The sequence below is a fragment of the Chiroxiphia lanceolata genome, chromosome 27, assembly GCF_009829145.1.
Source record: "Chiroxiphia lanceolata isolate bChiLan1 chromosome 27, bChiLan1.pri, whole genome shotgun sequence".
NCBI classification, from domain to species: Eukaryota; Metazoa; Chordata; class Aves; order Passeriformes; family Pipridae; genus Chiroxiphia; species Chiroxiphia lanceolata.
In genome coordinates this window covers 2,568,339-2,704,610 of record NC_045663.1, presented here as the reverse complement: position 1 = coordinate 2,704,610, position 136,272 = coordinate 2,568,339, and the positions used below count along the sequence as shown (strand labels likewise).

Genomic DNA, 136,272 nt, shown 5'->3' with positions numbered 1-136,272 from the left:
GCTGTGAGGCAACTCTGCGTTTTTGCAGATGTGTTTTGCATTTTGCCCAGCCCCACAACAGCTGGGCACGTCCAACATCTGTCTGGCTCCTGCAGAGCCCGTGGCCAAGGGCCCTGGGATAGTCAGGGCTGAGCTCCTCTGCGTCCCTGCACTGAGCCAGCTGTTATTCCTGGGTTAGTGTCCAGGCTCCCCTCATCCCTCGGGCATTATCCCAAGTGTTGAGCCCCAAACAGTGGTTGAGGGTCTCACCTGCAGCCCTGTCCCTGCTCCTCGTGTCCCTCCGGCGCCGCTCGCGCTCCCGTCTGCCCCGGGGTTTTCTTGGCACCTGCAGCACGAAGACAGGAGGGATCAAGGAAGGATGGATGGACAACACTGATGGAATGGTTCATGGTTGGACTCAATGAGCTTAGAGATCTTTTCCAACCCTAATGAATATACAGGATGCTGGGGAAGGAGCAGGGTGATCCTAAGGGCACGTCAGCCCTAAGACGTCCTTCATCTCTGGGCGTGTTCTGTCCTTCCTTCCTTGGGCTCTGGGTGCAGCTGTGACCCCAAAAATGAGGAGGTGGATGGCACAGGGGTTGGGATGGGAAAAGGAAGAGGCACAGTGATGTGCCCACAAAGGACTTCTCCCTGTGTTTGGAACTCTTTGGACTTTCTCCTCTCTCGGAATCCTTCCCCTCTTCTTCCTGCACTTACCCCAGTCCCTTCCTCTCCTACTCCTGCCCTCCCCAGCCCTCCTGACGTTCCCACTCTCATTTCTCAGGTCCTCTCCATCTCCTCCTCGTGTAACTCATTCTTTCAGCTTCCAACATTTAAAATCCTGTCTCCATCACCTCTTCCTCCCCCCTTCCTTCCCTTGTGCATTTTGCTCTCCAGGCCCATCTACCACATGTTCTCCTGCCCTTTCTGTGGGCCTGGGGTGAACATTGATCACAGCCATCTCAAGCCCATCTCTCCCTTTTCCCAAAGAGCCGATGGAAATGTCACCCATGAGATAATAATCATGTTGCTCACATCCCTTAATTGCTCTCAAAGTACACGTCGAGGCTTCAGAGCCTCTTTGAAAGGCAGGTTCTGGCCTTTGGCACATTATTGACAGGCTGTTGATAGGCCCCTTTGTTGAGGAGCAATTTTGTCCCTTTTCCTGTACAATTTTTTGTTTTTTTTAAAGACAGCCCTTTCAGAGAGAGTAGATTTTTAAAATAGAGCCAGGCTTTGAATGAACAGGCATCAGAGTTATTCCTGAGGAGTGGTGGCACATGTGGGAGATGAGAGCTACCAGAACACTTCATGCAGGACAAGAAATCAAACTGTGATGCCTGATAGCTTCATCCTTGTTGCTATTTAGTCCTTCCCCTCTTGGACCCGCTAATAAGATGGTTTTTTGCAGTGTATGACTAATTAGACATCTTGTGTGTTCCAGTGCCTGGTAAACAATAAGAGAAAGTTGACACTTGAGCTGTGCAGCAACTCATTTGTATCAATTAATGATAATTCTTTGGGGTTTTTAGTACCTGCTGATTAAAGTGGACTGAGATCTTCTTGTCACAGCAGCCCTTTGTGATCTCAAAGCTTTGCAGGACTGGAGGAGTGTGAGCAGAACCAGCCCGGCTGCTCTGGCACCGCTGGAGTGGGCAGGGACCCTCCCTCAGCAGTGGCAGGAACCTGAGCAATTCCCCCCCTCAGCTGCTGTTCCCAGAGGCTTTAAATCCACCCCTTTTACCCCAGATTTATTTTACCATTTTACCTCATGGGTGCTGTGGGTGCATCTCGAGGTGACCCCACCACAGCTCCTTCTATGTGCGACAGCTCCCGGCACAACCCTGAGCCAAACCTCCAGGCTCTGCTCGACTCACCCCCAACCCAGAGAGAAATTTTAAATTCTTTCCTCTCTGAAACAATGTCCCTTGGAATGATTTTGCCCTTAATGAGCCCCTGGCTGTGCCACAGAGCCGCTGGTGTGCGTGTTAACAAGGAGCTCTCTCCGGGTGGAGGAGCCGAGATGGTCGGCCCTGTAATGGGAGGCTGTTCAGCATCCTGAGCCCTGCATTAGGCTGTGCCTGTAGGAACCCTGGGATGTTCCAGGGAGGCTGCCTGAAGGTAATCATCTCTCCCAACCTCCTGGCTGCCCCTCACTGAGCTCTCTGCTTGTAGCTATTCCAGGAAACGGCTCCGGAGATGGTAAAGTTTAGCCCCCGATTTATTCACCAGCAAAAGGGGGGAGGAAATGCCATTTGGTTATGGGTGAGAAGGGAAAATGCAGGGGGCTGGTTGGGATTTGGTTGTTGAACCCTGTGAGGGATTGGAAGCCCTGGAACTTCATTGTTTGGTTCGGCCAAATCATGAGCAGGACCTGAGAAACATCATCACCTTCAATTTGTCTTCGAGTCCTGCTTGACTCGAGTGGTGCATCCCAGCACTTCCCATCCCACTTCCATCTATTTCAGACATCACATCCACTTAAATCCACATTTTGTATGTGTCAAACACACACATCACAGAGAGTACAACATAGATAGATAGACAGATAAATAGATACACATTTAGATCAGTGTGTGTTACACAGAACAACTCCATTCTGTGGAAATTCAGGAAAAAAAGGAGTTCTTCCAGATCCATTCCCTCATTGACAGACCAGCAGAAAAACAAAATGCCTCTCTTCTAGAAAAAATAAAAAAACCAGCTAATTTATTTTTCAAAGTTGTGAACTCATTAGCTGGCAACTATTGTTCCACCCACCTTTGCAGCCCCTCAACGGGGTCACAGAAAACCTGCCCAGAGCTCCAAACACACCTTTGTCAGCGTGTGCTGAGAAGTGCTAAAATAAAATGTTGTCTGAATTAGATGAGGAGGATTAGAAAGGTGATAAAAGCTAAGCCAGGAGAAAATAAGATGATAAATAGGTCTGGCAAGATAGATGGATAATCTTCCTCCCAGGCCAAACCTGACAGGATAATCACCTTTTTCTGTTCTCTGGTTCCATTTGCTCTCGGATCTTCAGAGCTTTACAGATATCACTGGATTTGGTTTTCTGGTACCCTGGGACACAATGTCCCTCTTTCCAGACAAGGGATCTGAGGTGCCTGACTTAGGAGTGGGTTTAGGTTTAAGATTAGGGTTGCAAAAATGAGCCAAACTGTTGCCTTTTGCTGGTTCGTTTCTCGGCTCTCGCTGTGCCTCGGGCAGAGCTGTTCCCTGAGGAGGAGCTGCTCAAACCAGGGCTTTTCCCAGCTCACCTTTTCCCAGAGCCAGAGCAGAAGTCCTGTCCTCTCCCAGGTGTATCTTTGTTCCTGTCACCAGGCTGAGCTGGGAACATCCAGAGCCAGGTGATTCCCAGAGCTGCGAGGGCACAGCTCTGCTCCTGCTCCCTGCTCCTGGTGGGATCTGCATCCAGCAGTGCCCCTGGCCATGGCAGCAGGGGAAACTGTCCTCCTGTCCCCTCTGTCCCCTCAGCTTTCAGGTTATAAATCACCTCTGAGCAAACCCAAACAACACATTTGAGCTATAACCAATAAGCTCATTAAACATTCCGGGCTGTGAGGCTCTTTCCCAGTTCAGAGAAGACTTGTCTGAACTGGCCTTTGCTCTCCTTGCTCCAGGGAAATTCCCATTGCTCCTGCTAAATCCATGAGCCTGCAAAGCACTGAGCCCTTCTTTGCAGACAGGGACACCTTGTCTGAGGGGAGGAACTCAGGGAAGTTTTCCATCACTCCGTGGCATTGATTCCTCCACGAACATTCGACTGGAATATTTGATCAGCCAGAATTACAGACCACAACATTAATAATTTTGTGAGTTGAACTGAAAAGATTTGCACTTGTTCTTGCTGGGAATGGTGCACTTGTCTCCTCCTTTTTAAGAGAAACTCTGCTCTAATGGCTGGGTGCATTGTCATCCTACAGGAGCAGGGACTGACTATTCCTCCTCATTTTGGGGGGCTTGAATCCATGAGATTTTCACCTGGGCTGGAATCTTGTAGGGGGACTGTTCATCGTGGTACTGGATTTTCAGAAGAAGTCAGCAATTTTGGATGCCTTATATTTGTGTTTGAGACACTTTGAAAGGGACTGATCACGTGAGGTGGGTGCTTAGAGGGCCCTGAAAATCAGGATTAATTGGACTATGTCATGCTGGGCACCTGAAAACACTAAATGCTTTGGAAAAATCACAGGGGAGGGGGCTCTGCTTCTGAACATGATTTGGGAAGACTGCACAACCTTAAGTAACACAGGATGAAGAGAAGATCTTTGCATAACCTGATGGAAACATCCTTTAATCCTCGGTGCCTGACTTTAGGTGGCATTTGATTCCTGAGCAGGTTCAGTGCTGGAGTTTGTGCAAGTGCATTTGTGTTCTCCTGCTGTTGTGTGAGTTACTGTAGGTTTGGTTTGTGAGAGTTTCTGAGTAGGTCTCTAAAATAAAATAAATCAGAAGGCAAAGTTCTCCCCTTGAGTAGGACACAGAGGCCTTGCAGGCTTTCTGTGCCGTCACCTGCAGAGCCACAGGTTTGCCAGAAAATATCCATTCTTTGCACTTCCTAAGCCCCTCAGCCTGAGTCCCAGAGCCAGAATCACACCCAACTCCTCCCCTCATCCATCAGCAACCATGGAAAAATCCTTGGTAGAGCCTCCCTTCCAGCTCAGAGCCAACACCTGGGTGTTGACCCTCGGCCGCTGCTACACCCGGAGCTGTGTCTGTTTATAAACTCTGTTTGTAAACGAGGTGAAACTAAAAAATCCCTCCTGGTTATCCCAGTTATGCCCCAGGAAGGGCACAAGGGCCACTGGCAGGAGCCATCTGGCCTCTGTAAACAAGGGCTCCTGGAGTCAGGGGGTGATTGCAGGACGGGAAAGGCCCAATTCCTGCACGGGCAGTGAGGAGCCCTGGGCTCAGGGACGGCTCAAGGCTCTGCTGAGTCCAACAAAAATGTGGCAATAAGGGTTTTTTCCTGTTGCAGGGTCAAACTACAGGGCTGAGCTGGTTTTGGGGCACAGGCTGGATATTTCTGGGTGCAGGAGTCAGGGCAGTGCATGTCCAGCTTGAGCTTTCAGAGCTGCTGGGAGGGCAGTTCCTCTTAATCTCAGCCAGTGCTGAAGGCTCCAGATATCCTGGGAAGCCTTGGGATACTCAAACACAAAGATCAATATTGAATATTGTATTAGCTGTTCCTGAGTTTGTTTTTTTTTTTTCTTTTCTGTTCTGGTTTTGTCTCCAGGCTGAAATTTAGGAGATTTTATTTCATTAATATCCCAGCACCTGTTTTAGTAAGGACACAGTTTAGAAAGGCACCTCAGCATTTAAAGACAGCTCATTTTAATAGGATTTACCAATTAATTTAGAACCCCACTCCTACTCATTTTCAGGTGAGGTGTGTGCTGACTTGTTTTACAAACCCCACCACAACACTGGTTTGTTCTAAACTCACTCAATTTTAGCAAGGTGTTAAATAATGACAGACTTTGAGGCCACACACGGATCCCAACAGCCCTCGGGGGAACACCTACATCAATTTTACCACCTGCTTTCCATCACTTCTCTGCTTTGAGTCCTTTTCTGGGCCTCAGGGTGGCTCCATGGGAGGTTTATTTCTTTTGCTTTCCTGGAGGGGGTTGAATTCAGTAACTCAACAGAGACAACTCCCGTTGATCCACAGTGAGAGACTATTTACAAGGGCCTGGAGGGACAGGACAAGGGGAATGGCTTCAAACTGAAAGAGGGGAAATTTAGATGGGATATTAGGAAGGAATTCTTGGCTGTGAGGGTGGGAAGGGACCAGGATGGATTTCCCAGGGAGGCTGTGGCTGCCCCATCCCAGGGAGTGTCCAAGGCCAGGTTGGAGCAACCTGGGATAGTGGGAGGTGTCCCTGCCCATGGCAGGGGGTGGAACGAGATGAGCTTTAAGGTCCTTCCAACCCAAACCATTCTGGGATTTGGGCAAGCAGAGAAGCCAAATTCTTGGCTCAGAGTCCCTTCAGCTCCTGTTTGGGCCCTGAACAAGCCCCTGCAGCAGGAGTGTGGGGCAGAAGGAGTCTCTGCCCGAGGGAGGATGAACACGACCTCGCCGTGTCCGTCCGAGCTCAAAAGCTGCCGCAGACCCGGCGCCTCAAACCCACTCTCCTTTTCCTGCTGAGATTCCCAAGCACCTCCCAGTCTCCCAGCTACTACCAGATGCCACGATTGCACACAGACAAATATTTGTGCAAGGCACACAGAGCCTGGAGGCTGGAACACTGTCTGTCTGCGGGGAGCAGGAGAAGGGGAGGAGGATCCTGGGGTTATTTCTATTTGATTTGAGCCAACCAAAATCTACAGGGTGTTTATTTCCTACAAAACTTCCAGTGTTTCCTTCCAACAGGTGATGTGGGACCAGCCTGACAGGCTGATTTCCAGTTTAGTTGTTTTGCTGAGTACTTAAAGGGTCAGGAATTAAATTGGATTTAGATCAGACCTTACCCTGAATTCCCTGTTCTTCAGAGACCTCTGTCAGGGATAGGGTTGGATCCACTTATGACATCTACAGAAAATGGCCAGTGAAAAATAAAGAAGTGACAAAATATGCCCTGAACGAATGGAAATGTAACTTTGATCAAGCAATGCTCTGAACAACACCAAATTTAGTTAGCTTCGAGGATATGATATCATCTGCCCTCCTATTTTTTATATTAAATATGAAATTTGATTAGGAGATTTCCCAGAATGAGGAATAAACCCACAAAAGCAGGAATAGGTATTTGGTGCAATGTAATTTTCTGGCTTCTTCTGTTTGGGAGCAAAGAACGTGATTTTCCCCCCCTCCCTTATTTTACAGCTGAACTTCAAAGGGAAAAATGCCTAATATTGGTGCTGGAAGAGACAAGGCACTGCCCAAACTGCCCCTCAGATTTAGGCAGATCAGAGTCACTGTGCACAGAGAACTGATGGGAGATGTTGAAGAGATTTACAGAGAGATAACAAAGATATCTCTCCACTCAAATTCCATAGGGAAGCGTTTCCACTCCATAGTTTTTTTCAGTGTCTATAATATGTCTTTGAAGGCCATGTGGATATTCGAGCCCTTAAAGGAAATAACTCTCTCTTCAGGTGTTTTTCTTCTTTTTTTTCCCCCCCAAATATTTAATTCTGAAACAGCAAACAGGAGTTTCCTTAAAATGGAGAACAGCTTGTTTCCATTTCCTCTCAGAGGCCAACATTACTCAGGAAAAATCCAGGTGTAAAGACAGGAGATGGGGCCAGGCTGAGCCTGGATTAAATCACCTTGTTGAGCCTCTGCTCAGCAAAGTGTTCAAACCCACGTTTAACAGGGCTGGGGGAGAATTTCCAGTGTCCAGGGATTCGTTTAGTGAACCTCAGCTTCCAAAAATGGAGCTAAAACAAATGCAGCAAATCCCTTCAGCTGACAATAGCTCTGTGAAATGCTCCATTTCCAAAGTGCTCCAACACTTCAGCATTTTAGCTTTTCTATTTTCTATATTAGATCCTTGGTTTAATAATCCAAAAGAGGAAAAAATGTTTTATTTCAGCTCTAGACAGAGTAGAATACTTTGTTATTTTAATTTTGGCAAAATAAAATAAAATTAAAAAAAAAATCAAAAAAACCCATCCAAACCAAGCAAACAAAACACTTTGTTTAATTTGATCCTGCTTGTTTTTTAATTTTTTTTTTTTTTTTGAGAAGCACATTTTGGGGAAAAAATCCAATTTAGCCACTGAGCACTTTAATATAACACAATCTGTCAACAGACCCAAAGTGTAGCACCACATCAAGGCAAATTTTGAGTGCTCAGAGAGAACCAACCACGGAGGAAAAATATTTTCAAACAGCTGTTCACTGAAGCATTGGCTCCCCAAAGCACCTTGGGGAAATATCCCGTTTCTCCTACAAACCAGGGAATATTAAGAACAACTTTACACACCAACCACCAGTCAGCCACACTTTCAAAACAAGGATTTGGGGGTTTTCCAACATGAAGCTTTGGTGTCGAGCGGGTGGGGGTTACATTTGGACTCGTACAATCATTCCTGGCTTTCCAAATGGTTTTATTCCCTGTCCCACCTGGGCAGGGACGTTTGGAAAAGGCGTCTGCATCAGTCCCAGTCCATCCCACCCATCCCAGTGTCCCACCTCAGGCAGCCCTTGGCTCTTGGCCGGCCCCCAAACTGCCTCCCGAGTGCTCGGGGTGATCTCCCGACCCTCCTGTGTCCCTGCCCGGGAAAAGGACCGGGACGCGACCCGGGCATCCCTGCCCTTGCACCGGGCACCCGCGGGCAGCGGGCCGAGCTGTGCCGCTCCTTTTTCCCGCTCTCCTGCCTTCCCTCTCCCGCAGAGACCCCTCCGGGGCTGGACTCACCTCCCTGGCCCGGGAACAGTCCAGCGTCGCCTCGGGGACCCGCCGTTGATCTCCGGGGAGGGTCCGGGCGGGTGCCGGTGCCCGGTGCCCGGTGCCCGGTCAGGGATGCCCGGGTCGCGTCCCGGTCCAGCCCTGCCCCGGAGGCGCCGCCGGGCGCTGTCCGTGGTGCTGATGGCGGCATCCTGCCAGGATCCCTCCGGGATACGGCCAGGAACCCTCTCGGCTCCACAGCCAGGGCCGGGGGAGGCCGGACCCGTCCCCCGAGCATCCCCCGAGCATCCCCCGAGCATCCCCCGAGCATCCCCCGAGCATCCCCCGCGGTCCCGGCGCCCGAGGAGCCGCCGGCAGAGGCGGGACGGGCTCCACAGGTGCCCCCGCGGGGCTCACCTGGCGCTGGGTCACCTGCGCGGCGGAGGGGCCGGGGAAGCTGCCCTGCCTCTGCCTCGGGGCTTTTATGGGGCCGCCGGGGGGGCGGCGGGAGGAGCGGCCGGGCGGGGACTGTCGGGCTCGGCCAACGGGAGCGGCTGTCGGGGCAGCTGCGGCAGCATTACATCATGGACCCGCCCGCGCTCCGCTCCGAGAGCCTCTGCCCGCCGGCTCGGCGGCGAGGGGGGACAGCAACAGGTCTGTCCGGGGGGCCCGGAGCCCCTGGAAACGGGGCAGCGGACGGGAAGGGCGCTCGGAGCTCTGGCCGGGAGGGGGGAAAGCCCACCCGGAGAGCCCGCCCGGCTCGGCCCGTGCTCCGCGCTGATGCTTCGTGGGGGTCGGTGGCTCCGCGTTTCCCAGGATCAAACCCTCCCGGTCCGTTCTTTCCGCCGCTGGGGGTCCTTTCCCTCTGATTTCCCAGCCCAGTGGACAAGCCGAGCTTCACCCTGAATTCCCAGCCTTTTCCATCCTGCTTTTGGAGCGTGCACAAAGCCCAAAAACCCTCCGTTTCTTCCCGGGGGCACCGAGCCGACGGGCAGCCCTGATCTGAGGACCCGGAATCCGTGTGGATCTCTCCCGTTCCCAGAGCAGGGAGGTCAGACAGCTCGAGAGCACAGCACTCGCCAGGGAAAACAAATGTATTCCCAAACGCCCTCTTCAGCTGGGATGGGTTTGTGTTGTGCCTCTTGGATGGCAAACACACAGGCTGCAGACATCAATCCTTCAAGACTGCCCTAAATTGTCCTAAATGATCAGTTGGGGTAAAGCTTTGTCTTCTGACATATCCTGTGCACGGGATGTGTTATCATCTGATACCAAAGGAAAAGTAATAATTGTTTGCAACATTAATTAGACAGAAATCAAAATGGTCCAGAGTTAAAGGCTCAGTGTGGGTAATACTTGAGACCCACATTCAGGTCTGATTTTGGGATCTTCTGCAGGAAAATATGAGGCTCCAAAGCCCTGTGAATAAGAGCAGATGACCTGAAGGAGCCTATTTTCAAGTGGCACTGGCTGCTATTCAAATTACAGCACAATTAGAATCAAACCAGGTGCTCTGTTTCCAACTCTTTTTGTTCGTTCGTTTTCCATGCCAATCGTGGATGATGGGCCAAATCCTTGGCCTGGCTCCCACCAACCCAGAACCTGTGGCTGTTGCCTGAGGTAAAAGCTGGGTTTGAGCAGAATGTCCCCGGCTGTGACACAAATCAGCGACAGCCCCTGAAGGAGGGGATGGCACTGGCAGCACCCACTGACCTTGTGCTGCATTAGTCACAGCACAAAGAACGTGGGCTGGTGCTCAGGTAAAAGGAGATGTCCCAGCCTTGTTAGTGCCTGGCCTTGGAGGGATTTTCATTCAAGAGCCAAACCTGGAAGCTCTTGGCTCTGTCCTGGCAAAGCAGGAGTTTGGGGGAAACGTGAAGCTGAAGCTGTAAAACAGCATCTTGTAGGAAATGCTGAGGGTGCCCAAGTCCCTCCACAATGCACCTCAGAGGACAGTGAGCCTTGGGGACATAATTCCCTTAGAAGATCCCACCAGAAAGGAAAGCCAGAGTGAGGGAAAGGCAGCACTCAGTGCTCCTGGCTGTTGTTACCCCAGCTGGATCCCTGCATCCTTAGTTTTCCTTTTCCCTCATGTGCTCACCAGGATTCTCCCAGTTTGCTCTCAGTTCAGTGTTAGTGTGGTCCCGGCTGCTGTCCCTTGGTCCAGGGCCTTTCAGCCTCTGAAACCCAAGTCAAATGCAGAAAGGCCCTGCTGAGGTTAAAGAAATGGGCCACGAGGGATGATGGAGAATAAACCCTCCAGCTGTGTATCATGGAATATAAAATCAGAGGATGGTTTCATTTGGAAGGGACATTAAAGCCCATCCAGTGCCAACCTGTGCCATGGGCAGGGACACCTTCCACTATCCCAGGTTGCTCCAACCTGGCCTTGGACACTTCCAGCCATAGGGCAGGTGCCCACAACTTCTCTGGGCAACCTGTGCCAGGGCCTCCCCACCCTCACAGGAAGAATTTCTTCCCAATATCCCATCTAGCCCTGCTCTCTGGCAGTGGGAAGCCATTCCTCCTCTCCTGTCCCCCCAAAGTTTCTCTCCAGCTCTCTTGGAGCTCCTTTAGGCCCTGAAAGGGGCTCTAAGGTCTCCCTGGAGCCTTCCCTTCTCCAAGTGAACACCCCCAGCTCTCCCAGTTCCAATTCTTGTCTCTACAAAGAACAGACATTTTACAGCGGTTCACAAGGGGTGAGACTTGTGCAGGCCCTGCTGTTCTCCTGGGAGCTGCAGCCTCTTCTCTGAGGGCTCTTGGGCAGCACCTTGGATTCAAGTCCTCTCCGTGCCATCTGGGAAAAGTCACTTTGGCCAGCAAATTCAGTTGAGATTTCAGAAACATGATTTTCAGGGGGATCCAAGTCGTGAACATGAGCTTTGCCTGTCCAGCCCAAAGTGTCTCAAGCCTGAGCTACTTGTTCCAAAGATGCATTTGAAATATTGGGCTTATTGCCAGTAGAGACCTGAAAACTCTCTGTGTCCACTACACATTCATTCCCTCCGGCTTTCCCACCTCGGGAGACTCCTCTGCCTCACTCCTTTGCATCCAAGATTTGTGGGAGAGGGGATGAGAGAGATTTCCTTTCACGGGGGAAGTCTGACACGAACTTAGAAGCCACGACGGGAAAGGTCACCGTTTGATCGAATCACTCCGAGTTGTTTTCCACCCCCTACTCGGAGCAGCCCTCTGGGCTCGGTAATTAGCGACGGAGCGAAGGGGGGAGCGCGCTGGACTTTGGCCCCATCTGACCTGATTCGTACAACACGGCTGATTAATGCACCTGGTCACATGGCAGCTGCCAGCGACTTGTTGCTGGGCATCCAGAGGTTTCCAAGGGAACCGCTCCTTCTCCTGCCGCTGCTCCCCAACAAGTGCGGGAGAGCCGCGCTTCGGCTCCGAGGGCCGGGCGGGAGCGAAGGCGCGCGGAGGAACGCCCCAAAAATGGGAGCACCCGCGTGGAATTTCGGGATGGAGCGGCTCGGACGGATCCTGTGGGATCGCTCAGCCCTCCCTGTGCAGCCCCCCCTGTAGCTCCACAGCTATCCCAGCCCACGCTCGTGCACGATCCCACCCCCCGCATCCAACCCCAAACCGCATCCCAAACAAAACAACAGCTCCGGGCAAGCGCAGACACGCTCCCGACCCCCGGGGATTCTCCTCCTCGCGGAGGAGCCCCAGCACACGTTTGAGACTCTTTCGCCGAGGTGTGTTTAAAACTCTCTTTTAATCACCAAGACCTCGGTCCGGTCCCCCCGGGGCGCTTTTCCACCGCTGCGCTCCCGGCTCCAGCCTCCCTTCGTGGACTGGCACAGGGCTCCCGCGTACAGCAATCTCCTGTCCCTCCCCCAAAATCCCTCTCCCTGCCCACACGCGGGCGTGGCGGCTTCCACACACCCCCGGCAGCTCCTCACACCTCCCTCCACACGTCCTTCCCCCCTGCGGGCATCTCCCTCTGGGCACTGCACACTCACACCCCTCCTGCCCGCGAGTCCTGCTGGTTTGCACACAGACCACGGAGTCAGAGACGTGTTGGAGTTGGAAAAGGATCTCTAAGACCATCAATCGCTGCCAAAATCTACCTATAAACCTTCTTTTGGTGCAAAGGGAAACTGAGGCACGGGCAGCCCCTGCAAAGCTCCCTGCAGTGCAAACACTCCCAACGTGGCAGGAGGTGGCTCCAGGACAGAGAATCACAGGATGCTTTGGGTTGGAAGGGACCTTAAAGATCATCCTGTTCCAACCCCCCTGCCATGGGCAGGAACATCTTTACTTAGATCAGGTTCCTCAAAGTCCCGTCCAACCTGCCCTCAAGTGTTTCCAGGGTTGGGGCATCTACCACCTCTCTGGAAAACCTTTGCCAGGGATTCCCCATCCTCACCCTAAAATATTTCTTCCTTGTGTGCACCCTGAGGTGAGGCTGCCAGCACCACCCAGGGCAGGTGGCAGTCGGGTGGGTACCACTCTTCCTGGCTTTGGAGGAAGCAGCCTGAGCAGAGGCACTGCTTGTCTACAGACAAGACCCAGCAGAGACAGCAGAGTGTCCTGCCAAAGGCAGGGCCAAGTGCCACCCTTGTTTCTGGGCACACACACTCCCATTCCCACTCGCCCTGAGCACACAGCCAGGATGCACCTCTCCCCTCCCTCGCTGTGCCTGCACCCTGGGATGTGCATCCCCTGCCCACCAGCACCCCGACACCCCCAGCAGGGACTCTGGGACTCTCCCTCATCCCTTCTCCCCTTCCTTCCACGCTGTCTCACATGTGCTGTACCCAGTGCCCAGGCCAGCAGCTCTTGGCAGGAAAAACCAAATCCCTGAACCAGCGAACACAGTTGGCTTGGCAGCAGCTCTGCTCTGCAACACCCGCCTTCCAAACACTCCAGCAGCCTTACACCAGCAAGTACTTCCTCTTTTCCCTTTCCCTGTGCTGGAGGAAGGTGGGGAGGGGGGGTGTGTGCACTGTCTGCTCCCACAGCACCTTCCCAAGCTCGTTAATGCTGCTCTGGTTTGGTTGGTCATGGGATAAGTGTCAGCCACAACGAGAGATTGTCAGTGCTGGGAGGAGACCTTCCATTCCCATCCCTCACACACCTGAGCCTGCAGTCAGCTCCATTCCACCGACCTTTGTAGAGCAACACTGATTTATCCCCTGTGACACAACTGTTGGCATTGCTGAAGGACACAAATATCCAGGGAAACATGGCTCAAACATTTCCTCACACCCCTCACCTCCCAAAGTCTGGCTCTTTCTTTCCCAGCCTTGCTAACTCTTTGGATCAAACTGCTTTCAGGAGATGCTTTTCCACTATCTTTTATCTAATCTTCCAGACTACAGCCTGTGCCTGCAGGAATAAAAGGTGTGAGTGGCTTTATGTGCCAAACTGGATTTAGAATCATATAATCACAGGAGGGTTTGGGCTGGAAGGGACCTTAAAGATCATCCAGTTCCAATCCCTGCCACGGGCAGGGAACCTTCCACTAGATCATTTATGTGATGGGGAGAGAAAGATCCAAAGAGCCTGGTTCCTCTGCCTCTTAACTCAGTTTTCCATCAGAACACGGTGTTTGATGCAGGAGGTGTATCCGGCTGAGGATAAATGTTATTTGGACTAAGCTCCAAGGATTAAGCAAGAGGAGTGTTCTGGTTTTGGCTGGGGCAATGTCAGCTTTCATTCTGGCAGCTGGAGGCACCACCAGAACTGCACGAAAGGCAGAGCAAGTTAACGAGGCACCGGGAAAGTGCAACTCTGGAAAGGGCAGGAAAGGCTAGGAATGAACAGCAGCTCGTTAGAGTCAAGGTCTGAGGGAAATCAGCCCCGCTGGTGGCAGGGTGAGCTCTCTGTCACCACACTCAGGTGACACATGTGAGCAGCAGCAGCGCCTGCCAAAGGACGCGGGGATGTTTGTGTGTAATAACCCCCTTTTAATGAGGTGTCTGCCAAAGGCACAGCCGAGGAGCAGCTCCAGCCTCGGGGGAGCGGGAATATCTCTCCCTGCCTTTATCCCGGGCTCGTATTAAACCCCCCTGTGCGTGTGCTTGAACTGGTGACACTGAGACCATCACAAACATAATGAGGACAAAGAGGTCGCTGCGAGGAACGTGCCTGTCCTTGGCGGGGTTTGTGCTCCCGCCGCAGACTCTCGGCTGCCGCAGCACTTAGAAGGAGAATATCGTGAAAATAAAGCCCGTGCAAACAGAGTAAACAAGGGGCTCGAGAGCCGGCTCTGTCAGGGACTAGAGCAGCTCGTGAGGGGAGGTTAAGGCAAAAAAAAAAAAAAAATAAAACAAACAAAAACAAGCTGAAGAGCAAACAAGAGCACTGGAGGCGGTGTTTTCACAAGCATTAAAAGCAGAACCTGTGCTCCGTTTTCACGAGCGGTTTTAACACCTAGAAGTCAAAAATCACATGCCCTTCCAATAAAACCTGGGGTTCTGTGTCCCTCAGGTATTTTAGATGCTGTTTCTCCCAGCACGAGGAGTCGGTGCCCCGGTGAAATTACGGGGCCGGTTTAAAAAGGAAGGGAAGGATCACTTTTTCACACAGCACTTAATTCGATTGTGGGGCTCGTTTGCCACAGGATATCTCGTAGCCTGAAAATATAAATAGGTTCAAAAGGTTTTAGACGAGGTTATGGAGGTTTGGTCTATCAGTGGCGATTAAACTTAATAGTTTGGATGCAACATCCCTGCAGATCGCTGGAAGCTACAAAACTCCAGGTGGGAGAAGCCTTATTCTTTTATCCACCCTCATAACCTGTCCTGAGGATCCTCCTCTGCCTGTGTCCTGGGCCAGAACACTGGGATGAGGATGTGTCTGCCATGGATCAGTCAGTTTTTATAGCCCTAAACATATTGAGAATCACCAATTTTGGCTTTCAGAGGGATCTTCAAAATCGATCCTTTAGTAACCCCGATCCTCAGGGATCCTCATCCAGTGGAAGTTGTCCTTGCCCACGGAAGGTTTTATACTCCTAAATATATCAAGAATCACCAATTTTGGCTTTCAGAGGGATCTTCAAAACCAATCATTTAATAACCCTGATCCTCAGGGATCCTCATCCAGTGGAAGTTGTCCCTGCCTGTGGAAGGCTGGAACGAGATGAGCTTTAAGGTCCCTTCCCAAACCATTCTGTGATTCTACAACTCCGTGATTCTGATTAATTCTGCTGCAAATGAGATCCTGTTGCCCCTAAATCCTAACAGAATTACACCTCCAACAGTCAGTTTGGGGTTATTTGACACTGGATCTGACCCCAGTGTCCCCCCTGCAGGGAGATTCCAGAGGAGGGTGGTGAAAGCAAGGCTTTTTTTGCCCCAACAGTACATATTGCTGTGTGACAGGACAGTCCAATTCAGATCCCACCAGGCAAAGTCAGAAAACTCGTGGTCATGGTGCTCTGAAGGGATTTTTCAGGCACTGCTGCCCCACGTGCCCACCTGAGGAGAAAAGCAAACTGTGTATGAGGGAAGGTGTGGAGGCAAATCCTGCTCTCCCAGGCAGGGGTGTCGGTGTGGAGCATCTCCAGCACCCTGAGAGGTTCAGCTGGAGCAGGATGAGTGAGCACAGGGAGAGGTGAGTCCTGAGAAACTCCTCTGATGGGGGTAGAATTACCAAAAACTGATCCTAGTTCTGAACTGACTGGGATTAGCAGGGGAAATGTTTGGTCCTGGACACCTAAAGCAGGGAACGAGGAGCACAGGCCCCTCCCTGTCTGTGTGTTTTGTGCAGTTTTTTCACTTCTGGCAGTGGACAAAGATGCTCCCAAAGAAAGATGTGTCCCTTCTTTCTACCTGACAGGAGGGGGGGAGCCAGGTGGGGGTTGGGATCTTCTCCCAGGAACCAGCAGTACGACAAGAGGGTCTTAAACTGTGCCAGGAGAGGTTTAGGTTGGATATTAGGAAGAAATTCTTTGCAGAGAGGGTGTTCAGCCATTGGAATGGGCTGCCCAGGGAGGGGGTGGATTCTCCATCCCTGGAGGTTTTAAGCTGAGACTGGATGTGGCATCAGTGCCATGGGCTGGGAACCACAGCGGGGTTGGATCAAGGGTTGGATTGATGATCTCAGAGGTCCCTTCCAACCCAGCTGGTTCTGTGATTCCAACAGACAAGATCAAATTCCAGCAATTGTTCCTGGTGTGTCTGAGTTCCTCTTGTTGGGGTTCCTGGAGACCAGATCCAAACCACAACGTGCCTGTTCTGCATTTATCCACGTTTCTTCTCCATTTCTCCTCCCCTCCTCCTCCTCCTCTCCATCTTTCTCCTCCTCTGCTCTTCTCTTCCCCTCTGTCTCTGTCCTCCCCTCCGTGCACCCCACGCTCCAGCTCAAACACCCGAGCCTTGTTTGGGATGAAAATGGTGAAAAATAAACCCCTTGTGAGGAGCTGCAGCGTGTGCTCTGCCAGAGAGCGTGGTCTTATTCATTAGGGGAATGGTCTTGTATGCATTTGGGCCTGTTATCAGTAACACTCCAAAGGGAAATGGACTACTTAAACCTATTATATCACTGCTTTATTCACCATGTGCTGCCATTTACCTCCTACATGATGCTGGGCTCTAATAGCACCAGTTCTGAGAAACCCTGCACATTAGCCACAAGCAGCTCATTAATCCACTGTTTTCATTCTTGAAAAAAAAAAAAAAACACTCAAAAAAAAAAAAACCACAACAAAAATGGGCTCCAACCACACGAGAGCTCCGATGCCGAGTGCTCAGCCAGCACCAGAACAGCTCTGTTGTGCCAGCAGCCCTGAGGGAGCCCCAAACAGAACAGCCCCTTCTGCTCCTGGGGCACACAGGGGGGTCCCTGGGCTTGGGGGGGACAGGGATGTGCACCAGGGAACGGGACAGGGCTGTCAGGCAGCAGTAGCTGCTGGGAGACTTGGAGAATCCCACTCCTGGAGGCTCCGAACCGGGCCCATGTGTCCTTCCCCAGGATCAGGCCCTGGCTGTCCGTGCAGCTCCATCCCAGGGTATCCATCGTCCCGGAGAGAGGGGAAGGAAATGGGAGGCACGTCTCGACCTCCAGCACGGGGAGTCCACGAGCAGGCTGGGGACTGGCAGGATTCATTCCGAGCGGGCACAATGAGCTCTGCCTCGAGAGCCCTTGAAGAAAATGAAAGGCCCCGCGTCCCCAGACCGGGGAGTCCTTTTGCTTCTGCACAAACACACGGAAAGCAGCGGCCACAGCTGCTCCATCAGGCAGAAGAGCCCTGCTGAGGGCCGGGGGTTCTCTCCCTGCCCCGCTGCTCCGAGCTGAGGAGCCGAGCTGCTCCACCTCCTGGCTGCCGCGCTCCCTGTCCCTGCTCCTCTCCAGCCCAGCGAGAGCCTCTGGAGAACAAGGCAGGGGGCTCCAAATGTGGTTATTCCCGCTGGAGAACAGGGCAGGGGGCTCCAAACGTGGTTATTCCTGCTGGAGAACAGAGTAGAGGGCTCCAAACACAGTTATTCCCACTGGAGAACAGGGAAGGGGGCTCCAAACACAGTTATTCCCACTGGAGAACAGGGAAGGGGGCTCCAAACACGGTTATTCCTGCTGGAGAACAGGGCAGGGGGCTCCAAACACGGTTATTCCCGCTGGAGAACAGGGTAGAGGGCTCCAAACATGGTTATTCTTGCTGGAGAACAGGGCAGGGGGCTCCAAACACGGTTATTCCTGCTGGAGAATGGGGCAGGGGGCTCCAAACACAGTTATTCCCACTGGAGAACAGGGCAGGGGGCTCCAAACGTGGTAATTCCTGCTGGAGAATGGGGCAGGGGGCTCCAAAGAGAGTTTTTCCTGCTGGAGAATAGAACAGGGGGCTCCAAAGAGAGTTTTTCCTGCTGGAGAACAGGGCAGGGGGCTCCAAACACAGTTATTCCTGCTGGAGAACAGGGCAGGGGGCTCCAAACGGTTTTTCCTGCTGGAGAACAGGACAGGGGGCTCCAAACGTGGTAATTCCTGCTGGAGAACAGGGCAGGGGGCTCCAAACACGGTTATTCCTGCTGAAATCTCCAAGGCTAACAAACAAAGAGGGACAGGAGCTCCCCTGAAAACAGCTGCTCATCCATGTGGGAATAATAGAACATCCATGTCCCCAGAACAGGAACAAGAGGCAACACTTTTTTCATGAGTGGTGCTTGAGGGATCTGGGATCTGTTTCCTCTGGCTGCTTTTTCCTGCCTCATTTATGGAAATAGCTGCTGCTCCCTGGCTGCAGATCCCTGTTTTCCTACAGGATAAAGAGAAATACAAAGGCAAGAGGAGCTGCCCAGGGTCACTGGTGGGTCCAGGAGCTGCTGCAGGATTTACAACCCCTCTCTGAGCTCTGCCTCCTGTTAAAGTGATCCTGGTCCTACAGCTTGGTCCCAGCTCTGCTGTGTCACAGCCCTCACCAACCCCACAGCTCTCCTTTGCCACCTCAGGGAAAGCTGCTGCAGGCACAGGGAGAACCAGAGAGGCAAATGTTGGTCTTCAGGACCTGTGACATCCCCTCTGAGTCACAGAGATCCCTTTCCCAGGCTGGAAAGAAGGGTGGAGATGCTGCTGCCTACAGAGGAAGGCGAGCTGGATGCAGGATTGAGCTCTGCAGATAATGTGGGGCAGAATTAACCAGAGACAGGAACCAAATGATGGATCTTCTCTGATTCCAGATCCCAGCTGCTGCCCCTGGGCAGTGAGCAAACCCCCAGCACTACCTGCCTGCCAGCTGTGCACAGCTCTGTCCCCTCCCAAAACCCTCCCAAAGCCACCAGGGTGCACAGAACATGGAATATCTAAGTTGGAAGGGACCCACAGAGATCACTGAGTCCAACTCCTGGGTGTGTTGCTTTATTTGAGGTGCCTTAGTGAAAGATCTGAGCAGGGAGATCAGGTTTAGAGGTGAGCAGTCGAGTTTATTCCTGCTCTTGGGTGAGGACACGAGTGAAGTGGGAGGTGAGGGGTAGGTGGTGGCAGAATTCCTGCCTGGCTGGGCTGTCAGCCCCACTCAGGAGAACCTAAAGCCACACAGTTCATCCTGCCCAGGGAGACAGGGGCTGGTAAAACCCCTCCTGCCAAAAGGAAATGTGATTCCAGGCCTGATCCAGAGTGTCTGTGCAGAGCAGCTCTCAGTGAGCAGGGAGCTGAGAGGCACTTACAGAGGCATTTAGTCTCACACCAAACACTCTCCTGGGGCACCAGGGGGATGGAGCAAGGCCGGGCAGACTCCTCTCATTGAGCTCAGCTCACGCTGAAATCAATACGTTATTAGGCAGCAATTCCAGCTCTTAATATTTCACCTCTGAACAGCATCAGGTTTGTGTTGAACGAGGAAGACTTTGGGCTGGACACGAGGGGAAATTCTTCACAGTGATGGGGATAATAAATCCTGGAATGGAGCGCTGGGAAAAGGGGATAAATTTTCTAGGGCACGAGGGAACTGAAAAGAAATTCAGACAAAATTTTTGCAGAAGGGGAAGTGAGGCAAGGAGGGAACGTGGGGCAGGGTTGGGGCTTCTGCTCAGACTATTTCTGGTGTCATGAAATGGAGCAGGTTTTACTGAGCCTGATCTCCAGCCAGCTCTGAGCAGGGGGTGACAGGCCCCAGCCCTGGGCTGCCTCTGCCCCCTCTCCTCTCCCCTCCAGCCCCAGCTGAAGCTGCCCTGCTAAAAGCCACGTAAAAACCAGGCTGCAAAGCCCCTCTCCCCCATCCCTTGCATCTCCCTGCCCCACCTGAGGCCCTGTTTTCTCTTTTGATGCTTCTAATGAAACTAAGTGGCTGCAAGCAGAAAGTTTCCACCTTCTGCCTCGGGGTTGATTAGTGCCGAGCTGCCGCCGGCAGCATCCCGGCCGGAGCCTCCATGGATGGGAACCCTCAGGGGAGGGGATAAAGTGGGGATAAAGTGGTGCTCCGTGCCCTCTGCTCACCCAGCACCATTAGAGGGCTGCCTGCCTAACCTGGCAACCTGAGAGAGCAGGACCTGGCTGCTGGGGCCGGGGGCTCTGGAAAACATGAGCCGGTGCACGGATGGCTGATATCCTGCCCAGCCCCCGGTGCAGCAGCAGGACCCAGAAAGGAAGGAGTGAAGTTCTTTTCTCAGCAATCTCGGCTGGTGCTGCTCGAGGGGAGCTGCTCTCACCTGCTACTTTGCTATTTTTGTGTGTGCTTAATGCTGGCAGGAGACACTGCTCTGTGGCCCTGCTGGGTGGAGGCTGCCTGTGTCCTGAGCAGGGAAAAAAAGGGGTGTCTGCCAAGTGCAGCTCTGTCTCTCCAACCCCTCCTGCCTCGTCTTTGGAAGCTGAGGGGGAAGAGTCCAGCACACAGGACAGATCAGGCCCAGGCTTTCTGCTGACAAGGATTTCTGCTAGAGGTTTCCAAGCACTAAGGTTGAACTTTTCCAGAGCAGTCATCATAGAATTATAGAATCAGAGAATCAGCTGGGTTGGAAAAGACCTCTGAGATCATCAATCCAACCCTTGATCCAACCCCGCTGTGGTTCCCAGCCCATGGCACTGATGCCACATCCAGTCTCATCTTAAACACCCCCAGGGATGGAGAATCCACCACTTCCCTGGGCAGCCCATTCCAATGGCTGAGCACCCTCTCTGCAAAGAAATTCTTCCTGATATCCAACCTAAACCTCCCCTGGCACAGCTTCAGACCGAGCCCTCTTGTCTTGCTGATGGTTGCCTGGGAAAAGAGACCAACCCCCCCCTGGGTCCCCCCTCCTGTCAGGGAGTTGCAGAGAGTGAGGAGGTCTCCCCTGAGCCTCCTCTTCTCCAGGCTGAGCCCCCCCAGCTCCTTCAGCCTCTCCTCTCAGGCCCATCAGGCTTTCTGCTGACAAGGATTTCTGCCAGACATTTCCAAGCATTAAGGCTGAACTCTTCCAGAGCAGCCACCACCTTTCTACCTGGTCAGAAACACTGAGGCTGAGCAAGCTGAGCTCACCAGGGTTTCCAGACGGCCAGGACACCCCAAAAATCACACTCAGAAGGCAGGCTGCTGCCTCCTTATTCCCTCTCCCTCAATTCAGGAGCACAGTGCACACTCAGAGCTTGGTTCCAGGGAAGGTCAGTGCCAGACACCTCCACCAAACACACCCTGTGTTCCTCAGCAGTCCAGGTACCAATGGATTCATCATGGACAAGGCTCCTGGCACCTCTCCTGCAGCCTGTGCCTGGAGAAACTTCCCTCTGGATTGCTCCTTTCACCCACGTGCTTTCTTCCAAACAAAGGGCTTCCCAAACATCCCGACCTCTTGCCAGCACAGCCCTGTCCCCAGGCTGGATGCTGATGGAGATCAGGGCTGGTTGATCCTGTGGTGCCTGGCCCTCTCTGGCTCTGGGGTCACACTCCTGCACCTCAGAGTTCCTGGCTGTTCCTGGAAATGGGGGCTGTGCCAGCAGGGCCGAGTTACCCCGAGATCACCTTGCTGACAGGAGGAGAAAGTAAATAAGATTCTGCTCAGCAGTGCAGAGACCAACTGCTCCAGTGCTGCCTGGCAGATGGGGCCCAAGAGGGAGACCATCTGTTTCCGAGTGAGGCCCTAAATTTCTCCCTGTGAGATCCCAGGCTGGAGATATCCAGCAGAGTTCAAGGGGTGCAGAGGAGCAGCCGTGACCTGGATCCCTCCTTCAGTCCTTGGTGGGCACCTCCCAGAGCTGAGCCAGGGCTCAGACCTCCATTCCATGGGCTGGTGGGTTCCTGCAGCATTCCTATTCCCAGCATTAATTTTTTTCTCTCTCTCCACATTTCCACCCTCTCTCCCTCCTGGCAGTCCTTCCCACACGTGTGCAGTGTTTCCCATGGCAGAGCTGGGCAGGGGCTGTGTGTTTCCCCTGCCACCAGCTCTGCCCACCCCGCTCTCCTCATCCCAAAAAGCCCACCTGGCTGTGCCAAGGCCACCTGCCCCATCCCTGGCTGTTGGCACCTCACCTGCTCCTCCAGCACATCCCAGTGATCCCAGAGAGGGTTAAAACCAGCCACAATGGGGAGGATGCAGAAATGCTGTTAGACCTCAGGGCAGGGGCTGGCACCTCAGAGGGAAGGGGGTGACATCCAGGGAAAGCTGGAGAAGGAAAGAGCAATCTGCTGATAGTCGGGTGTCTGGGAAGCCAGGAACATGTTGCATTAAACCCATAATAACACCTTGAGCAGCGGGGTGGTGGTTTCCATCTGGCCTCGTGCTGAGCTTGGACTCTCTCCTTCCTTCCCCCCTGCAGCCAGGGGGGATCTGAGGCTTTGGGATGGCACAGGGGGAATCTGAGGCTTTGGGATGGCACAGGGGGGATCTGAGGCTTTGGGATGGCACAGGGGGAATCTGAGGCTTTGGGATGGCACAGGGGGGATCTGAGGCTTTGGGATGGCACAGGGGGAACCTGAGGCTTTGGGATGGCACAGGGGGAACCTGAGGCTTTGGGATGGCACAGGGGGAATCTGAGGCTTTGGGATGGCACAGGGGGAATCTGAGGCTTTGGGATGGCACAGGGGGAACCTGAGGCTTTGGGATGGCACAGGGGGGATCTGAGGCTTTGGGATGGCACAGGGGGAACCTGAGGCTTTGGGATGGCACAGGGGGAATCTGAGGCTTTGGGATGGCACAGGGGGAACCTGAGGCTTTGGGATGGCACAGGGCACCCAGCCTGGGAAGAGGAGCCTTCCAGGGAGAGCAGGGAGCTGCCACACCACAGCTCAGCCTCTTGGCTCTCCTTTTGCCCCAGCTCCATCCTCCTCGGCCTGGGAAGTGGGAAGGCACTGGAGCTCTTTGCTTAATTAGTAGTAACAGCTGAAGCACTTGAGAAACAAAAGCTCTTCTCTGTGTCTCTCTCTCTCTCTGCCCCACTTTTCCTTGGGAGCCAGGGGTGGGGAGCAAATTGCTTGGAAGCCAGAAAGCGCCCTGGATCTTGTCACCATGGCTGCACAGACACAGCCTCCTGTTATCTCCAGAGGAACAAAACCCTCCTCCCACCCTCTCCTGTCTCGGCTGGAGCTGATAGAAGGAAAAAAATAAACAAAACAAATAATAGTAATAAAAATAATAATAATAATAATAATAATAATAATTAAAAAATACCCCGACCCAAACCAGCAAATAAATATCCAAGGAATGAACCAGCCTCTGTAAAACATCTTAGTTTCTGCAGTGGGGTTTGGGTTGTTGGGGAGCTGAAGGAGTCCAGTGAGAATGTCAGGTTAGAGAGTCCATCTCAGGAATATTGGGATTTACACAATCATGACTTGCCATTTGCTGGAGAGTGACAATTCCTAACTGTATACATCTACCTGTGTAGCTGTGATTTATGTATGGATATGGATGGGTGCACTGTCAACATGATTAAACAGATTTTTTTGGTCTTTTTGTTTGGAACCCACGACCATCACACCTGTAAGTTGTGGACAAGGGTTGGAGTTTTGCCTCTTCTGCCTCTGCAGGGAGAGGCACCAGAGGAAGCAGCAAATGGATCACAGAACAACTCAGGTCGTAGAACCATGGAATACCCTGCAAGGATCATCAGTCCAACTCCTGGGCCTGCCCAGAACACCCCAACAATCCCTCAGAGCGTTGTCCAAACCCTCCTGGAGCTCTGGCAGCCTTGGGGCTGTGCCCAAACCCTGGAGAGCCTGGGCAGTGCCCACCACCCTCTGGGGGAAAAACCTTTCCCTGAGATCCATCCCAAACCTCCCCTGACAGAACACAGATTTTTGTGCTGCCACATTTCCACTGCTTTTGTTTTCTGCCCACCTCCAGCGTGCACAGGGGCTTTGGGAACTAAAACAGAACAAAAACCAAAGCGGGCCCTTGCCTTTGTGTTGGGCTTCCTTGTGTTCTCACAGAAAATTTGCCAAACAGTACAGCAGCAAAGCAGGGGAAAACTAGCAACCATATATTTGTATTTTGAGCGAAATTAGGGCTATTATGGTCGCTCCAGACGGGCTTCCTGCAGGAACTGGGTGGATAATTTCACAGGCATCAAAGCTCTGACCATCTGCTGAACGGGAACATACCTTTTAGCAACATGTCTCGTTTTGGCTCGGTGCCTCCAGGGCCACCTCCCTACAACAGGCACTATTTCAGTGCTTAATTACACTTACTGTTAAAAAAAGGAGGGCTTATTTTTAGTGGCTGTCTTTCCAGTATCACTGAATATTCCACTGCCTGTGCCCGTGGGAAGGGGGGTGTTCAAACCAACCTGGGAGTTATGCAGGACACCGAGGGTCAGGTGATGGCCCAGAGGGGCTCAAAATGGTCTTGGGTTTTAAAAAACAATTATTCAGGTGTGAACAAACAAATGAAGGAGAGTGGGAATAACTGATGTAGTGGGAATGGTACTGCTTGTAACTGTAGCATGAAAATTACGACTTTGTAACACAAAAACCGTTTTGCTTAAATATTGTTTTCGTTTACAGCTTTTTTTTCCCCTTGCAACTGCCAAAGAATATCGAGTCGAGCTTTCAAAAAGGCTGAATCAAGTGGCTGATTATGTCTTTCCACATTTCCACACCCATATTTTCTCCCATCAGCAGTTTTTTTAAGCTGGAGCAAAGTGTTACCTGTAAAAAGTCCAGTCCAGGGCACAAAACACCATTTTTTGTGTGAGAGGTTTCTGCCTGAGAGGCCTGAAGGGGTGAAGCCTTGTTTTTAAACTTACCTGCCCTTCCTTTGCATATGGATTTGCCTGGATAAACTCATTTGAAGCTGGACAACAGCTTGCTGGGAAGGTCAGGCTCTTGTTGGTAGCTCTGGGCAGGCTGTTGTTGCTCATGAAAACGCTGCTCCTGTGTCCTCCTGCAGCCAGATAAACATGAACATCTGCATTTCCATTTTAATCACAGCACTATGGGTATTAATGGAACTGGGGTGAGAGCTGGGACGAGGCTCCAGCGCTCAAATCCTCCTGGAAAACTCTCCCCAGGGCTTCTCTCTGAGGGCAGACACTCAGATGGCTTTGAGAACCCGGGTTCAGAGATCATTTTGAAGGAGTTGTTGGTTTTTTTCCCCAAACTCACTGATCCATAAAGAACCCGGTGCAGGGTTTCACAGCACACCAGGTGCTCAGGCCAGGAGTGGGGTTTTGGTGAACATGTGAAGGGAAAGTAATTGGAAACCTTGGGAAAAGCTGGGGATTGCAAGCCAGGTCATGGAATCACGGAATATCCCGAGTGGGAAGGGGCCCAAAAGGATCACCAGTTCAACTCCTGGCCCTGAACAGGACAACCCCAACAATCCCACCGTCTGCTGGAAAGTGTTGTCCAAGCTGCCGTCCCTCTACAATTCCCTCTTTTTTCCAAGAGGAAAAGCAGCATCTCTGGGCCTTCCCCCCACATGACCAACAGAACTTGTACTGGAGCTCAGGGAGGATGTTATGGGTCAAGATCATAAGAATCATGGAATGATGGAATCATTAGCATTGGAAAAGAACCCAGAGATCATCAAGCCCATCACTATGTTCATCACCAAATCATGTCCCCAGGTGCCACATCCACATGTTTTTTGAACACTTCCAGGGCTGGTGACTCCACCACTGCCCTAAACAGCCTTTTCCAGAGCTTAACAACCCTTTCAGTGAAGAAATTTTTCCTAATATTCAACCTGACCCTCCCCTGGCACAATTTGAGGCCGTTTCCTCTCGTCCTGCCCCTTGTTCCCTGGGAGCAGAGCCTGACTCCCTTCTGACTCCCCCCTCCTGTCAGGGAGTTGTGGAGAACAAGAAGGTCCCCCCTGAGCCTCCTTTTCTCCAGGCTGAGCCCCCCCAGCTCCCTCAGCCTCTGGACACGCTCCAGCCCCTCAGTGTTTCTTGTCCTGAGGGGCCCAAAACTTGCCACCCCTTTGCCTCACAACCACTTATGGTTAAGAGCCAGTTCCAAGGGCACATGGCTGTGGTGTGGCAGAAGCAGCTGACGATTTTCTCTCTGCACAGGCAGCGTTTGACCTTCTCTGTCCCCTGCTGACCACGTTGCCCCTTTTATGCCTCAGCATCACGTGCTGGCTGAGTGTCTGCCCCCTCTGCTACCGCCACGCACACCCCTCATCCCCCAGCACCCACCGACTCCCAGCATCTGTGCCACTTGCTTGGCCTCTTTTTCCTTTATGCTGCTCCCCTCCACCGTCGTGTGACTGCTATTGTGTGGTCCCCGCCACACAAAAGGCAGCCTGACCTAATTTAAATCAGCGCTATTGAAGCCCGGACTTGTTTTATCTCCCGGCGCACAAGGGCTGCGCTCCCCATTTCAGAGGGAGAAGAAATGAATGGCTAATTGGGGGATGGGGGGGGGGGGGATATTGTGCAAGGCAGCCTTGTCTCCCGGCCCTGATTGTCAGCTCTCCTGCTCCACATAGTGCTTCCAGCTCCCCTCTTGGATCAGGGAAAAGGGGAGAATGGGACTGTGCAGCGTGGCAGGGAAACAAAGCCCAGCACGGCGGAGGCTGGGGGAGGGCTCCTGGCTCGGAAAGGGCAGATGCTGGTGATAATAGAAGGGAATATCCATCCCTCACCTCCAAACGAGTCCCCCGGTGCTTTTTCTTTTTTTCCTGGGTGTTTATGTGACGGTCCTTTCGGGTGCTCTGGGGACTGTCCGTGGGCAGGGGGTGAGGCAGAGGGGGCTCCCACACTCGCAGGGGTTGGAAGTGCTGGGAGCAGAGGCAGTGGGATGAGTCGGGGGCTTGGAGGGGAGACTGAAACACTGCCAGGCTCTTTGTCCTGCGGGCAAAGTTGGAGCAGTCCCCGACAATGGGGCTTTGTCAGAAAAGCAGGAACGTCCTCGGGAGCCATTCCAGCTGGTGGGAAGAGGGAGCTTTGTGTGGGCCCTGAAAGGAGGACCCAGAGCCCACGAGCCACCTACACGGTGTGTCCCAAGGTTACCAGAGCCCAGCGCTGTCCAAAGGAAGGATCACCTCGGGATCCGTGTGGGTTTGGGAGGGAACACTGACAGCACGATGTCTTTCATCGAATTCCTGCCTCTGCCTCCCACAGGCTCCTTCCAAGAGCCTCCTCCCTGGTGCTGTCTGCTCTGCAGCTCCTTTCCCGGGCTGAAAGAGGTCTGTGGAAGAAAACAAACCCCAAATTTTGATCTTTCCACGAATGGTCTTGGGGCACTTACAGCTCCACTTCCTTCTGCTCGAGGGAGGGGACTTTGCCCCCAGCTATAGATTAGGTTTGTCCCCAGCACTGATGCTCAGTGCAAAGGTTGGAGCCAGTCCTCTCCTGCAGCTCTGGCAGCTGCAGGCAAAAAAGAATTTCACTCCAGGGTGTTTAGCAACAACACGAAGCAAACAAGCCCCAAGACATCACGTTTGTTGTGGGCTTGGAGGTAACACTATAATCCTTATTGTAAGTCAGATCAGAATAAAGCACCGGCAAGTCCTGAAGGTAAATGACACGTGACAACCTCCTGTTTGGCCCCAAATAGAGATCGGCTACAAAACTGTAAAATTAAATTGCAAAATTAAGTGTAGATTTTATTAAGAGCAAGTGCTATTAAAAGTGAGGTTCTTCTTGCTTTTGTCTGATTTTATGATTCATTTCTCCCTTCTAAGCTTTTCTCTGCAGCCAGCAGAGCATGAAACACACTTCAACCAAGAAAACAACGCAGGAAAAAACAATTCTCGTGTTACCACCTGATTCCAAGGGCTGAGGTCTGACCAAAAAGAGAAGGATTGACGTGGATGCGTAAATTGTTAACACTGCAGTAAGGTAAAAGAAGAGGAACAAACATATTCCTGGAATATATTGTCAGCTCTTGACTGAGGGTGGGGAGGGACTGGGATGGATTTTCCAGAGAAGCTGTGGCTGCCTCTGGATCCCTGGAATTGTCCAAGGCCAGGTTGGAGCAACCTGGGCTAGTAGAAGGTGCCCCTGCCCATGGCAGGGGGTGGAACTGGATAAGCTTTAAGGTCCTTCCAACCCAAACCATCCTGGGATTTTCTGATTCCGTGATGAGAACAGTCTGACCCGTCAGAGAAGCTTCATTTACAGGGAGGGTAAACTTCCCCCCACAGCAAGGAGCCCACCAAGGCCTGTCCTTGAGGGCCGTTCCTCGTCCTGCCGCTGTCCCCTGGGCCGGGGGGATCCTCTCCCTCCTGAGCATCTCTCCAGGGAGCTGCACTCCCTGTCTCCACTATTCTACCGACATCTGGTGGCAGCTGCTTCAGGGAAAAAAAGACAGCTCTTGAGCGGAGCCCTGCGCGCCCCCTCAGCGGGAACCTCCCCGCGCGGCCGTGCCCGCTGTGAGGGGAGCCCTGAAGCGCTGCCCGGGGACGCGCAGCTCTGCCACCTCCTGAGGCGAGCGGGGCTGTGGGAGCGCTAATTAGCCATTAACGCGAATCGCTGGAGTTCCCGCGCGGCGCCTCTTGGTGTTTGGGGAAGGTTTTATTTGAGGTTGCCGTCAGAGACACACGCGTCCCCTCAGCCACTGTGGCGGGAAAGAGCAAACATGGGAACCGCCCGGCAAAGCCCTACACAGCGGGTTTCCGTAGTGTAGCGGTTATCACGTTCGCCTCACACGCGAAAGGTCCCCGGTTCGATCCCGGGCGGAAACACCTGTTTTTTCTTTCCACGGGGCGCGTTTTTTCAGTTGGTTTATTCTGCGGGTTTTTTTTTTATGTTTCGGGTTATTTCCCGGTTTTCTGCTGGGTTTTTACCTTTTTATTTTTTCTTCTCCTTCTGATTTATTTACTTCCCCGCCGACGGTTCGGGGCCCCCGCCACGAGCTGTAACAGCACCGTGCGCCCCATCACTGGCCAGCGGGGCTCTTCAGGTGGGCGAAAAGCCCGCCCCGCGTGCCGGGGGCGTCTCGTATCGCTTCGGAATGGGTGAGAAAAAAAAAAACAAACGGGATTAAAACATCGAGCTGCGTTGGCCGGGAATCGAACCCGGGTCAACTGCTTGGAAGGCAGCTATGCTAACCACTATACCACCAACGCTTCTTATTTTCACCCTCCCCGGCTTCCCTTAGCAAGCTCACCCAGCGGGACCCAATCATTCCCCAGCAAGTGGGGGGAGAGAAGCGCAGCGAGATGAGAACAGTTCCACAACTGCAACAAATGCTGACATAGGGGCCCATCTCCGAGGCTGGGCGGGGACGAATCTTCCCTCCGTGCTTTTTCGCCCCCCCCCTCTGTCAGCCTTAATTCTCACCGTGGAGGATTTTAGTCACTGTAATGGGCTGCCCGGAGAGGCGGTGGACTCACCGTCCCCGGCGTTGCTTAAGGACAAGACTTAGCGCCCTGCTCTAGTGGTGTCGGATCATAGGCTAGACTCGACGACCTCGGAGGTCTTTCCCAACCTCGCGTGTCATTCCGTAAATAGCTCCGCCGTCCCCTCCCTTCCCTTCCCTCACAGCATGCCATTGGTTCCTCCCATCTCATCCCATCCCGCCCATCCCGGGCGCGCTCCCGCCTCCCCTCCCTCCCTCCCGCGCGCGCTCCCGCCATTTCCGCCGCCGGGTGAAGGGTCGCGCCGTGGCCGCCGCCGCCCCCGCGCCCCCGTTTTTCCGGGGCTGCCCCGCGCCCGGGACATGGAGCGGCACTGACGGACCCGCCGCCGCCGCCGCCACCCCCTCCTTCCTTCCTCCCTCCCCCGCCCGCCCTCCCTCCCGCAACTGCAGCCGCCCCCCCTCCCGCGCCCCCCTCAGCCCGCCCGCCACGGGGAGGTCGCCGCGCCCCGCGGTGAGTGAGCGAGGAGGGGTCTGAGGGGGCCGCGGGGGTGAGGGCGGGGTGGGCGGTCCCCGCGCGGTGCGGGCAGGGCTGGGTGGGGGTTATCGCTGTGAGGGCGGGGGGCGCTCGGGCGGGCAGGGAGGGTTTGCCCCCTCCGTGGGCCGCGTCCCCCCCCCCTGCCCTGGGCTGGGGGTGCCTGAGGGGGCGAGGGGGGTGTTTGGTGGTATCTTCCCCTCGAGGGGTGGGGGCGGCCTCCCCTTGCCCCCGGGCGGGGAGGTTTTGCTCACTCAGGTACCCCCCGAGTCCCCCAGGCCTGGCACTGGGGGGGTCACTGGCAGGTCGGGCCCCCCCTCAATATCCCACGCAGGGATGGAGTGATGGAATGGGACCTCCTGCCCTTGGAGGGTGGGTGTGTGTGGGGGGGGGGGGTGAGTCCCTGCCCGGGCAGGTGAGGAGCTACCACCTCCTCGTTTTCCACGGGAAAAGAGCCGTCTCAGGGAGCTGGGGGGGGCCGGGATGCTCCATCCCCTGGGCTCCCCCCTCTCCTGCTCTCCCTTGTCCCGGCCTTCCCTCTGCACCAAGGGCAGAGCTCCCTCCAAGCTCCCCTCCGAGGGAAGAAGGGCTGCAGAGGGACGCAGCCTCTGCCAGAGCTCCGTCCCTCCCTGGAGAAACCCCCGGCGGTTTATCCCCACCCTCGGCTGCTTTAATTTCTGGAGGAGGAGATCTCAAAGCTCCCGGTCGCGTCTCTAAGGGCTCCTGTAGGTGACTGTGATCCTTTGGCTCTCCCTGGATGCACCACGGGCCCCTCGGAGTCTCGCTGGCAAAGGAGGGTCGTGATTCAGGGCAGGTTTCTGATCCCTCCGTGTCCGTTTGGTTCGGTTTCTTCCTCCCTCCGGGTCCGGGGTGTTATTGTTCCCTTCCTCCCTGAAAGGTGGGAGCCGGGCCGGGCAGGATGAGGGTTAAGATGTTGCCCTGAATCATTAAAATCACGGAATAGCTGAGACTGGAAGGACCTCGGGAAGTCTCTGGTCCAACCCCCTGCTCAAGGCAGGGTCAGCTGTGAGATCAGACCAGGTTACTCAGCATTCCTGAGCATCTCTCCCTCTGCCCTTCATGCCTGCATCAAAAATTGCCCTTAAATTACTGGATGCTGCTGCTGCTGCTTCCTCCTTCTCTGTTCTCCTCTGCAGTTTAGGAGTTTCTTTGTGATGCTTTGTCTCTCCTGATCCCCTGTGAGTGCGGTTTTGGTGGAGAAATGGCTCTTTGGGGAGAGCAGGAGCCTCAACAAAGGGCAGTGGCGGGTCTCAAGTGTGTCTGCAATTCAGAACTAAAGATCTTTGTACTTCACCACAGCAAAGCACCTTTTTGAGCTCCTGGAAAACAGATTTGTATGGTGGGCTGGGGCTCCCTGTGGCAGCAGGCTGAGGCAGAGGGAAGCTGCAGTCAGGCTTGGAAGATAAATGTGTTTTTTATGTCCCAGGTGGGACTGTGACCCTCTGGCTGGCTCCTTCTGGTGTGTCCTTTGTTTGACTTTTGCCTCTCAGTGGATGGACCAGACATCTGTTTTCTCCGTTTACTTACAAGAATGTCAGGATTTTGGGAGGGGAGTGACAGAAAGGCTCAGCACTGAGGATCCTTGGATTTTCAGAAGGATTTTCTAGGAAAGAGGCACAGGCCCAGAGTTCAGGTGAAGAAGTCTCTCAGGTTTATCAGTGCTGTTCATATCCAGTGTGTGCTGGCAGAACAGGTTTGGGCCAAGGATTGAAAACCAAGGATTTACTTGTGCTCAGCTGGAAATGTGACCTATGGAGGATGCTTTTCTACAGCAGTTGTATGAAATTTCCCTTTTCCCTCTTCCTTCCCAGTTTCCTGTCCTGCCCAGCTCTCTGAGTAGTTAATGCAGAAGATAAAGAGGGTTCGTCTGGAAAACGAGACTGCAGGAAGTTGGAGAAGGTACGTGTCCAAGTCCCTCCCAGGGCCTTTATGGTGCTGTGGGACAGAGCAATGATCACCCCTGGAGGGAATGAGGCTTCTAAAAAGCCCCAGCCCTGCCCAGGGAGCTCTGTGTCAGGATCTGTGACTCAGGAAGTGACTCAGGACAATAAATTGTTTCACTGACTCCCAGTCCCAAGCTTGACAGTTTTTCCTTGTGCTGATTTCCCACCTGTGCTTGCCTGTTCCCTCCAGTCTAACACCTTCCTCTGAAGGAGGGCTTGGATGTCTCATCCCTCTCACTGGCAGGGCACAAAAGGCATTATTTTAAAAGACTTCCAAGGGGTAGCTCCGTGTTTTTGGGAGTGGGGAGAACAGTGTTCCTGCAGCAACCCCGAATCATCTAAACCCTTGCCTCAGCACAAGGGACAGGGGGTTTCCAGCAAGATGCAAATCTCAGATGTGCTGTTGCTGCCTGGTGTCTTGATCCAGCTCTCACCTTTGAATAATGTAATCCCCAAATTCACCCTGAGATAAATCACTCCTTTTACTTGTTTACTTACGTGTACAGTGTTGCCAAATACTGGCTACGTTTTTTCCCCGAGTTTCTTTTTACTCTGTATCATGTCAGGACCTAAATTTTAGGGATTTTTTTTTTTTCCCTTCCAGTGGAAGGTGCCCCTGCCCATGTCAGGGACTTGGAACTAAATGATCTTTAAGGTCCTTTCCAGTCCCAAACTGGGGTGATTCTGTGATTTTATGGGACTCCACCAGGCTCCAGCTGTGCCAGTGGCAATTCCCAACACTTCCACCTCCCTTTGTCTGGTGGCTGCTTTGCTTATCCCACTACTCCACCCTGTCCTGTTGTCCAAATCTCCAGGATGAGGACAGTCCCAAGCTTAGAGTTGTGCTGTTCACACCATAAAATCATGGCACTACAGGCTGGAAGGGGCTCCAGGCTCCAGATCAGTTTGGGACAGTGACCAGTCTCACATTTGTGGACCGGTTTTAGCCCTTAAAGGCTAAACTTTCCCTTGTGAGGAGTCAGCCTGGCTGAGTAAGAGGGATTCATCAGCCTGGTGAGAGCAACCCAAGGGTCCAGCACCTTGAGCCAAAGCCAGATTATTTTAATTGACTGAATTGACCTGCAGTGGGATTGAGTTGGGAGAATTGCACCCAGTTTGTGGATTTTAGATGGATTCTAGTGGTCTCCCTGTCATGTGTGTCTGACAGGCCACACTTCTGCCTTCAGATGTGATTCCAGCTGCTGCAGTGGAGGCCCTGGATGCAGGCAGAGGCCACAGACACACTCACAGTCTTAGAACATCCCGTCACGTTCCCTTTTGTGGTTTCACTCGGGCTTCCTGCCTGGCTTTGATTGGAAAATATACTCCTCTGGATCTGTTTTCAAGCTGTGGGTTTGCTGCTGGGCAGTGGGTACCAGGAGTACCTACAGATTTATTTTGGGAGCCCGTTCTCGTGTTACTATTCGCACATTTTGTACCATTTAGGGACTTGCAGTTTGTGGGGATGTTATATTTGCAGCCCTTGTGCTGCAAATGTGCCTGGAGTTTAAGGAAGTCCAGATGCACTTGGGTGTAGCTTTGCTCATCTCCTGCTGTAATTGCATAAAACCTCAAACTAGGTGAGAGCTTCCTTTTGGAGAGTGTTAGAAGGTGAAAGCTGTGGGGGATCATGGAGTGGTTTGGGTTGGAAGGGGCCTTAAAGCCCATCCAGTTCCACCCCCTGCCATGGGCAGGGACACCTTCCACTATCCCTGGTTGCTCCAACCTGCCCTTGGACACTTCCAAGGATGGGGCAGCCACAGCTTCTCTGGGCAACCTGTGCCAGGGCCTCTCCACCCTCCCAGGGAGGAATTCCTTCCTAATCTCTAATCTATACCTGCTCTCTGTCAGTTGGAAACCATTCCCCCTTGTCCTGTCACTGCAAATAGTCTCTCACCAATCCCCAAGGAACATTCAGGGTTCTCCTGAAAAATACTCATGGTAGAAAACGGGCAGAGTGTGTTCTTGTGGTGACAGAAATCACCATCCTGCTCCTTTCCCTTGGTTCTCTCCTGGAAAAGAATTCATTGTGCATCATCCCAAGGCTGGAGTGTTTGAGATTTGGGTTCTGTGTAATTCTTGCTTAATCCTTACCTGTGACAGCTGCACCTCAGAAGTTGTTCTCCTGTCAGTGCAGCCTCAAAGACAGGCAGCATTCAAAATCATCTCATTTGGAAATTTAAATCTTGGGTCTGCTGAAGAAAAGGCCTTTTTTTTTTTTTTTTGCTGTAATCTTTAGTCCCTGGTTTCCTGTCTTGATTCTGTCTCCCTGGAGCAAATTTCTCCACCCTAATTTTGTTCAGTAAACTGAAGTTCTTCTGGAATTCTTTGTGACATTCTTCCAGGTGCCCCCAAAGCAGCTGAAATGTCCTCATGGAGGGACATCCTGCTTCTCAAATGGGGCGTCAAAAACTGGTTTCCCTAGTCCTGGGCTCATTCCTGCTTAGCAGCAGATGACATCACTGACCTTGGGCAAGTCTGTGGGTCCACCTCACCTCAAATTAACATTTGTGTTAATGTGGAGGTGGTTTCTGTCCTCTCCCTCAATACCTGCCAGCTTGGAAGTGTCTGAGGAATGCGTGCCACGTTTTTCAGGATACAGCCAGGGTCTGGTCCTGCTGCCTTCTTCTCTCTGTTAGGAAACCAACTGTGCTGTTTTCTTCCTTTTTTTCCCATCTCTCCTCCTCCATTCCTGGCCTCAGTATCTCCTCAGGTAAGTGAGTAGCTGTGCTTGGGTTTCAGTCCCTCTCTCCAAGTGATGAGCAGGTTTTCCTTCGGGACAGGAAGGGGACTTCACTCCTGTGGTCTCACAGGGCAAGAGTTTATGTGCCTTTATGACAGGTCATGGCTTTGATGACTTATCCATCCGAATTCCTGGAGTGGTTTTCCTTTGAGTCAAGCTGATTGTTTTCTGCACCAGGATCTGCTGCTTGTGCTCGTTTCTAGACCCAGTCCTGGGAGAGGGAGTTCTCCGAGGTGGATATCTCCATTTACAGGGCTACACCTGGGATGGGAGATGCACTTCTCCTTTCAGTGTGTTTAAAATGCAATCTTGGAGTGCCTGCTTGATTTTTTAAGGCTCAATTCTCCCCCTCAACTCCTCCTCCCTCAGTTTTTTGCCCAGCTCTGAAGGGGAAACGAGGATGACTGCAGTGGATGCGCTGTCGGACAGCTCCGAGGTGGTCGAGATGGAGGATGTGCCTTCCCAATTCCAGGTGCAAAAGCATTCTTGGGATGGGCTGCGTGACATAATCCACAGCAGCAGGAAGTACTCGGGCATGATAGTGAACAAAGCTCCCCACGATTTCCAGTTTGTCCGGAAAACGGAGGAGTCCAGCCCGCACTCGCATCGCCTCTATTACCTGGGTAAGCTGTGCCAGGAGCGGGGTGGGAATGTGGGCTGGGAGCACTTCCAAGCTAAACAGGCGAGGGAAAGGGTGGGAGGGATCCCCCTTTATGAAATGGGGGAGCTGAGATTAAGTAACTCGAGGTTTGCAGGATCTGTCCCAGAGCAGAGTCCTCCCCGATCCCACACCTGCTTTTGGGGGAGTGTTGCCTTGGCCAACCTGCCTTCCTGTGTCCTCGGGCACCCAGGGGATGGGGCAGGAGAAAGGATGTTCCTCAGACTCAGGACTTATCTCCTGCCTGTCTAGCTTGGGAGAAATGGGATTTTCTTGCTTCATTAACCAGGCTGACTTTCCAAGAAATTCGCTGTCAGTAATTTACTAATTATATGTTGTAACGTATTAATGGCAGGGTGGTGGTGTCTCCTGCTTTATTAAGTGCCATCAAGGTAGAATGCTTTCAAGACTAGGGGGAAAAAAATTAGTTGGGAATGAGCTATTACTGGCATTTGCAGGGAAATCTCCCTTTCCTTACAGTAGGGTGGAAAGCAGAATGTGTTGTACAGGTCCCTCGTTACAGCTGGAGCCACAATGTAATTAGTGACAGGTTTTAGTAACTGGATAATTTTGTGGTAGGTAACATGGGAAGCTTTATAGACTATAAAGAGTTTGTTGTGCTTTGGGGCATGAGCTGATCATTACTGGGCCAGTAAAGAAATTGCCTGATGTGCAACTGCTTCCCTGGAGTGACCCTGCTGGGTTTTTTCCTATTTTTCCAGGTTTTGAGTGTAGGTCACTGTAGGACATTGGATGCTGGTTTTGAGGGACGGATTTGTTTTGCCATTAAGCAGCTCCTGTGTGCCAGTGACTTGATTTGTGTTCCTCATAAATTCCTGGGACACAAGTGCTACTCTGAAGGGCAGTATCCAGAGCTGGCATATTTTTCTTGTTGAGTGTGGACAGTGAGGCTTGATTTAAAGCTGAATGTATTTCAGGTTCACTTTGATACTGCTTTTCATCTAGATGACTAAAGAACTAAGTGGCTAATTTTAAACTTTGTTTTTTTTTAATGTTCTGTTGTATGAAATGGCAACCAAACCAGCTACTGGTGTTCTGCCAGGGTGTGACTGTTCCAGGAGCCAGAACCAGGAATGAGGATACATGAGTGTCTTTTCAGTGTTCCCTTCCTTAAGGAATTGTGGAGGGCATAGAACAGATTGAGCCATCACTTAAGATCAGTATCAGCCAGGTAATCCCTTCTCAGCTGCTCCCAACAAAGGGGAAATGCTGATTCTTTTGCCCTAATGAACATCTTTTGATGTGTGCTGGGAAATACTCAGAAGCCATTTCGGCACATCAGAGAATCCCAGAATAGTTTGGGTTGGAAGGGGCCTTAAAGCTCATCCAGTTCCACTCCCTGCCACGGGCAGGGGACACCTCCCACTATCCCAGGTTGCTCCAACCATGTCTTGGATACCTGCAGGGATGGGGCAGCCACAGCTTCTCTGGGCAGCCTATAAGTTCCTAAGTGTTTCACTCAGTGTGCTGTCACTGCCCCAGCATTAAAAAACCATTTTAAGGTTCTTACATGAACACTGTCAGTGACTGTGTGCTGGGGAGCGGGATGGAGACTCCTGAAGAACTTTTCTGTGGAATTAAACACTTTTCTTCACTTGGAAGCAAAGCCTTTTGGAGGAAGAAGACAGTGTTTTTCTTGTAAATGCCAATTGATTGTAGTCAGCCTGAGGTCATTGGAGAAAGTTTTCTAATATAAGGAGAAGGGAAGTCCAGGTCACAGTTGCTTGAGTGTCAAACACGTGTGTGTAAAGTCATTTGTTCCTCTGTGCAGTTCTCCTGTTTGACCATCTGAAATCATTCCTGGGCCCTCCCCGTGGAGTTTCGTGGTGTCTCATGGCAGATGCTGCTTATGTTAAAACACCACATGCTCAGCACTTTGGTGTTCCTGCATCTCTGAGGATTAGATCCTCACATATTGCTTTGCTTCCCCGAGCACTTATTAATATTTCAGTTTTAATTTGAAGTAACTGCACTGCTGGGTCAGCCAGCTCAGAAATCTCTCTGTTCTGCCCAGAACATGTGCCGTGTAGGCAGTATCAGGGCACATATCCCTGGGTGAGTTTCTGAGCCAGGGAAGCCTCTGCACCAGACGTAGAGGGGCAAGTTCACGGGCTTTGTTTTTGTTGAAACTGCCAAAACCGTGTGTCAGGGTATTTTACAGACGTTTGGGAAGTTGGATGAAGGCCAGGAGCTTATTTGATAACCACAGTCAAAGGCTTATGCAAAATGACAAGGTCTTTTGACTCTGTAGGGTACTGTTTCACATTTGAATGGGCTCTCCAGAGCTTCCAAGCTTTTTCTCCCTCTCTTCCAAGCTGCTGCCTTGGCCCCAGCAAGGTCCCTGTAGCGAATCCCTGGATGAGAAACGTGGAGAGGGATGTTGAGTCACCCGTTTAGGGAGTGGTGCTTTTTTTGAGTGGATCTGGACAGACACAGAGGGGAAAGTCGGACCTAATAATTCCTGTAGAGGTTGGTTAGTGTTAAATCTCGCTCAGGGAAAATTCCAAGTGCATGAATATCTAAATTTAAATAGTTCAGATGTTATTCTGGGATTGAACTGGGAGCTGCTTGGCAATGAACGTGGGTAAAAGCCTCTGGGCAGCCCCAACCCCTCTGTTACCAGGCTTTTGTTTCAATTTGCTCTCGGTCCTCTTTGTCCTGGCTAACTAATCTAAAGCAGGATGATGCTTTTGCCCTCCTCATAGGAATGCCATATGGTAGCAGAGAGAATTCCCTTCTTTACTCAGAGATTCCCAAAAAGGTACGGAAGGAGGCCTTGCTGCTCCTGTCCTGGAAGCAGATGCTGGACCACTTTCAGGTGAGTGGAATTGTGAAGAGCCTGGGTTGTCAGTGCTTGGGGAAACTGGGTGTTGCTGTGGGGCTGCTGTGGTGGGTGCATCTGTCTGGTGTCTGTCATCCCTCCTGCTTTTAAAAAGTTGGGAAAGTTGAGTTTAAATTGCTGCTTTTGCCCTGCACTCCGTTGTGAGTCAGAAATTTTCTCCTCCCTGATTTCAGTATCTTAATGTCCTGTGTCACTAAAAACACTGCTGCAGAGAGTGCTGGTGCTGCTCTTTCTTCCCTGCTAAAAAGGTTCCTGGTGGAAAAGGATTTAGCTGTCTTGACCTTGTTTGGGCTGCTGGTCTTCCTCAGGGAAATTCAAGATCCCCGGAAGAGCTTTTGTTTGCAGTGTGTCTGACATGGAAACTGTTTGTGAAGGCTGTAGATAACGTCATTAAGTTAATTGCTTACATCTGATTTGCATAAGCAGAGCAAGTGCAGCTCCTCTCAGTTCATGCTGAAGTGCCAGCTGCAGAAATGAGGGATTCAGAGTTCATCCCTCCTGTGGAGGGAAATTTGGGGGGGTGGGGGTGGTTTAGGCCTCCTGGACCCCTCACCTGGAGTACAGGAATTGTGAACCTGGACAGTGAAACTGCTGCCTGGTTTGGGCTGGTGTGACGTGTTTTGGCCAGTCTTGGAGTGTTCCTGTCCTGTGGAAGTTTCTCTCCTTGCAGATTCTTTCAGATTTTCCCTTACCTTCAATTCTAGGCAACCCCCCACCATGGGATGTATTCCAGAGAGGAGGAACTCTTGAGGGAACGCAAGCGGCTCGGGGTCTTTGGGATAACATCTTATGATTTCCACAGTGAGAGTGGCCTGTTCCTCTTCCAGGCCAGCAACAGCCTCTTCCACTGTCGAGATGGGGGCAAGAATGGATTCATGGTGAGTCTGCTGGGGATTCTGGGAATGTCACCTGGAAGGGACTTAGTGGTTTGGGTTGGAGATGGCTCCACATGGAATCACAGACTGGATTAGGTTGGATAGGACCTTGAAACTCATCCCATTCCAGCCCCCTGCCATGGGCAGGGACACCTTCCACTATGCCAGGTTGCTCCAACCTGCCCTTGGACACTTCCAGGGATGGGGCAGCCACAGCTTCTCTGCCCAACCTGTGCCAGGGCCTCACCACCCTCCCAGGTGATATCCCATCTCACCCTGCCCTCTGGCAGTGGGAAACCATTCCCCCTTGTCCTGTCCCTCCATCCCTTGTCCTAAGTCCCTCTCCAGCTCTCGTGGAGCCCCTTCAGGCCCTGGAAAGGGCTCTCAGGTCTCCCTGGATCCTTCTCTTCTCCAGGCTGAACAATCCCAGCTCTCCCAGCCTGGCTGCAGAGCAGAGGGGCTCCAGCCCTCGGAGCATCTCTGTGGCCTCTTCTGGACCTGCTCTAACAGGTCCACATCTTTCACATCAGCATCTCTTTGGTTCTGGTGGTTTCTCCTGTGTCCTGTCAGGGCCACATTTGCCATCACTCCATGGGTTGTGCTGTATCTCTGCTTTAGGCCTTTTGGCTGCAGAGCTGGAGCTTGGTCCAAGCTCTGGCTGTGTCTGTTGCTGCAGGTGTCTCCAATGAAGCCTCTGGAGATCAAGACTCAGTGCACGGGGCCACGGATGGATCCCAAAATCTGCCCTGCTGACCCAGCCTTCTTTTCATTCATCAACAACAACGATCTGTGGGTGGCAAACATCGAGACTGGTGAGGAGAAGAGGATGACATACTGCCATAAAGGTAACTGCTGCTTCCTGCCAGGTCCAAAAGCAAATTCCTTCTGAGAAATGCGGCCTGGAAAGAATTTATGGCTTATTAAGTCTGTTCTTCTTTTGGATCAGCTTTTTCCAAGGAGATGTAAATGCAAATGCTTCTGTCTCCTGTTTTTTCCCCTCCAGGCTTATCCAATGTTCTTGATGACCCCAAGTCTGCTGGTGTAGCCACTTTTGTCATTCAGGAGGAGTTCGATCGGTTCACGGGCTATTGGTGGTGTCCCACAGCTTCCACAGAAGGTCAGTCCATGTTCTGCTCATCCAATCCCCACCCTGGGACTGCTGCCTCCTGCTAGGAGTGATATTTTGAGCACAGTTTTCCTTTGGCCTGGGTTTGGGCTCTTTCTGGACTGAGGGAATGAGACACTGAGGGGATTATGATGGTGCTCAGAGGAGTCACTGAGAGCTGTGGCTCTGCAGGTGCTCCCTCTGCACCAGGGCTCCAGGCAAGCCAGAAACAGCTGGAAAACACTGTGGGGAACATTCTTGCTCTTTGTCCCAGGTCCAGAGGACTTGAAAACACTGCGGATCTTGTATGAGGAAGTGGATGAGTCAGAGGTGGAGATAATTCACGTTCCTTCACCTGCCTTGGAGGAGAGAAAAACAGACTCCTATCGATACCCCAGGACAGGTGAGTGAAACACCTGATGCAGCAGCCCTGGAATTGGTGCTGTAAACTTTGCATGATTAATCTGGGGCCTTATATAAAAACTGGTTGTAAATGTTGAGGCCTAATTGTGTCTCTGAGCCCAAAATCTACAGCAAGAAAGGACCGAGATTTTAAAGTTGGGCCTAAATGAAAGGATTGCTGAGGAAATGGAATGTATCTGGTGGCATACCCTGGAATACATTTGGAATCCCATCTTTCCTCACTGTTCTGAGAACATGCACAGCAAGGCAAAGCAAACTGTTCCCATTCCCATAATGACTCTGTGGTGCCAGTTTGCTCACTTACATATTTGATATTTGTACATTCACACACCCCCATTTCAGCAGGACCAGGGGCAGTTCCTCTCTAGAAGCTGTGTTTTGTATAATCATGGAGTGTTCAGGTTGATCATCTTGGTGTTTTGGGTTTTTTTCACTTCTCTGCAGGCAGCAAAAACCCCAAGATTACATTAAAACTGGCAGAATTTAAAACAGACAGCAAGGGAAAGGTAAGTGATGACAACTCGTGATGGGACATTGCACAGGAAGGTTGACTGTTTCTGAAGCTCCTTAGAATTAAAGCAAGGTCACCAAGAGATCCTAGATAGTGTTAGTCTGGTTTTTTTAATCCTCTAGTAACACCTGGTTCTCTAATGTGTTTATCCAAGGAACAGAAAGACTTGAAAATACTCTGGTGGAGATTCAGCTGGGAGCAGGGAGGGCAGTGGGAAGCGGGGTTATCCTGGTGCACCACGTTGTCCACGTTAAGCAGGAGGGCTGGAGCCTGATCTAATCATGGGCTTCAGTCCCTACCTGTGTCCTTTCCTGTGGCTGAATGCCAAAATCATTTTGCTTTGAAGCCTGGGTTTTTTTCCCTTCTCTTCCTGCTGTTTTTAGCAAGCCTCGCTTCTCCCGGCCTGACCCTTACTGGTTAAACCAGGCCAGTGGTTAAACTTCTGTGCTCTCCCATCTCCCTGGGCTGCCACAGGAGGAGGTGAGGAGCTCTGGTAGCAGCATAAATTTGATGTTGGCCCTTCCTCTTGCTGCAGATCGTGTGTGCTCAGGACAAGGAGCTGGTGCAACCCTTTGCTGCATTGTTTCCCACCGTGGAGTACATCGCTCGTGCTGGATGGACCCGGGATGGCAAATAGTATGTCCCTTTTCCTTCCAAAATAACATTCCCAGGGGCTTCTCTGGCTGCAGACCCTCGACATGCTTTGCAGTGTAATCATGGCCTGGTTTTAAAGCCAGAAATGGCACGTGAATATTTGGCTTCTTCGGTGCTGTAACATCCTAAGAGTAGGAGTGAAGCAAAGGAAGAGCAGAGTGACAGCCTGTGGGGTTTGTCACAGCCACAGAGGTAAATGTGGTTCATTAAGTGGGCAGTCCTAGGGGATTCTTTTGAGGTGAAGATGTTTCACACAACTACAACATGTTTTTCCTGCAAATGGAAATGTACTGGCAGCAGTTTTATCTTTGCTCATTGGTCCAGTTTGTGATCAAAGCCAAATGTATCACAGGACAGCAGGCAGGTTCTGTGGTGCCATGTCCTTTCCACAGTGTGTGCAAGGGGCAGGATTGCTCTGGGACTGGCTGTTGCTCCAAATGGGATGCACAGCCTTGCCTGAAGAGTTACAGAATTCACCCCAATCTGACTGGTTTGAGATTTTAAAGCTCTGAATTTTTTCCCCCTCAAAAGCCTGCTCGGCTGTTAACCGGTGTCTGTGCAGATCAAGTTAAGGTGACTTGGCTGTCTTTGAAGGTGGCATTTTGTTACTCATCATTAATTTTCTGCTCTGGGAAGGAAATTCAGAGAGCTTTCCAGCAGGTAATCCCGGAGGTGCTTGTGATGTTCTGCACCAGAGCTTATCTAAATGTGCTGAATGTCTCAGTTCCCGAAATCCGCGGTGCTGGGGAAGAACTGGCTCTTTTCAAAGCTTGTCTTTAATGATGAGAACTTCCCTTGATGCACTTCCAGGCTCCGGGGTGGCCTCACTGTGCAGTGGTGGTTTGCCATCTGTCATGTTGAGAGCCTGCAGTGCAGCACCACTTCCAGGGACTCTCCTTGGAGAGGAACAAGGCTGAGACTGAAGTGACTCCTTCACCTGGCACTTGGCTTTAGGTCTGTGCCTTTCCCTGTCAGTGCAGCAAATGGATCACTTTGAGAGGGATCACCTCAAAGCTGGCACACAAACAGAGCTTCACAGAATCATAGAATCAGCTGGGTTGGAAGGGACCTCTGAGATCATCCAGTCCAACCCTTGATCCAACCCCGCTGTGGTTCCCAGCCCATGGCACTGATGCCACATCCAGTCTCAGCTTAAAAACCTCCAGGGATGGAGAGTCCACCACTTCCCTGGGCAGCCCATTCCAATGGCTGAGCACCCTCTCTGGAAAGAATTTCTTCCTAATATCCAACCTAAACCTCCCCTGGCACAGCTTCAGACCCAGCCCTCTTGTCTTGCTGATGGTTGCCTGGGGGAAGAGACCAACCCTCACCTACTGGAGGGACTATCCAAGGAATCACTTCAAGGCTGGGACACAAACAAACCTTCCTGCTGGAGGGGCTGTCCAAGAAATCACTTTAGAGCTGGGACACAAACAGACCTTCCTGCTGGAGGGGCTGTCCAGGCAGGAGTTGTGTTCTGGAGGCAGGGCTCTCTTCGAGGTGCTCCCTTGGAACAGGCACTGGCAAATCTGTCAGACACTTGTCTGAGTGACACCCCTGTGAAATACCAGAGCTGTCTGGCACTGTGTGTGTGTGTGTTGGCAAAGCTTCCAGGGGATTAGAAAGCAGCAGTGATGAGAAAAGCTTTGCATTCAGATGCCCGAATCCTTTTTTGCCAGCGAGGGGAGGGGGGAAAAAAGGGGATGCATGTTGGGAGTGTTAGAAAGGGCCATCTATTCTGTGGTGCTGACATTCACCTCCAACTTCTCTCCCCAGTGCCTGGGCTATGTTCCTAGACAGACCTCAGCAGCGGATGCAGCTAATCCTTTTGCCTCCAGCACTCTTTATTCCAGTCCCAGAAAACGAGGAGCAGCGTGCTGAATTTGCCAAAACTGTGCCAGAAAATGTCCAGCCATTTGTGATCTATGAAGAAACCACTGATGTGTGGATAAATGTAAGAGGCTCGGGGCTGGGAGGAGAACACAGGCTGCCCCTTCCTGCCCTTCAGTTAACCATTCTCATGTTGCCTGGGTGTCCAGTTTAGTCCTGGCTCCAGCAGCTTTGCTACTCAGTAGTCCCAGATTTGGTGTTAATTCAAGGGTTTAATAAAGCCATGAGAAGGAATTCCCTGCACTCAGCACTGGAAGAGACGAGGATCCTGCCACCTCCTTGCAGTTGATACTGTTCATTTAATTCCTTCCAACATTCCTGGTGAACACAGGCACTTTTGCACATTTTTGCACATTTACATTTTTTGAGATGTAACAGTGCTGTGCTTTTTGGGGTGTTTTATGACAAGATTAAACGGCTTCTTGAAGCATCAACCACCTTAATCCCTGGAATTTGTTGTAGTTATTTAGGTAGGTGATAGACACAGGGGGCAGGGATTAAACTTCAGCCTCTAAGCATTTTGGTCCTGAGTGATGAAGGGGCCTGAATTTCACACCAGGGCATTCTCAAGGTGTTGGAATAGGCACTAGTGGGTGAAATATCAGAGGCAAGGCTGCTGCTGGTTTTGGTGGCAGCCATGGGAAGCCCAGAGCACGCGACCTCTACAGGGGCCCAGAGTTTCTTTGTGGGAGTAGGAAAGCTTGGAATGGCTTTTCCCTGCTTTTATCCCCCCCTCCTTTCCCTGGAAATCCCAGCAGTTCAGCATGACCTCCCCTGGCTTTGTCCCTGCTGTCTCCCTCCAAATCACTCACAGGTTTTTCACCCTGTGTGGCAGGTCCACGATATCTTCTACCCCTTCATCCAGCCCGAGGGGGAGGAGGAAGAGCTCTGCTTCATCCGAGCCAACGAGTGCAAGACAGGTTTCTGTCACCTGTACAGGGTGACAGCCATCCTGAAGCCAGGCAGCCACGACTGGGTGCAGCCATATGTCCACAGTGAGGGTAAGGAGCAGCAGGAGCTCCCTCTCTGACTGCCCTGTGTTGTATTTTGGGGAGGGAGGGCGGTGATTTATCCTCCTGTTCTTCCTTCCAGACGATTTCAAGTGTCCCATCAAGGAGGAGGTTGCCCTGACTGGTGGGGAGTGGGAGGTGCTGGCAAGGCATGGATCCAAGGTAGGGGGTGTTTTTATTCCCTTGCAGTGTTTCAGCTCTGTGTTGTCTGCCCCCAGGCCTGGCCTGAGTCCTCTGGTACGCCTGGGACCTGCTAGAACTGCTTAGGCTTCATTTTGTTCCTCTCTTTATTGCTGCCTCTGCTTTCCCCAGAAGTGCTGTAGGCCAGTGCACATGGATCTGATTGCCTTTTTAATCAGACTTCGGATTGCTCCTTGGGAAAATCCCAGGAGTGGGTCAGGCCATAAAAAAGGACACGAGTCTGAGGTTTAAGAGCAACAAAGAACCATTTTGTGGAGGAGCCTGGGATTGCTGCCTTTTGCTGAGGCATTTTAACTCCAGTGAGTGCCTACAATGTGGAAATGTGTCCTGGCACTCGGAGTGAACTCTTGGTCTCCAGCTGATCCCTCAGCAGAGCCTTTAGGAAGAAGGCAGCTGGGGAATATAAAGCAATTTAGAATATGGAGAAACTGTATCTGTTGTCGGTTGCAGAACAGCCAGAAATGAATTTGTATTAATCTGGTAGAAACCTAGTTTCATTTTTTGCTTCAGGAATTAACTCCGGGTCTGATCTTTAATGCTCCCAGGTGATTTGTGTCAAAATAAAGACCTTGTCTGTTCATTTCCAATTAATCTGGATTTTCACTTCTCGCTTTTTAAAAGACCAACAGCTCCAAGCGTTTGGTTTCTGCTGCTTTGCCTCAATCTGCAATTAACCTGCTGTCCCTCCCCATGTGGGTTCTCACTGTACATGCTGTTGATTTTGGCCACAGCTCTTCCCTGCATGTGTTGTGGCTAAAATTGTGTTAGCAGCAATTATTTTGATGCATTTGTTGCTCCACAGGGCTCTGCCTGGTTTTCCTGGCCAATTGAGCTGGATATTTTTTTCCCTTTGCTGTTCACAGGTGTCTTCAAACTGTGGGTTAGCCAGAAATAGCACTTGGAAACTGTAAGGTGGAAAATAGTTCAGTCACTGTTGCTGGATCAATGCAGTATTTAAAAGCTGTTGTCTCTGTTCCTGGGTGGTTTTTAGAATTAGCTTTCTCTGGACAGTAAAAACCTGTTTTAAATGTGTCCTAAAGTTTGGTGCTGATGGCTCTTGGACTGGTCCTTTCACAAATGAGAATTCGTGGGCTGAGAAAAATATACCTGTACCCTTATAATCCTGTGGGAGGAGGTTGGAGCCAGGTGGGAGGTCTCTTCTCCCAGGTGACAAGTGACAGGACAAGAGGAAACAGCCTCACATTGTACTAAGGGAAGGTTTAGATTGGAAATCAGGGAAAATGGCTTCACTGGAAGGGTTGTCAGGCACTGGAACTGGAGTCACCATCCCAGGAAGTGTTGAAAAAACACGTGGATGTGACACTTGGGAATGTGGTTTAGTGGTGCTGAGTTAATGGTTGGACCCATTGATCCTGGAGGGATTTTCCAACATAAATGGTTCCATGATTCTGTAAGATGCCATATTTAAGCATCTTCCTCGTGTCACCAGCGGGGGACAAAGCCCAGCTTTTTATGCTCATTAATAAGCAAATGCTTTGAGTCTTAAAAAAAAAAAAAATAAAAGCTGCAGGGCTGTGTTTTGTCCCTGCATTAGATAGTGGGAGTTCTCCAAGTGCTGTGTGTGTGTGTTCTCTGACCCCTCACACCCCCTGAGCAACCCAAAACCCCGTCAGGGTGTGTGCTCTGAGCTGACTCTGCCCCTGGGCAGACCCTCTGGGCAGGCAGAGGAGCAGAGCTTGTCACCCACGTGTCACTGAGCCCTCTCTGTCCCTCACAGATCTGGGTCAACGAGGCCACAAAGCTGGTGTACTTCCAAGGCACGAAGGACACCCCGTTGGAGCACCACCTCTACGTGGTCAGCTACGAGTCCCCCGGGGAAATCATGAGACTCACCACTCCAGGCTTCTCCCACAGCTGTTCCATGAGCCAGGTTGGTTGTTCCTTGGATTCTCACCTCCTGACTGGCAGGGACCCAACTGGAGATGAACCAGTAACGAGTCCTGGGGGCTGCTGGAGACGTGGGAGCTCTTGTCTGAGGAGATGAGCTGCGGGAGGGGCAAGACCTCGTTGCCCTAACTCTTGTCTCTCCCGTGCCAGAACTTTGACATGTTCATCAGCCACTACAGCAGTGTGAGCACTCCACCCTGTGTGCACATCTACAAGCTCAGCGGCCCCGACGATGACCCGCTCCACAAGCAGCCCAAATTCTGGGCCAGCATGATGGAGGCAGCCAGTAAGTCCTGGAGAACGTGCCAGATACTCTTTTTTTTCCAGCAGGGATGGGGAGGGAATTGGCCTGAGTGGCTTCACTCTGAAGAGGAGTTGTGTTATCATGTGGGGGAGATGTCTCATGGACAGCTCGCCCAGGAAATGCTCTGTGGGCTTTTGAGGTGTTGCTGTTCCACACTTGGAGCAAAAACAGTGCTCAGGGATGCAGGGTTTGCACACCCTCAGAGCTGTGGGTTTGCCATGGAATCACAGACTGGTTTGGGTTGGGAGGGATCTCAGAGTTCATCCATGGGCAGGGACACCTCCCATTAGACCAGGTTGCTCCAAGCCCTGTCCAACCAACTGCCAGGTTGGTTTTTTATCCATGATTTACCTGAAGAGGGAAGGGCCGAGGGTCTGGGATGCAGTGGCTGCTCCATTCTGCACTGTGGGCTTTGAAGGTTTAGATACAGCTCAGAGCAGCACCTGAACCCCTCCTGCAAATGTTTTTTTTTCCATCCATGTTCTTAACTCCCACACCTTGCTGTTGTGGCACAGAGTTCCTTGTTGGAGAATTCCCAGCAGCTTTTCCTGTGGGATCCCTGGGCAGGCAGGTGGGGGCTCTGTGTTTCCCAGAGACGGACTTTGGTGTGGTTTGGTATTGAAAGAGCCCTGACCAGGGTCAGGTTTGAACAGAAGGAGCTTGTTCAGGTGGGATGGGAGGCAGAACCTGCTGCCAGTCACCTCACTGCCAGTGTGTGACCTTCCTGCTGCAGGTTGTCCCCCGGATTACGTCCCTCCGGAGATCTTTCACTTCCGCACTCAGTCGGATGTTGAGCTCTATGGAATGGTCTACAAACCTCACGATGTCCAGCCTGGGAAGAAGCATCCCACGGTGCTCTTTGTGTATGGAGGCCCCCAGGTAATGATCCAGGGGGACTGCTGTGCCAGGGATGGGCTTGCTGCCCAGGGCAGGGCTCTGTGGCTCGGTCGTGCATCAAGACTTGCACTGTGGTTTATGAGCGCTGTCACAGAATCATGGAAGGGTTTGGGTTGGAAGGGATCTTAAAGATCATCCATTCCAACCCCCTGCCATGGGCAGAGGTGCCCATGGGCACGTGTGCCTTCCACTAGACCAGGTTGCTCCAGACCCCATCCAACCTGGCCTTGAACACTTCCAGGAATGGGACATCCACAACTCTGGGCAACCTGTGCCAGGGCCTCTCCACTCACAGGCAAAGAACTGCCTCCTAATACTTAATCTAAACCCACTCTCTTTTAGTCTGTCCCTGTGTTCTGACCTCTGCTTCAAACCTCAGATGATTTTTCCAACATTTGTTTTGATTTCCATGGCTCTGATACCTCAGTTACCAGCTCAGGATCCTACAGAGCAGGACAGACACAGGAAGGTACTGGAAGGCAACTGCTCAGCTCTGAAACTCTTTCTTGCCTCCTTGTGCAGGTGCAGCTGGTGAATAACTCCTTCAAAGGCATCAAGTACCTGAGGCTGAACACGTTGGCATCCCTGGGCTATGCTGTGGTGGTGATTGATGGCAGGGGATCGTGCCAGCGAGGACTCAAATTTGAAGGGGCCCTAAAAAACCAAATGGTAACGTCCTGCTTGTGCCGATGAATCTCTGACCATTTGTCCTTCCTAAGGGTGCTGGCTGCTTGTGTGAGGTTTCTGGATTTAGGAATTCCACTAACGTGGGCCTTCTTCTGTTGCCTTTTAGGGTCAGGTGGAGATAGAGGACCAGGTGGAAGGTTTACATTATGTAGCAGAAAAATACGGGTTCATCGACTTGAGCCGGGTCGCCATCCACGGCTGGTCCTATGGGGGGTTTCTGTCCCTCATGGGGCTCATCTGTAAACCCAATGTCTTCAAGGTGAGTCTGGACACGGGGTTGTCACCGTGGGACTCTTGGCTCTCACAGCTTTTTGTCACTCCTGGCAGCTAGAGTTGGATTTTGAGCTTGTTTCTAATGGACAGGTGGAAATGTCCCTCAGTCCTGCTGGCTACAGCCTTGGATCCTGATAAAGCTCACACCTGGCTGGGGCTGGAGGAGGATGGCACTGGGATGGGCTCTTTTCCCAGGGACTGCCTGTAGCTCCTGGCTGCAGTCCTGTATCCTGCTCCAGCTCACACCTGGCTGGGGCTGGAGGAGGATGGCTCTGGGATGGGCTCCTTCCCCGGTGCCTGCCAGTGGAGGGCTTGGCCTGGCATCCAGTGAGATAACTGATGTGCTATTCCCAATCCCCTTCCCCAGTCCATCATCCCACAAGTCCTCCTTGAAAAGGAGCAGCCTTTAGTGCTGGTGTGCAGGAATTTGCCCCGTTGTGACCATGAGAGGGAACAGCAGGAGGAGGAACCTGGGCTTTACATGGCTGAAGGAGAATCCTGCTCTGAGCAGTGCAGAGCCTGCTTTTTCCTGCCTCCTCAGGGAAACAGGGAACACTTGAACTCTTCAGCAGGTGATAACTGAGGCTGTCTCCTGTCTCCCTGTGTGCCAGATTGCCATAGCAGGTGCTCCTGTCACAGTGTGGATGGCCTACGACACCGGCTACACCGAGCGGTACATGGACATCCCCGAGAACAACCAGCAGGGCTACGAGGCTGGCTCTGTGGCATTACACGTGGAAAAGCTTCCCAACGAGTGAGTGCCCGCTCAAAACCTGCTCCTGGGTCCTGCTGGGTGCCACCACTGGCACCTCTGCTCAATCCCAAAGGAATGGGTGGGTTCTGATCCCGTTTAACTCCCGGTGCCGGTTGCTGCCGTTGGCGGCAGCCGGACCATGGCACTGCCAGCCCCCTCTGCCAGGGAGGGGTTGAAGCCCATGGCCATGGCCTGGCACTGCTCTTGCTCAGTTTTGGCTTGTCCAGCTGGCAGCTCTTTGCTCAGACCCTCTGCAGAGCTTTTAGGTGGTTTCCCAAACTTGTCCTCATCCTGTTTCTCCTCCTGTTCCTCACCCCATCTCCAGGCCAAACCGTTTGCTGATCCTCCATGGCTTTTTGGATGAAAATGTGCACTTTTTTCACACCAACTTCCTGGTATCGCAGCTAATCCGGGCTGGAAAACCTTACCAGCTGCAGGTAGGAGGGACAGGAGTGGAGTGGGAAGGTCCCATAAACCTGGAAGAGTTCTCTGCTGTGTGTGTTCCTGGGGCAGGAGGAGGTGGGGGCAGGTGCTCCCACATCCTGTTGTGATGTTGGTGGCAATCAGCACCTCGTTGGAGGCCGGGAGGTGGCACTGTGGCTGTTCCATCACTGCCAGATGTGGCACGTGCAGGCAGGGCTGCTGCCCTGGGCCTGGAACTTTCCTTCTCCACGAGCTGTTGCTGTCCCACTTGGCTGGTGGCAGCAGAGGTGGATGCAGTGAGGGGAGGGATTGGTGCTCCAGACTTCTCCCTGGCACCTCTTTGTCCTGTTGGAGACTGAGTTGAGGGAACAGGGTTGAGGTGAGGGAGACCTGGTGCTCCTGACTTTCCCTGACACCTCTTTTTCCTGATGGAGACTGAGTTGAGGGAACAGGGCTGAGGTGAGGGAGGGGTTGGTGCTCCAGACTTTTCCCTGGCACCTCTTTGTCCTGATGGAGACTGAGTTGAGGGAACAGGGTTGAGGTGAGGGAGGGGTTGGTGCTCCAGACTTTTCCCTGGCACCTCTTTTTCCTGATGGAGACTGAGTTGAAGGAACAGGGCTGAGGTGAGGGAGGGGTTGGTGCTCCAGACTTTCCCTGTCACATCTTTGTCCTGATGAAGACTGGGTCGAGGGAGCAGGGCTGATGTGAGGGAGTTTTGTCCCTGCTGAGTGACCGAGTGCCCTGTGTCTGCCCCTGCACAGATCTACCCCAACGAGAGACACAGTATTCGGTGCCCTGAGTCAGGAGAGCACTACGAAATCACGCTGCTGCACTTTCTACAAGAATACCTCTGAGAGCATGAGCCTCTGCAAACTGGACACTGACAGCTCACCCCCACTCCTGTGCCCTCCTGCCCCTGACAGCCGTCGAACCCAGAGCACAAGTGGCCGAGTGCCCACGGCGGGCTGGGTGTCCCCCCCACACGAGGGGAAGGCTGGAGGGCACCTTCCCTTTCTGGACAGTGCCACCTTCTCTCACTTTCCAAGCTGGAGGTCTGCCCCTGCTCGGCTGCTCGTCCTCTTCCTCTCCTCCAGCCTGGCTGTTCAATGCTTTTTTTGCTGCTACTCCCTCTCTCCTGGGAATCAATGGACAGTGGTCTGTCTCCCGAGGCTGAGGTTTGTGCCCATCTCTCTCTCTCTCTCTCTCTCTCCCCCCCAGTCCTTTTCCCCCTTTTCCACTGCCCCTGTGCAGTTCCCACACTCTTACCTGCAAGAACTCAGTGCCTGTGTTGGAAACGGAAGAAGAGCCGAATCAGAAGCTGCCTTAAGCCAGGAGTGGGAGGGAAGAGAGAACTACCTACTGCTAACCCTGGGGATCGAGCTGTGACCTGGCCCTGCTGCCACCCTGGAGCCCTGGGATGTGAAGAGAGCTCTACAGAAGCATGCAACACTAGTCTTCTTTTTTTTTATTATTATTATTTTTTGGTTGTTTTTTTTTTTTTTTTTAGATATCTATCTATTTTCCAGTTTCATTTTGCAGAGCAGATGGAGGAAGTGGCTGGGGCCGGTGACAGCGTCCTCTGATCCTTCCTCTCATGGCCGCTCGCGCGCAGAGTTGTGCCAACAACAGGTAGCACTGGCAGCTGGCTACAACCAGAGCCTCTCTCCAGAGCTCACAGCAGCATCTGGGTTTTTTGCAACACAAGATGGATGATATTTATGCAAATCCTCCCTCCCTCCGTTCTCTGTGCCGCCTCCTGATCCCACCTCCTCCTTCCCCACCCCTCCTCCTCCTCCCCGAGCTTTCAGATGTGCACTGAAATTGGCTGTGCTTCAGTTCTCTGCGGGTCAGTGACTGGTCCCCCTTGCCCATCTACTCAGAAAAAAAAAAAAAACGCTCTCTCCTGGTTTTTAATTTACCTGGGCAACAGGAACTGCAGTTCTGGGGAGGGGGGATTGAGCAATCACACCTCAGGGGAGCACATCCCCCCCTTCAAGCCAAGGGGTTCTGCCAGGGGGCAAAACGCAAACAAGAAACAAAACCCACCCAAATGAACCACGTTGACTTTGCCCTGGAGTATTTTAAGTGCGTATTATGAAAAGAAAATATTTTTATGGATTCTTATTCTTTTATAATTATGAGTGTTAAGATGTAGCGACTCATTAAAATATTGGAAAGAGACGGTGGTGGTGCTTTGGGGAGGGAGGGAATGGCAGCTGCTCCCACAGCCAGAGTGGCTCTGGTGAGAGCCAAGTGCTCTGTTCCTTTCTGTGCCGAGCAGTGGAGAGAATATTAAATCCCTGATGTTCCTCGGGGGAAGCACAATCCCAGCAACTGAGGGCTGGGAATCCTGGGCTGTGTTCCTGGCTGGGGATGGGCACCTCACCCCACACCCCATATCTCTCCCGTGGGATTTAGGGGCTCTGATCCCACGCTGGATCCCACAGGAGCTGCTTTTTGCAGAGCTGGGCCTGCCTCTGCTCGCCCTCAAAGCTTCCCAAACCTGGCCTTGCCTCCTCCACGGGAGCCAGGCATTAATTAGCCCTCTGTTAATGCCCTGAGGATGCTGCCTGAGGCTTGTTTTAAATGCAAAGCTCCTTACAGCTGGAGCATTTTGTCTCCTGAAGACAACTGGGAGCACATCTCCCCCTCCCCGACCCCTTCTCGTCCCCGTGCCCAAATAATTGTCCCAATTATTGCAGTTTGTTGTTTTGGTTTCTACAACCCAACCCCGGATGCGGGTTTTGAGGCCGGAGGGGCGGAAGGAGGGACGTGATGGAGGGAAAAGTTGCAGCTCTCTGAGGGGTCTGTAAGAGCAACCTGCAGCCAGCAAAGCTGCTCCCCCCCTCCCTGCCACCCTCACAGCCGGGTGGGTGCCTGAGGATGGTAAGAAGCTTTTATTTTTGCAGGGGTTGTTGCTTTCCAGTCTTAATTTAAACTGCTTTTTTTCCTGTCCCCGAAAAGCCAAGTGTTTCTTAAAATGTCTTTAAAACGCTCTTGTCTAGAAGAGGTTGCAGATCTCTCGGCTCCTCTGATCCCCCCCCAGCTCGCTGCAGGATTGTTTGGAGCCCTGAAGAGGGGTTGCTTGTCTTCTTTTGGAGGGGGGGGGGTTGAGAATCCCGAGAGGAATTAAGTGGGAAATCTGCCTCCCGCAATCCTGAGCTATTCCATATGGAACAGGCTCTGTCGGGGGATTGAAACACAAATGATGTGGGAGGTCCCCGCCCCGTCATCCCGAGGGAAAGGTAGCGGGAATAGGGAGCAGCTGGGTGTGCTGGGTGGAGGATTTGCAGCTGGAGGATGAAGTTGAGATAATTTCCTGAGCAGTAACAACGGGGAGGAAGCGGTGGGTGCTGGGGAAACTGGGCAAAAACGACTCTTCCTCAAGAATTTGGGACTTGAGAGTGGCTCGGGAGGCATTTCTCCCGCAAAAACCCACCCTGCGGGGCTTTATTTTTAGGTGGAGGACGTGGAGGGGAGAACAGATGTTCTCGAGGGCTTATTTTTAAAACAAAACTCGCTCCTCGAGCTACAGAATTAGCTCGGAAAAGTCACTCCTTGCCCTGAAAGATGCTCTCACGGAAAACTCCCCGGCATCTCCATTCCCGGAGTGGGCGGGATAAAGGTGCGACGGCGGCTCTCGCTCTCGGAGAGCCACGTCAGTGGAAACTCGGGGGGGCTGGGGGTGTCTCAGGCATTTGATCTCTGGCCTGGGCCGTGCAGGCAGCACCCCCAAAATACCTGGAGTGGCTCAGAAATCCCAGGGTCCCCCGGAGGAGGTGTGGGGTATCCAGGGAAAGCACGAGGGGCTGTGGTGGAAGGGGCTGGGCCGGGTCGGGCCTTGTGTGTCTGTGCTGGCCGAAAGAAAGGGTGTAAATTGATCTTGGAAAATCCTCACGGAGGGATTTTGGTGGAGCACGTCCACACAGGCACCCCAGGACAGATGGGAGGCTTCAGGCCTGGGTGTGGAGCAGCAGCTTCTCAGCCTCTGGAGAGAAAACTCCTCTCTCTGGTTCCATCTCCAGCCGCTCTCTCGGAGGCTGGTGCGGATTTCTGGGGCATTTCCAGTGAAAACGGCTCCATCCAGTGGGGTCATCGCAGCTCCTGCTCTGCTGGGCTCTGCCTCGGGTCCCAAAGCCTCTCTGGGTTGGAGCTGGGATCATGGAATCACAGAATGGTTTGGGTTGGAAGGGACCTTGGAGATCCTCTTGTTCACCCCTCGTGTTGGGTTGTCCCCCATGAACACAGCTCCTGCTCCAGAGGGGTCCGGACACGACCCCTCATCCTTTTGCTTGGGGCCCCATCCTGCTGGAGCTGAGTTCCTGGGAAGGGTCCATCACCTGCTCCTTCATGGTGCTGGGAGAGACGGTGTGGGAAGGAGGAGGAAACCAGCAGGATTTTGCACAAAAGGAACAGGGAGAGGCCGTGGGGTGCTCGGGGGGACAACCAGCCCCGTCCCTGCCGCCCTCACTGCCCTTCTGCCGGGATTTGCCTCCTCCCACCCTCCAAGCTCTGCTCTCTCCCAAAGCTGCTCCTTCCTCTCCCAAAAAGGGCAGTTAAATGCCACCCAAAGGGCGGCTGAGACCTCCTAAAGCTCCTGTCAAACAGCAGCGAGGCCGCGCAGGAGCTGATCCAGCTGATGGAACCAACGTGTCACTCTCCCCTCTGGCTCGGCCGCTCTGTTTGCCTTTCCCTGCCTCCCCCCTCCTCTAATCCAGGCTGGAACTGCTCCCAGGGCTCAGCTTGAGGCCCCCCTGACCTCACTCTCACCGTCCCCCCAGCTGGGAGCCCTGGCTGTGACTCTGGGGGTGCTGCTGGCCCTGCTGGGCTGCGCTGCCGCCCCAGATCCCGCCCTGGAGGAGGCCTGGGAAGAGTGGAAGAGTCTCCATGCCAAGGAGTATCCAGGGGTAGGTCCTGCTGCCCTCAAACTTCCCAGTACATGCTGGGGTGGGTTCTGGAGGATCTCACCCAGAGCCACCCGTGTGCACCCACATCCCGTGTCCCCACGCTCCCAGGGGACATTCCCGATCCTTCTGATCCTTGTGGCAGGAGGATGAGACCTTCCGCAGGGAGATCTGGGAGAAGAACCTGCTCCACATCCAGCAGCACAACTGGGAGGAGGCGCAGGGGAAGCACAGCTACCGCCTGGCCATGAACCACTTTGGGGACCTGGTACCTGCTGACACCTTCCCTGGGGACCCCTCGGAGCACCCAGGGCTGGATCGGGGGATCAGAGACCTCTTGGGCCACCCAGGGCTTGATCTGGGGATTGGGGACCCCTCAGTGCACTCCAGGCTGCATCAGGGGATTGGCAATCCCCTGGGGCACCCAGGGTTTGATCTGGGGGATCAGAGACCTCTTGGGCCACCCAGGGCTTGATCTGGGGATTAGGGATCCCTCAGCGCACCCAGGGCTTGGTCTGGAGATTGGGGACCCATTGGAGCACCCAGGGCTGGATATTGGGATCAGAGACCCCCTGGTGTACCCAGGGCTTGATCCAGGGACTGGGTACCCCCAGCCCCTTCCATGAGGAGCTGCAGGTGCCCCTGGGGCCGGGCTGCTTCCCGGGGGTCGGTGGCTGGTGGGGCCCTATGGTGCTGCCAGGGGGGTACCCTTGGCATCCCATGGGTTTTCCTTTGGTGACCTGCAGACAAACGAGGAGTTTAAGCGGCTCCTGAACGGCTTCGTCCCGGCGCAGCAGGAGGAGCCAGGGCCGGTCTTCCGAGCCTCGGCGACCCTGAAGACCCCGGTGAGCGTGGACTGGCGGGTCAAGGGCTACGTGACACCCGTGAAGAACCAGGTGGGCACAGGGTGGGGGCTCTGGGCAGGGCTGTGGGAGTCTGGGCAGCAGAACTGAGCAGCAGCATCCTCCCAATCCCCCAAATCCTCTGGGCGACCCTGAGGAGCAGCTCCCGTGGTTTTGGCCACTGTGACTTTGTAGCTGAGACCAGCACTGGGGGGGGGCGGCCACAGAGTCCCTGCCTGGGGGGTTTTGGGGCAGTGCCGTGACCCCCCCCTTGCGGTTCCCACCTCACCCAGGGGTTCTGCGGGTCCTGCTGGGCGTTCAGTGCCACGGGGGCCTTGGAGGGGCTGATGTTCAAGCGGACGGGGAAGCTGGTGGTGCTGAGCGAGCAGAACCTCATCGACTGCACCCAAAAGCTGGGCAACCGCGGCTGCTGCGGTGGCCACATGGAACAGGCCTTCCAGTACGTGCGCGACAACGGCGGCCTCAACTCGGAGCGTGTCTACCCCTACGTGGGCACGGTGAGGGACAGCAGGGCACCCGGGGCCGGGGCAGAGCAGTGCCGGCGTGTCCTGGCCGTGGTGACACCCTCCCGCTCTCAGGACAACTCCCGCTGCCGATACAACCCCCGGGACAAGGCGGCCAACTGCTCCGGCTTCGTGAGGGTGGTGCAGGGCAGCGAGGAGGCCCTGGTGCAGGCGGTGGCCACCGTGGGCCCGGTGTCGGTGTCGGTGGACGCCAGCTCCTTTCGCTTCTACAAGTCGGGTACCGTGTGCTCCCCGTGGCGTGGGGGGGTGAATTGAGGCAGGGCTGGGCTGTTGAGCTTCCCCAGGGGAATGGGACCCACCACCCCGAGGAGAAGGGAGCGGGGCCAGCCCCCGGCTCAGCCCAGCTCTGCTCTTCCCAGGCATCTTCGGCTGCGGCTCCGGCAGCTGGAGAACGAACCACGCCATGCTGGCCGTGGGCTACGGCACAGCCCGGGTGGGTGGGCACAACCTCAGCTACTGGATCCTAAAGAACAGGTGAGGGCTGAGCACATTCCCCCAAACCCACTGCCCCTCCTGCTCCCACGCCACAGAATCGTGGGGTTATCCGGGTTGGAAAAGCCCTCTAACATCAACCACTAACCCTGCTCTGCCAAGGCCTGCACTAACCCATGGCCCTATCCCATGGGACCTCTGGGGGCTCTGGTTCCCCTCCTTGTCTCTCCTCGAGCCAGGGCTGTTCCCCGTGCCCGGGATCAAGGAGGAGCTCACTCCCGTCTTTTCCTGCAGCTGGACAGAGATGTGGGGAGAGCAGGGCTACATGTTCCTGCTGAAGGACGCTGGCAACCAGTGTGGGGTGGCCAACCAGGCCAGTTACCCCCTGCCCTGAGCCAGGACAGCCCCCCTCCCTGCCCCAGCTGAGCTTCCACGGCTGTTTCCTTCTGGGAATGGGGCTTTTCTTCGTGTGCAGCAAGAAGCAATTAAAAGTGGCATGGTTAATTGGCCTTGTCATGGAATCCATGTGGAATGGTTTGGGTTGGAAAGGACCATAATGCTCATCTTGTTTCCCCACGGCCCCATGGCCCCCTTGCCCCCTGTTCCCACAGCCCCCTGTCCCTGTGGTCCCTTGCCCCCTGTTCCCACAGCCCACTGTCCCTGTGGTCCCTTGTCCCTGTAGGCCCCTGACGCCACAGCCCCTTGTCGCGGTGCTCTCCTGTCCGTCCCCACAGCCCTCTGTCCCCTTGTCCCCTGTCCCCCTGTCCCCCCAGGTTTCCCCTGCCCACAACCCATGCCCTCACCCAACATGGCGGCCGTGGCGCCGCCGCCTCCGCGCGCTGACCCCTCCCGCCCGCCGTAGCCCGCGCTTCCTTTCCAAGATGGCGGCGCCCACAGGGAGGAGCGGCCGGCGGGCGTGGGCCGCGCTCTTCCCCGCCGCCCTGCTATGCCTGGCGGCCCGGGCGGCCGCGGAACCGGCCGCGGAACCGGGCACGGTCGGGTTCGACGTGCGGCCCGGCGGAGAGGTTCACTCCTTCTCCCGGAGCCTGGTGAGCGGCCGGCAGGGAGGGGAGGGAGGGAGCGGGTGCGGAGAGGGGTACGCGCCTCGCGCTGATTGGCTGAGAGCCACGTCGCTCACACTTCCCTTCACGGGGATTGGCTGGACGCGAAGGGGGGGGCGGGACCAGTTTGGGGGGGGTCCGGGTGGGTGTTTGAGGGAGAGGATCCCGGGGGGAGAGGGGGCACCAAGGGGGGCTGCAATGGCCGGGGGGGGCACAGGGAGAAGGGGGGGGTCCCCAGGGGGAGAGGGGGCACCAAGCGGGGCTGCAATGGCCGGGGGGAGCACAGGGAGAACGGGGGGGTCCCCAGGGGGAGAGGGGGCACCAAGGGGGGCTGCAATGGCCGGGGGGGCACAGGGAGAACGGGGGGGTCCCCAGGGGGAGAGGAGACACCAAGGGGGGCTGCAATGGCCGGGGGGAGCACGGGGAGAACGGGGGGGTCCCCAGGGGAAGAGGGGGCACCAAGGGGGGCTGCAATGGCCGGGGGGGGCACAGGGAGAACGGGGGGGTCCCCGGGGGGAGAGGGTCCTTAAGGGGGTGCGCCAAAGGCAGGGGGATCCCAGGGAGAAAGGGGCACGAACAGGGGCTGCAATGGCCGGGGGGAGCTCAGGAGAAGGGGGGACCCCAAGATGGGGGTTCTTCAAGGAGAGAAGAGTCCCCGGGGGGGCTCCAAAGGCAGGAGGAGCCCAGGGTAAAGGGGAGTCCCCAATGGATGGGGAGGTTTCCAAAGGGGCAAGAGAGAGGGTCCCCATGAAAAAGGGGGTCTCCCAGGGGTCCTCAAGGAGGGGCTCCAAGGGCAAGGGGGTGCCATGGAAGAGGGGGGATCCACAGGGAAGGCTCCTGAGGCAGGGGGATCCCACAGAGAAAGGGGGTCTCCAAGGGAGGCTGTGTCTCCAGAGGGGCTGGGGAGGGGGTCCCCAGGGAGGAGAGGGGACCACAAGGAAGGGAACCTCCAAAGGCAGGAGGCTCCCAGGGAGAAAGGGGGGGTCCCCACAGAAACGGGGGTCCCCGAGGACTTGGGGTCCCCCCAAGTGGGGGTCTCCAGCAGAAGGAGGTCCCCAAGTAAGATGGGTCTTCAAGGTGGGACAGTCTCTGCAGCGAGGAGGTCCCCAGGGAAGGCAACCTGCCATGGATAATGGTCCCCAAGGGTGGGTTTCCAAAGGGATGAAGTATCCCAAGGGCAGGGAGGGGTTGCCAGGGGAAGGGGGTCCCAAAGAAAGAAGGTCTCCATGGGGAGGAGGCTCAGCAAGGAGAAAGGGCTGCAGGTCCCTGGGCCCCCCAGGACACGAGTCCTCACCCCAAACCCCGGACAAGAGGGAGCGGCCTCAGGTTGCCCCAGGGGAGGTTTAGTTGGATATTAGGGAAATTTCTCCATGGGAAGGGCTGTCCAGCCCTGGCACAGCTGCCCAGGGCAGTGGTGGAGTCCCCACTCCGGGAGGGATTTAAGAGCTGGGTGGATGTGGCACTTGGGGACAGGGGTTAGTGTTGGCCTTGGCAGTGCTGGGGGAATGGTTGGACTCGATGGTCTCGGAGGTGTTTTCCAACCTAAAGAATTCCTTGATTCTGTGGAAGAGAAGGTCCTGCTTAAGCTCACATCCCTCTCTCCTGGCAGGGGGATTACAGCTGCACCTTCACCTACTCATCCCAGGGAGGGACCAACGAGGTGAGCTGGGCAAACCCTGCCCTTCTCCAGTCCCAGTCCCTGCACGGAGGGAGGGAACCGGTTTCCTTTGGGAAGAGCTGATTCCAGGGACAGGGAGCTGTGAGGGAGGGTGGTTGCACCTTTTCCAGCACTGTGTGGAACGTGTTGGATTTGCTCCCTGCACCAAAGTGTCCTTTGTGTGTTGTAAGGAGGCTGTGACAAGGGCCTGGAGGGACAGGACACAGGGAATGGCTTCCCGCTGCCAGAGGGCAGGGATAGATGGGATATTGGGCAGGAATTCCTCCCTGGGAGGGTAGGGAGGCCCTGGCACAGGTTGCCCAGAGAAGCTGTGGCTGCTCCATCCCTGGAAGTGTCCAAGGCCAGGTTGGAGCAACTTGGGATAGTGGAAGGTGTCCCTGCCCGTGTCAGGGGGTGGAATGGGATGAGATTTAAGATCCCTTCCAAGCCAAACCAGTCTGGGATTCTGTGACTTAACAAATCTCCGTGCTGGATGTCTCTGGAGAACTGGGAGTGACATTTTCACACCCCAGTTGGTGGGAAGGACCTCGCAGGAGTAACTCATGTCTCCTTTGGGAGGCTGGAAGGTTTTCTGTTTGCACTTTCTTATCAGCAACTCCTGTCTCAACCAGGTCTTCATTTTTTAGCCTAAAAGGAAATGAGACTTTTAAACTCTTTTCTGTGACAGCACTGACGGAATTGTGGAGAGGACAGAGAGCCACCAGGCCCTGAGCTTGGTGCCAGAGGGACTGTTGTGTTATTTTAGGGCTGCTGGAGCTCATCCTGCAGCTGGAGGGGGGGTCAGTGGCCCCGGGGCCATGCAGGGAGCACAAGGCTCTTCCCCCCCGTGACTGTTTGGACCTTTCCCTCTGCAGCAGTGGCAGATGAACGTTGGGATCAGCGAAGACAACGGAATCTTCTCCTGCTCCATCTGGAGGTGTGTTCTGTGTAACCTCAGCCAAACCAGCAGCCAGGCAGGGGGGATGTGGGACAGGGATTCTGCTTCCCAGTTGGATTTGCCTCCCAGCAGGGAGGCTTTTCCTCTGCCAAGGGGTGCTGTGGCTCTGCTGGGCTCTTCACCCAGCGTTGGTTTATAAACATTCTGTGTCCCCCTCTCCCACCCTCAGCGCTGGATGGAGCTGCAGGAGATCCAGAGGTGGCTGTGGATGGAGGGAGGGAGCTGGGAATCCTTCACTCCTCTGCACCTCCACCCTCTCTGCCGCTGACAAAGGCTCTGCTTTCTCGTTTCAGGCCCCAGGGGAAGTCTTATCTCTTCTTTACCCAGTTTAAAGCTGAAGTGAAAGGAGCCAAGATAGAGTATGCCATGGCTTATGTAAGTCCCAGCTGATCCCTGGGAAGCAGGAGTGTGGGAGGCTGCTATAAAACATGAATTAGGCACGGAAAACATTTATTAGACATCTGTGCAATGAAATGTGCTCCAGCACATCCCGAATTAGAGACTGGTGGCAGGCAGGAGAGGGGCTGCAGGTGGGCTCCCCTGCACCACTGTGTTTCTGCCCCCTCAAATCCGTGGGTGTGCTGGGAAGGGGGGGCTCCAAAAGGCACAGCAAAGCAGGAGTCTTGGATTGCCTCAACAAATCGCGTGTGACAAAGTAAATAAAACCTCTCTGGGTGGTTTTGTCTGGCTCCTTCTTCCATTTCCCAGCCTTTAGGGGTGAGGTTTTCCATCACCCCAAGGACACCAGTCTGGGCTTTAATAGGAAATGGAAAAACAGGCAGAAATTTTCCTGCAGATTTCCTTCGTGGACGTAATTCTTTCGCTCCACACAGTTCCACATTTTTTTCCCCCCAAAGTGTGGCTGCTGTTTGTTCGGTTTGAACGCTGTAACTCCTCGGATTGCCTCAACCCTCTCACACCTTCTTCCTTCCTGTTTCAGTCTCAAGCTGCTGTGGGTGCCCAGAACGACATCCCCTTGAAACAGGAAGAGTTTGAAGTCACTGAAACAACAGGTCTGTGACGGAGAGAACCGGGAGAGGAAGGGGGTGCTGTGGGAGGCAGTTTAAGCTTAAATCCTATACACTGACAGGTGACAGTGTATGGGAGGACAGTGCCAGGGGTGCAGTGCTCTGGAGAACTGGCAGCAGGGGTTTGGGGCTCCCATTCCAGCTCAGTGAGGTGGAGGAAGGAGGGTTTATCCCACCAGCCCGTCGCGTGGAGGAGGAGGAAGTTCAGTGCCCAGACTCGCTGCCTTCCCCACCCTGGAAGGGACCCAGCAGGGCTGTTTTGTTCGTGCCTCTGTGCTTTTTTTGGGCTGTTTTGTTCATGCTTTCCCATCTGTTGATCCTGTGCTTGTTCTCTGTCTCTCTCTCTCTCTCTCTCCAGTGTCTCACAGGGAAGGCAAGTTCCGTTTCGAACTGTCCAAGCTCATGATTGTAGCAAAAACACCCCGTGACGAGCTGTGACCCCCAGGGCCAGCCCTGGGCAGGGTGTTTTGGCCAGAAGAACGTGGCAGGAACAGAGGATTCCTGGTTTAACTGAGGGGTGTTTTATTTTTCTTTTTGGGGTTGGCCAAACTTTTCTGGTTTTCAATACTGAAACGTGCTGGGGTCCGACACGAGTGGGGCTTGGAGGTGTGAGAGGGCACATTTAATTCTGTCTTGTGTCGGAGTAACAACGTGCTTTTGCAGCTGGAAACCTCCCTGGAGATTCCTGATCCACAGGCAGCCATTCCAGGCCCTCTTCCTGCTTGGCTGATCTGCTGAATGTGGCACGGGGGGCTCCTTATCTCCCTTGCTGGGAAGAGCAGTGCAGGAAGATAAGTGAGTGGCTGGATTTAAGCAGGGTTTGCTGAAGGGAAGTTGTTAACTCTGTAGCCTCTGGAGGGGAGATGGGATTTCTCCCTCCACCAGCGTGGCAGGAGGAAATAATTCATTTAGGGAGGAGGAAAGAATGGAGTTGGCCAAAGCTCTCTTGAGACTCTTTATGGAGAGATCATCCCTGGGGTGGATGCCCTGGACCTGCCAGAGCTGGGTTGGGATGGCTTGGATGGGGGGGAAGGCAGAGCAGCTTATTCTGACACAACCAGGAATCAATCCAAGCAGCACTTCCACGTCTCAGCACAACCACAGGACTGTTTTATACCTACGAGAAAAGCGATTTTTTTTTTTTTCTTACCTAGAGTAATAACAGGGAATGTGCAATTCCTTTCCTGTGTAAATCCAGCACAAAATAAAGCAATGAAGCAGCGTGCTCTGGCCTGAGGTTGCTCTGCTCTCTCACTCCTGCCCTTCCCAGCTGGATGGACCTTCAGGGTTTGCTCGGCCAGGAGGAGCCCACGGGAATTTTGGGGGGGCTGCAGAGGGTTTGGGGGGGTTCTGCCCAGCCAAAGAGAGCCCCAGGCTCTCTTGTGACCCTTGTGACAACAAGGCTGCAGTTGTCAGTTTGCACTGTCACCTTTGATCCCTTTTGAGGGTTGTGATCACTGGTAGGTGCTTTGCCCGTTTTTGGGGCAGTTCCCTGGTTTTTTGGCAGTCTGGGTGTGCTTTGCACTGGGGGTTTTACGAGCTCTGCTCTCCAAGCTGTTCTGAAATGCATTTTTCTCCTCTGTGTGTCACTTTATGGACCTGTGGGTGACCTGCAGGGCCCGGGAGTGTCTCCAGTGTGCTCCCCCCTGTGCTCTGAGCTGCATTTTGCAGGTCTCTGACCCTTCTGCTGTTTAAACCAGTCACTTGGAGGGAACTAGAGCAAAGGGACTCATTTCCCAAGGTTGGGATGGGAAACCCAGGCTGTGAGGTGGCTTTTCTGGCAGAGAATCTGCTCTCCAGGGCTTCCCTGGGACAAAAAGGGAACAACTTGGGGATGAGGTGGGTGTTTGCTGTGGGGAAGAAGGCTCAGCTCAGACACCTGGATGTGAAGAGAAGCTGGTGCCAGGAGTTTGGGGGGGTTAAGTGTGGGCCTGGGGTGTAGGAAATCATGGGGACAAAGGGAACAGCCACGAGAGGGGCTCATGTGACCGAGGAGCATCTTGCAGCTGGCACCGAAATGCACCTTGAGAAGGGACCAGCGAAGCATTTCTGGCTGCCAGCGTGTCCCTCAGCCCCATCTCACCACGTCTGCCCGTGGTTTCCTGCTCTGGCTCCTCTCCAGCACCCACCTGACAGCTGCCACCAGCCCAGGGAGCACAGGAATTGTTCTCAGAGGCCACTTCCCCCTGGTACCAACACCCAGGTGGGTCCTGTGAATGTGCTTTTTACCCCCCACCCCGAGCTGTGCCACGCAATTGTCTGTGACTGCTGGAGCCAGGGCTGTGAAGTGACAGAGATGGGGGCTTGATTTCTCTTTATTTATAATCTCTTAAGGCTGAAAGTTATCAGTGCCTGGAGCCGGCGGTGGGGAGGGAGCGGCGAGTGGGAGCCACGGAGCCGCTCTGAGCTCCGGCAGCCGCCCGCACCGGGACACATCCCGTGGAACAGGAGGCACAAGAAGGTCGTGGAGATAAGGCCAGCTGAGACTGTGTGGTGCCTTGTGTGCTAAAAGGGCAGTTTTCAGTGTTCAGAGCAGAGATCGTCGTGCCGGGAGCGGCGGCAGCTCCGGGAGTTCCAACGCGCCCGGATCCGACTCTGCGGAGTCACCCACGGCCTCCTGCTGTCAGGGTTGTGCTTTTTGGCTCCTGGCTGAGCAGCCCAGGGGATGTGGGGATGCAGAGGAGCACGTGTGGGTGTCTGCTGGGAGCAGGATTGCACAGAATCTCGGAAGGGTTTGGGTTGGAGGGGCCTTAAAAGTCACCCAGTGCCACCCCCTGCCTTGGGCAGGGACACCTTCCACTGGTTGCTTCAACCTGGCCTTGGACACTTCCAGGGATCCAGGGGCAGCCACAGCTTCTCTGGGCAACCTGTGCCAGGGCCTCCCCACCCTCACAGCCAGGAATTCCTTCCCAATATCCCATCTAAATTTCCCCTCTTTCACTGTGTCCTGTCCCTCCATCCCTTGTCCCAGGTCCCTCTCCAGCTCTCCTGGAACCCCTTTAGGCCCTGGAAGGGGCTCTAAGGTCTCCCTGGATCTTTCCCCAGGCTGAACAACCTCAGTTCTCTGCTCCCCCCAGGATCCCAGACCTTTGCTGCTGCTTTATGCTGGGTTTAACACCCCGTTTGTTCCACTGGTTCAGCTCTGGCCATGAAAATCCAGGAGCTGCTGTGCCACAGAGCAGGGACAGCCCAGCCAGGGAGCCAGGGAGTACAAACCCCAGGTCACAGAGAGCCGTCACCATCCAAAGGACAAACCCAACTCTCCCCAGGGCTCATTTCATCGCTGTCACCCACCACTGGAACAACCCCACGGAGCTCCCAGGCCAAACAGGTGAGTTTATTTAAATAACTCATCAGGGCTACAGAGTTTGCTAAAAAAGGAACAACCATCACTCAGACAATGTGGAAAAGGGATGAAATCCCACAGAGAACTTTGGAGAACCACCGAGGGCGGCGTCGGAGCCGTGACAGTCATGGGGAGCTGGTGGGGAGCTGGGGCTTGGATGGTACCTGGGATGCAGGGAAGGAGCAGCTCCCTTGTCCAGGTGAGGTGGGATCCTCCTCCTCTCAGGGACTTGTCTTTGAGGAGAGCAAAGCCCACACCTTCCCATCCTGGGCAGCAACACTCTGGACCATGACTTGCTCCCACAGTGTTATGGAGCTGCTGAAGGAAAACCATGGAGCCCCACAACCCTCCAGGAAGGGGGTCTCACAACCAGCAACATCCCACCTGCTCAGACACCCCTTTCAGAGGTGTTCCACACCACCAGGCTTTGCTTTGGTTTTCCCCCCAGAGGGTTACAACAGAGTTCAAGGCTCAGAGTCCTCCTCGGACTCTGAGCTAAGGACACTTGGTGGGCAAAGGAAATCAAACTGTACAGCAGGAGCCCAAAATCCCAGGATCCCCTGGAGAGGACTCGGCCCAGCGCAGGGAGGGCTTCGAAGCCCCTGGGCAAGGGGTGGGCAAAAGTCAAGGTGTTCAGTCTCCTGTAGAAACGAGGGGAAAACGAGCGAGCACTGCAGAGGAGGAGGGGGGGGGCCGTCGAGCCTGGCCATGCTCAGAGCAGGCAAACAGCCCCACTCCACCCTCCCAGGAGGCAGAGCCCGGCTGCCAAGAGCCTTCAGATGTTGTCCTCCTCCAGCATCTTGTTGACCCCCTCGCAGATCCTCTGCAGGTGGGTGCGGTAGGGCTCGGAGGGCCCGTAGAGCGCCGACAGGAACTCGTAGTCCGCAAAGTGGTTGAAGACGTGGTTGATGCGGGAGTGGGACTTGGCCGTCAGGTGCCCGTTCACGGCCTGGTGCAGCAGGTCCCGGCACTCCAGGAGCACCCCCGACATGACCCTGCGGTCGAAGGTGAAGTCTATCTGGTGGAAGCTGACGGCCGTCATGGCCAGGGTGTGCACCTTCTTGCGGAACCGCTCCATCACCAGCAGCTCCTCGGGGCTGAACTGCCCGTTGCGGTACAGCACGCCCAGCTTCATCACGATCTTGATGAGGTTCTTGATGATCTTCTGGGCCTCCTTGCGGTTGTGGGTGTACTCCTTGGTGGCCCGGTACAGCTCGTCCAGGATCTCGCTGCTGGTGTCGTCGATGAAGACGTTGGCGATGGTTTTGGTGGCCATCTTGCTCAGGAGCTTCTTCTGGGCCTGCAGGGCCAGGTTCTTGGTGCTGAAGGTGTCCATCTCTGTGAGGGCAAGAGGCACACAGGGGTCAGACCGTGCCTTGCATCCATCCCCGCATCACCTGCAAGCTGGGCTAGTGGGAGGTGTCCCTGCTCATGGCAGGGGGTGGAATAGGCCTGGGCTTTGAGGTCCCTTCCAACCCAAACCACTCCACGGCTCTATCATTCCTCACCTTCCCACGCAGCCTTTTGGCAGGAGAAAAAGCACCTCCAGCCAACAGCCAGACCGAGGCAGCTGCTGGGTGCCAGGGCAGGCGAGAGCTGAGCTCACACCCCGGCTTTGGATGGTGGGATGAGCTGAGGGGTGTTCCCACCTTCCCTCTCCCAAACCCCTGTGGAGAACCTACAGCGAGTGAGGTGTCCCTACCTGAGCACCGCCCGTGACCCTCCATCCCCAGCTCCCTCCTGCGCCTGGTGCCGCCCCGCTCCCGGGGCAGGAAGGGCTCTTGCCCCATCCCTTCAACATTTTTCCTTCCTTAAACCCTGACTCACTTCCTGCGGGGTGAGCCGGGGACAGCCCAGGTGACAGCTGAGTCACCCCCGCGGCCTCGTGCCACATCCACCCCGGCACTCGATGGGGCCGGAGCGGCGCGGCCGGTTTGCGGCACCCGCTGATTTGTGTGGGAGCCCTTCTCCCTGGCACTGCCCCGATCCACCCACACGAGCTCGGACTTGTTCTGCCGCTGCCTCAACTCCCTCTGGCGTCGCACGGAGGTGAATAATTCAGCGAGACACAGCCCTCACCTACAGCCCTCACCTACAGCCCCGCTCCCGCATCCCGGCGGGACCAAATCCATCACCTCGGGCAGATCGCGGCTCTCAAAGCCGCCGTGACGGAACAAAACGCTGCCGACCCTGGAGAGGCGCCTTGGCCCGGGGAAACCGCAGAGCTACAAATCACGGGGAGGCGAGAACAGCGGGAAAACAACCTGCTCCGGAGCCAGGATGGATGGGCAGAGCTGGGGCTGCTTATGCAAGAGGCTGCACATGACATGGACAGCCTGGCAGAGCGGGAAGGGATGGGCTCAGGCTATAAATACATCCCCCGGGAGGGGAGAGGAGATATTTCAGCTAAAGGAGGCTGCCGGTGTGAGGATGGATGGGGATAAATTGGCCACGGATAGAGAGCAGGTTTAGACTGGATATTAAGAAGAAATCCTTCCCTGGGAGGGTGGGGAGGCCCTGGCACAGGTTGCCCAGAGAAGCTGTGGCTGCTCCATCCCTGGGAGTGCCCAAAGTCAGGTTGGAGCAACCTGGGCTAGTGGAAGGTGTCCCTGCCCATGGCAGGGGTGGAACTGGATGGAGTTTAAGGTCCCTCCAACCCAAACCATTCTGGGATTCTGGTGCAGAACTGGGTCTGTCCCCATCACAGGAACCTCTGTGTCTCCCCTAGGCCAAGCTGCCACCCAGTCCCAGACCCCTTTGGAGGTCCCCAGTCCTGCTCCTACCACTCTGGAGCACACACCAGGCTCTCAGGAGCAAATCCCAGCTCCCTGTGGAGCCAAGGCTCACCCAGCCAGTCGTGCAAGGACAACTGTGATGGGCCCTGACTCCCTGAGCATCTTCCAGCCCCCAGCTCCCTGAACCCAAGGGCAGCCAAGGCTCTGTGGGGACGTGAATTACGGGAGCAGTGACGGAGCCGCCGCGTGAGGAGCCGCCGCCTGCAGCGTTATTTACGGCCCTCAGGAAAAACACGGAGCTTCGGAAGCGCTTCCTTCAGGGGGAAAGCGTTGACTTGTGCCACGGGAGCCTCGAGCTGAGGCCCCTGCACTTGACAAGACAAAAGTGACAACACAGAGGTCGTGTGACAGCAGCTTCCAGGCGGGTCGGGCCCATTTAATGCCAAGGCTGAGTCCAGGAGGTGCCGCCGGAGCCGAGCCCGGAGGGACAGGCAGGGTGGGAAGAGGCAGCGTGGCTCCATCTTCTCTCCCTTGGCTCTAAGGGGACTTCCTTTGGCATCCTCTCCAGAAGGAGCAGGGCTTTGTCACCCTGAAGTCTCCTCCCTTATGGCTGTGGGGTGCCCTGGATAAATAGGAATTCCCACACCGGGCAACCGCAGCCATAAAGCAAGAGCAAACTCCACCTACAGAGCCCACAGAAAATAGGAAGTGCCATCTCCTGAGAGCTGCCCACAGCTCCCAGATGCCAAGTGGAATAATGGATCAACCCTCTGCTCCCTGCAGCAAACAACCCCCGGCCGCCCACAGCCCTTTCCTGCTGGGAACCGGGGTGAGAAGCATCGCTCCTGAGGGAAACTGAGGCACAGAGGGGTCTAGAGACCCCAAAAGCGGTACAGGGACCCCAAAAACGCAACCAGCTCCCGTGAGCTGTTCCACAGGTCACTCCCCTCCAAACCCCAAGCAGACCCAAGCTCACCTCCCGTTGGCTCCCGCTCAGCACCGGGACGGTTCACGGGGCACCCTCTGCACCACACTGGGACCTGCTGACTCAGCACCAACAGGGAGATTTTCACCGGAACGAGCCGTTTTCCTGCCGGGAAGGGCCCCGCGACCCCATTGTTCGCGGAGGGGCTGCTCTGGGCGCGCGGAAGAGGCAAGTCTTGCCCCGAGGAGCAAACACGAGCCTGAAATAACCCACTTCGCTTCCTTCCTGTCGCTGAAGTTTCCAGCCCGGCTCAGGGCTTGGGTTGCCCCCCCCCCCTCCACCCCCTTTTTCTTTTTTAATGAAAACGCCCTCAAAAAACCAGCTTCTTCTTCCGAAAAGGAGCAGCCGAGTGTTGCTGTCACCGAGTCCCCTCCCAGCTCCGGAAGAGCGCGGCGGGGCCGCGGTGCCCACGGCGGCTTCGGGGACAGTCACGGCCCTTTTTGGGGGGGTTTCCACCCATTTTGGAGGTTTGGGGGGGGGTTTTCTGCAGCCCTCAGCGGTGGTGTGGAGGTTGGGATGTCCCGTGAGGGGACACAGAGGGTGTCCCCGCCGTGGGACGGGTGTGCTCCCCTGGGGATGGACTCGTGCCGTGGCCACCTCCGCCGGTGGTTTGGTGTTCACCGCGCCGGGACGGCACCCACAGCACCTCACCCAACACCTGGCTGCGACCTCAGCCCCCAGGGACCCCCAAAAAACATCTCCCACACCATTTTGGGCACAAGCATCAATTAAAGCTCGAGGGGAACATGAGAGCCCGTCATCCTGCTGGTACCTGGTGCCAGTGGCACCAGCACTCGCCATGGCAGAGCTGCCAAGTGAGCACCAGCTGGAGACCCTTTATGGAAAGAGGCCAAATCCAGCAGTGGCATGGTCCCAATTATCATTTCTACCAGTCCCAAAGGTCCTTCACCCCGACTGTCCCCATCACCTGGTTCCCACCAGCAGGCTCCCCCCCTCCCAAATTCCCCCAGTTCCCTTGGCAGCGGGTGAATATTTCATGCAGGAAAGGGAAAGCACTTAAATAATTTATGGAGCAGCGCAGAGGGGGAGGCTCTGCAAAGCTCCAGCTCAGAGCAGAGGCACCTCTGCCTTCTCCTCCTCCTCCTTTTCCTCTTCCCCTCCTCCTCACCAGGGCCATAGGAACTCGTAGTGTCTTGCTACAAGTTCCCTCCAACATGGAAACATCAGTTCCCAACCAGGATAAACATTTAATAGTGGAGATCTCCCTGGTTTTCCCTCCATCCCACAGGCTGTTTCCTCCCACCAATTCGGAAAACACCCCTGGCTCTGCAACCCCAGCATTCCCATTCCTCCCGAATCCTTGGCTAAACGCCAAGGGGGTGGATAGGATCCTGCTCCGTCCCCCGGCATCGCTTTCCACCCACTCCAACCCCTATTAATTAATTAAACGCCGCCGCGCTGGATTACAGGGTGGGAGCGCCGGGAAGTAACCGGAGAGCTCCGCCAGCCTGTCCCCACCACCCGTGACCCCTCCAGCTCCTGGGAGAGCAGTGAGAGAATGGAGGGAGAGCGGAGGAGGAGGAGGAGGAGGGAGAGAGGAGGCGGGAGGGCTCCTGCCGCGCCTCGCACGTTGCCATGGGTGCAAAGAGCAGCCGGAGCCGCCGGGCTGACACACGGATCCCACGGATCCGGCGCGTGTGTGCCCAGCGGGGTGAGGCCGGGGAGGAAGCCGCTGAGTAAACACCTCTCCCGAGGCAAAACTCAGCTCTTGGCAAGGCCGGGATGAACCCTCGGCCGGAGCGAGGGCCGGGAATGCCGCGGGGCATCGCCACGGCCCGGCACCGCACCGGCACCAAGAGCTTGGCACGACCCCATCACTGATCACTGCCCCCGACGCCTTCGGCACCGGGAGCTGAGCTCCTCCATCCCAAAGTCTCCTTCCCGCATAGATGCACCTACGGGAAGGAGGGGAAGCTTTTTTGGTTTTGCCTGGGAATGCTGATCCGCCCCGGCGGCTCCGACGTGTCTGTGCAAGGAGCCGATCCGAGGGGGCTCCGGCGATGCCAACCCCGGGCGTGGGTGGTGGTGAATCCAGCCGGCGCTTCCCGTGGGAATGGGATCCTGGCACACGGGCGAGGGGGGGTGGGGGGTGATCCTGGGGGGCTGATTTGAGGATCTAGTGGCGTATCAAGGAATTTCCCCTGGGATCGCTGTGCCCCAGGGGGAGGCAGCTGCTGTATGGAGAGGAGGAAGAGGAGGAGGAAGAGGAGGAGGAGGTGGAGGAGGAATGGGGGTTATTTTATGGAGAGAAGAAGGAGGAAAAGGAGGAGGAATGGGGTTTATTTTATGGAGAGAAGAAGGAGGAATGGGGGTTATTTTATGGAGAGGAGAAGGAGGAATGGGGGTTATTTTATGGAGAGAAGGAGGAATGGGGGTTGTTTTATGGAGAGAAAGAAGAGGAGGAGGAATGGGGCTTATTTTATAGAAAGAATGGGGAGGAAGAGAAGGAGGAAGGGGGTTTATTTCATGGAGAGGAGGAAGAGGAGGAGGAGGAGGAAGGGGGGGTATTTTGAAGCAACTGTCTCGCCTTCCATTTCCTCCTTTTCTTTCTCCAGCTGCCATCAAGCTGCTCTCTCTGGCAGCAACTTCCTTTCCCCTTCGCTCGGAGCAGACGGGGACTTATGGGGAAGTAGAAAACAGAGGGTGGGAGAGGGGAAGCTGAGGCCAAACCACCATCCTTCCGTCTGTCCAGCCCACGGTGGGGGCCGGGGGGCATCACATGCTTCCTACCCCGGGATCAGGAGGACAAAGTCGCTCCAGGAGGGAAGAAAACTCCACGGGACAATCAGGATCCCGTGCTGGGCTTGGGCTCAGCAAAGAATGTTTATGGCCCAGATCCTTCCCTGCTCCAGAGGGAGGTGGGTCAGAGGTGGGAAGTTTTTCACCCAACTCGTGCTCCGGGTGGGATCTGACCTCTCCGAAGGGATTAGTCTCCGCGGGAATGGAGGAATTTCATCCTCTGGAGCGCAGGGAGGGGAGGAGGGACTGGCAATGCCCGAAGCCAAGTGCTGCCATGGGGCACCCGGCCCTGCCCTCGCACGTGGGTCTGTGATGGCCCCGTGACAGGGGCTCCGGTGCCTTCTCCCGTTAACCAGCACCCACCGGACCCGGTGGTGTTTCCAGCCCCCTCGGATTTCCGTGGGATCTGGGGGGAAATCGCCCTTTCCCCGTGTTTTATCCACCTGGGGAAACCGAGGCACGGCCCGGGGCTGCCGGGAACGGCCCCGAGCTCTGCCCACCCGGCAGCTCCCGCCCCTCGGGGCTTCCCAAACCCTCCTTTAGCCTCGGGGCTCCCAGGGGGGTGGGTGGGGACGTCGGTGCCCGGTGACACCGGGGAGGGGGGGGACACAGCACGAAACGGGCCGGTACCGGGAACTCCCGCCCCCACGGACCGGGGGAAACAGGGATACCGGGGGGCCTGGAGGGAACCGGGAGTATCGGGAGGTGCCGGGAGGTGCCGGGGGAGGGGGTCTGGTCTCGGTGGGCGGCAGAGCCCGGCCGGCCCTTACCTGCCTGCTCGGGGAGCGCGGCGCCGGGACCGGGGCAGCTCCGGTGCCCCCGGCGGGCCGGGGCGGGGCCGGGCGGGGGGTCCCGCTTCCCCCGGCGCCTCTCCCTGCCCGGCGGGGCCCCGCAGCCAGTACCGGTGACCGCTCCCCGATCCGATCCCAGTGCCCGGTGCCCGGAGCTGGTGCCCGGTCCTCGGTGGAGGTGTCGGTGCCCTGTGTCGATGTCCGGTGCCCGGCCTTCGATTCCCGATGCCGGTTCCCGCTGCCAGTTCCCGGGGCCGATTCCCGGTGCCTGTCCCCGATTCTCGGATCCCGGTACCCGATGCCGGTGCCGGTTCCCGGTGCCCGGTTCCCGGTGCCTGGGTCCTGGTTCCCTGTTCCCTGTTCCCGGTCCCTATTCCCGGTTCCCGGTCCCTGTTCCCGGTTCCCGGTCCCTGTTCCCGGTTCCCGGGCCCTCCCGCCCGCGGTCTCTCCAAGTCCCGCGCGGTCCCGGGAGCGGCGGGGGCGGGAGGGGGGCGGGGGGCGTGTCCCGCGGGCGGTACCAGCCAATGGCGACGCGGGGCTTGCTACGAAGCAGCCAATGGGCGCGCGCGGACGGGGGTGTGGGCGGGGCCGGGGCGGGCGCGCCCCCGCGGGTCCCGCGCGTGGGACGGTCCCGTTAGAACGGGGGGGGGGAAACGGGACCCCCGGGGACACGGGTGATGGGGACACGGGGGGTGTGGGCATGGGTGGGTGATGGGCACGCGGGGGGATGAGGGAACACGGGTGGGTAACGGGGCACGGGTGGGTGATGGAGACACGGGTGGGTGATGAACACGGGTGGGTGATGAACACGGGTGGGTGATGGGCTATGGGTGGGTGATGGGGACCTGAATGGGTGATGGAGACACGGGTTGGGGATGTGGATATGGGTGGGTGACGGGACATGGGTGGGTGACAGACCACACGTGGATGATTGGGACCTGAATGGGTGATGGGGAACACGGGTGGGTGACGGGACACGGGTGGGTGGCGGGACGTAGGTGGGTGATGGGAACACGGGTGGGTCATGGGTGGGTGATGGAGACCTGAATGGATGATGGGGACACGGGTGGGGGATGTGGATATGGGTGGGTGATGGGACATGGGTGGTGACAGACCACGCGTGGAATATTGGGACCTGAATGGGTGATGGGAACACGGGTGGGTGATGGGGACACGAGTGGGGGATGTGGATATGGGTGGGGACGGGACACGGGTGAGTGGTGAGAACATGGGTGGGTGACGGGACACGGGTGGGTGGTGGGGACACGCGTGGGTGACAGGGACACCGTGCCACGGCGTTTATGAGCAACAACTTAGGAGGGCGCTGGTAGACCGGGCTGAGCGAGGGCAGTACCCGGGGGTCTTGGCAGGTCCCCCCTCGTCTGGGGGGGCCCGACGTGGGGATGTAACACGTCGGGGAAGGGGGGGGACGGGGCGGGGCTACCCCGCTGCTGACCGAGCTCTGTGTGTGGAGGAGGGTTTCGGCGGGGGGGTCGTGGCTCTCAGCTCATCCCAGTGCTGGGGACCCCCCCGATGCCACGGTGCCACGGAGCCGTGCCCAGGTCTGCACCCCCATTCCGAGCTCTCTTTGTCCTCCTCCTCCTCCTCCTGGCTCGGTGGGCAAGAGCCACGGCACACGATCCTAATCCCCAAAGGTGGCATTAAACAGATTAAAGGTGGGATTTAGAGCGGATTAAAGTCTGGATTAATGGGAGCCTTGACTTGAATCTTGGTCTCACGCAGCGGCTGGGAAGCGAACCCCAGATCCTCACCAGCCCCCCAACCCTGCTGCCCCCCACCCCACCCTACGGCAGTGCCCAACACCCCGGAGGCATCACCCCCACTCCCACTATCCCCAGGGATTTGCTCCCGACCCCATGTTGTGCCAGAACAGCCGGAGCAGCTGTTCTCGCTCTCCTGAACAGTTGTGCCATCAACCTGCCCGCCATAAATCACCCTCCGGGCTCATCCGGTCCCGCTGGCCCTTGGCAGAGGTGTGAAACCAGCCATTAGCCAGGAATGGCATGGAATGAATGGGCTGGTGGGCTCAGGGAAATGCTGATGGATCCAGGGGAGGAGAAGCGCTGGCAAAACATGGTGGGTTCCTCTTGGCAGGGCTGGTCCCCATCACTGCCTGGTCCTGTGTCCCCATCACTGCCTGGTCCTGTGTCCCCACCACTGCCTGGTCCTGTGTCCCCATCACTGCCTGGTCCTGTGTCTCCACCGTTGTTTGGTCCTGTGTCCCCCCTGCTGTCCCGTCCTGTGTCAGCGTCACTTCCCCATCCCACATCCCCCATTTCTATCCCATCCCATGTCCCCATTCCTGCCCCATCCCATGCCCACATTCCTACCCTATCCCATGTCCCCATTCCTGTCCTGTCCTGCACCCCCATCCCAAACCTCCATCACTGGGACAACCCCGCAGCTCTTTCACCTCTTCACCGTTGCTGAAGGTGCAGTGGAGGGTGACAGGGTGGGCACGTGGGGGGCACCCTGCTGTCCCCAGGGCACTCCCGTGTACCCACCACCCCAATTCCCATCTCTGGGACAATCTCAGGGATGTTCCCACGCCTTGCACAGCTCTGCACCTCACTCCAGCCCTGGAGTGGGACCCCAAACCCTCCCTGCAGGGCTGGGGTCACACCGAGGGGAGCCCCCCCAAATCCGTGGATGCTGCCCACGTGGACGGAGCAGCCACTGCGGATCAGTGGGGATGGGAGCTGGCGCCGCATGAAAACAGGGAATAAAAAAGAGAAGCAGCAGGATCTGGGCCAGCTCCGAGCGGCCTCTCCCCCCGTCCCTCCTCTCCTTTCAGGGAAATGAAACGAGGCTTTGCAGCAGCTCCTCTCCCGCCCGCCGAGCATCGCCCGTCCCCGGGGAGGCTCACGGCTCATCTCGTTCCCTCTCCCACGGCAGATCCCGCCTGGATATCCCTGACACCACCAGTAACACCAGTCGCGGCTGCTCCCCCCAGGCCGGGTGCGGGGGGCTCCGCTGGGGCCAGCGGGGATGGTCCCCACGGAGGCAGCGCCTGAATAATTCAGGAGAGCTCGGCGAGAGAAACAGGATCTGCTGCCCGCCGGGTCGCAGAGGGGTGCTGGGAAGGGCACGGAGCAGCTCCCTGTCCTTCTCCTCATCCCCAGTGTCGCTTTGTCGCACCACTTCAAGGACCCTACTCCACCAGGATCGAGAGGCGGTTGCCGCCGGCACATCCCGGCTCCAAGGGGACCAGGGAGTGCCCCAGCGCCCTGCTTGGCTGTGCAGAGGGACAGGATGGGGACACGATGTCCCCAGCACCCACCTGTCCCCATGGGGATGGCACATGCCAGAGCCCAGCAGCTCCTGGGGCAGGGGATGGCGTCGCTGCCCATAAAGCCACTATTGTCACCGGGGCATGTGTGGGGTGGGGAAACCCCCGTCGCGGGGCGGTGAATCCCTCAAGCCCTTCCCTCTCCAGCATTTTGCATTCCCACCACTCCCTTCCCTCTCCGCACAGCTGTGCCCGGCCACAATGGCCCCTTCTTGCCGCGTCACCGGCGCCGGCTGCGCTCCCTCGGCCCCTTCCCCAGCCCCGAGCCACCCCGCTGGCAGCCGAGGCGGAAAAATTCATCCCAGGAAAGAAAAAAAATCCGTCCTGGCAGGCACCAGCTCCGGGAGAGAACCGCGAGCAGGGTCAGCTCTCCTGACCGATTATCCCAGCGATGCTCCGGAATTTTTAGCTGGCTACGGATAGAAGGAAAGGCAGAGGGTGGAGGTGTCACTTAGGGGTGCTGGTAGCACCCAAAGGGTGGCTGGTGAGACCATGGGACTGTCCTAAAGCCGCGGGGACAGGCAGTGGCTGTGGCACGGCCACCCAGCTCCTGAATCCTGGGATTGTATCCCCGACCAGCTTCATCGAGGAGGAGAAAAAAAAAAACAGGCAGAGCTCGGCACTGGCACCAGAATCCTGGTGGCATCCCGGTGGCATCGGTGTCACCAGTGCAGGCAGGACCCAGGGTGATAACGGGGAACTGATAATTCAAGGTGGCCCAGGGATTTGCTGCTCCTCAGGCTCCCAGACCCAGGGAAGGGTGCAGCCCCACAGGGATGGGGTGGAAATGGGGGCTCAGGACCCACTGAGCTGGAGGGGTGACACCGAGGGTGCTTGGTCGCAGGGCGGGGGCATCTTTGGGGTGGTGGGTGCAGCCCGATGGAGGTTGATGGGGCTGGGTGCTGATGGGTGTCCCCAGAATGGAGCAGGACACCCCAACATCACCTTGTCACCACGCTCTGGGGGACACTGGGGCTGGTCCCCAGCTCAGAGATTTAACCTCTTTGCTCCCGGTCCTCCCCCAGGGCAAAGGGGTTTCGTGGGTCCCCAGGACCACATGCCTGAGCAGCACAGTCCCCTGCCCCCCTCCTGGGCACCCCCACCGCACATCTGGCCCCGTGCCACAGCTGGAGCGGGCGCCTTCTGCCTCTGTTTGTTCACAGCGAGCGCCGAGGCTCGTGAGTTAATTAAAGCTCGATCGAAACTGTCGTCAGGCAGTGCCGCTCCTCGAGAGGCTGCGAGCGCTCCCATCCCCCGGGAAGGGATGGAGGAGGATGCTCAGGATGCTCCGGGGGAGAGAGAGACACCCCGGGGAAGGAGTTGTTGTGATTACCCTCCCCGGGAGGAGGTAAAACTCCAACCCCGTCCTGGGGACACCGCGTCCGGTGTCCTGTCACTGCCTGAGCGTGACCCACTTACCAAGCGCTGAGCTGAGCCCCGGCTGCTTAATTTGGGGCTGGGGGCTGCTGGGGGGGGGGTTCCTGCCAGGCCGAGCCGTGCCGTTCCAGGCCGAGCCGAACGCAGGGCCCCGGGCGCGCTCCGGCCGCGCCGGCCGGGACAAAAGGGAATGTAGGTTAAAGCACAAAGTGCTGCGGAGCCCGCTCGGCAGCACCGAGGGGGGGCCGGGGCAGGCGCCCACCGCTGCAATTAACTAATTGCTCTGTGTTCGCTCGCAGGGGACGAGGGGGTTGCTGTCACCGCTCCCTGCTGCACTCTCCATCTGAGAAAGCCGCCCCCGGGGGCACCGTGCCCCCCGTGTGCCCCCCTGCGCTCTGCACGGAGCTGGAGGAGGAGGGGGAGCCCCCAAACCTGCTGCCCCCAGCCCAGCTGGATGTGATGTCCCTGATGTCCCCACCGCTGGGGACAGTGGGGGTGATGCTCTCTTAGCACCAGGGATGGATCTGGCTTTCCCTCTACGTTTTGGGGGTGCCCTGCTGTGCCCCAAAGATCCCTCATGGCCTAAATTCTGCCCAAGTCATTGAGTGGGAACCAGAAATGTCCCACTCAGATGGTGCCCGAGGAGAGTGTGGGAGCCTGTGACATCACCAGGAGCCCGAGTGACAAATGGCATCATCAGAGGGGGTCATTGTGTCACCTTGTGGGGCAGAGGGACCCCCGGGCTGTTGGGTGGTGGCAGCAAGGATGGGGTGGGCAGACAGGATGCTGCTGACATCATCAAGCTGGTCCATGACATCAGCTGGTGGCACTTAGGAGGGGACAGAGAGAGAGGGGTCTGGGCAGGCTGTACAGGAGCCCTGGGGTGAGGAGGAGGAGGAGCACGGTCCCATGGAACGATGTCCTCAGCTCATGGCTGCAGAGCCTGTCCTTGTGCTGGTGACATATTGACTGACAATTCTTAATCAAGTATATTATTAATTAGCAGCAGAGCTGGCTGGTTAATCCTGGGCCTGGCTGGGAGCCGGTGGTTTGTGCTGACAGAGCCTGGGATCGTGACACGGTCGGTCACGTGCCACCATTCTGGGACCTGCTGTGCCAGGCCCCCCACGCTGGCCCAGGGCATCCCACTGCCACTGGAAAGGCATGGATGGCATCCACCCCGGGGCTCAGGGTGGCCTCACCCGTTGTGCACACTGGTGACCCAAACCCCACGGGATTTCACCCCAAACCGCAGGGGATTTCACCCCAAAACCCCAGGGGATTTCACCCCAAAACCCCAGGGGATTTCACCCCAAAAGTGGTGGGTGTCACCACAGGATTCGCCCTGGCACAGCGGGACAGGCGGCTGGTGGGTGGGCACCCGTCTGCTGTGCTGCCTCCGTGCCATCTGGGCCACGCCGGTGGGGGTGACATGTGTGTCACTGGTGCCACACGTGTCCCCAGCCGTCGCCGTGGTGGTCGTGCCGTGGAGGGTGCTGGGGACCAGCCCTGCCTGGGGCATCCCCCTGCCCTCGCCTGTGGGGATGGTGCCCCCCAGGAGAGCACCTCAGACCTCACGTGTGACCTTGACCCCACTGTCCCCAGCCCAGCCTGGGGGTTCCCAGGGGGACCTGCGGGCTCAGGGACGAGTGGAAGGGGCTGAGGACCAGCTGCTCCATCCCCATCTGAGCCCACTCCAGGGCCATTCCCCCCGCAGATCCATCCCGCATTTCCCTGCCTGTCTCAGCCATCTGCCGAGACCCCCCGCGGGCAGGGGGGGCGCGCAGGTTTGCTCCCCAAATCCCTACCCCGGTGCCGGTCCCAAAGCTGGGCTCGGAGCATTTTGCTCACCGTTTTGGTGCAGAAGATTTAATTTTGGTCCTAATCCCTCCCAGCGCCGGGCTCGCCTCCCCGCGCGGCTGTCGGCGGCGATTTCCCAGCCCTAATTAAAGCTCGGAGCGTGTGGCGGCGGCTCCCTGGGGATGCTTCCCTTGCTTCCCAGTTTCCCGTCAAGATCAAGGGGATAAACCAATGTTACCGGCAAAGTTAATGCCGGCGGCAGCTGAGGGAAGCGGTGACGAGCCCTGAGCTGGTGGCAGCCGCGGATCCGGAGGCGAATCCCGCCTCGGAACGCTGCCTCGGGGGCCCGGGGATGGCAGGAGGGCCCGGAGGTGGTGAGATGAGTTGTGCAGGTCTCAGCTCAGCCCCGAGACCCGTCTGTGGCAGCTTTTTGTGGCCTCACTGGGTGTGTGGCATCGCCAGGCAGCCGTGTCCCTGCCCGAGTGTCCCCAGGCAGCACGGGAGGTTTTGGGGTGTCACTGCCCTGTTCGAGTGTCCCCAGGTCTGGAAGCAGGGGAGGTTTTGGGATGTCACTGCCCTGCCCAAGTGTCCCCAGGTCTGGAAGCAGGGGAGGTTTTGGGATGTCACTGCCCTGCCCAAGTGTCCCCAGATCTGGCAGCAGGGGAGATTTCTTGGGGTGCCACAGCCATCCATCAGCTGCTGTTCCCCTCCCGCTCCCCATTTTCACCCCAAAAATGACACCTCCTGGCCCAGAGCACCCCACTGACCCGCGGGGAGGGACACCCAGGCTGGCACCCAGCCTGGTGAGCCGGGAGAGCCGGGAGAGCGGAGCTGCCTCCCTCCTTCCAGGCACCTGCCAGGCAGCCAAATCCCGGCCATCTGTGCCCGCTCCCAGCTGCCAGCCAGCTGCTCTGGGCACCCAAAAACCCACCCAGGGCCCCGCAGGGTGGTTTCCCAGGCCTGGCAGGGGGATGGCTGCTGGATGCTCCGGCTGCTTGGCATGGCTGCTGCCTGCTTAATTGCGCTGAAAGCACAACAGATGGCAGAAGGGCTTCAAGATGTTCTTTTCCAACATTTTGGGCTCGTTTGCTCGCCTTCCTCCAAAGCAGCTCCAAGGAGGGAGGTTGGGAAGAGCCCTGTGTGCACGGGGAGGGATGGTGACCACGAGGACGAGTCCAGTGGTGCAGCTGGGGAATTAAAGGGAATTAAAACACTTGCTGGGCTCACACTGCTCCGCTTTCTTCCCGCTGTAATCCCTGGGCCTGCTGCCCTTCCTGCCCGCACCTCCAGCACCTGCCTGCTGCTCCCAGGGGACAAAAGCCCCTTTGCCATGTGCCCAGGGCAGCTGGTGGCAGCAGCTGGGGGCTGGGGGGTCACCTCCATGCCATGGGGGGCTGGTGAGGGACCTCGTGTCTTCTTCCCAGAGATCTGGGTCCTGACATGCTCCGGTCCTGCCGTGTCCCCAGCTGTACCAGGCTCTCCCACTGTGGCACTGGGAGCAGCACCAGGGCCCAGCAGGTACCAAGCACCCTGGGGTGGTTTGTCATCTCCAGCCTGAGCTGGGTGCTGTGTGTCTGTGCAAGGCTGGCACCCATCCAAGACCAATATCCCTGTCCACAGCACCCATCCTCCATCACCCACCCCTGTCCCCATCACCCATCCCTGTCTCCAGCAGCCATCCCTGTCCCCATAATTCATTCCTGTCCCCATAACTCATTCCAGTCCCCATCACCCACCCCTGTCCCCATCACCCATTCCTGTCCCCATAACTCATTCCTGTCCCCATAACCCACCCCTGTCCCCATAATTCATTCCTGTCCCCTTAATTCATTCCTGTCCCCAGCACCCATCCTTGTCCCCAGCACCCATCCCTGTCCCCATCACCCATTCCTGTCCCCATAACTCATTCCTGTCCCCATAACCCACCCCTCTCCCCATAATTCATTCCTGTCCCCTTAATTCATTCCTGTCCCCAGCACCCATCCCTGTCCCCAGCACCCACCCCTTCCCCAGCACCCACTCCTGTCCCCATCACCCACTCCTGTCCCCAGCACCCATCCCTGTCCCCAACAGCCATTCTCCATCACCCATCCCTGTCCCCATCACCCATCCCCGTCCCCATCACTCATCCCTGTCCCCACAACTCATCCCTGTCCCCATAACCCATCCCTGTCCCCATCACCCATCCCTGATCCCATAACTCATCCCTATCCCCAGCACCCATCCTCCATCACCCACCCCTGTCCCCAGCACCCACCCCTGTCCCCAGCACCCACCCCTGTCCTCAGCACCCACTCCTGTCCTCAGCACCCACCCCTGTCCCCATCACCCACCCCTGTCCCCATCACCCACCCCTGTCCCCAGCACCCACCCCTGTCCCCAGCACCCATCCCAGCCCCTCCACCTGCCCCCCTCCCGCGGCTCTCGGGGCCGAGGTGTGTCACCGGGCGCCTTTGATGAATTATTTATGAGGCAGGTGACCTCATTCATTCAGATTGATTTTCCTCCGTGTCACTCCAATTCCATCGTGCTCCTGGAACCGGCGGCACGTCAGGTGCTGAGCCTTGGGGACAGGCGGGGGCACGAGCCCAAGGCCCGTGCTTTGCCAGCTCAAAAACCATTAATTTTAAGAATAATATTAATATTATCACTGCCAGCGCCAGTGTCAGCGTTGTCATTATTAAAAGAAAGGTTTAAAAATAAAATAAATATGTTAATATTATTGTTATTATTATTATTATTATTATTATTCCTCTCTTCTATTCCCCCAGCACCCCGGGCTGTGCCCACTCTGCCTTGCCCAGTGCAGACAGACCCACATCTGCCAGCGGGTGGGTGGCCCAGGGCCACCAAGGGCCATGTTGTCACCTCTGCAGGGTGTCCCCAAGCAGAAGGGTGGCAGTGGCAGCCTGGGTGCTTTCCCACTGCCTTAAGGACGTGGGTTACAAAACCACCGTTGGGTTAAAACTGGAGATATTTGAGGATTTGGGGTTGCAGTTATGTTTAAATGCTCTTCTCTGTGTTCAGCCAGTTGCTTGAGTTTATTAGAAATATATATTAAAAAAGTGACGTGTGTTTGTTTGTACACAGAGAGGCCTCTCACTGCCTGTCTGAGCGTTCCATGCCTCAGATTCCCTCCTGGCTGGGCAGGAGGAGCAGCCCCTGGGCCCCTCTACGTGGAGGTGACCCTTGGGGACACGGATAAGTTGCTGCTGGGTGACAGTGGGACTGGATGCTCCTGATGGTCTCTTCTAGCCTTGGTGTTCCAGTGACTCTGGGATTGCCCAGACCAGGCCTTGAGGAGCCACATGTGGTCCCTGTGGTGCCACTTTTCCAGCTGTTGGTGAGGTGCTGGGTGTGGCCCTCTGTGACACAGGGACCCTTTGTGATGTGGGACATGGTGGTGCCCAGAGACCCCTGTGACATCAGAGAGCCCCCCCTGCCCCGGGGGGATCCAAGGGACACAGAGCTCAGCCCAGCCCAGAGAGCTGCTCTGCCCGGAGGGAGCAGCTCACTGGATCCCTGTGTCTGTGCAGCACAGGGCAACCGAGATGGACAACGAGGGGATGGCACAGATGGATGAGGAGAAGGGGAACCCCAATCCCAGCCCACCCTGGGCCTACAGCCAGGCCTGCAGAGGAGGCCAAGTGGACGTGCCATGGGTCAGAGCTGGGCAGCAGCATCAACACAGAAACCAGGATTAACACCCTATCAGCTGGATCACACTGGAACCAGGACTGCTGGATCACTGTTGGATTGTGGACTGACATCCCATCTGATGGATTGACACTGAACCCTGGACCAACATCCCATCTGCTGGATCAACACAGGAACCAGGACTGATGATCTCCCAGGAGGGAGCAGCTCACTGGATCTCTCTCTCTCTCTCTTTTACAGGACAGGACAAGAGGGACAGACAAGGAGTGGATAATGGAGACAGACAATGAGAGGATGAGAGAGATGGACAAGGAAAGGATGATGGATTTGGACATGGAGAGGACAATGGAGGTGGACAATGTGGACATGATGGATATGGACAAAAAGAGGATGATGGAGATGGACACGGAGAAGGGGAATCCCAGCTCCCAACCCACCCAACACCAATGGCTGGGCCTGCAGAGGAGGCCAAGTGGATGTCCCATCGGCCAGAGTGGTGCAGTTGGATCAACACAGAAACAAGGATTAACACCCTATCAGTTGGATTGACTCTGGAACCAGGACTGCTGGATCGCTGTTGGATTGTGGACTGACAACCCATCTGATGGATTGACACTGAACCCTGGACCAACATCCCATCTGCTGGATCAACACAGGAACCAGGACTGATGATCTCCCAGGAGGGAGCAGCTCACTGGATCTGTCTCTCTCTCTCTTTTACAGGACAGGACAAGAGGGACAGACAAGGAGTGGGTAATGGAGACAGACAATGAGAGGATGAGAGAGATGGACAAGGAAAGGATGATGGATTTGGACATGGAGAGGACAATGGAGGTGGACAGTGTGGACACAACTGATATGGAACAAAAGAGGATGACAGAGAGGGACAAGGAGATGATGATGGAGATGGACACAGAGCAGGGGAACCCCAACTACCAACCCGCCCAATGTCAATGGCCAGGCCTGCAGAGGAGACCAAGTGGACGTGCCATTGGCCAGAGCTGGGCAGCTGGATCAACACAGAAACCAGGATTAACATCCCATCAGTTGGATTGACATTGGATTGTGGACTGGCATCCCATCAACTGGATCAACACAGGACTCCAGACTGACATCCCATCACTGGATGGACACTGGACTCAGGACTGGTGAGCTCTTTTTCTCTCCCTTTCCCTCTTTTCCCTCCCTGCCCTGGGTTTTGACAGTAGGTCAGGGACTCTCAGGAATTCCTCCTGCCCTGCCCAGCCCAGCCTGCAAAGCCCAGGCTGTGCCCTCTGTAGAGGGGGGATCAGGTGGGACCGGAACCAAAGCCCCCCAGGGCTCTGGGCACAGCAGGGCCTACAAGCCCACAGGGCCTGGGGCTGTCCCGGGCCGGGTCCAGGTGGTCCCAGGGTTGGTGGGGTGCTGGGTGTGGCCCTCTGTGACACAGGGACCCTTTGTGATGTGGGACATGGTGGTGCCCAGAGACCCCTGTGACATCAGAGAGCCCCCCCTGCCCCGGGGGGATCCAAGGGACACAGAGCTCAGCCCAGCCCAGAGAGCTGCTCTGCCAGGAGGGAGCAGCTCACTGGATCCCTGTGTCTGTGCAGCACAGGGCAACCGAGATGGACAACAAGGGGATGGCACAGATGGATGAGGAGAAGGGGAACCCCAACTCCCAGCCCACCCGGGCCTACGGGCGGGCCTGCAGAGGAGGCCAAGTGGAGGTGCCATGGGCCAGAGCTGGGCAACTGCATCAACACAGAAACAAGGATTAACACCCTATCAGCTGGATTGACTCTGGAACAAGGACTGCTGGATCAGTGTTGGATTGTGGACTGACATCCCATCTGATGGATTGACACTGAACCCTGGACCAACATCCCATCTGCTGGATCAACACGGGAATCAGGACTGATGTTCTCCCAGGAGGGAGCAGCTCACTGGATCTGTCTCTCTCTCTTTTACAGGACAGGACAAGAGGGACAGACAAGGAGTGGATAATGGAGACAGACAATGAGAGGATGAGAGAGATGGACAAGGAAAGGATGATGGATTTGGACATGGAGAGGACAATGGAGGTGGACAATGTGGACATGATGGATATGGACAAAAAGAGGATGATGGAGATGGACAAAAAGAGGATGATGGAGATGGACACGGAACAGGGGAATCCCAGCTCCCAACCCACCCAACACCAATGGCTGGGCCTGCAGAGGAGGCCAAGTGGATGTCCCAACGGCCTGAGTGGTGCAGTTGGATCAACCCAGAAACCAGGATTAACACCCTGTCATCTGGATCAAGCCTGGAATAAGGACTGCTGGATCTGTGTTGGATTGTGGACTGACATCCCATCACTGGATGGACATCGAACCCAGGACTGGTGAGCTCTTTTTCTCTCCCTTTCCCTCTCTTTCCCTCCCTGCCCTGGGTTTTGACAGTAGGTCAGGGACTCTCAGGAATTCCTCCTGCCCTGCCCAGCCCAGCCTGCAAAGCCCAGGCTGTGCCCTGTGCAGAGGGGGGATCAGGTGGCACAAGGGCCAAAGCCCCCAGGGCTCTGGGCACAGCAGGGCCTACAAGCCCACAGGGCCTGGGGCTGTCCCGGGCTGGGTCCAGGTGGTCCCAGTGTTGGTGGGGTGCTGAGTGTGGTCCTCTGTGACACAGGGACCCTTTGTGATGTGGGACATGGTGGTGCCCAGAGACCCCTGTGACATCAGAGAGCCCCCCCTGCCCCGGGGGGATCCAAGGGACACAGAGCTCAGCCCAGCCCAGAGAGCTGCTCTGCCAGGAGGGAGCAGCTCACTAGATCCCTGTGTCTCTGCAGCACAGGGCAACCGAGATGGACAACAAGGGGATGGCACAGATGGATGAGGAGAAGGGGAACCCCAATCCCAGCCCACCCTGGGCCTACAGCCAGGCCTGCAGAGGAGGCCAAGTGGAGGTGCCATTGGCCAGAGCTGGGCAGCTGGATCAACACAGAAACAAGGATTAACACCCTATCAGCTGGATCAACTCTGGAACAAGGACTGCTGGATCACTGTTGGATTGTGGACTGTCACCCCATCTGATGGATTGACACTGAACCCTGGACCAACATCCCATCTGCTGGATCAACACAGGAACCAGGACTGATGATCTCCCAGGAGGGAGCAGCTCACTGGATCTCTCTCTCTCTCTCTTTTACAGGACAGGACAAGAGGGACAGACAAGGAGTGGATAATGGAGACAGACAATGAGAGGTTGAGAGAGATGGACAAGGAAAGGATGATGGATTTGGACATGGAGAGGACAATGGAGGTGGACAATGTGGACACGACTGATATGGAACAAAAGAGGATGACAGAGAGGGACAAGGAGATGATGATGGAGATGGACACAGAGCAGGGGAACCCCAACTACCAACCTGCCCGATGTCAAAGGCCAGGCCTGCAGAGGAGGCCAAGTGCACACACCATTGGCCAGAGCTGGGCAGCTGGATCAACACAGAAACCAGGATTAACACCCTATCAGCTGGATCACACTGGAACCAGGACTGATGATCTCCCAGGAGGGAGCAGCTCACTGCATCTCTCTCTCTTTTGCAGGGCAGGACAACAGAGATAGACAAGGAGTGGATAACAGAGACAGATAATGAGAGGACAACAGAGATGGACAAGGAGAGGACAGAGGAGATGGACAATTAGGACATGATGGAGATGGACAAAGAGAGAATGACGGAGATGGACATTTTGAGTACAGTGGAGATGGACGGAGCAGGGGAACCCCAACTCCCAGCCTGTCCTGGGCCAACGGTGGGGCCTGTAGAGGAGGTCAAGTGTACGTGCCATTGGCCAGAGTTGGGCAGCTGCATCAACACAGAAACCAGGATTAACACCCTATCAGCTGGATCACACTGGAACAAGGACTGCTGGATTGATGTTGGATACTGGACAGACATCCCATCTACTGGATCAACTCTGGAACCCAGACTGACGCCCCATCTGCTGGATCAACACGGGAATCAGGACTGATGATCTCCCAGGAGGGAGCAGCTCACTGGATCTCTCTCTCTCTCTCTTTGCAGGAGAAGACAACAGAGACAGACAAGGAGTGGATAATGGAAACAGGATGAGAGGAGGATGGTGATGGACACGGAGAGGACAAGGGAGATGGACAATGAGGACACGATGGAGATGGACAGAGAGAGGACACCGGAGATAGACAAGAAGATGACAATGGAGATGGACAAGGATGCAAAGAAAATTAAAAATTGGAAGAACTACCAGCAATTAACAGATGACAGTGGAGCCATGCAGCCAGAGCTGGGCAGCTGCATCAACACAGAAACCAGGATTAACATCCCATCTGATGGATCAACATTGGAACCAGGACTGATGATCTCCCAGGAGGGAGCAGCTCACTGGATCTCTCTCTCTCTCTCTTTTACAGGACAGGACAAGAGGGACAGACAAGGAGTGGATAACGGAGACAGACAATGAGAGGATGAGAGAGATGGACAAGGAAAGGATGATGGATTTGGACATGGAGAGGACAATGGAGGTGGACAATGTGGACATGATGGATATGGACAAAAAGAGGATGATGGAGATGGACACGGAGCAGGGGAATCCCAACTCCCAACCCACCCAACACCAATGGCTGGGCCTGCAGAGGAGGCCAAGTGGATGTCCCAACGGCCAGAGTGGTGCAGTTGGATCAACACAGAAACCAGGATTAACACCCTGTCATTTGCGTTGACATTGGATTGTGGACTGACATCCCATCTGCTGGATCAACACTGGACTCCAGACTGACGTCCCATCACTGGATGGACACTGGACCCAGGACTGGTGAGCTCTTTTTCTCTCCTTTTCCCTCTCTTTCTCTTCCTGCCCTGGGTTTTTACAACAGGTCAGGGACTCTCAGGAATTCCTCCTGCCCTGCCCAGCCCAGCCTGCAAAGCCCCCCAGGGCTCTGGGCACAGCAGGGCCTACAAGCCCACAGGGCCTGGGGCTGCCCCGGGCCGGGTCCAGGTGGTCCCAGTGTTGGTGGGGTGCTGGGTGTGGCCCTTTGTGACACAGGGACCCTTTGTGATGTGGGACATGGTGGTGCCCAGAGACCCCTGTGACATCAGAGAGCCCCCCCTGCCCCGGGGGGATCCAAGGGACACAGAGCTCAGCCCAGCCCAGAGAGCTGCTCTGCCAGGAGGGAGCAGCTCACTGGATCCCTGTGTCTGTGCAGCACAGGGCAACCGAGATGGACAACAAGGGGATGGCACAGATGGATGAGGAGAAGGGGAACCCCAATCCCAGCCCACCCGGGCCTACGGTCGGACCTGCAGAGGAGGCCAAGTGGACGTGCCATGGGCCAGAGCTGGGCAGCTGGATCAACACAGAAACCAGGATTAACACCCTATCAGCTGGATCACACTGGAACCAGGACTGATGATCTCCCAGGAGGGAGCAGCTCACTGCATCTCTCTCTCTCTCTCTCTCTCTCTCTCTCTCTCTTTTGCAGGGCAGGGCAGAAATGGACAAGGAGAGGACATAGGAGATGGACAATTAGGACATGATGGAGATGGACAAAGAGAGAATGACGGAGATGGACATTTTGAGTACAGTGGAGATGGACACAGAGCAGGGGAACCCCAACTCCCAGCCTGTCCTGGGCCAACGGTGGGGCCTGTAGAGGAGGACAAGTGGACGTGCCATGGGCCAGAGCTGGGCAGCTGCATCAACACAGAAACCAGGATTAACACCCTATCAGCTGGATCACACTGGAACAAGGACTGCTGGATTGATGTTGGATACTGGACAGACATCCCATCTACTGGATCAACTCTGGAACCCAGACTGACGCCCCATCTGCTGGATCAACACTAGAAACAAGACTGATGATCTCCCAGGAGGGAGCAGCTCACTGGATCTCTCTCTCTCTCTTTTGCAGGACAGGACACAGAGACAGACAAGGAGGGGATAATGGAAACAGGATGAGAGGAGGATGGAGATGGACATGGAGAGGACAAGGGAGATGGACAATGAGGACACGATGGAGATGGACAGAGAGAGGACACCGGAGATAGACAAGAAGATGACAATGGAGATGGACAAGGATGCAAAGAAAATTAAAAATTGGAAGAACTACCAGCAATTAACAGATGACAGTGGAGCCATGCAGCCAGAGCTGGGCAGCTGCATCAACACAGAAACCAGGATTAACATCCCCTCTGATGGATCAACATTGGAACCAGGACTGATGATCTCCCAGGAGGGAGCAGCTCACTGGATCTCTCTCTCTCTCTTTTTCAGGACAGGACACAGAGACAGACAAGGAGTGGATAAGATAAGAGAGACTGACAAGGAGAGGATGGAGGAGATGGACAAGGAGTGGACAGCAGAGACAGACAATCAGAGGATGACGGAGGACAATGAGAGGACAGAGGAGATGGACAACAAGAGCACAAGGGAGATGGACAAGAAAAGGACGATGGGGATAGACATGGAGAGGACAACAGAGATGGACAATGAGTACATGATGGAGATGAACAAAGAGAGGACGACAGAGTTGAACAGTGGGAAGACAAGGGAGATGGACAAAGAGAGGATGACAGAGATGGACAAGGAGCAAGGGAACCCCAATTCCCAGTACATCCAGGCCAACAACCGGGCCTGCGGAGGAGGCCAAGTGGACGTGCCATTGGCCAGAGCTGGGCAGCTGCATCAACACAGAAACCAGGATTAACATTCCATCAGCTGGATCAACACTAGAACCAGGACTGCTGGATCGATGTTGGATTGTGGACTGACACCCCTTCTACTGGATCAACACTGAAACCAGGACGGCTGGATTGATGCTGGATACTGGACAGACATCCCATCTACTGGATGAACTCTGGAACCCAGACTGACGCCCCATCTGCTGGATCAACACTGAAACCAGGACTGATGATCTCCCAGGAAGGAGCAACTCACTGGATCTCTCTCTCTCTCTCTTTTGCAGGACAGGACACAGAGACAGACAAGGAGTGGATAATGGAGACAGAGAATGAGAGGACAGAGGGGATGAACAAGGAAAGGATGATGGAGTTGGACATGGAGAGGATAAGGGAGATGGAGAATGAGGACATGATGGAGATGGACAAAGAGAGGGCAATGGAGATAGACGAGAAGATGGTGATGGAGATGGACATGGAACAGGACATGGAGCCATCCAGCCAGAGCTGGGCAGTTGGATCAACACAGAAACCAGGATTAACATCCCACCTGATGGGTCAACACTGGAACCAGGACTGATGATCTCCCAGGAGGGAGCAGCTCACTGGATCTCTCTCTCTCTCTCTTTGCAGGAGAAGACAACAGGGACAGACAAGGAGTGGATAACGGAGACAGACAAGAGGATGATGGAGATGGACAAGGACAGGACAGCAGAGATGGACAAGGAATGGATAATGGAGACAGACAATGAGAGGACAACGGAGATGGACAATGAGGACAAAATGGAGATGGACAAAAAGAGGACAACAGAGGTGAACAAGGAGAGGACAACGGAGAAGGACAAAGAGAGAACTACAGGGATGGACACTGAGCAGGGGAACCACAACTCCCAGCCCACCCTGGGCCAACAGCCAGGCCTGTGGAGGAGGCCAAGTGGATGTCTCATCAGCCAGAGCTGGGCAGCTGGATCAGCACAGAAACCAGGATCAACATCTCATCTCCTGCATCAACACTGGAACCAGGACTGATGATCTCCCAGGAGGGAGCAGCTCACTGGATCTCTCTTTCTCTCTTTTGCAGGACAGGACAACGGGGACAGACAAGGAGAGGAGGATGGAGGTGGACATGGAGAGGACAACAGAGATGAACAATTAGGACATGATGGAGATGGATAAAAAGAGGACGATGGAGACAGACAAGAAAAGGACAACGGAGATGGACACTGAGGACTAAGGACAAAAGAAGAGGATGACAAAGACGGATACTGAGAGCACGATGGAGATGGACAACAAGAGGGCAACAGAGATGGACACAGAGCAGGGGAACCTCAATTCCCAGCCTGCCCAGGGCCAACAGCTGGACGTGCAGAGGAAGCCAAGTGAATGTCTTGTTGGCCAGAGCTGGGCAGCTGGATCGACACAGAAACCAGGATCAACATCCCATCTACTGGATCAACACTGGAACCAGGACTGATGATCTCCCAGGAGGGAGCAGCTCACTGGATCTCTCTCTCTCTCTTTTGCAGGACAGGACAACGGAGATGGACAAGGAGTGGATAACGGAGACAGACAACAAGAGGACGGAGGGGATGGACAAGGAAATGATGATGGAGATGGACAAGGAGAGGACAATGGAGATGGACATGGAGAGGACAGTGGAGATGGACACAGAGCAAGGGAACTCCAATTCCCAATCCACCCAGGGCCAGTGGCCCAGTCTGTGAAGGAGTCCAAGTGGACATCCCATCAGCCAGAGCGGCACAGCTGGATCAACACAGAAACCAGGATTAGCATCCTATCAGCTGGATCAACACTAGAACCAGGACTGCTGGATTGATGTTGGATTGTGAACTATCATCCCATTTGATGGATCAACACTGGAACCAGGACTGATGATCTCCCAGGAGGGAGCAGCTCACTGGATCTCTCTCTCTCTTTTACAGGACAGGACAAGGGAGACAGACAAGGAGTGGACGATGGAGATGGACAAGGATTGGATGGAGGAGATGGACAACAAGAGGATGATGGAGATGGACATGGAGAGGACAAGGAGATGGACACGGAGCAGGGGAACCCCAACTCCCAGCCCATCCAGGGCCAGTGGCTGGGCCTGTGGAACAGGCCAAGTGGACGTCCCACTGGCCAGAGTTGGGCAGCTGGATCAACACAGAAACCAGGATTAATATCCCATCAGCTGGATTGACCCTGGAACCAGGACTGCTGGATTGATGCTGGATGCTGGACTGACATCCCATCTGCTGGATGAACACTGGAACCAGGACTGATGTTCTCCCAGGAGGGAGCAGCTCACTGGATCTCTCTCTCTCTCTCTCTCTTTGCAGGACAGGACAACAGAGATGGACAAGGAGTGGATAATAGAGGCAGACAAGAGGATGACAGAGATGGACAAGGAGTGGATAACGGCGACAAACGATGAGAGGATGATGGAGATTGCAAGGAAATGGCAATGGAGATGGACAAGGAGAGAACAAGGGAGATGGACAGAGGAGGACATGATGGAGATGGACAAAAAGAGGACAACAGAGGTGAACAACCAGAGGACAATGGAGACGGACAAAGAGAGAACTACAGGGATGGACACGGAGCAAGGGAACCCCAATCCCAGCCTACCCAGGGCCAACGGCTGGGCCTGCCAAGGTGGCCAAGTGGACCTGCCATGGGCCAGAGCTGGGCAGCTGGATCAACACAGAAACTAGGATTAACATTTCATGAGATGGATCGACACTGGAACCAGGACTACTGGATCGATGTTGGATTGTGGACTGACATCCCATCTGCTGGATCAACACCGGAACCAGGACTGATGATCTCCCAGGAGGGAGCAGCTCACTGGATCTCTCTCTCTCTCTCTTTTGCAGGACAGGACAACAGAGATGGACATGGAGAGGACACCAGAGATGGACAGTTAGGACATGATGGAGATTGACAAGGAGAGGACAACAGAGGTGAACAACAAGAAGACAATGGAGATGGACAAGGAGAAGACAACGGAGATGGACAAGGAGAAGACAATGGAAATGGACAAGGAGAAGACAATGGAGATGGACAAGGAGAGGACAGCAGAGATGGACAAGGAGAGGATGACAGAGACAGACAAGAAATGGAAGATGGAGGCGGACACTGAGAAGACAACACGTTAATAAAAGATGCTTATTTTTTTAATGCTGCTCATCTGTTCTTGGTCCATCTCAGGAGAAAGGCAGGTGTTGGCAGCATAAATAATCATGGAATCACAGAATATCCTGAGGTGGAAGGGAGCCACAAGGATCATCCAAGTCCAACTCCTGGCCCTTCACAGGACACCCCAACAATGCTGCACCCCCCTGCCGAGCACCCCCGTGCCAGGGCATCCCCCTGGACACACATCCCCCCAGCTGAGCATCCCCAAAAGCAACATTCCTCCAGCTGAGCATCCCTCTGCCAGCCAGAGCATCCCCCTGGGGAATCATCCTGCAAGCCAGGCATCCCCCCAGACAAGCATCCCTCCAGCTGAACATCCCTCTCTCAGAGCATCCCCCTGGACACTCATCCCCCCAGCCAGGCATCCCTCTGGCTGAGCATCCCCCCAAACAAGCATCCCTCTGACAGAGCATCCCTCCAGCTGAGCATCCCTTTGCCAGAGCATCCTGTCCTGACCAAGCATCCCTCAGCCGAGGGCCTGAGCACCTTTCAGGCTGAGCATCCCCCAGACCAGCATCCCTCTGGCTCAGCATCCTTCCAGCCGAGCACCCAGCGCTGGCCGACGGCCAATTTTCCCACAACAAACCCACCAATATCCCAAATTCCCCCCGCAGCAGCCACGGTGGATCAGCTGCCCATCCCTATTGTCACCCAACAATGGGAAGAGCCCAGTCCCGCTCCCCGGGAGCGCTATTAGCCCAAATATTTGCTTCCCGTCTCCAGGGTGATGGGGTTGCCGTCGTTCACCCGCATCCATCCCTCCTTTGATCCTTTTCCTCTTGATCTCCAGTGTGCTGGATGATCCCGGTGTCACCCTCTCCTCCGTCCCTCCTCGGGGGGATGCAGGAGCCGGCGGCATCCGCAGTGTCCGGGCGCGGGGATTCCGTGGTGGGGATGAAGGAGCCGGGGCTGGGGATGGTGGAGATGAGGGTTGGGGGATGAAAACAGGACTGGAGGGTGATGGGGATGAAGGATGGGGGATGAAGGAGCAGGGGCTGGGGATGGTGGAGATGAGGGTTGGGGGATGAAAACAGGACTGGGGGGTGATGGGGATGAAGGATGGGGGATGAAGGAAGGGTTGGGGCTGGGGATGGTAGAGATGAGGGCTGGGGGAGGAAAACAGGACTGAGGGGTGATGGGGATGAAGGATGGAGGATGAAGGATGGAGGATGAAGGATGGAGGATGAAGGAAGGGCTGGGGTTGGGGATGGTGGAGATGAGGGCTGGGGGATGAAAACAGGACTGGGGGATGATGGGGATGAAGAAAGGGCTGGGGATGGTGGAAATGAGGGTTGGAGGATGAAAACAGGATTGGGGGGGGATAGGGATGAAGGATGGGGGATGAAGGAGCAGGGGCTGGGGATGGTGGAGATGAGGGTTGGGGGATGAAAACAGGACTGGGGGGTGATGGGAATGAGGAATGAAGGATGAAGGAAGGGCTGGGGATGATGGAGATGAGGGTTGGAGGATGAAAACAGGATTGGGGGGTGATAGGGATGAAGGATGGGGGATGAAGGAAGGGCTGGGGATGATGGAGATGGGGGTGAAGGATGAAGGAAGGGTTGCTGGTGATGAAGATGATGGAGGGATGGAGGATGAAGGAAGGGATTGGGGAGATGGTGGTTGTGGCCTTGGGGTTTGTATCAGGTGCTTCAGTCTGCAACCACCACCTTCCCATGGCCACCACCACCTCCCCATGGCCACCACTACCACTCCATGGCCACCACCACACCCCTATGGCCACCACCACACCCCTATGGCCACCACCATCTCCCCATGGCCACCACCACCACTCCATGGCCACCACCACACCCCTATGGCCACCACCACACCCCTATGGCCACCACCACCTCCCCCTGGCCACCACCACTCCATGGCCACCATCATCTCCCCTCACACAGTCAGAGCAGCTCAATGACCCAGGATGGGAGGACAGACCCTCTCTGGTGGTTCCCCACTCCCTCCACCGTGCTGGGACAGCAGGACCTGGCCCAGCACCGTGGCAGAAGCTCTGGGGAGGATCCATCCAGCTGCTCCTACTCCTACACACTCTTCCTGGAACAGGTTTTTCCCAGCCCAGGGAGCCAAGCAGAGCCACTGGCAACTCAGCCCTGTTTCTGTCCTTCCCAAAACTCACCCAGGCCCAACACCGGCTCTTGGGGCCAGAGCTGGAGCCGGGAAATTTCTCCCAGAACAGGGGGAATTTTGGAGCCAGATGGGATGGGCTCCAAAATCTCTGGGAATCTGGCGGCGGCAGGGGGAGGGACCGACAGCAACGAGCGATTTCTGAGCCGCATTTTTAAAAACACAAAGCGAAACCTTCGCCAGAAAATGTTATTTCGATCCCTTCGGCAGCCGCCAAAGTCGTTCCGAGGCGACGCTTTGTGTTCGGAATGGGACCCAAATCTAAAGGAGCTGGGAATGAAGCTGCTGGGAAAGCTGCTGGGAGCTGGGATGCAGCCAGGATGAGGAGTGTTGGGGTTTGGAAGCCCCTGGGGCTGGATCTGCAGCCCCACGTTATCCTCCCGCTGCAGGACCGCGGTGGGGGCTCAGGGGATGCCACCACCCCCGGTGACAATCCGGTCCCGGTGTCCCGGTGCCTGGGCAGGGGGCTGAGGAGCTGTGGCCCTGTGGCCTTTCCCTTGCAGACCCAAACCCCAAAACAGCCCAGCCCCACACCCCAAATCCTCTGGGAAAAGGATCCAGCCCTCCTTCCTAAGAACAGCGTGGCTGTGGGCTCTGGAGATGGGGAATGTCATCACAGACCAGGAGGGACCAGAAGAGACCAGGAGAGACCAGGAGGGACCAGGAGGGACCAGAAGAGACCAGGAGGGACCAGGAGGGACCAGGAGGGACCAGGAAGGGTGTCATCCTGGGGCAAGGAGAGCCATGGTTGTGGGACCAGGAAGGATTTTGCTGCACAGGACCAGGAAGGATCAGGAGGGATCGGGAGAGACCAGGAGGGATCAGGAGAGACCAGGAGGGATCAGGAGGGACCAGGAGGGATGTTACTGCATGGGACCAAGAGGGAGCAGAGGGGACATCAGAGGGGTCATCACTGCTTGGGGTCAGGAGAGACGTGGGATCCAGGAGGCACATGGCTGGAGACCCAGGAGGGATGTCACCACAGGGCCAGGAGAGATGTGGTTCCAAGATCAGGAGGGATACTGTGGCATGGAGCAGGAGGGACCATCACCAGGGGATGGGAAGGACCAGGGGTGAGTCACTGCTCGGGGCCAGGAGGGACATGGCTGGAGATCCAGGAGGGACATCACCACAGGATCAGGAGGGACATGGCTGGAGAACCAGGAGGTACATCACCACAGGATCAGGAGGGACTAGGAGGGACCAGGAGGGACATCACCACAGGATCAGGAGGGACATGGCTGGAAATCCAGGAGGGACATCACCACAGGATCAGGAAGGACCAGGAGAGCCAGGAGGGAGCATCAGGGACAAAGCTTCAGGCCCGGGGGGGGGGATGCTGTCACACGGAGCCAGCAGAAACACCATCAGAGGGCCAGAGGACACCAGGAGGGACACTGTCACCGTGTGGGAGCACCCGAGGACACCGCAGCCACCGGGAAGCGGCCGCGTCGGGGGAGGGTGAGAATGGCCGGGAGAGACGTGCCCGCCCGCACTTTGCTGCATGACGGTGATTAAGTTGCTTCCCTTCGTTATGGTCCCTCGGGGAGGTGTTAACCAGCTGCTAATAAAGACGGATGGTTCTGAAGTGGCGTCTCCGGAGCCTTTATATCCCTGGAATTTCGGGAAAAGCCGCCGAGGTGCCCCCTCGGACAGAGCCGTGGCCTCCTCGTTCCGCAGCCCCGCGGGGAACCCCCGGCGCTGGTGGGGCGAGATCTCCATCGAGGGGGTGACCGGGGGGACACCCGGGGAGGATTTTGGGGGCAGCTCGGGGGATGCTGCGAGCCCGGAGCTGCCCCGGGGAGGGGAAGGGCGACCCGAAGGGCCGCGGGGGGCGGGAAAGCAGCGGGAAGAGGAGAAATCCAGCAGCAACTGCCCATTAAAATTCATGAACGCTGTTAAAAAGCAGAGCGCAGCGCGAGCTCCCGGCTGCTGCTGCTGACAAAGCCGGCGAGGGAGGCGGCGGTGCCAGCTCCGTGCAGCGGCGAATTTGGGGGTTCAACCCCCCCCCCTTCCCAAGCCGGTTTCTGGCTGGGTGACACCGTAACAAGGGGCGCTTCCTTAGCACCCACCGGCTGCCGGGCAGAGGTGATGGATGGAGGCACCAAACCCGCACCTCTTCCTTCACGGGGGTCCCCCAAAACCCCTCCGCTGCCTGGAGGGGGATTTGCATCTTAGAGCTCGTTTATTTTCCTTTTTCCACACACATTTTTAGCCCCCCACCCCTCACAACCCCCCTCCCAGCTGCCTGCGAACAAGCCCCGGCTCGTTTCCCTCGCCGTAATTAGCAACGTTTCTGCAGGCAAATGGCAGTCGGGAGTGGAGGTGGCATTTCCTTAATTAAAACAATTAATTAGGGTGGGGCGAGAGGGAAGATAGAACATCTTCCCCATAGAAATGGCTCTTGGAGCAGCCGGTCCTCCCCGGCGGTGCCAAGGATGTGGCTTCCTCGGGGCGGCTACAGCGTCACGCGTGTCCCTGTGGATGCCCACCCTTGGGTGCTGCCCCACCGCTGAGCACCCCGGGGTGCCTTTTGGACCCTCATCCCGGCTCGTAGGCCTGCAAGGACAGGCTGCTCGTCGCCGTCACGGCGATGGTCGCCGGCCCCAGCCGGAGCATCCCGGCGATGCCGATCCGGCGTCGTGCCGGCCCCGGTTCTCTGCCGGGGTATAAATATCCGTGTGTTACTTAGCGACTAATTGCGCGGAGCGCAACAGCGGGGGGTGCCAGCCCCTAATGAGGATCTGGAATCAAAGCTGCTAATTACCCCTGTGCCGAGCTGCTGCGTCGCTCCCGCTGGGCTCTGGCTGTCCGGCTGTGCCACTCGGCTCCCACCCGCCTCCCTACGGCACCGCCGGCCCCGGAACCCCCGTGCCAAGGGCTTTTGGGGGCAGGCGAGAGGCCAAACCCAAGGGTCTTCCCATTTGGATGGCCGCCCTGAGGCAGGTGACATCCAGCCACCCACACGCTGGTCACATCCCTTTGGATGAGCTGGCACAGCCACGCTGGCACAAAGGGCCAAGGGGTGCCCGTGGGTGGCTGTATGTGGAGGTGGGTGGGTGCAGGGGTGTCTGTGTGTGCGTGGGGGGTTTGTGTATTACAAGCCAACAGGGAACAGGGCTGTTTTAAATCCAAACCCTTCCACGTGCTGCTGGAACACCCCCATCCAGGCCGCTGGAAGCCCCCGGCAACACCAACCCTTCCTCGGTGGTGTCGGTCCCCCTTGCCGAGCTCATCCAACGCCGGGATTGAACCGGGACCTTTCACTTTATCCCAGAAGCTCCAACACTCCCTGATTCCCCAGCGGCTCCCCACAGGACAAGGCTCTGACATTCCCAGCACAGACATTCCCTGCTCGCAGCACAGGAATAACCTCCTGCTGAACCACCGCGTCCCCGCGGCACCCAGAGCACACCCGGTGCTGGAGCGACCTTTCCCCAGAGCACAGAATTTCGGGGAGCCAGGAACATCCCTCCGGGCTCATCATCTCCCCACGGTTGGGGGGGATTTTTTTCCCTCGGCTCTGCGCACCACGTGGATGGTGGGAAAGCAGGTCCCGGGTAAATATCTCCCGGCGGGTGCGTGCGGGGATGCTGCCTTCACAGGATTTACAGCTTCAAAGCCTCGGCCTCAAAGCCTGCAGATATCTTTTCATCATTTCAGCCGCGGTCTAATTACCCCGCTGGCCGCCGGCGCTGCCCGGCGCTCCCAGGTACAGCCTCTCTTAATAGCTGGGATTTATTATTTAAATGTCGTTTTTCAGCTCCTCGCTCCCATTCCGGCTCCGAGGGCGCCTGTGGCCCCTCCCCTGCACCCCAAAACCTGGGCGCCCTGATCCACCAGCACCCGGCGTTCCCGCTCTCCGCCTGCTCTGAGCCGTGACGAGTTATTAATTAACGGCGAGGTATCATTCCCTGCTTCATCCTCGGTGTAATTAGATCGTGGGAATGCCGGGAAGCGCTGCTGGTTAACGCTCGCCGGAGGGGGATGAAGGGAACCGGAGTCATCCCAACGCAACCGGCGCGCTCCAGATGCTCCCCAGCTGCTAAAATCGGGGGGGTTTAGGGGGTGGTTGTGCCCCACCGCGGGACTCCTGGTGCCAGGCCGGCGGGTTTTGGCACGGAGCCGCCGGTGCCGGTGATTTACGGCGGGCACGGCCCCGCCGCGTGCCGTGATGGATGCGGGAGCAGCCCCGGCCGCGGCGCCCGCTAATTAAGTCGCTTTGGATTGATGAGAGATTGCAGCTCCCGCTAACGATGGCAGCGGCTCACCCCGGCTCAGCCGCGGCCGGGGGGGGCCGGGGGTCGATGCCGGCGGTGCCGCTTCCCCGGCTCCCGGAGGGGGCTGCCCGTCCCCGCTGCCGGCGCAGCCGGGAGGATAATTTATGGTTCCGTATCAGTGCCGCTGATCTTGGAGCTTTTCCAGCCTCCTCTTCCCTCTCCCCCCTCTTCCCCCCCCACCCCGCCCCACGCTGCTTTTCCTCGAAAGCCGACTTGCCAGGATGGGATCCAGCTCCTCCTCCCCCAGCACCCCCGGCCGTGTCACCCCTCGAGGACCCGGGTCCCCCCCCCTGTGATGAGTTCGTGAGTGTGCTGAGCTGTGACAGGGCTCTGCAGGGCTCTGGCACCGCCTGGGCCGGTTCCTTCTCCGGTTTAAGGATGCTCCGGAGCTCCAGCCGCACGGGCAGGGCCGGATAAACACCATTCCCACGGCCTGGGGGCCCCCTGGGGACGCGCACCCACCCGGGAGCCTGCGGGAGCGTGGGCACCCCAGCACCCGTTCGCAGAGTGCGATTTTTTTTAAGGTGCCAAATTGCCTTTTAGTGAATAAATTGCTCCGTGGGAGTGGAGTGTGGGGATCTGGCAGGGGATCCGGGAAGGGATCCGGGAAGGGATGTGGCAGGGGAAGTTCAGCCACGGGCAGTGGTGACCCCTCAGTCAAGGAAATGGTCCCGGTGCCACCAGCGGGTCCGGTTTCGGGGAGATTTTGGTGTTTTCTCGGTGGCTGTCAGAGCTCTTTGCAGCTGGAGGAGGGGCAGACACAGGTAAGAAGAGCCCCGGGGATGGCAGTGCCCGGTGGGCACCGGGTGGGTGACGCTGTCGGGGAGCCCGGTGACCACCACGGCACAGGCAGGGTTAAGGTGAGCGGCTGCAGGCACAGCCCAGCCAGGGGGATTATCCACATCCCTTGGTGCAGGCAATTCCCTGCCTTGTCCATCGATCCCCGCGAGGTGTTAAGAGAGGCTGGAGCATCGATCGGGAGCAAAGCTCCGGGCTCGGCGAGGCCGAAGGCTTCCCCAGGAAGGGGCTGCAGGACCCGGCCTGGGAATCCGGAGGCCGAAGCGGGCACAGAACCCCCCGGGGGGGACAAAGGACGGTGGGGTGGGGACGTGCCGGGCCATGGGAAACGCCGGCGAAGCCTCCCCGCGCCTGCCAGGCGCCCGTGGTGTGCCGGCTTGGCACTTACCCACCACAAACTGCTCCTGGATCGTGGCCCGGGCGCTCCCGGTGACAGACGGGGACGTTCAACAAGCCACGGGCTGATGATGCCCAAAGCACCCGGTCCCGCAGCACCTGGTGAGGGGGGTTCTCCCCCAGCCCGAGGGGGAGGCGGGGACCGGGAGCATCCCCAGCTCCGGGGGGGGGGGGACACGAATAACACACCGATTAAAAAAAACCCACCGGATTCCATTTTCCTGAGGAGAAAGGAAGGGCTAAAGACAAAAGAGGCCGTTTACCAACCGGCTGGCAGCCCAGGGAAAATTGCTATCCAGATAAAAAAATAAAAAAATATCACAGATTAAGGAAGGAAAGAGCTGACCTTAACTCCAGTCCTTAGGCAGGGAGGAAGGGCAGGATTTTCACCGTTTAATTGGGTTTTTTTAACCATTTCTGGCCGTTTGTTTGCTCTGCCTCAAAGCTGGGAGTGTATCGTTTTTACTCTCTGGCTGTAATAATGGCATAAACAAAGAGGTTTGTTTTTTTTTTAAACCACCTTTTTGACTCTGATTGTCCTTGAATTTCGTGAATTTGGTCGTTTTTTGAGGAGCAGAACCCCGGTTCCTGGGGTTTATCCTCTCGGAGAGATGACATCAGAGCTCCAGGATTGGGCTGAAAGCTGGAAAATAGCTGATAGAAAGGGGGAAAATAAATCCCAATAAATGCCAGGGTGGGTTCAGCAGCCGAGTTTGTGCCATTATTTGGGGCGAAATTCTTGGGATCTCTTTGCTGGTCGTGGGAGGGGATCCCCCATGCCCAGGTTTGTCTCTGCAGCGAGTGTTGCCTGAGCTACCCCGGGGGGTGGAAAATGCTTTGGCTTCGGCTGCAGGGCTGGTGTTAGCCACGCTTGAGGGGAAAATCACAATCGCAGCCGGGGCCCCAGGCCAGGATTTTCCCCAGGAAAAGCCGTTCTGCCAAGGGGGATCCATATGGGGGGCCGGTGGGATCCGTGCCAGCCACGGGGACAACCCGTTTTGGGGGAGCTGGGGGGGGGTGGTTGGGTTTAGGGGGGGTTGTTGGTGTGGGGGGTCACTGGGGAAACTGAGGCACGGGGTGGGAGTGAGGGGGACAGGGCAAGGGTCAGTGGGGGGACATGGGGTTGGAAAGGGGGATGTGCCTCATCCCCCCATCCCCACAGCGTGATCCCAGCAGGAATCTTCATCCCTGCTTAGTTTTGCTCCTCTTCCTCGGCGGGATATGGAAACCTTAAGGATTTTATCCTGCTGGGGAGAAAGGAGGAAAGCTGCGGGAGGATGGGGGCAGCTCTACCACGTGGCAAAGCCCCTCAGCAGGGGTTTGGGGGGGCACGGGCACCTCTGTACCCCCTCCCACCCCCACCCCCCGCCCCGGCATCAGTTCATCGCTGGAGGGAGGGAGAACTGAAAGTCTCCGGGTTGGAATAAAGGAGGTTGTGAAAGTCACTGACTCCGGATGGAACCGGAGCAGGAGAGAGCTGAAAGGAGGTTAAAAATAGCCCCGGCTCGGTGGGAGGCTGGGGAGGGGGACTGGGGGGGGATGTGGGGAAGGACTGGGGTGTGAGGATGGGCTGGGGGGGAACAGCTGGACTGGGAGAAACTGGGCTCCTGGGAGCACATCTGGAGGGGGTGACAGCGAGAACAGCTGCTTTGGGGGCACGGGGGCAACAGCTGGATGGGAACAGCTGGGATGGGGTCACGGGGGGCACATCTGGATGGCAGGGCCCCGGGATCCTGGGGAGAGCAGCCCGAGGGGCTGTGCAGCGCTGGCAACAGCTGGATGTGGCCTCGTGGAACAGCTGGATGGGAGAGCCCGGTGAAGGTGACAGCCACGGCTGGGTGACACGTTTGGGGACAAGACGCTGTCCCAGCTGGCACCGGGCCAAGCCGGGTCCCCGCGGGGCTCAGGGGGGGCTCAGCTCCTTCCCAACCCCCCCCCCGAGCAGCCATAGAAGGTCCTCTTTTCTCTGGATGAACTCGATGAAGTCACCAGTCGCCTCCCAGAGCGGGGACACGGCAGCGGGGTGGCAGGAACGAGGTCATTAAAGCAGAAAGAAAAATACATTAGAAATGTTCAACTGCTCAGTCTTGCCTGAAATGTGCTTAAATCAGCCCCGGGTAAACAATGAGACGGGATTAATCGCAATTAGTTTTCATTAGAAAGGTGGCATCACCCTCCCCGGCTTCCCAGGGGCCACTCCCTGCCTGCCTGGGGACGGGGGGATCTCCCGGCCGGATCCGGCCCCGGGAAGGAGGGAAGGAGGGAAGGAGGGTGACCGCATCCCTCCGAGCTCCGGGGCTGTGGGGAACCGCGTTATCTCCGCCGAGGCAGCGGCGAGGGGCCGGCGGCAGCCGGAGCTTCAAAGGGAACCCACAAATCCGGCGTATGCAAAGCCCCAGCTGGTCCTACAGATAAACAGGGACCGGCCAAGCCAGTCCCGGCTGCTGTGCCATGGGCAGGGCTCGGCCTGGGGGGTGCTTGTGTTTGGGGTGCTGGGGTGATGCTTGGCCATGGGGTGATGCTTTGGGGTGAGGTTTGGCCCCAGTGTGATGCTCAATCCCAGGGTGATGCTCAGTCCCACGGTGATGCTCAGCTTGGGGGGTGATGCTCAGCCTTCAGGTGATGCTCAACCCTGGAGTGATGCTCAGCCCTGGGGGTGATGCTCGATCTTGGGGGTGATGCTCGGCTTTGGGGGTGATGCTCGGCCTCCAGGTGATGCTCAGCCCTGGAGTGATGTTTAAATTTGGGGTGATTCTTGACCCCTGGGTGATGCTCCTCCTCGGGGCAGTGCTTGGCCCTGGGGTTCTGCTCGGCCTCAGGGTGATGCTCAGCCCTGCAGTGATGCTCAGCCTTGGGGGTGATGCTCAGTCCTGGGGGTGATGCTCGGCCCCAGGGTGATGCTCAGCCCTTCAGTGATGCTCAGCCCCGGGGTGTGGCTCATCCTCGGGGCAATATTTGACCCGGGGGTGATGCCCACCCCGGGCCCAACCCCAGTTTTTGCAGCCCCCTCCCCATTTTCAGGCAGGACTTTGAAGACGGGGCTGAGCCTCCAGAGCTCGCAGGGGTGTGTTGGGAAGGGGGGCAGGACTCCCTGTCCGTGTATCCTGCATTTTGGGGTGCTGATGGTTGGTGCTGGGTGCTGCCACCGGTGCCACCGGTGCCACCGGTGACCGGCACGTCCCTCTGTGCCTTGGCTGACACGAGTTGCCAGGGCTCAGCTCATCCCAAAACACCTCCTGGGCAGGAGGGAATGGAAAGACCCCCACGCTGCCCCTCGAAACGGGGCAAACTCAGCCCTTTTTGGGGCTGTCCCACAGCGGCCTCAGCGGGCACCCACCCGGGGGGTGCCCCCACAGCTGCCGGTGCCTCCCCAGCACCCGCCCAGTCGGGGGGGTCCCTGTCCCCCCATCCCACCCCCCCCCCGGGGCACGGCCCCCGTCATTAGCACCCAGAAAAACGTTGGGTTTCTGGCTGGGAAAACACAGCAGATATGTACATTAAACATCAAATTATAAAATTAACAGATTCCAACTGCGGATGATTTGCATGTGCAAATTAACTTAATTACCACTCTTCCTCCCCGAGCGCCACCGGCTGCCGGGAAGGGCCGGCACCGCCACGGCCGCCGGCGGGTGCGGGGACCGCGGGGACACCGGGGGGGGGTTCGGGGGAGCGGGGGGGACGGTCCCGGGGGAGGGAAGGCGGGCACGAGCGCCCGTGAGCGCGCATACACGTGTGCACACGCGTGTGGGAGGCACGGCGGGGCTCCGCGGGGCCCGGGGGGGCGGGGGGGGACCGGGGGGACGCGCGGGGTGGGCTGCGGGGCGGGCACGTGTGTATGGGGGTACATACGTGTGTGGGTGCGCACACGTGTATGGGTGTACACATGTGTGGGGGGGTGTACACGTGTGTATGGGTGCACACGCATGTATGAGTGCACACACGTGTATAGGTGTATACACGTGTGTATGGGTGTACACATGTGTGGGAGGGTGCACACGCGTGTATGGGTGCGTGCGTGTGTGTGGAGGAACATGTGTGCATGGAGGACACGGGTAGGTGTGAACACGTGTGTGCGGATGCACTCACATGTATGGATGCACACACGTGTATGGGGGCACAGACGTGTACGGATGAACACGTGAGTACGGATGAACACGTGTGTATGGATGAACACGTGTGTATGGAGAACATGTGTGTATGGATGCACATGCATTTAGAGATGAACACGTGTATGGATGAACACATGTATGGATTCATATGCGTGTATGGATGCACACACATGTATGGATTCACATGGGTGTATGGATGCACTCATGTGTGTGGATGCACACACATGTATGGATACATTCACACGTATGGATGCACATGTGTGTATGCATGAACACGTGTGCTTGGATGCATTCATGTATGGATGCAAACATGTATAGTTCACACACATGTATGAATGCACACGTGTATGGATTCACTGGCATGTATGGATGCACTCACATGTACAGATGCACATGCATGTATGTCCGAACACGTGTGTGGATACACTCACACGTATGGATGCACACGAGTGTTTGGATGCATCCATGTATGGATGCAAACATGTATGGTTCACACACATGTATGGATGCACTCACATGTATGGATGCACATGTGTGTGCGGATTCACACGCATGTGTGGGTGCACATGAATGTACAAACGGCACACATGTTTCTACACGTGCATACATGCACACACACACATACATGTGAACACACACACACTGTATGTCTGCACACACATGCACACACACATGTACATATGCACAGGCATGCACACACATGTCCATGTGCACATACATGGACATTCAGGCCATGCACATGTTATGCACATGCACATGTGTACATATGCACACACACACAACGTGTGCACACACCGTGCACATGAACACACACATGCAGGTCATGCACACGTGTGTACACACGTTCCCACACGCACACACACGTGTGCGGACAGGCACATACACACATGCTCGCACAGATATGGACGTGCACACACGCATATTCAAGCACACATATGGACATGCACACATGTGTACACAGATGTCCACACAGGCAGATGTGTGCAGACATGCACACTCACACACATGCACACACAGATATGGACATGCACACACGTGTACACGTATGTGCACGTGTGCACAGACACACACACACACACACAGAGACAGGGAGGGGACCCCTGTGGGGGGATCTGCCGGCGAGGGTGGGGCCCGCCCCGCCAGCCCCCCCCGGCATTGGGGTGCACCCAGAGCCCCCCTGGCCCCCCCAGGGTGCCCCCCGTGCGAGGGAGGGGCACCGGGCGCTGCCGGGGGGTCCCCGGGGTGGGTGGGGGTCCTGACGGGAGGGGGGGTCCTGCCGGCGAGGACGGGGCGCTGGGAAGGCGCCGCTCCCCTGAACCCCCGCCCGGGCCCCCGCAGGGCGCGGGACTGGCCTTGGGCTGCCGTGCCGAGCCGTGCCGTGCCGGGGTGTGCCGTGCCGGGGTGTGCCGTGCCGAGCCGTGCCGTGCCGTGCCGGGGCGTGCCGGGACAGGCCGGGGGTCGCGGCTCCCACCCCGCGTGCTCGGGATGCGCGAGGCTGGCGGGGCACACCCCGTGACCCCCCCTTATCCCGCCACCCCCCCCCACAGCCGAGGCCGGCGCTGCTCATCGCACGGGTGGCTGCGGGACTTGGCAGGAATTCCCTGAAAGGTCACAATAATCCCCAGATCCCGGAATGAATCCTGATCTGGAGGCTGCGGCGGATGGGAAGAGCCCTCCCAGGGCCGCGGTTTTCCAAAGGGACCGCCAAAATTCCTGCCCCGGGGGCAGTTCTGGGGCCGTCACGGCTGTGGGGTGTCGGGGTGCTGGGGGGTGTTAGAGTGCCATAGGGTGATGGGTTTCTGTGGGATATTGGGGTGCCATAGGATATATAAGGGTGCCAGGGGATGCTGGGGTGCTGTGGGATGGGAAGGTGCCACAGGATATCAGGATGCCAAGGGGTGCTGGGATGCCATGGGATGGTGGATTGCCTCAGGATATTGGGGTGCCCTGGGATATTAGGGTGTCATGTGGTATTAGGGTGTTGTGGGGTGCTGGGATGCCATGGGATGTGTGGGTGCTGTGGGATATTAGGGTGCCATGGGGTGATGGGTTTCTGCGGGGTATTAGGGTACCATATGACATATAAGGGTGCCAGGAGATGTCGGGGTGCCATGGGATGCTGTGGGGTGCTGGGGTGCTGTGGGATGGGGAAGTGCCACAGGATATTAGGGTGCCAACAAGGGGTGCTGGAATGCCATGGGATGGTGGATTGCCTCAGAATATTAGGGTGCCCTGGGATATTAGGGTGTCATGTGGTATTAGGGTGTTGTGGGGTGCTGGGATGCCATGGGATGTGTGGGTGCTGTGGGATATTAGGGTGTCACGGGATGCTGGGATGCTGTGGAATGGCAGGGTGCTGTGGGATCATTAGGGTACCATGGCACGCTGGGGTGCCAGGGGATGTCGGGGTGCTGTGGGATGTCGGGGTGCCCCAGGATGGTGCTGCCGGCTCAGCAAACAGTGCCCGGACGGTGCTCGCAGGAACTGTGGAGGAATTAATTCCGAGCGTTGATTAATCAGCCGTAATGAGCCCGAGCTGGGCCGCCGCTGGGAGAGGGGGGGCCGGGGCTGTGTGAACGGGTCAAGGGGCTCGCGGTGTCCCCTTGGTGTCCCCCCGGGGACGGTGACTCAGGCGCTGAGTCACGGCCGTGGTTTCCTTCCCCTGGAGACCCCCCCCTTTTCCGTCACGGGTGGCCCAGTGTCCCCTCCCGGGGGTGACTGTCCCTTTCCCTGCCCTGGGAACCGGGATGGACCGGAGGGATGCAGGAAGAGGTGAATCACATTAGGAACCTCCTGCTCGCCAGGGCCGGCTGAGCCCGGGCACAGCTCAGTGCACCCATGACAGGGAGCAGAATACTCTGATTTGGGGTTTTTTTTCCAGGGGAAAAACAACCGGGGCAAAGCAGTGAAAGCAAAGCCGTGCTGGGCCCCTACTCTGTGTGTGTCACCCCCAGACCTCCGAGTGCCCCTCCGGGTGCCCACCCTGGCACCCCCTGCACCCCGGGGTGGTCAGCTTTGACTTTGCAGCACCCGTGGGGGGCGAGGGGAAACTGAGGCAGGGGCTGGGGGGGCCACACCGGGGGGTGGGGGTTCAGTTTGGGGACAGGGACGTGTTCGGAAGCAAAAGAGAAGAACTGCTTTGCTGTGGGGTGCGAGGCTGTGGCGGGGCGGGGGGTGAGGTGCCAGCCCCTCACCGTGCCAGGAAAGGGGGCAAACTGAGGCAGGGGGTGGAGGGGGTCGGTCTAAGCCCCTCTCCGTGCCAGGCATGGGGGAAACCGAGCCAGAGGATTCGGGGGATTCGGTGCCAGCCCATCCCGGTGCCTGGGATTGGGGAAATTGAGGCGGGGGGGGGGGGGCTCGGTCTGAACCCCCCTTCGTCCCAAGGACGGGGGGAAACCGGGGAAGATGGGGGGGATCAGCCCCAGTCCCTCCCAGTACCCGGGGTGTGTGAGGGGGTCAATCCCAGCCCCTCCCGGTGCTCGGGATGGGGGGAACCGATCCAGGGGACGAGGGGGGTCGGTTCGCCCCCCTCCGGGTGCCCGGGAACGCGGAGGGGGGGGCGATGTCCCCGTGTAGGGGGGGGCCGAGGCAGGCGGGGCCGGCTCCCCCCGCCCGCTCCCCCCTCCCCGCCGGGGGCGGGGGGCCCGGGACCGGGCCGGGCCGTGCCGCCTCCCCGGGGCGGGGGCAGGGCGGGGGGCGCAGCCGCTCCGGGAGCGCCGGCGGCGGCGGCGGCTCCTCCATCGCCGCTGCTGCCGGAGCGGCCCCGGTGCCGCCGCAGCCACCGGGCGGGCCCGGACCCCGGCCCCCCCCCTCCAACCCCTCTACCCCCCGCCCCGGCCCCCCCCGCGGCCCCGCCCCGCCCGGCCCCGGTACCGGCGCTCCCGCCGCGGCGGAGCGGAGCCGAGCGGGGCCGGGCCGAGCCGCTGCCGGTGGGCGCAGGTGCGCGGTGCCCCGAGCCCCCCCCGGACACCCCCCGGGACGGCGAGGTAAGAGCGCGACCGGTGCCCCCCCCCCCTCGCCCCTCGCCCCCCCGGCCGCCCCCCTCCCTCCCGGTGCGGTCCCGTCCCGGTTTATCCCTTCCCTCCTTCTCCATCCGTTGCCCCCTCCCGGGGACGGGGGGGATGGGAGGAAAAGGGGGTGCCCCCCCCCCCACCCCCAGCCCTCCCCCCTCCCGCCGCCGCCGCTGCTGCATTGGGAAGCAGCGCTTTTGTTAGCGGAGCGGGCGGAACCTTGAAGGGTCACGGGCTGGAGGGGCCCCCCCGCACCCCCGCAGCCCGCACCCCTCTGCCCCCTCCCCTCTCTGTACCCTGTACCCCCCTTCACCGCGCCCCCCCCCCTCCTCCCCCAGCACCTCCATCCCGCATCCCCATCCCCACCCCGGCACTCCTGGGGGTCCCACCCGCACCCCTATTCTCCCCCCCCCAGCCCCCTCCCGCACCCTCTGCATCTCCAGCCCGCACCCCCGGCCCACCCCGGCACCCCGGAGACCCTCCCCGCACCCCCATCCCGCACCCTCGTGCCCCACCCCCAGCACCCCGATTCCCTCCCACCATTCCGGTGTGTCCCCCCCCCCCCCGAGCACCCTGATGTGAGTCCCCCCCCAGCACCCTGGTCCTCCCCAGCATCCCCATCCCGCACCCCCAGCACCCCGATCCCGCTCCCCTCTCCCCAGCCCAGCACCCCGACAGCCCCCCCCCGCACCCTTGAGCCCCCCCAGCACCCCAGTCCCGCACCCGGCCCCCTCCATCTCCCCCCCCAGCACCCAATCCCACCCCCCATCCCCTCCCACGCCCCCATCCCACCCATCAGCACCCCGGGCCGGCACCCCGAGACCTTTCCCCAGCCCCGGGACACGGAGATGGGCGCGGGGGGCTCAGCACCCCCCCCGCGAGCTGGGAGGATGGGGATGAGGATGAGGATGGGGGGGCTGTCCCTGCTTCGTCGGGCTCCGTTTTGCCTCCGCCGCTTCTTCGGGAAGCAGCCGGGGCTTGTTGTTTTTTGGGGGGGTGAAAATAGGGGGGTCTGGTGTGTGCCCCCCACCTCGTGCAGCTTCTGCTGGTCTGGGGGGTGCAGAGACTGAAAGGGGGGGTCCGGCCAGTGCACCCTCCAGGAGGGCAGAAGGGAACAGCGAGGGCTCAGCCGGGGGGGTGTTGGTGGTTGTGCCCCCCCCCCCCAAATAATCCCGCAGGGCTGGTGGGGGGCAGAGCACCCACAAATTCGGGGGGTGCCCGGCTCTGCCTCGGGGCTGTAACTTGGTGAGGACAAGGGATGAGGGGGGGGCACCTGGCAGAAGTGGGGCACCCCCCGTGCATGAGGGGGGCTGACACCCCCCGGCGTCAGGGCAGGGCTGGGGGGGCCCACCCCCCCTTTTGGGGCTCGGCACCGTTGCACCGTCGGCAGTTTTGGTGGAGGGGGAACCCTAAAATAACATGGGGGGGTGTTTTGTTGAGCCTGACCCGAATCCTCCCCTGTCCCCCTCACTGTGGGGTGCCCAGGGCACCCCCAGACCCCAACATGCCCCCCCCGGCCCCCCAGGCCTGACCTCCCTCATCCCACATCACCCAGAGCAGTCGGGGTGCTGGGGCCACCCCAAACCCCCACCGACCCCTCCGGACCCCCCACCATGGGGTGGAAGGGATTGGGGAGCCCGGGCCATGTGCAGGGGGCTTTGGGGGGGCCCAGCACCCCCCAGAAGAGCGGGGTGGGGGGGCTGCCCACGGGGCTGTGCCATTTGCACGGGGTGACCTTGGGTGAGCGCCGCTCCCGCCCTGCCTCAGTTTCCCTCTGCCAAAGGAGGTCGTGAGCTGTGAGGGGGGGGGTGCAGAGGGGGCCCCCAACCCATCCACCCCCCCTGGGGTGTCGGGAGGGGGGGCAGACACCTGACACAGTGACATCCCCTCGGGGACACCAACCTCTGCTTGTCCCTGGCGCCCGGGGGAGGTGGGGGGTGATGGTGGCACGGGTGGCACCTCTGTGCTCCCCCTGGGCACCCCCATCCTGCTCTCTCGGGGTCCAGCAGGGCCAGATCCTGCTCTGGGGGTGTGCTGGGAGTGGGGGGCAGGGGATGGCTCAGCCCTCTGTCCCACAGAGGTGACGGTGGGGATGGAGTGTGTTGTCTTGGGGGGGGGCCCTCTTTGTGCCCCCCAGCAGTTTGACCCACAAAGTGACTCCGGGGGCAGCTCCGTCCGGTGCAGGATCCGTGCCCCGGTGCCACATCCCCGGCAGCGCCGTGTGTCCCCCCCTGTCACCCACCCACGGGTGGTGAGAGTGTCCCCTCCGGGTGCTGGGGTCACATCCCAGTGGGTGCCGGGGTGCTGAGCGCAGGCAGAGGCTCCAGAGACCCCCTTTTGCAGCGTCCCCGGGGTGACACGGGAATTGGGTCACCGCTGTCACCGGGGCACGTGGCTGCAGTGGGGAGGTTTTGTGCGTGGGGGGGGCTGGAGGTGCTCCTGGGGGGGGTTGGATTCGGCTCTGAGGACGCTGAGGGGCAGCTCAGCCCCCCAAGAGCGGCACCGACGGTGTTCCAGCTGCTCATCCCCCCCCTCCCAGGAGCCCCCCCAGACGTGTTTGCTGCCATTCCCATAAACAAAGGGAGATCACCCAATTCGGCCCCGCTGACCTCCCACACGCGTGTCCATGCGTGTGCTCACGTGTGGCTGTGCTGCTCCCACAGCAGAGCTGCCCCCATGGGGGGGGTTAGGGCTGCAGGGACCCCCTGTGCTCCCCCCCAAACCAGGCTCCTGGTGCTTTTACATCCCTCCAAACCCTGCCAGGAGCCGCAAGTCACGGGGCAGGATGGTGATGCCGGGTGTCACCGTCCCCTTGGCCCCGCTCACATGTGATGGTTTGGCTCCCAGTTAAACCAGTAGCTCTGTTCCCAGTAGCTCTTCCACACCGGTGCCGGAGGCTCAGCCCGGCCACGAGGCCCGTGCCGGTGCTGGAGCTCTGGATGCAGATCCCTGCTGCAGTGCCGGATGCGGTTTGTATCCTTAGACAAGCTGGAATATTTTTAATTAAACCTGCCAGTTTGGATACGATTTAATTTTTCAGTGGGCTGAGCCGCGCCGGGCCCTCAGAGCATCTCCCGCTCCGGAGCCGGATCCCAGATCCCTCTCAGGGCAGGTTGTGCCACCAGGGCCTGGACACAGCGTTATCCAGGGTGGCTTTTCCATGCTGGCACCTCCTGCTGTGCCAGGCGAGCGGGGTGGCGAGTCCCGGGCGGGATGGTTTCCCGGTGGTGGTGCCGGTGTGGTGGCATCCGATGTGTTTCGGCAACAAAAAACAATAGTAAAGAAAACCAGGAGCAGTCCCAGCTCCTCCTGGGAGCTGTGCCTGTGGAGCCTGTTTGCACCCAGCATCGCTGGATCACCACCAGGATCTCGGGTGCTGCATCCCAGGAAGATCCGTGGTCTCTCCTTCCCATCCCCAGGATGGTGCTGGAGGGACCCAAAAGGACGGTTTTGTATCCTGGCAGTGCCCAGTCCCACGGAAAAAGGGGACACGATGGCTTTGGGGTGTCCCCAGCTCATCCCCAGGGACCTCCAGGCTTCGGTGGCATCCCCCAAAAAGCGTGGTGGGGGTTTGGACTCCCCGAGTGAAGCAGGAGGGAGAGGAAGAGCGGTGGGCTGGCACCGAGGGGATCCCGGCGGGGCTGCCGTGTGCTAACGGGATTTTACTCCCTATTTAATTACAATTTTGTCAAATTAAAAAAAAAAAAAGGAGGAAGAAGGGGGGCAGATAAAGAGATCCCTCTTGTCTCTTTGTGCCGGTTCCCGGCAGCCGGTTAATTGAACAGCGGCTGGCGAAGCCTCCGCTCCCGGGAGACCCCAGCGCTGGGCTCTGGCGTCACACCTGGCTCCCAGTTCCTCCCAGTCCGGCCCAGTTCGCCCGCTGGCTGGCGGCGCGGCCGTGGCAGTGTCGTGCCGATGCGCCGTGGCTAATCCTCACTCTTCCCCGTGTAATCCCGCCCGCCGGGATAATCCCATCAATCCCATCAAACCCGGCAGCGCCGCGGCCGAGCTCCAGCGCCGGGTTTGGCGCCGGGTGGATCGGGGAGGGGGGGGACACGCGGTGGCCTCGGGGGGCGGCGGCTGCGGGAACATCCCCGGGGGGATGCGGGGGGCTCCCTGGGGGGGTCTCGGGTGGGGAAGTTGAGGCGCGGGGCAGGGGACCGGGACGGGGGGTGACAGATGTGCCGGTGCTGGGAACAGCGCCGGGGGGACGGGGGAGGGCGCGATGGGGCGAGGCGGCGGCGGCAGCGCCCGCGGGTCACCCGGAGAGAGCGGAGCCGGCCCCGCGTCCCCCCGGAACATCGCCGGCCTTTCACCCGCCATCTCCCGCCGGGAATGCTGAGGGAAAGCGCCGGGAAATCGGGAAGTGCTGCGGTTATGGCTGGGGAGGGGGGAGCTGGTGCCAGCCCGGGGGGAGATGGTGTCAGCCCGGGGGGCACAGCCCTGTGTTCCAGGACACCCCTCACACGTGTGACACATCATGCACACACACACACACATGTGATACCCCATGGACACACCTGCACATGTGTGATACCCCATGGACACACCTGGACACACTACACACGTGTGATACCCCATGGACACACCTGCACACGTATGATACTCCATGAACACACCTGTACATGTGTGATGGCCCATGGACACACTTGCACACATGTGGTGGCCCATGGACACACCTGGACATGTATGATACCTCACGGGCACACCTGCACACGTGTGATGGCCCATGAACACACTTGGACATGTGTGGTGGCCCATGGACACACCTGCACACATGCGATACCCCATGGACACCCTTGTACACGTGTGATATCCCATGCACACACCTACACACGTGTGATGGCCCATGAAGACACCTGCACATGTGTGATGGTCCATGGACACACCTGCACATGCGTGTGATACCCTGTTCACAGGTACCTGCACACACGTGTGATGCCCCATGCACAGACACCCGCCCACAGGTGACACTGGACGCACACACACACGTGTGACACACGGTGCACACCCTGACACTGCACACGTGTACCATGTGATGCACACACACTGGCACACGCGTGACAGATGGGACACGTGCCAGCACTGCACACACGTGTGCCAAGGGGTGCACATGCCAACACACGCACGCCCACACACGTGGTGCACACACCTGCACGCAGGTGCCACCCAGTGCCCACGTGCTGGTCCCACACTGCTGCACACGTGTGTCAGCTGGAGCTTGTGCCAACACTGAACACACACGGGACAGCTGGTACACACATGTGACACCTGCACACGCACACGTGACACCTGCACACACACACATGTGACACCTGCACATACACACACACAGGACACATGGTACACACACACTGACACGCATGTGACACCTACATGGACACACGTTACACAGAGTGCACACACGTGTGACACCTCTGTATGCACTGACATCTGCACACACACATGTGACACCTGCACACACACACACACACGGGACACATGGTGCACACACACGACACCTGCACACACACACACGACACATGGCACACACACACGTGACACCTGCACACACACATGCACACACAGAGGACACATGGTCCACACATGTGTGACACCTGCACACACACTTGTGACACCTGTACACATACATGTGACACCTGTACACACACGTGTGATCTGCACACACACACGTGACACCTGCACACAGATGTGACCTGCACATACAGACATGTAACACCTGCACACACACACATGTAGCACCTGCACACACGTGTGTGACCTGCACATACACACATGTGACACCTGCACACACACGCACAGCACATGGCAGAGACACATGTGACACTTACACACACATGGGACACCTGTGTACACACTGACACTTGCACACGCACACACACGGCACATGGCACACACACATGTGACACCTGCACACACACACACACGTGTGACACCTGAACAGACACACCTGTCACATGGTGCACATGCGTGTGACACCTGCACGCACATGCATGACCTGCACACGCACGTGTAACACCTGCACACACATATGACACCTTCACACATGTGTGTGACCTGCACACACAGATGTGTGACACCTGCACACACACACATGACACCTGCACACACGTGTGTGACCTGCACATACACACACGTGACACCTGCACACACACATGACACCTTCACACATGTGTGTGACCTGCACACACACACAGGACACCTGCACACACACAACACCTTCACACACGTGTGTGATGTGCACATACACACACGTGACACCTGCACACCCATGTGTGACACCTGCACACACACATACAGGACACATAGTGCACACACATGACACCTGCACACACATGTGTGACACCTGCACACACACATAGAGGACACGTGGTGCACTCATGTGACACCTGCCCACACACACATGGCATATGGCAGACACACGTATGCCTGCACACACACATGTGGCACCTGCACACACACATGTGGCACCTGCACACACACACATGACACATGGTACACACACCCCCACACACGTGTCACACCCCATGCACACCCCCCCCACGCACAACTGTGCCCACCTGGCACACGTGGAAGGGTCACCGCGGGGACGGGGACGGGGACGGGGTCACCGTCCTGCCCTGAGGGCTTGGGCTGAGAGCCCGCGGTGCTGGCGACGGTGGTGGCAGTGGGGTGACAGTGACAGTGGCAGTGGGGTGACAGTGGCAGTGGCGGTGGCAGTGGTGGTGTCGCGGTGAGGTGACAGTGGCGCTGGCAGTGGGGTGACAGCGGTGGTGGCAGTGGCGGTGGCAGTGAGGTGGCAGTGAGGTGGCAGTGGGTGACAGCGGCGGTGGCAGTGAGGTGGCAGTGTCGCTGGCAGCAGCGGTGGCAGCGAGGTGACAGCGGCGGTGGCCGCGGTGTCGCGGAGGTGGCCGGGCCGCGCCGGGAGCTGCTCCGGGGGCGGTTGGACCGCTCGGACCTTCCGGCGGCCGCGCGGAGGCGGCGCTGGGCGAGCACCGGGAACAACCGGGAACAATGGCCCGGGAACAATGGCCCTTTGTTCCGCGCCGCCGCCGGCCCCGGCCCTGCCGGCATCCCACCCTCCATCCCATCCCACATCCCACCCTGCATCCTGCATCCCACCCTGCATCCCATCCCACATCCCACCCTGCATCCTGCATCCCACCCTCCATCCCTGCCGGCATCCCACCCCCCATACCACCCAGCATCCCATCCCACCCTGTATCTCATCCTGCATCCCACATCCCACGCTGCATCCCACCCTGCATCCCATCCTGCACCCCATATCCCATATCCCCTGTCCTATCCTGCGTCCCTACCTTCTTCCCATATCCCACCACACACCCCATATCCCATATCCCATATCCCATCCTGCATCCCTGCCTTCTTCCCATATCCCACTGTGCATCACATCCCACATCCTGGCCTGCATCCCACACCCCATCCCATATCCCAGCCTGCATCCCATGGCACAACCCACCCAGGACGCCACTCTGCATCCCATCCTATAGCCCTCATCCCATTCTTCATCCCATCCCACATCCCACCCTGCATCCCACATCCCAGCCTGTATCCTACACCCTACCCTGCATCCCACCCTGCATCCCATAGCCCACCCTGCATCCCATATCCCATCCTTCACCCCATATCCCAGCCTGTATCCTGCATCCCACCCTGCATCTCATATCCCATCCTTCATCCCGTATCCCAGCCTGCATCTCGTATCCTGTCCTGCATCCCATATCCCACCCTGCATCCCATCCTGCATCCTATATCCCATCCTGCATCCTATATCCCATCTTGCATCCCGTATCCCATCCTGCATTCCGTATCCCATCCTTCATCCCACATCCCAGCCTGTATCCTGCACCCTACCCTGCATCCCACCCTGCATCCCGTATCCCATCCTGCATCCCATATCCCATCCTGTATCCCATATCCCATCCTGCATCCCATATCCCATCCTGTATCCCATATCCCATCCTGCATCCCATATCCCATCCTGTATCCCATATCGCATCCTTCATCCCATATCCCAGCCTGTATCCTGCACCCTACCCTGCATCCCACCCTGCATCCCGTATCCCATCCTGCATCCCATATCCCATCCTGCATCCCGTATCCCATCCTTCATCCCATATCCCAGCCTGTATCCTGCACCCTACCCTGCATCCTGTATCCCATCCTGCATCCCATATCCCATCTCATATCCCATCCTGTATCCCGTATCCCATCCTGCATCCCATATCCCATCCTGTATCCCATATCCCATCCTCCATCCCGCATCCCATCCTCCACCCCGTATCCCATCCTCCATCCCGCATCCCAGCCCACATCCCACTCCTCCATCCCACATCACATCCCACCCCCCCTACTCCATCTGCATCCCAACTCACATCCTTCATCCCACTCCTCATCCCACATCCCACACTCCACCCCGTCCCTCCCCCACATTCCCAGATCCGTGCCAGGGCCTGGTGGCTCTCAGAGGTGACAGGGGGGTGGTGTCACCCCCCTCAGCTCCCGCCTGTCCCCAGCCATCCCAGGGGACACTGCCAGACCAGGAAGCAGGATGGAGGAGGAGGAGGATGAGGAGATCACAGTGCTCATGTGCTACCACCCACCCCTTGTCACCAGAAGCCACTTGTCCCCTTGTCACCCTCTGGGGACACCGGTGGTGGCAGGAGCAGCTTTGCTGGGGGTGGCCCTGACTCCTGTCCCCGCCGGTGTCCCTGTCCCCTGGTGTTCCCAGGAAATGGGTGGCTCCACGTGGGAAAGTGCCACCTCCAGGGTGTGCCCATCACCTCGGGGACACGCTGGGGACAGTGACACTGGGGTGACCCTGCGGTGACACTGCAGTGACCAGGGGGCTGCCACCCCCAGCCCTCTCTGCCCCACTGGACCCGGTGGATATTTAATCCTATTTAACCCCAAATCAGCGCTTGGAAGTGTCAGGATCCCAATGGGAAGTGCCGGATCCGGGCTTGGAATGAGGAACAGCCCCATTTTCCCGACCAGAGCGTCACAGCCAACACAGGGAGGGGGGACCTGAATGTCAACAAACCCCCAAAACCACCAACCAAACTTTCCCAAGCCTTAAAAAATGCTCTGGCTGCAGGACTGACCCTCATTCCCAGCCTCCCGGAGCCTCCTCCGGCTCTGGGATCCATGGGTTGTTATTGTAGGGTTGCTTTCTGAGGATTGGGGTTGGTTTTGGGGTGGGTTTGGGGCGTTTGTGGGCGGTGTGGGTGTGTAGGGCATCCTCCCATCCCGGTAATGACCTGGGATGTAATTGTAGGGTTTCCTCCTGGAGCTGGGTGTGAACACACCGGGCTGTTATTGTAGGGTCTCTCATGGGATTGAACCAGGAGCTGTTTGTCCCTCTGCCTGCTCAGGGACAGGGCACCCTGGGGACAGGGATCCACATGGAATGGGACACCCTGGGGAAGGGGTTCCTTGAGGGTGGGACACCCTGGGGACATGGGATCCATGGGGAAGGGGACAGGGATCCGTGGGGATGAGGATCCCTGGGGACATGGACCCCACAGGGATTGGACACCCTGGGGAAGGGGCTCCTTGAGGGTGGGACACCCTGGGGATGTGGGATCCGTGAGGACAGAGCTCCGTGGGGATGGGAGCACCCTGGGGACAGGGGACCCGTGGGGACAAGGATCCTTGGAAATGGGGATCCCTGGGGAAGAGGCTTCTCCAGGGTGGGGAACTTGGGGAACTTGGGCTCCATGGGGATGGGAAGAGGGGGGGTCATCAGGATGAGGCTCCCAGAACTGGGATCTCTGGGGACATGGGGTCCGTGGGGACAGGGATCCCCGGGGAAGGGGCTCCTTTGGGGTGGGACACCCTGGGCACACGAACTCCATAAGGATGAGGGCACTGTGGTGACAGGAATCCCTGGTGATGAGGATCCCTGGGAACTGGGCACCCCAGGATGTGATCCTGGGACCGGCAGGGCTGGGGGGGTGATTCCTGGGGCAGTGTCCAGGTTTGGGGCAGGAACAGGGGATTTCCTCTTCCCACGCCCGAGGGAAACTGAGGCACGTTTCACCAGAGCTGGTGACTCGGAGCAGCAGGACCTGTGGGACCTGTCCAGGGCCACGTGGGTGCCAAAACTGGGTGACAGGGTGAGCTGGAGGGCACCCCACGAGGGCACAGAGCCCCTGGGGTGGCACAGGACAGCGGGCAGGACGAGGGGGGTGAGTGCCTTTGGGGACAAGGGGACACGTGTGGCTTTGGGGGACGAGGGGCAGGGAGGACGTGGCCCTTTGGGGACAAGGGGGGGGTGACAGTCTTCGAAGGGGCAGGAGAGACGTGGGGGGATGTGTGTCTGTAGGGACAAGTAGCTTGGGGGGACAAGCAGGACAGGAGGGTCCTGTCCTGGAGAACTGGGGGGGACAAGGGGACACGGTGAATTGGGGAAGACAGGGGCCAAGGGCTGTGAACTGGGGGGGACAGGGGACAAGGCTGTGAATTTTGGGGAACAGGGCAGCCACGTGTTTGGGGACAGGAGACAAGGGCTGTGAGTTTGGGGGGGACAGGGCTGTGAGTTTAGGGGGACAGGGGACAGGGTCGTGAACTGGGGGGGACAGGAAAGCCATGTATTTGGGGACAGGGGACAAGGGCTGTGAATTTAGGGGGGAACAGGGGACAAGGGCTTTTGAACTGGGGGGGACAGAGCTGTGAATTTAGGGGGGGACAGGGCTGTGAATTTTGGGGTGGACAGGGCAGCCACGTGTTTGGGGACAGGGGACAAGGGCTGTGAATTTTGGGGGGGACAGGTCAGCCACGTGTTTGGGGACAGAGGGTGAGGACTGTGAACTGGGGGGACACAGCACCCCGCCTGCCACCCCCGCCGTCGTCCCTCCGTCCCCCGTCCCCCGGGGATTTATTTTGGCGTGACGCGTGACGCCTCCTCGCTAGGAAACCGTCCTTAATATGCAGATGAGCATGTATTTAATATGCAAATCACCATGCGGCTCTGGCCGGCCACCAGCACCGCCGGCGTGCTGGAAGGGACGCGCCGGGGGCACCCACGGGTGTCACCCCGAGGGGGGGGACACCCAGCAGCCGGGGTCACCCCTGGGCGCAAAGCCACCCAAAGTGACCGCGGGGTCCCCCCCATCCCCGGGACCCGCGTCGGGGGGCTCGGACCCCCTTTGGGATGTCCCGAGGGGGGGGTCGGACGCCGCGGTGCCCACGCGGGGGGCGGTGGGCGATGGGGAGGGGACAGGGACGAGGGACAGGGGACAGGGACGGGGGCTATAAACGGCAGCTGTAAGCGGAGCCGGTAACCGGAGCGGGAGGCCCGGGGGGACATTTGAGCCGCCGGCGGGGCCGTGGAAGCGCCAAGGTAAACGGTGGGTGCTCTGTGTGTGTGTGTCCCCCGCCGCCGCCTCGCTGGTGGCCCTGTCACCCGCATGGGGACCCCACCCTAACCCTAACCCCACCCTCCCCATCCTCTTGGCACCTCCGCAGCTCTGGGGGTGCTGCCTGTGCCCCCACACGCACACCCGGGAGGTGCTGCTTGGAAAGTGGAGGAGGAGGGGGGGGCACGTGGCAGGGGACGGGGACAGGGACAGGGACAAGGCCAGCGCGGTGCCAGGTGGCCGGGGTGACATTTGCTCCGTCCGCGCCGCGGGACAGCTGCTTCCTGGCTCTGCCATCTGAACCGGCCCCCGAACGGAAACCCGGGGGGGCACCGAACCCCCCCCAGCCCCGGCGGCGGCAGCTGGGCCTTGGGGGGGGGGTCCCCACGGCAGTTTTTTTTTGGGGGGGAGTCCCCACTGTAGTTTTTGGGGAGGATCTCCACTGCAGTTTTGGGGTGGTGACCCCCAAATTACCCCTCCCATGGCAATGGGAAGTGACCCCACCGAGCAAGGGGTACCTTGGGGAGCGGGTGCCACATTTTGGGGGGGCCGAAAGGGGGGGAGGACCTCATTAGCATATCTAATTGCCGGTGGCTCATTGGCACCGGGGGCTTTCTGGAGGAAATTACTCCCCCCAAAATTCCAGCATCGGACAAATAGAACGGGAAGGGATTTGGATACTGAGGGTGCTCCCTAAAAAAAGTTGCATTTTAAGGGATTTTAAGACAAAACTCCCACAACCTCGCCGCTTCCTTATGTCCGCCCCATTCCACAGCGTGTCCCTCTTCCCAGTATCCTCAGCCCAGTGTCCCCTCCCCATTCCCCGGCGTGTGTCCCCCTTCCCAGTATCCCCCTTCCCAGTGTTCCCCCCAATCCCCGACGTGTGTCCTCCTTCCCAGTATCCCCCTTCCCAGCGTCCCCCATTCCCCAGCGTGTCCCTCTTCCCAGTATCCCCCTTCCCAGTGTCCCCCATTCCCCAGCGTGTCCCTCTTCCCAGTATCCCCCTTTCCCATTATCCCCCCCATTCCCCAGCGTGTCCCTCTTCCCAGTATCCCCCTTCCCAGTGTCCCCCATTCCCCAGCGTGTCCCTCTTCCCAGTATCCCCCTTTCCCATTATCCCCCCCATTCCCCAGCGTGTTCCTCTTCCCAGTATCCCCCTTCCCAGTGTCCCCCCCATTTTCCCGTGTGTTCCCCCCCTTTCCCGATGCACCCTCCCTCTTTCCCTCTGGATTTATGAGGATGGGGGAGCCCCGGGGAGGGTGAGGGGACACCGCTGTCCCTCTGTGTCCCCACCGTGGGTCGGGGGGGTCTCACCGGGTGGGTTCGCGCCCGCAGTTTCCGTGGGGACGCCGCGGTGCCGCTCGGGGGGTCCCGCGGGTGCCCCCCCCAGGTCCCCGGCTGCGGTGACAGCTGCCGGGGGGTGGCGAGGGGGGGGGGTGGCGGTGGCTCCGGTTACGGTGACATCAGCCCTACCTTCCCACCTGGCGCGGGCGGGGGGCGCAGACCCCCCTCCCCTGGGGGTCGCGGAGGGGGGGTGGGTGTGGGGTGACGTGACAGCTGAACCGGAGCCCCCAGCGCCGTCGGGGCGTCCCGGAGCCGGGGGGGGACCCACCCCTGGAGGGGGGAGACCCACCCCCAGCTATGGGAGCTGGGCACCCGGGACCCCCCCTGCGAGCCGAGGGGACAGCGGTGGCCGTGCCGTAGGGGCAGCGGAGGCGGCCGGAGGAGCTCAGGTGGGCACAGAGGGGGTGAGGGGAGGGGGGTGGGAGAGAGGCCACAGGGGAGGGAAAGGGAGCAACGTGATCCCCCTCCCATCAGACAGACCCCCCCTCTGTGGGGTCAGAGAGTTGCAGCATGGGGGGGGGTAGGAACTGGGGGGCTGCTCCCCCTTCCTACCCCGTCACCCTCGTGCTGGGGGTCGCGGAGACGCTGGGGAAGGGTGGGACAGGTCGAGCAGCCCCCCCGAGTCCCCCCCGCTAAGGTTTGTGTGGCCGAGCGTGCTGTGGGATGGAGGGACAGGCACGGAGCGGGGACAAGGACAGGGGACGCTCCCAAGGCTGTTCAGCTACTCGATATCCAGGCTGGAGACCCCCCCCTCCATCCCCACACATCCCCCCGTCCCCTCCCGCCGCCTCAGCGTCCCCACAGCCGCTCTGGGGACACGCACGGTGTGACCGTCCCCTCTCCTCCGCCAGCGCCGTGAATGGCTCCTTGTTTGTCACCCCCCTCCCCGTTTGTCACCCCCCCCCTCCTTGCTGGCCGCCCCCCTCCCCGCCGTGTCCCGCTCCTCCCCGCGCCCCCCTCTTCCCGCTGCCTTTTCTTTTCCCGCACAATCGCGGGCATTTATGGCGCCGGAGGCTCCGGTTCCCCTGTGCCCGCTCGCTGTCACCGCGCGGGCCGGGGGACGGTGACACCGGACCCCCCGATCGGGGTTAGGGGCGCCCGAGGCAGCGGCGCGACCCCCGCCCTGCCCCCTCCCCAGATCCCACCCGAATTCCCGGGTGACCGACGGGCACTGCCTTTCCCTCGGGTGGCTTTTTTGGGGTCCCCCCTTCCCTCCCCCCTCCGGCGCTTGGGGACGTTACATTTGGTGGCTTTCGGGCGCTGCCGCGTGACGGGGGTGACAAACGACTCGTTTCCTGCTTCCTGGGGACGCCGCGGGGGCAAAGTTGGATGTCCCCTGTGGCTGTGACATCCTGGGGACAGGGCCGGGTGTCCCAGGGGCTGTGACACCCCGGAGATGGGGTCAGTTGTCCCCAGGGGCTGTGACACCGTGGGGACGGGGTTGGTGTCCCTGCAGCTGTGACACTTGTGGGGACAGGGTTGGATGTCCCTGAGATTGTGGGGACAGGGTTTGGGGTTCCTGTGGCTGTGGCACCCTGGGGATGGGATCAGTTGTCCCCAGGGGCTGTGACACCCTGGGGATGGGATCAGTTGTCCCCAGGGATTGTGACAATGATGTGGGGATGGGATCAGTTGTCCCCGAGGACTGTGGCAATGTGGGGATGGGATCAGTCTGTGACACCCTGGGGATGGGATCAGTTGTCCCCAAGGGCTGTGACAATGTTGGGTTGGGATCAGTTGTCCCCGAGGGTTGTGACAATGTGGGGATGGGATCAGTTGTCCCCAGGGATTGTGACAATGTGGGGATGGGATCAGTCTGTGACAATGTAGGAATGGGATCAGTTGTCCCCAGGGATTGTGACAATGTAGGGATGGGACCAATTGTCCCCAAGGGCTGTGACACCCTAGGGATGGGACCAATTGTCCCCAAGGGTTGTGCAATGTAGGAATGGGATCGGTTGTCCCCAGGGGCTGTGACACAGCAGGGGTGGCATCTGATGTCCCCAGGGACTGTGGCACCTCAGAGGGCACCTGGAGGGGGGCAGTGCCAGGTCTTACCTGGGGCTGGTGACACCACAGAGGGGCTGGGGATGAGTGTCCCCACCTCCCAGGCCCCGTGTCCCCCAGCCCCACCCAATGTCACTGTCCCCGGTCCCCGCGGGGGATGTGGCACCGGGAGGGGGGATGCGGCACCGGGAAGGGGGGGATGTGGCACCGGGAGGGGGGATGTGGCACCGGGAAGGGGGGGATGTGGCACCGGGAGGGGGGATGTGGCACCGGGAGGGGGGGATGTGGCACCGGGAGGGCGCCGCTTCGATCGTTCCCGTGCCCGTGGAATTAATGATCAATTAATTCCCTGCCTGGCTTTTAATTACCCAGCCCGGTCCCAGCCCCCGAGGCCGGTGACAGGGTGGAGATGGTGGCCCAGCACGGAGGGGGATGGTGGCACTGGGGCTGACCGGGTGGGGGATGCCGTGGCACGTGGCACTCCGATGTGTCCCTGAGGATTTTCCAGGCCATCCCCGTGGCATTTTGGGTGGGGAAGAGTCTCTCTGGCTTCCTTCTTGTCCCCACGTCCCTGTGTCCCCCTGTCCCTATTGTCCCTGTGTCCCTGTGTCCCCCTGTCTCATGTCCCTGTGTCCCCATGTCCCCGTGTCTCCATATCCTCGTGTCTACATGTCCCTGTGTCCTCATCTTCATGTCCTCATGTCCTCATGTCCCCATGTCCCCATGTCCCCATGTCTCCATGTACTCATGTTCCCATGTCCCTGTGTCCACATGTCCTCATGTTTCCATGTCCACGTGTCCCCACATCCCTGTGTCCCTGTGTCCCCACATCTCCACATCAGCCTGTCCTCGTGTCCCTGTGTCCCCATGTCCTCTTGACTCTATGTCCCCATGTCCCCATATCCTCATGTCCCCCCGTCCCTGTGTCCTCATCCTCATGCCCCGTGTCCCCATAGCTCCACATCAGCCTGTCCTCATGTCCCTGTGTCCCCACATCCTCGTGTCTCCCTGTCCCTCTGTCCTCATCCTCGTGTCCCCATGTCCCTTTGTCCCCAAGTCTTTATGTCCCTGTGTCCCCATATCCCCGTGTCCCCATGTCTCCCAAGTCCCCCTGTCCTCACATTTCTATGTCCCCATGGCTCCATATCTGCCTGTCCTCATGTTCCTGTGTCCCCATATCCCCATATCTCCCTGTCCCTGTGTCCCCATATCCCTGTGTCCTCATTCTCATGTCCCCATGTCCCCATGGTTCCATATCTGCCTGTCCCTGTGTCCCTGTGTCCCCATATCCCCGTGTCCCTGTGTCTTCATCCCCATGTCCCCGTGGCTCCATATCTGCCTGTTCTCATGTCCCCATGTCCCCATGTCCCTGTGTCCCCATATCCCCATGTCCCTGTGTCCTCATCCCCATGTCCCCATGTCCCCAGCCCTGCCATCACACCAGCACTGCCGGTGAGAAGCCACCAGTAAGGCCTCAGTCCAGTCCCAGTGTCCCCAGTGTCCCCAGTGTCCCCAGTCTGGTCCCAGTGTCCCCAGTCCTGTCCCAGTGTCCCCAGTGTCCCCAGTTTTCCCAGTGCCCCAGTGTCCCCAGTCCTGTCCCAGTGTCCCCAGTGTCCCCAGTGTCCCCAATGTCCCAGTGTCCCCAGTCTGGTCCCAGTGTCCCCAGTCCAGTCCCAGTGTCCCCAGTGTCCCAGTGTCCCCAGCGCCCCAGTGTCCCCAGTGTCCCCAGTCTGGTCCCAGTGTCCCCAGTGTCCCCAGTCCTGTCTCAGTGCCCCCAATGTCCCCAGCCCTGTCCCAGTGTCCCCAGTGTCCCCCGTGCCCCACTGTCTCCAGTGTCCCAGTGTCCCCAATGTCCCAGTGTCCCCAGTGTCCCCAGTGCCCCAGTGTCCCAGTGTCCCCAGTGTCCCCAGTGTCCCCAGTGTCCCAGTGTCCCCAGTGTCCCCAATGTCCCAGTGTCCCCAGTGTCCCCAGTCCTGCCTCAGTGTCCCCAGTGTCCCCAGTCCTGTCCCAGTACCCCAGTGTCCCCAGTCTGGTCCCAGTGTCCCCAGTGCCCCCAATGTCCCCAGTGTCCCCAGTGCCTCAGTGTCCCCAGTCCAATCCCATTGTCCCAGTGTCCCCAGTGTCCCCAGTCTGGTCCCAGTGTCCCCAGTCCTGTCCCAGTGTCCCCAGTTTTCCCAGTGCCCCAATGTCCCCAGTCCTGTCCCCAGTGTCCCCAGTGTCCCCAGTGTCCCCAGTGGCCCCAGTGGCCCCAGTCTGATCCCAGTGTCCCCAGTGTCCCCAGTGTCCCCAGTCTGGTCCCAGTGTCCCCAGTCCTGTCCCAGTGTCCCCAGGACGGAGCCGGGCAGGCACCGGGAGGGCTCGGGGGGAGGACCTGGAGGCTGCTTTTCCTGCTTTTCCCGGCGCGTTTGGAATTTCCCCTGGGAAGGGACACGTCCCCCGCGGTCACCCCTCACCCCCCAGCCCCGGGGGTGGGTTTGGGGTCCCGGGGGTGGGTTTGGGGTCCCTGGGGTGGGGGAGGACCCCCGGGATCCGGGTGGGAGCCGCCCCTCCCAGCCCTGCCCGTGCCCGCAGGTCCCACCGGGGGCGGGGGCCACCATGGGGCCACCAGCCCGTGTCCCCCTGCTCCTGGTCCTGCTGCTGCTGCTGGTGGCCGAGAGGACGGCGTGGGCCACCTTCCCCGAGGAGCCCGGGCCCATCTCCGTGGCCCCCCCGGACTGTGAGTGCCCACCCGGGGCAAGGGGGGCACGGGGAGGGGAAGGGGTTTGGGGTGACCTGGGGTGAAGGGAAGAGGGGGAACCCCCTGAGGGGATTTTGGGATGTTTTGGGGTGAAGGCAGGAGGGTGGACACCCATGGGAGGGGGTTTTAGGGTGTTTTGGGGTGAAGGGGCAATCCACAGGAGAGGGTTTAGGGGTGAAGGCAGGAGGGGGACACCTGTGGGAGGGGGTTTGTGGTGCTTTGGGGTGTTTTGGGGTGAAGGGGAAATCCACAAGAGGGGGTTTTGGGGTGAAGGCAGGAGGGGGCAGCCATGGGAGGGAATTTTGGGGTTCTTTGGGGTGCTTTGGGGTGAAAGTAGGAGTGGGTTTTGTGGTGCTTTCTGGTGCTTTGGGGTGAAGGCAGGAAGGGGGACACCTGTGGGAGGGGGTTTTAGGGTGTTTTGGGATGAAGGGGTAAACCATGGGTGGGGGTTTAGGGGTGAAGGCAGGAGGGGGCAGCCATGGGAGGGAATTTTAGGGTGCTTTGGCGTGTTTGGGGTTGAAAGTAGGAGGGGGACACCCATAAGAGGGGGTTTTGGGGTGCTTTTGGGTACTTTGGGGTGCTTCGGGGTGAAGGCAGGAGGGGGGACACCCGTGGGCAGGGCTGGGTTTTGGGGTTCTCTTGGGGGGCACCCATGGAAGGGGTTTTGGGGTTCTTTGGGGTGAAGGCAGGAGGGAGGCACCCATGGCATGGGTTTTTAGGGTGCTTTGGGGTACTTTGGGGTGAAGGCAGGAGGGGGACACCCATGGGAGGGGATTTTGGGGTGCTTTGGGGTGAAGGCAGGAGGGAGGCACCCATGGCATGGGTTTTTAGGGTGCTTTGGGGTACTTTGGGGTGAAGGTAGGAGGGAGGCACCCATGGGAGGGGATTTTGGGGTGTTTTGGGCACCCATCGAAGGTTTTTTGGGGTGGAGGCAGGAGAGAGAGGGCTGGGGTTGGGGGGACTTTCAGGGGGGCACCCTTGGAAGGGATTTTGGGGTGCTTTGGGGTACTTTGGGCTACTTTGGGATGCTTTGGGGTGCTTTGGGGTGCTTTGGGGTGCTTTGGGGTGAAGGCAGGAGAGAGGCACCCATGGGGGGGTTTGGGGGTAAAGGCAGAAGAGGGAGGGCTGGGTTTTGGGGTGCTTTCAGGGCCACCCATGGAAGGAATTTTGGGATACTTTGGGGTGAAGCAGGACGGGAAACCAATGGAGGGCATTTTTGGGGTGAAGGCAGGAGAGGGGTGCCCAGGGACAGGGGTTTTGGGGTGAAGGCGGGAGGGAGGTGCCCCCACGGGTCTCCTGGGCTGTGTGGGGGTGCCCTGGGCCCCGTGTGACCACCCTGTGCCCCCCCAGATGTCAAACACTACCCCGTGTTCGTGGGGCACGGCAGCAGCCGCCCGGGGGGCCCCGAGGGGGGGATCCCCCAACGCCTCAACATCCAGCGCATCCTCAAGGTCAACAGGACCCTCTTCATCGGGGACAGGTGAGAACCAGCCCCCCAAAACCTCCCCTGCATGGAGGGGGGCACCCCCAACCCTCTTGACTGGGGAGGACCCCACTATCTGCCCCAGGGCACCCCAAAATCAGCCACGGGGTGTTTGTGGGGTTCCAGTGGGGCTGCCCTTACCCTGGGGATTGTCAGAGCCCACCCCAGCACCCCAAAACCTCCCCTGCACGGGGGTGGGCACCCCAAACCCTCTTTACTGTGTCCCCTGCCCTGGGGCACCCCAAAATCTGCGTTGGGGTGTTTGGGGGGCTCCAGAGGGGCTGCCCTTACCCTGGGGGTGCTCAGAGCCCACCCCAGCACCCCAAAACCTTCCCTGCACGGGGGTGGGCACCCCAGGCCCTCTTTGCTGAAGGACACCCCACTACCTGCCCTGGGGCACCCCAAAACTTACCATGGGGTGTCTGTGGGGTTCCAGTGGGACTGTCCTTATCCTGAGGATTCTCAGAGCCCACCCCAGTACCCAAAAACCTCCCCTGCACAGGGGTGGGCACCCCAAACCCTCTTTGCTGTGTCACCTGCCCCAGTGCACCCCAAAATCCGTCATGGGGTGTTTAGGGGGGTTCCAGAGGGGCTGTCCTTACTCTCATGATGCTCATTGCCCACCCCAGTACCCCAAAACCTACCTTGGGGTGTTTGGGGGGGCTCCAGAGGGGCTGCTCTTACCCTGGGGGTGCTCAGAGCCCACCCCAGCACCCCAAAACCTCCCCTGCATGGAAATGGGCACCCCAAACCCTCTTGGCTGGGGAGGACCCCACTATCTGCCCCAGGGCACCCCAAAATCTGCCACAGGGTGTTTGGGGGGTTCCAGTGGGGCTGCCCTTACCTTGGGGATTCTCAGAGCCCACCCCAGCACCCCAAAACCTCCCCTGCATGGGGGTGGGCACCCCAAATCCTCTTTGCTGTGTCACCTGCCCCGGGGCACCCCAAAATCAACCTTGGGGTGTTTTGGGGGGCTCCAGAGGGGCTGCCCTTACCCTGGGGGTGCTCAGAGCCCACCCCAGTACCCCAAAACCTCCCCTGCACGGGGGTGGACACCCCAAACCCTCTTTGCTGTGTCACCTGCCCCGGGGCACCCCAAAATCAACCTTGGGGTGTTTGGGGGGGCTCCAGAGGGGCTGCCCTTACCCTGGTGATGTTCATTGCCTACCCCAGTACCCCAAAACCTTCCCAGCATGAGGATGGGCACCCCAAACCGTCTTTGCTGTGTCCCCTGCCCTGGGGCACCCCAAAATCTGCCTTGGGGTGTTTGTGGGGTTCCAGAGGGGCTGCCCTTCCCCCGGGGGTGCTCAGAGCCCACCCCAGCACCCCAAAACCTTCCGGGGGGGGGATCCTGCGCCCCTGGCTGGGGGGGCACATCCCAATGAGGGGGGTGGTGACGCCGGTGTCCCCCTCCCCAGGGACAACGTGTACCGGGTGAGCCTGGAGCCCAGCGGGGCGGGGGAGCTGCGCTACCACCGGGTGAGTGCCGGGGGGGTCTCAGGGGGTTCTGGGGGGTCTCGGGGGGTGCCAAGGGGGTGCCAAGGGGGGTGCCACCGGCTCCTCCACGCTGGTTTCTCACCCCCCCAGAAGCTGACGTGGCGCTCGAACCAGCACGACATCAGCATCTGCCGGATGAAGGGGAAGCACGAGGTACGGGGCTGGGGGGGCTGCGACCCTTCTGGGGGGGGCTGAGCCCCCTTTGTGCCCCCCCCTCACACAGGCGAGGCCGCCCCGTCCCCTCCCCGCTGTCCCCTCCCCGCTGCCCCCGCCAGCCAGTCAGCCTCTGATTTATCGGCCGCTTAATTAGGTCGGTAATTAATTCTTCGGGGCCTCAAAGCCCGTTCCCGGCCGCTAGAAATGATGAGAACATCCCCCCCACTACCCTACCGTCCCCTCCCCTCCCCTCTCTTCCCTTCCCTTCCCTTTCCTTCCCTTCCCAAACCTTCCCTTCCCAAACCTTCCCAAACCTTCCCAAACCTTCCCTTCCCAAACCTTCCCTTCCCAAACCTTCCCTCCCCTTCCCTTCCCCTTCCCATCCCCTCGCAGCCAGGGGGGTCTGAGGGGTTCGGGGGGGCCCCAGGGGTGACGATCCCCCCTCCCCCTGTGCAGGCAGAGTGTCGGAACTTCGTGAAGGTTCTGCTGGTGAGGAATGAGAGCCTCCTGTTCGTGTGCGGCACCAACGCCTTCAACCCCGTCTGCGCCAACTACAGCGTGAGCCCCCCTGGGAACGGGCATCCCCTGGGAATGGGCATCTCCCGGGAATGGGCATCCCCTGGGAATGGGCATCTCCCGGGAATGGGCATCCCCCAGGACGGGCATCCCCTGGGAATGGGCATCCCCTGGGACGGGCATCCCCTGGGAATGGTACCCACCAGGATGGGCATCCCCCAGGAATGGGCATCCCCCAGAAATGGGCACCTCCTGGGAACGGACACCCACCGGGATGGGCACCCCTCGGGATGGGCATCCCCTGGGATGGGCATCCCCCGGGAATGGGCACCCACCGGAAATGGGCATCCCCTGGGAATGGGCATCCCCCAGGACGGGCACCCACTGGGAACGGGCACCCACCGGGAATGGGCACCCCCCAGGATGGGCATCCCCCAGGATGGGCATCCCCCGGGGTGGGCATCCCCCGGGAATGGGCATCCCTTGGGAATGGGCATCCCCCGGGACGGGCATTCCCAGGAACGGGCACCCACCGGGATGGGCACCCCTTGGGATGGGCACCCCTGGGAATGGGCACCCCCCGGAAATGGTACCCCCTGGGAATGGGCATCCCCTGGGATGGGCACCCCCCGGGATGGGCACCCCCGGAGAGGGGGGTTTTGGGGGTCGAGGGGTGGGGGCAGCCATGGGAAGGAGGCTTTTGGGGTGAAGGCAGGATTGGGACATACATGGGAAGGGTGGTTTTGGGGTGAAGGAAAAAGGGGCACTCATGGGAGAGGGGTTTGGGGATGAAGACATGAGGGGGACATGGACGGAAAGGTGTTCTTGGGGTGACGACAGGAGGGGGACACACGTGGGAAGGGTGGTTTTGGGGTGAAGACATGAGGAGGACACAGATGGGAAGGGGATTTTGGGGTGAAGACAGGAGGGGAGACACCCATGGAAAGGGTAGTTTTGGGGTGACGACAGGAGAGGGACACCAATGGGAAGGGTGGTTTTGGGGTGGAGGCAGCAGGGGGAAACACATGGGAAGGTGGTTTTGGGGTTAAGGAAAAAGGGGGCACCCATGGGAGAGGGGTTTTGGGGTGAAGACATGAGGAGGACACGTATGAGAAGGGGATTTTGGGGTGGAGACAGAAGGGAGGCACTCACAGGGAGGGGTTTAATTTGGGGTGCTTTGGGGTTAAGGAAAAAGGAGGCACCCATGACAGAGGGGTTTTGGGAAACTTTGGGGTTAGGAAAGAGGGGGCACCCATGGCAGAGGGGTTTGGGATACTTTAGGGTTAGGAAAGAGGGGGCACCCATGGCAGAGGGGTTTTGGGGTGCTTTGGGATGAGGGCAGGAGGGGATACCCATGGCAGAGGGGTTTTGGGGTGAAGGCCAGAGGGGGACACCCATGGCAGAGGGGTTTTGGGGTGAAGGCCAGAGGGGGACACCCATGGCAGAGGGGTTTTGGGGTTAGGGCCAGAGGGGGACACCCATGGCAGAGGAGGTTTGGGGTGCTTTGGGGTGAGGGCAGGAGGGGGGCACCCACAGGAAGAGGCTGCAGCACCAACACCTTCAACCCCATCTGTGCCATCTCCCTGCTGGGACGGGGACCCCGGGGGTCACCCCCGTGCCCGGGTGTGTCCTCACCTCCTGTCCCATGTCCCCCCCCCCCCAGATGGACACCCTGGAGCCCGTCGGGGACAACATCAGCGGCATGGCCCGGTGCCCCTACGACCCCAAACACGCCAACGTGGCCCTGTTCACAGGTCGGTGGTGGCCCCGGGGGTGTCACCGCGGGCTCGGTGTGTCCCCCCCCGGCCCCGCTGACCCCCCTCCCGCGCAGGGGGGATGCTCTTCACGGCCACGGTGACGGATTTCCTGGCCATCGACGCCGTCATCTACCGCAGCCTCGGGGACAGCCCCACCCTGCGCACCGTCAAACACGACTCCAAGTGGTTCAAAGGTGGGTGTCCCCCACCCCGGGGTGGGACGCGTGCCCCCTGTCCCCCCGCCCTGACCCCGCTCCCGAAGGTCAATAAGCCATCACGATCCCAGGGGAGGCAGAAAACCGGAATCCTTTATCTGGTTCACAACTTTTTAAAGGGTATTTAAAGGGTATTTAAAGGGTACTTAAAGGGTGTTTAAAGGGTTCGTGGTTTACATATTCAAAACTGGAATCCTTTATTGGGTTCACAACTTTTTAAAGGGTATTTAAAGTGTCTTAAGGGGTATTTAAAGGGTATTTAAAGGGTTCATGGTTTACATATTCAACGGCGGGGGGGGGGAGGGGGGCTTGCATATTCGTTCTATTAGAACTGGGGGACTTTCCAGAGATGACCAGGGAAAAAACAGGTTTGAAAATCTGGGGGTCTTAGGAATCACCTCCTGAGAGAAACCCACTTTAACTTGGGGAATTTTACAGGGGGGACAGGTAAACACAAAAGGAGAGATAAAACACAATGAGTCTTCTGCAAGGGTTGGTCCAATCAGGGTATGACCTCTCTGGTTTGTGATAACATCATACCAGGAATCTCTTCCATTGTGCTGGAGGAGGCAGGAAGAACCCACAGCCACGAAGTTACTAAAAAGGGGGTATTTTTTTGCCCCAGCTTCTGTGACTCGAGGTTTTCTGTCTAAACCCAGCGTGGTTGCTTTTCTCATACCTAACATTTGGAATCCAACACCCTCTGTGCCCCCAGAGCCCTACTTCGTGCACGCCGTGGAGTGGAGGAGCCACGTCTACTTCTTCTTCCGGGAGATCGCCATGGAGTTCAACTACCTGGAGAAGGTGGGACACACATCCCACCCGGAATGGGTGGTCTTTAAGGTCCTTTCCGACCCGAACCGCGCTGTGATCCCGCCCGGGGTGGTGACAGGGACACAGAGATGGTGTTTGGGAGGGGGTGATGACGGGTGCCCGCCCCGCAGGTGGTGGTGTCGCGGGTGGCCCGGGTGTGCAAGAACGACATGGGGGGCTCCCAGCGGGTGCTGGAGAAGCAGTGGACCTCCTTCCTCAAGGCCCGGCTCAACTGCTCCGTGCCGGGCGACTCCCACTTCTACTTCAACGTCATCCAGGCCGTGACGGACATCCTGGAGCTGGACGGGCGCCCCGTGGTTCTCGCCGTCTTCTCCACGCCCGCCAACAGGTCGGTGCCCCCACGGAGACTCTCAGGGTTCCTGGGAGACTTGGGGGGCGTGGGGGAAGCGGGAGGGGTTGGGATGCTCATCCCGTGTCCCCGCAGCATTCCCGGCTCGGCCGTCTGCGCCTTCGACATGGCCCAGGTGGCCGCGGTGTTCGAGGGGCGGTTCCGCGAGCAGAAGTCGCCCGAGTCCATCTGGACGCCCGTGCCCGAGGACATGGTGCCAAAGCCACGGTGAGGGGACGGGGATGGGGACAGGCAGGAAGGGACAGAGGGGCTGGGGACAGGGACAGCCAGGGCTGGGGCCCGCGGGGAGAAATGGAAGCGACAGGAGTGATGGGATTGCTGTGGTCAGGGATGGGGACAGGGACAGGGATGGGGACAGGAGTGTGGACAGGGACAGGGATGGGGACAGGGACAGGGATGGGGATGGGGACAGGGATGGGGATGGGGACAGGGATGGGGACAGGAGTGTGGACAGGGACAGGGATGGGGACAGATACAGGGATGACGATGGGGACAGGGGTGTGGAAAGGGACAGGGATAAGGACAGGGATGGGGACAGGAACAGGACTGTGGATAGGGACAGGGACAGAGATGGGGACAGGGACAGGGACAGGGACAGGGACAGGGACAGGGATGGGGATGGGGGTGTGGACAGGGACAGGGCTGAGGACAGGGACAGGGATGGGGACAGGGACAGGGATGGGGACAGGGACAGGGATGGGGCAGAAACGATCCTGCCAAGTGATCAGGGGTGATCTGGGCTGGTTCCTTTGTAGGATCTGAGCTGGATCCCAGCTGGGATCCAGGTGGAATCCAGGCTGGACACCTCCAGGGAGGGTGGCGGGGCTGGGGACAGGGACATGGATGAGGATGGGAATGATGATGGGGACAAGGACAGCCAGGGGTGGTACCTGCAGGGAGAGGGATGGGAGTGGACATAGGGAAGGGGACAGTGGCAGGAATGGTGACAGCCAGGACCAGCACCAGCTGGAATGGGGACGGGGTTGGTGACACCAGTACCCCATGGACCGGGGACATGGATAGGGACATGGATAGGGACAGGGATGGTGACAGCCATGGCCAGTAACAGCTGGAAGGGGGACAGGGTTGGTGACACCAGTACCCCATGGACTGGGGACATAGATAGGGACAGGGATGGTGACAGCCATGGCCAGTAACAGCTGGAAGGGGGACAGGGTTGGTGACACCAGGACCCCCTGGAATGGAGACAGGGATAGGGACAGGAATGGTGACACCAGTACCTCCTGGAATGGGGACAGGGATGGAGACAGGGTTGGTGATAACCATGGCCAGTATCAGCTGGAATGGGGACAGGGATGGGGACAGGGATGGTGACACCAGTACCCCTTGGAATGGGGACAGGGATGGAGACAGGGATGGTGACACCAGTACCCCTTGGAATGGGGACAGGGATGGAGACAGGAGTGGTGACAGCCAGAACCAGCTGGAATGGGGACAGGGGTGGGGACAGGGATGGTGACACCAGTACCCCCTGGAGTGGGGCAGGGGTGGTGACAGCCAGGACCGGTACCCCCTGGAATGGGGACAGGAATGAGGACAGGGATGGTGACAGCCAGGACCAGTACCCCCTGGAATGGGGACAGGGATGAGGACAGGGATGGTGATAACCATGGCTGGTACCAGGCAGGCTGGGGACAGGCTGGGGACAGGCCAGCATGGCTCTGTGGCCGCTGTCACTGTGCTGTGCCACCGTCCCCGAGCCGTGTCACCATCCCTGAGCCGTGTCACCGTCCCTGATCCGTGTCACTGTCCCCGAGCCGTGTCACCATTCCCGAGCCGTGTCACTGTCCCTGAGCCGTGTCACCATCCCCGATCCGTGTCACCATCCCCGATCCGTGTCACCGTCCCTGATCCGTGTCACCGTCCCTGATCCGTGTCACCGTCCCTGATCCGTGTCACCATCCTCAATCCGTGTCACCATCCCTGATCCGTGTCACCATCCCTGATCCGTGTCACCATCCCTGAGCTGCGTCACCATCCCTGAGCCATGTCACCATCCCCGAGCCGTGTCACCGTCCCTGATCCGTGCCCTGCCCGCAGGCCGGGGTGCTGCGCGGCCCCGGGGATGCGCTACAACTCCTCCAGCGCCTTCCCCGACGAGATCCTCAACTTCGTCAAGACACACCCGCTGATGGACGAGGCGGTGCCGGCCCTGGGCAACGCGCCCTGGATCCTCCGCACCATGAGCCGGTGGGTGCCCGGGGGGAAACTGGGAATGCTGGGGGAGCTGGGGAAGCCTCGAGGAGGGACTGGGAATACTGGGGGTACTGGGGAAGCCCCGAGGGGGGATTGGGAATGCTGGGGGTGCCGGGGAAGCCCTGAGGAGGGACTGGGAACGCTGGGGGCACTGGGGAAGCCCCGAGGAGGGACTGGGAATGCTGGGGGTGCTGGGGAAGACCCAAGGGGGGACAGGGAATGCTGGGGGAGTTGGGGAAGCCCCAAAGGGGGGCTGAGAATGCTGGGAGCACTGGGGAAGCCCCGAAGGGAAACTGGGAATGCTGGGGGAGCTGGGGAAGCTCCAAGGGGGGACTGGGAATGCTGGGGATGCTGGGGGAGCCCCGAGGCAGGACTGGGAATACTGGGGGAGTTGGGGAAGCCCCGAGGGGGGACTGGGAATGCTGGGAGTACTGGGGAAGCCCCGAGGGGGGACTGGGAATGCTGGGAGTACTGGGGAAGCCCCGAGGGGAAACTGGGAATGCTGGGGGTGCCGGGGAAGCCCTGAGGAGGGACTGGGAATACTGGGGGCACTGGGGAAGCCTCAAGGGGAGATTGGGAATACTGGGAGCACTGGGGAAGCCCTGAGGGGAAACTGGGAATGCTGGGGGGGCCGGGGAAGCCCTGAGAGGGGACTGGGAATACTGGGAATGCTGGGGAAGCCCCGAGGGGAGACTGGGAATGCTGGGGGCACTGGGGAAGCCCCGAGGGGAGACTGGGAATGCTGGGGGCACTGGGGAAGCCCAAGGTGGGAGTGGGGATGCTGGGGGAGCCCCGAGGAGGAACTGGGAATGCTGGGGGTGCCGAGGAAGATCCGAGGGGGGACTGGGAATGCTGGGGGTGCCGGGAAAGCCCTGAGAGGGGACTGGGAATGCTGGCCCGGAGCCTCCCTCACTGCCCCGTCCCGCGTGTGCCAGCGCCGGGAGCGCCGGCAGAGCTGATAAATCTCCTGCACTTTGCAGCCGAGATTGTCTCGTCCTAATTAAATCTGCCTTAATTGCTGCTTGATGGGGAATTAATCAAGCCGCGCTCTCGGGCCGCGGCTCCCGCCGGCAGGGCAGGCGGGGGAGAGCGGGAATGGGGACAGGGAATGGGAACGGGAGTGGGAGTGGGGACACGGGGTGGGGATGGGGACGGGGATACGGGGATGGGGATGTGGGATGTGGGATGGGGATACAGGGGTGAGAATAGGGATGGGGATACAGGGATGGGAATGGGAATGCTGACATGGGATGGGAATAGGGGCATAGGGTGGGAACAGGAATGAGAACACTGGATGGGATACAGAGATGGGAACATGGGGCGGGAATGGGAATGGGGACATAGGATGGGGATGGGAATGGGGACATGGGATGGGAACAGGGATACAAGGATGAGAATGAGGATGGGGACACAGGGTGGGGATGGGGATACAGGGATGGGAATGGGTGTGTGGGGATGGGAACACAAGGTTGGGAACAGGGATGTGGGGCTGGAATGGGGGCTGGGAACCAGCTGGGATCCTGCTGAGTGATTGAGGAGGATCTGGGCTGGTTCCCTAGTGGGATCTGAGCTGGATGCCAGCCGGGATCCAGGTGGAATCCGGGCTATATCCAGGCAGGATGTGGGCAGGATCCTGAGTAGGATCTGGGATGGGTCTGGCTGGGTCCTGGCCAGGACCTGGACTCGTTTCCATCTGGGATCCGCACAGCCCCTCACACCCCATGGGTACTCCTCACCCTGGGACAGCCACACCCTGTCCCCCATCCCCACCCTGTCCCCACCCCACAGGTACCAGCTCCGCAGGATCGTGGTGGACACGGCGGCGGGGCCATGGGGCAACCACACCGTGGTGTTCCTGGGCTCCAGCA

The 136,272-nt window shown here is 57.7% G+C and overlaps 7 protein-coding genes and 2 non-coding genes across 32 annotated transcripts in view; 6 read left to right on the top strand and 3 right to left on the bottom strand.

The window, feature by feature from the left end:
- LOC116799122 (translation initiation factor IF-2-like) overlaps positions 1-8,794 on the bottom strand; it is a 9,310-nt gene extending 516 nt beyond the window's left edge. The window contains exons 1-3 of one of the 2 annotated variants that reach the window (XR_004360995.1): positions 8,352-8,794; positions 6,457-6,517; positions 250-325 (exon numbers count right to left, since the gene is read on the bottom strand). Coding sequence is in view for 1 of the 2 variants with exons in the window: in XM_032711993.1 (XP_032567884.1) it covers positions 250-325; positions 8,352-8,652 (377 nt within the window). In the remaining variant the exon portion in view is untranslated. The remainder of the gene's footprint in view (positions 1-249; positions 326-6,456; positions 6,518-8,351) is intronic. The other variant, XM_032711993.1, reaches the window with a different exon arrangement.
- Positions 8,795-28,746: 19,952 nt separating this feature from the next.
- Positions 28,747-28,819, top strand: TRNAV-CAC. The gene has a single exon. It is a non-coding gene; the product is annotated as a tRNA-Val (tRNA).
- A 312-nt stretch (positions 28,820-29,131) lies between these two features.
- TRNAG-UCC lies at positions 29,132-29,203 on the bottom strand. The gene has a single exon. It is a non-coding gene; the product is annotated as a tRNA-Gly (tRNA).
- Positions 29,204-29,863: 660 nt separating this feature from the next.
- Positions 29,864-52,292, top strand: DPP9 (dipeptidyl peptidase 9). 3 transcript variants are annotated; one of them, XR_004360992.1, is made up of 22 exons: positions 29,864-29,947; positions 31,801-31,888; positions 35,045-35,298; positions 38,060-38,172; positions 38,901-39,074; positions 39,748-39,916; positions 40,075-40,188; positions 40,451-40,579; positions 41,044-41,105; positions 41,646-41,746; positions 43,541-43,718; positions 44,490-44,655; positions 44,747-44,826; positions 46,604-46,756; positions 46,924-47,059; positions 47,811-47,956; positions 48,497-48,643; positions 48,768-48,920; positions 49,546-49,688; positions 50,014-50,125; positions 50,873-51,286; positions 51,638-52,292. XR_004360992.1 is itself a non-coding variant. In XM_032711953.1 (21 exons), the coding sequence occupies exons 2-21, from the start codon at positions 31,833-31,835 to the stop codon at positions 50,963-50,965; spliced, it is 2,679 nt and encodes an 892-aa protein (XP_032567844.1). In that variant the 5' UTR covers positions 29,864-29,947; positions 31,801-31,832; the 3' UTR covers positions 50,966-52,292. The 3 variants fall into 3 exon arrangements, 2 of the variants coding, with proteins under 2 accessions (XP_032567844.1, XP_032567845.1); XM_032711953.1 differs by having other exon boundaries at positions 50,873-52,292; XM_032711954.1 differs by lacking the exons at positions 29,864-29,947; positions 31,801-31,888; positions 35,045-35,298 and adding an exon at positions 36,509-36,525 and having other exon boundaries at positions 50,873-52,292.
- A 22-nt stretch (positions 52,293-52,314) lies between these two features.
- On the top strand, positions 52,315-57,338 carry LOC116799117 (cathepsin L1-like). 3 transcript variants are annotated; one of them, XM_032711969.1, is made up of 8 exons: positions 52,315-52,997; positions 54,893-55,018; positions 55,161-55,283; positions 55,762-55,911; positions 56,151-56,375; positions 56,457-56,619; positions 56,762-56,876; positions 57,129-57,338. In XM_032711969.1, the coding sequence occupies exons 1-8, from the start codon at positions 52,995-52,997 to the stop codon at positions 57,226-57,228; spliced, it is 1,005 nt and encodes a 334-aa protein (XP_032567860.1). In that variant the 5' UTR covers positions 52,315-52,994; the 3' UTR covers positions 57,229-57,338. The 3 variants fall into 3 exon arrangements, with proteins under 3 accessions (XP_032567860.1, XP_032567859.1, XP_032567861.1); XM_032711968.1 differs by having other exon boundaries at positions 54,830-55,018; XM_032711970.1 differs by lacking the exon at positions 52,315-52,997 and having other exon boundaries at positions 54,965-55,018; positions 55,127-55,283.
- A 357-nt stretch (positions 57,339-57,695) lies between these two features.
- On the top strand, positions 57,696-62,770 carry MYDGF (myeloid derived growth factor). Its single transcript, XM_032711992.1, has 6 exons — positions 57,696-57,883; positions 59,505-59,555; positions 60,428-60,489; positions 60,804-60,885; positions 61,451-61,523; positions 61,897-62,770. The coding sequence occupies exons 1-6, from the start codon at positions 57,716-57,718 to the stop codon at positions 61,974-61,976; spliced, it is 516 nt and encodes a 171-aa protein (XP_032567883.1). The 5' UTR covers positions 57,696-57,715; the 3' UTR covers positions 61,977-62,770.
- A 2,084-nt stretch (positions 62,771-64,854) lies between these two features.
- TNFAIP8L1 (TNF alpha induced protein 8 like 1) lies at positions 64,855-72,581 on the bottom strand. 2 transcript variants are annotated; one of them, XM_032711991.1, is made up of 2 exons: positions 72,135-72,581; positions 64,855-66,222 (listed from the first exon to the last, which is right to left on the bottom strand). In XM_032711991.1, exon 2 carries the CDS (start codon positions 66,218-66,220, stop codon positions 65,660-65,662), a length of 561 nt encoding a protein of 186 aa, XP_032567882.1. In that variant the 5' UTR covers positions 66,221-66,222; positions 72,135-72,581; the 3' UTR covers positions 64,855-65,659. The 2 variants fall into 2 exon arrangements, with proteins under 2 accessions (XP_032567882.1, XP_032567881.1); XM_032711990.1 differs by lacking the exon at positions 72,135-72,581 and adding an exon at positions 68,596-68,903.
- A 2,929-nt stretch (positions 72,582-75,510) lies between these two features.
- LOC116799118 (splicing regulatory glutamine/lysine-rich protein 1-like) lies at positions 75,511-92,149 on the top strand. Of its 18 annotated transcripts, none has more exons than XM_032711984.1 (8): positions 76,345-76,350; positions 82,194-82,304; positions 83,294-83,336; positions 85,272-85,302; positions 88,508-88,811; positions 90,573-90,600; positions 91,366-91,515; positions 91,912-92,149. In XM_032711984.1, exons 2-8 carry the CDS (start codon positions 82,222-82,224, stop codon positions 92,128-92,130), a joined length of 858 nt encoding a protein of 285 aa, XP_032567875.1. In that variant the 5' UTR covers positions 76,345-76,350; positions 82,194-82,221; the 3' UTR covers positions 92,131-92,149. The 18 variants fall into 18 exon arrangements, 17 of the variants coding, with proteins under 17 accessions (XP_032567873.1, XP_032567875.1, XP_032567880.1 ...); XM_032711974.1 differs by lacking the exons at positions 76,345-76,350; positions 82,194-82,304 and adding exons at positions 83,120-83,133; positions 85,914-86,087 and having other exon boundaries at positions 83,206-83,447; positions 85,103-85,575; positions 87,604-88,811; XM_032711988.1 differs by lacking the exons at positions 76,345-76,350; positions 82,194-82,304; positions 88,508-88,811; positions 90,573-90,600 and adding exons at positions 86,393-86,635; positions 89,186-89,290; positions 89,638-89,724 and having other exon boundaries at positions 83,185-83,447; positions 85,103-85,517; positions 91,410-91,515.
- Positions 92,150-107,805: 15,656 nt separating this feature from the next.
- SEMA6B (semaphorin 6B) overlaps positions 107,806-136,272 on the top strand; it is a 31,897-nt gene continuing 3,430 nt past the window's right edge. The window contains exons 1-13 of the mRNA XM_032711952.1: positions 107,806-107,887; positions 125,215-125,359; positions 126,731-126,860; positions 128,282-128,342; positions 128,451-128,513; positions 128,973-129,074; positions 130,696-130,786; positions 130,864-130,983; positions 131,720-131,808; positions 131,949-132,166; positions 132,263-132,394; positions 134,249-134,398; positions 136,193-136,272. The exon at positions 136,193-136,272 is cut by the window's right edge and continues 115 nt beyond it. Of these exons, the coding sequence (XP_032567843.1) occupies positions 125,239-125,359; positions 126,731-126,860; positions 128,282-128,342; positions 128,451-128,513; positions 128,973-129,074; positions 130,696-130,786; positions 130,864-130,983; positions 131,720-131,808; positions 131,949-132,166; positions 132,263-132,394; positions 134,249-134,398; positions 136,193-136,272 (1,357 nt within the window). The 5' untranslated portion in view covers positions 107,806-107,887; positions 125,215-125,238. The remainder of the gene's footprint in view (positions 107,888-125,214; positions 125,360-126,730; positions 126,861-128,281; positions 128,343-128,450; positions 128,514-128,972; positions 129,075-130,695; positions 130,787-130,863; positions 130,984-131,719; positions 131,809-131,948; positions 132,167-132,262; positions 132,395-134,248; positions 134,399-136,192) is intronic.

Coding starts and splice junctions, on each gene's coding strand:
- LOC116799118 (XM_032711972.1), top strand. CDS start 86,761: ATGAGAGAGATGGACAAGGAAAGGATGATGGATTTGGACATGGAGAGG. Junction 88,812..90,572: donor ATGGAGATGAACAAAGAGAG/GACGACAGAGTT, acceptor GGACAAGGAAAT/GATGATGGAGATGGACAAGG. Junction 90,601..91,365: donor AGATGGACAAGGAGAGGACA/ATGGAGATGGAC, acceptor GACAAGAGGATG/ACAGAGATGGACAAGGAGTG.
- MYDGF (XM_032711992.1), top strand. CDS start 57,716: ATGGCGGCGCCCACAGGGAGGAGCGGCCGGCGGGCGTGGGCCGCGCTC. Junction 59,556..60,427: donor CCCAGGGAGGGACCAACGAG/GTGAGCTGGGCA, acceptor TTCCCTCTGCAG/CAGTGGCAGATGAACGTTGG. Junction 61,524..61,896: donor TGAAGTCACTGAAACAACAG/GTCTGTGACGGA, acceptor CTCTCTCTCCAG/TGTCTCACAGGGAAGGCAAG.
- DPP9 (XM_032711953.1), top strand. CDS start 31,833: ATGCAGAAGATAAAGAGGGTTCGTCTGGAAAACGAGACTGCAGGAAGT. Junction 48,921..49,545: donor GTAAACCCAATGTCTTCAAG/GTGAGTCTGGAC, acceptor CCTGTGTGCCAG/ATTGCCATAGCAGGTGCTCC. Junction 50,126..50,872: donor GAAAACCTTACCAGCTGCAG/GTAGGAGGGACA, acceptor GCCCCTGCACAG/ATCTACCCCAACGAGAGACA.
- TNFAIP8L1 (XM_032711991.1), bottom strand. CDS start 66,220: ATGGACACCTTCAGCACCAAGAACCTGGCCCTGCAGGCCCAGAAGAAG.
- LOC116799117 (XM_032711968.1), top strand. Junction 55,019..55,160: donor ATGCCAAGGAGTATCCAGGG/GTAGGTCCTGCT, acceptor TCCTTGTGGCAG/GAGGATGAGACCTTCCGCAG. Junction 55,284..55,761: donor TGAACCACTTTGGGGACCTG/GTACCTGCTGAC, acceptor GGTGACCTGCAG/ACAAACGAGGAGTTTAAGCG.